Source organism: Ambystoma mexicanum, chromosome 7p (assembly GCF_040938575.1).
Source record: "Ambystoma mexicanum isolate Mex_15411 chromosome 7p, UKY_AmexF1_1, whole genome shotgun sequence".
In the NCBI taxonomy this organism is placed as follows: Eukaryota; Metazoa; Chordata; class Amphibia; order Caudata; family Ambystomatidae; genus Ambystoma; species Ambystoma mexicanum.
This window is the reverse complement of record NC_090939.1, coordinates 164,755,903-164,900,081: the sequence shown is the minus strand read 5'-3', so window position 1 is coordinate 164,900,081 and position 144,179 is coordinate 164,755,903. Positions and strand designations below refer to the sequence as shown.

The window sequence follows — 144,179 nt, the reverse complement described above, 5'->3', positions numbered from 1 at the left end:
GGGCTCCTTTCTATCACCGTATTTACCAGGTCCCCCCAAGACAGGGGTCTTATCCCTACCTCTCTTTTTTCCTTCCATAGTCTTTCTGTGGATAGTGGCACAAAGTCCACTTTATGGTGATTCATCTCCTGATGACCTAGTATCTCCTGACTCATCCATTGTACAGGCTTAAGACTGGTAAGAGAATGCCTCTAATCCCTTCCTCTCATCAATGAGTTGAATACAATAGAGATCTATATTTGTTTCTCTCACACTAGTGTATGGCCATTATTTACAAACTGGACACACTCTGGAACTGTCTCCCACTCCTCTCTGAAGACGTGGACTCTCAGATTGCATGCCATTGTGCATATGACGGCTGCTGCGTTTCGAAACAGAAAAAAAAGAAGTTGGAAAAAAGATGGGAAAGGGAAAACGTGGTCCATTTTCCCTTTCCATGGCGGCCATCGGGAGCGGACGGGCTGGGAACAGAAGTGTTTCCAGCGCGTTCGTTCCAAGAAAAGAAGAAAAAAGAAGGTAAGTGGGGTGGTGAGGGGATAGTTTGCGGGGGAGGTGGGTGGAGGAAAACAAACTTAACTGAGTCCCCGCTGGGGGACGAAGGCAGCCTCCAGCCATGGGGAGGCTCGGAGCGGGGATTGGCCTGTTTCGAGCGTCCTCATTGGCTAAGGGGCTGCCACGCCCCTCGCTGGGAACAGAGTATCCGGCACGCACGGTGTACACGGGAATACCGTGTGCCCACACGTTGTATTCCCGGTGCGCAGTGCGTTCCGGGTACTAATGGCTGTTTATATGTTCAATGTGGATTAAAAGTAGCAGTCATATTATCCATTTTTGTGTCTACTGACTGTCAGGAGTTAGTGCTCTTCCTTTTTGGGTTTACATGACCTTGATCAATTGTGTTTGATACCAATCCGTAACGTATCTATACCATAGGTACACAATTGGGTACTGTTTTCACATAGATCCGTTAATACTATTCCAGCTCATGTTAGACAATGCACAACTAATTGGGTTAATACCATATTAAGTTTAGCAGCAGACATACAAATGCAACTTAACATTATACAAAACTTTCAATTGACAAAACAAAACTTTTTTGAAGGACCTTAACAAAAAGACTAGTACAACATAATGTACACACCAATGTACACATATCAAACAAGTATACTATCAGCATCAAAGGTTTTAAGCATTTTTTCTGCACAGCATTTTAATTTGATGAGGCAATGCAAATGAACTGGTCAATTTAGGTTTCAGCTAATGAGGGACCTCACAGCAATTGGATCAACCCTTCAGGACCAATGCATATTTGATCGGTTCACACCCTTGAATATAGGAATATGTTTATATGGGAGCTTAACCAATTGGATAATTATCCATGTTCATGCTTCACCTTTTTTAATAAAACGTTTTTTGAAGGGTGACTGGCCCACCGTATTAAAAAAAAAAAATCCACTGCAAATTTGTATATATATTACAGGATTGGCAATTGTGACACTGAAGTTATGGTTAAATTGAACTCTGTACAGGAAGCACACTTTTTGGGGATTATAACTTTGGCAACATCTGATGAATCTGCACCAAACTTGGCAAACAAAAATATACACCCAACTCTAAACTGTCTTTGCAATTATCGGTGCGGTTAATCTGATTGACTTAAATGGTTAAACAATGTCTGTCATACCTACACCATGAACCGCTGGATGGATTTTCTCCAAACTTGAGCGAGGAGCAGCAACCTGGTCCCAAAAATGTGCTTTTGCAAATTTGGTATTAATGTGTCCAGCAGAATATTTTAAGGTGGACAAACCTAGTGAACTCAGTATAGTCTGCAGACTTACTTCAGTGTCCTCTGAAGTTGTTGAACCAATCAGGCGGTACATACCATTTGCAGACGCTGCACAAAGGCAGTGGTTGGTCAATAGAGAAACGTGATGAATGTCAACAAAATGGATGCCATGTCGGATATACGCCATGTACACACAATCCACAAACATCGTGTTTAAGAAAGTATTCAAAAACACAACATTACATTTGTCTCACACATGAACAAACCTCTTTGGCATTGAGGAGTGAGGAGAATTGGGTGGAATATGTGTTTCAAGGAGCGTGGTTTGGTTTCCGCTGGTCTTTGACACTTAAATGTTACGGCACACATAGCAGTGTTCAATGCCACCCAAATACTAGGTTCCTCAAAGAACAGAACACTTAATTTGTCTCTCATATAAAACAGCCATGGCATGAGCTGGTCCGGAGCTAGCCAGGGCAGAGCCTCGTTAGTCAAACATTTTCTTGAGATGCAGTTGTGCGTTGTCTCACTTAGTCCACCGTGAGAAGCACCTGCCCCGAATTTAGTGAAGAGCACTCATGAGTGTGGTATGTATAACATGCAAACATATGAAAATGCACCTTCGCTTGCAAATTCCTGAAAACTGTACAAGCACTTTAAACACTATTCTCCAGTGACTGTGGTTTTCTTTGTACAGCACCCACTGTAATCTGCACTTATTTCAACATCATATCCTAGACCAACTCAACACTCCAAAAGTTAAATTGCACTTTACCAGAAATGTCATGATCAGTTTTGTTGAGTGATGGGTTAGTAAAACAAAGATATGTCTGATGAGGTGTGTTAGTATTACTGACCTTTTGATGACAATGGCGGTCACTTTTGAAACCGCTGGAGTTTAAAAGTAAAGCCTAAAACCAAGTTGTAATCCGTGTATTCTTTGCTTTTATGCTCTGGGGGATTTTAATTCCATTTGGAGGCAGAATGGGGGCACGGAAAGTGAAACACGTTTCTGTGGTGCGCTTCCCCTTGGCCTTGAAATAGCACATGGTGTTCCGCCAGCATGTATTTTCATGCTGGCAGAAAGCCAATGCATTCCAATGGAATCTGTGTGACAAATCAACTTCCAGGGCACCAGTGGTCCAGAGATGAATATTGGTTTCTAAACCACACCTCTAGTACACCAGAAGGGATCTGAAAAGATTGGAATAGAAGTGAATTATAAGACCTCCTTGTCCAATTTTGGTAACTTGGACGGAACAGCATTTCCCAATGATAAAAGGGACTGTCCAGGCAAGGTTGTATACAAATCTCTACTTTATTATTACTACGACTGACAGTTCTAACACACTACAATTACAACCCACACTGTAAAGGAACAAATAGGACAGACAGTTTCACGATGGAAAGGGAAGCACTCTCGATACTGTCAGGAGAGTCGCTGTTAAAGTAATCAGTTTTATCATTCAAGATTATTTGGTTCCAGTACAAAAGGGGCAATTGGTCTTAACTATTTCCAGGGGCTGTCAGTGAAGGACCATTCGGCAGAACCACAATGTACCTGGTGCTGAAGACGTTCTTGGTGCTCAACAGCGTTGAGGCGGTTCCAGGCAACTTCACAGTCCGTGATACAGAGTGAGTGGCAGGAGACAGCTGCGGATACCAGGCGCCCAGCAGTTCGGCAAGCGAGGCTGGACAGTCGTATGCAGGCTGTCCGGCACGGCAGTTCGGGGTCAAGAATCATTGTCTCCGTGCTGGTTGGCGGATCTGGAATGCTGGTCGAGGCATCTCAACAGTCAGCGGTGCAGCCGGATGGGGTTTGAGGAATCGACTCTCCCGGAATTGTCCTTACAAAGATTGATACTGGATGATGCTTGTGTGGCACTCCTCCTAGCTTCTTCGCAGGGCTCGTGTCCTTTCAAGGCGGTTGGCCCAAAGCTCAGGAGAGTGTTAGCAAGCAACAGCCTTATCCTTTATCCAGAGACTCTCCAGCACTTCCCAACTAGGTAGCTTGCTGTCATAACCTAGCAGGGCACGCTGTCTGCTGGCTGTGTACCAGTTCTGGAGCTGCTGGATGGGTCTTCTGAGGTGGGATACTCCCTCTGTTCCCTGTGAGATTTTAGGGGAGAGATTTTGCTTCCCTCTTGGAACTCCTGGCCTTCCTCCACTGGTGTACGATAAAAGGTAGACTGTACCTTCAGCTCGGGTCCAAATGAGTCCTTCTTCTTACTCCTTGCCTAGTCTTCAGATAATCTGATCAGTGATCATTGAGGCGCTCAGCGCTCTTTTAAAGCCAAACGGGGCCCAGGGATTGGTGTAGGCCAAGGCTAACTTAATTGAGCTAATCCTGGGTCCCCATCAACAATCTTCAGTGATGCCTCACGTCAGAATCAGAGCGCTTGGCAAGAGACAACAGACAGGGAAAGGATGACAACATATACTTCTAAGTCCCACCCATCTTCCTGCCTGCTCTACATCAAAGTGTCTCCCTAATTATCTGAGCCCTATGCAGCGCTTGATCACGACATATGCCTCCTTTGAAGTAGGGGGTAGCAGGCAGACTTTTGTCTCCTACAATTCACATACTTCCCTGCTCTGAAAGGAGTGTTTCCAGACAGGACATTCACCTCCCTTTCATAGCAAGGAGGGGTGTTATTACCAAGTTGACACATTGCATTACAAAGAGGTGTTGGTGCATGGTCTCCATTGTCACATCCTGCACCCAGGGGTTCCCTGTGGCCTGCTAATTAACATTCTTCAGTGTTTGCCACCACCAGCAAGGTTTGACAATGGAGATGCAAATCCATGGGGCCTTGAAATTCTAACCAGGCTGCCCACGCCCAAAAGCTTTTGATGTGACCGTGGCTGTCAGGTGTCAGCTACACATGACAGGGAAGGGAGGCGCTAGTAAGCTGTGTCCTCCCAGAGTACATGACTATTTTTCTGCTGTGTAGTGAGCGTGGAAAATATGTGCGGTAATGGCCCACATATTTTCGGAGGTTGATCTCCCATCATTTATTCTTTTAAGCAAACAAAGAAAGCCCAGGCAAGCGCACTCTTTCTGTGCAGATGGTAGAATCCCTCACAATCTGCCTGACATTGTGAGGTGTCCTTAACAAGGGAAGATACGGCTGCATTGAGAGGAGCTATGTCGTGGAAGCAAGACAACGTGGAGCAACACAGATTCGATCCCTGGGTGCATGCTTAGAAACCTCTGGGTATTAAGCGCATTATAAATAACTGCTTATAATTATAACTCTCTTTAGGAAGAAGCTATGTTCTTGGAGGCTGAATCCAAAATGTAAGTCTCAATAAAAGAAACTAGTCCACCTGGTGTTAGGGTAAATTCTGGGGTCGGCTAAGAAGTACCTAGGGTCCGCGGACATCCAGCCCTCAGAAGGGTCTAACTCCTTCCGATGTCCCAAAGAAGTCGAGGTCCACACAAGGAGCAAAGGGTTACTGCTGTTTTATTATAGCAAACAAGCAGGGAATCACAAGCATGGAGCAAAATCCAGTCCAGGCACATCTCCCCGATTTTGGGCTTGAAGGCCACTTTTGTACACTTGTGATGTCACAATCAGCGTCACTTACCAAAATCCTTCTCTGAACCTAACGCCACTCTGGGTTGGTTCCCTGAGTGGTAGGTCCAGTATAGAAACATATAGTCGACCTCATCACGAGTTGGGCGGTAACGCCAGTGCTATTAGCACTGGCGTTAATAGCCCTACCGCCAAACCCCCCGCGCTAATAGCGCGGGATCACGGGTTTGGTGGAACGGGTATTGCCCATTCCCCACTGAGCCCATTCGGGAATTCCCCATTCCCCATTGGGCTCAATAGGGAATTTTCACGCTCTTACCGCCGGCAGATTTACCGCCGGTGGTAATAGCGCAAATTTTCGGCAGATTTCCCCTGCTCAGAGCTGGGGAAAAATCCGCCAAAGCCCTGATTTGGCGGACCCTTAAATCCGGCTGTAATAGCGCTACCGCCAGATTTAAGGGTTAACGCCAAACTCGTGATGAAGCCCAGTGTGCGGTGTTACTGGTGGACACTGTATCAGGTGGTAGACTTGGATCATCCCTAAAAATTGCTATCTGAAAAGTGTTACATTAGAGAGCCCGATGATTGGCTGGGGATTCCCACTGCCAGCCCCTATCCTCCCATGTTCTCATTGGTCGCCGCGGGCCCCCAAGCCTGGGACTACCGTTGTTCCCAGCCCATAAGACTCCTGCTCTTGTACAGTGTGTATCAACAAGGTGTGACTATGTGACTGTTTGTAACAATGGGGTGCTTCTATTAATACCATGAGAGCGGTCCATTCCCAGTGCGTGCTGTAAGTGGATTGTTGCAATTAGTTGCGAGCTCGGTCCCAAACGTGAGATGGCCGCGTCTTGCCAGGTTCGAGGTCTTGGTACCATGTCAGTTCGGCCGAGTCACGTGTGAGAAGACCGTTGGTGAGGCCGAATTATTTCAATTTAATTTGTATTTTGGCTTGGAATATTCTCTCCTATAGACGTCTCACCGTGGCGCGGTGGGTGAGGAATGTCACTTGAAACATCATGGCCTTCGGCGGCAGCGGTCCCTGCCAGGGCTATTCTGCTTGCACAGCATCTTGCGGCTTGGGATGTCTGTGAGACGATTCTGGCTTGCTGGATTTTCCCAAGGCCTACTTCGGCCCCGATTATGTATTCAGCGTAATTGTCCATAGGGTTAGTGCATAACATGGTCGATCAGGTCCCTTGCGTGCTCCTATCCATCCATAGGGTTAATAGCGTGAAGCACCTGCACGCATATGTACAAGCTCTTCTGTCATCTTGTGTTTCTTCAGTGCTGTAGTGAGCCTAAGTGGCAAAATGATAAACATGCAGACAGTATACATATGTCACTGTCCTCTAGCTCATAGAACTGTACGTGCGTGTTCTTCATGTGTATTGGTGTGTGAGTGTCCCGAATGTGCAGGTTGTTCATGTGCTTCCTGCCTTACGCAGCTATGTCGTCATGATGTCTCTAACGACCTGCAACATGGTTTGCAGGAGATTCAGTCGTATCAGTCCATAAAATCAGCTCCAACTCGGTCTTGACTGTCGTCGCTTGGTTTGCGTAGAGTCCACACCATCGGGGGGTTATATGGTCGGGTAGCTGGGTAGTGCGTTACAACCAATGATCAATTTTTACAAACAAAACAGGTAAATGTAACCTGTGCAAAAAGACATCTCAATGTACATTTTTGTTACACCAGTGACCATTCTTTGTGTGTAGTTATGTAGAATAGCTCCACAGCTTAATCACAAGATCTACATACGTTTCAGTCGTAGTATAGTGGCCGTAGTTCAATTGGCTCACAATTCATCCACCTTCTTCAGGATCTAGCCAGACCTCAAATCTGTTCTGGTCTACTAACATTAGGTGAACAATGTCTTCCGGTAAACATCTACAAAATCAAACAAACAATAACATCACATTACTCTCTATCCCCTTACTCTTAATGACACAGAACACTTGTGTGTATATATAAAAAAGGACTATACTAGTTGGCACTCACCTTCAACATCCAATTGATGGGGGTAGTGTCAAAAGGGGATCTTATCCTTCAGGCCTTCCAGCAAGCACATCAAGAACAGCGTGAAACAGAACAGGAGAACACAATGAACACGGTTCTCCTCATCTTATCAATCTAAGTTAATGCATCCATCACTTCTGCATAATGACAATGGGTGAACATCCACTTACACATTCATGAGAGTTGACCACTAAGCGTTGGTTCCTCTCTTCATCTGACTCATGAGTTCCTTAAGGGTCAGTCAGTTAAGATAATTTTCAAATGATCATGAAGAAGGGTAATGTCTCTTTTATACTCGAACTGGGGAGGGAACCACGAAGCATGTGTGTTAAGTCACACCCCAATTTCATCGCCCTCATATGCCTTTAATTATTTACAGACTCCATCAACCTCTAAGCACCAGACTTACCCAAGAAGGTATCCAGTCAGTTGCCCGGTGATTACAGCTCGCCGACTGAGTGACCAAGTAGGATGTACTAAATCTTCCTTTCCGGCAAATTCTGAAGATTATTAAATCTTCATTTACAGCAAATTCGACAGAGGAGGAACAAGAGGATCGTCTACAATATTGCAGCAGGTACGGTTGACAAATTGTTTCATACACACCTCAATTGAGTAAAGATACACAACAGTCTACAGATTGCTACGTCTGTAGACACAGTCACACTAGTGTTAGTAATGATCACCATCATCGGACGTGTTTTGGATCCAGAAAAACCTGGCATACGGTTTAACTCCTACCCCCATGGGCATACGTGCAAATCACTGGAATGAGGCTATTTAAGGAACATGCATGTCTTGTGAGGCTGTTTACTGCTTATGTAACCAGCGTGTGCTCGCACCCTAATGCCTCGTGTGCGTCCGCTGTTGTGCTGAGATCTTATAAAACCCTGTGCTTATACGGACAGCGTTGCATGATTGAATTACACTTGCGGTGTTCCTCGGACCCTCTTACCGTGTGCCGTCCACTGATGTGCTCTGATCACATAACACCCAGTGCTCATAAGGCAGCATTGTTTGCAGACTGAATATACATGAAGGAATGCGCTAATGATTATACGGAGACAGTGCGTACGTATTGAATATACCAAGGGAATCACTGAGAAAATAATTGCAGCCGGGGCCATCAAAACAGTGCTTACCTGGATGGTCTGTCTAGTTGATACTGGCATCCTGGCCTGTCGCCTGCTCCAAAGGCAATACTGGCTCTCCGTTCTCACCAAGAAGAGAGCCCTTATCCAAGCCCGCATCGCTGCGGCATCTAACAATTCGGCTGAACTCTTTTAAATCTGCAAGGAGTTGGCCAACCCTGCTGCAGTCTCTACCTCTCCTGTCCCCTCCCAGGCCCTCTGTACGGCACTGGCCTCTCAATTCATTTAAAAAACTCAGGACATCTTGTCCTCACTCTCCTCCCATCACCTCCCCCCCTCTATTCCCTGCCCATCCTCTGGCCCTTCTGCAGCCACCCCTCCTCTCTCCTTCTCTGCCTTTCCCCTTTTTTCTGCTGATGAGGTTTTGAGACAAGTCCGATCTATGAAAGTCTCGTCAACACAGGTCCACCCCTTGTCCTCCAAAACTATTAAGGACCACATCGACTCCTTGGCTCCTGCCCTTGCTGACTTCTGCAATCACTCCTTCGCCTCTGGAGTCTTCCCATCCCCTCTCAAGCACTCCCTTGTGCACCCCCTTCTTAAGAAACCCTCTTCCGAATCGTCCTGCCCAGCTAACTATCGCCCTATCTCTATCACTCCTTTCCTGGGCAAGCTCCTGGAGAAACTTGCCATCTCCCAGCTTAATCTCCATGCTGAATCTGTCGGTAGCCTTCATGACCATCAGTCTGGCTTCAGAGCTGCCAGAAGCACGGAAACTGCTCTCCTGAACATCCGTGAGGACCTGCTCTCGAACCTTGACTCTAACATTCCATGTGTTCTCATTTTGCTTGATCTCTCTTCTGCCTTTGATACTGTCAACCATACCATCCTGCTTAACCGTCTCCGTGATAACCTGGGTATCACTGGTCAGGCTCTGGCTTGGCTGACCTCTTTCCTCTCTAATCGACCCTCTCAGGTCCAACTGGGATCTTTCCTGTCTGACATCTTTTTCTCTACTTGTGGTGTCCCCCAGGGTTCTAACCTCTCTCCCTGGCTGTTCAACCAGTATCTGGCACTTCCCGCCCACCGCATCGCTGCTCTCTGCCCCAACTTTCAGTGCTATGCGGATGATACCCAGCTCATTTTCAGGCTACCCTCGGCCTCCTCTTCTCCTTCCATCATCTCTGACTGTCTTTCTGCTATCCAGGAATGGTGTGTCGCCAACGACCTCTGCCTTAATGCCAGTAAGACCAAGATTCTACTCATCGGCACACCCACTCCCTCCTTCCCTGCAGCTCTCTGGCCGGCCTCTCTTGGCCCTCTTCCTGCTCCTACCTGCAAGGCAAAAAACTTCAGGGTCATCTTCGACTCCACACTCTCCTTCTCTCCTCACATTTCTGACGTTTCTAAGAAGTCACACTACCAGCTGCACCTCCTCAGAGGTATCCTTCCTTTCCTCTCCTTCCCCCAGAAGCTCACTGTATCCAGAGCCCTGGTTCTCTCGAAGATGGACTACTGTAACAGCTTCTATCTAAATCTGCCTGCCTCTACTCTCCGCCCTCTGCAACTCATCCAGAACAGGACTGCGAGACTTGTCCTTGGCTTCAAGCCCAGGGACCGTATCTCTCCAGGATTGAAATCGCTTCACTGGCTCCCTGTGGCTGCGAGGATTAAGTTCAAAACCCTCTGCATTGTCCACAAGGCCTTCTGGGGCCTGGGGCCAAATTACCTTCAACTCTCCCTTCCTAAATATCTTCCTTCTCGAGCACTTCACTCTTCCGCCTCCAACTCCCTCAGGGTCAGCCGCTTCTCCAAGCAACGAGTTGGGGGGAGAACTCTCTCCGAAGCAGGGGCCTCCCTCTGGAACAGCCTTCCTGCCCCCCTGAAACTTGAGGAGAACCATCTCTGGTTCCGGAAGCACCTCAAAACCTTCCTCTTTGCTTCTGCTTTCTCCCTCCCTCTCCCCTGCTAAATCACTGAAACTGTACTGAATCAGCAACTGGGCTACTCACCAATCTCGGTCCTTGGCCCAGCCACTCTCCCCTGCACTGCCTTCCTGGCAACCCCTGCACTGCGGGACTGTCTCTGTATCCCTACAGCCCTCCTTTCCAACACTTGTCTGCACTTATCTTGCACTTGCCACCAGCTGGACCTTATTATTGATCTTGTTCATTACTAACCCTGTACTGCACTTTCCCCTCTCCCTTCCCCCTTGCACTTTTCCCGTCCCCCTTACCCATGCACTTGCGCGATCTGAATGACACCTGCCTAGTAGGATTGTTGTCTGTCTCCCCTTGTTCCCCCCTCCCTGCCTCGACGCGCCTTGAAACACTTGTGTATAGGCGCGTTACAAAGGCCTTATCATATCATATCATATCCTCCTCCTCTCTGAGTGGGCCGGGCACAATCTATGGAGCCCTTTAGAATAGCGAGGACCCAATGGGCGTCGCTACCTAGTCTATGATGGAACTAGAAAGAGGACTGACAGATCCCCACATCGAAGCATAATGGATCTATGAAATAAATCAATGGGGGCGCTCAATGCAGCTACCCCTTGTTAAGTATGATCTGTGTGTAAAGTACAACAGCAATATTTTAGTTGGAAAGTATTGCATCGGGTAAGGATTGCCCTTGAAGTGGAATGGCAGCTGAACAATGGTTGAAATCAATAAATGCAATGGGCTCCAACATTAGACTGTGGAGTCAGCCACTCGGCCCTAGTGCTCACTGACTGCTGGTGAAAGCAGACAAAATGACATTTTTGGAAAAAATGATTTTGGACAAAATTAATTTGGAAATAATTTGATTGGAAACAATGAAAAAAAATTATAGACAGAATGGAAAACCTCAAAGTAGGTTAGTCCAAACTGGACTATTGTGGAACCATCCACGTAGTGTAGGGTGCAGCAGCACCCAGAGATCATTTTATTTATTTATTTATTTATTTAAATTTTTGTAACGCGCCAACATGCCCGTGGGCCTAATGGCGCACACAAAGACAAGACAAAGACAGACAGGCACTTGAGGCAGAAGAGGAGAAAAGAGTCGATGAGTTATTCCAAGTTAAAGAGTGAGTTTTTATGTCACATTTGAACACAGTATAGCTCTGGATCTGCCGTATCCAGGCTGGAAGTGTGTTCCAAAGAAGGGGACCCTGAGGCATCCAGAGTGGTACCTCCAAATTTGGCTGTCCTAAATTTGGGGTGTTTAAGAACGATCGCAGTGGATGAACGAAGATTCCTCACATTAGGCTTAGTGCTAATACGAGCTGACATGTATGTAGGACTACTTAGACTTGGGCATTTGTGGGTCGTAGTGAGCATCTTGTGTGTTATACGATGTTTGACTGGAAGCCAATGAAGTTTTTTCCTAAAAGTGGATATATGTGTTCGACGAGATTGATTAAAGATATTACGCACAGCATTATTCTGAGCCACTTGTAGTGATTGGATGCTAGAGGCTGTGGTGCCGCTAGGAGACTATTACAGTAGTCTAATTTCGAATTAATCAGTGCAGTGGACAGGAGAGCACAGTTCTCTTCTGAGATGAATGGGCGAATGTATCCTATTTTCTTGTTTATAAGACCGCAGCTGGACTTAATGCTGGAAACATGGGATTTCATGGAGAGTTCTTCATCAAGAACAACTCCTAAGGTCTTGACTTTCTTTTGGACGGTAATAATATTGCCGGCAATATGGAAACTAGCATAGTTGGAGTCAAGTTTAGTCTGAGCATTTTTAGATGCTACAATGAGGAGTTTGGTCTTTTTGTCGTTCAGAGCAAGAGAGTTGCAGGCCATCCAATCTTGTATGGTATACATATCATGATTGGTGGGCCCCCTCAACTGAAGATGCTAAGACGTGGCTTGATAGGTTGATGACCGGTGGCAAGTGCACGATCAGTACAACAATCAGCATCTGAGTAGATCAACGTGGCGCTGACTGGGGTTTATGATACTATCAATTTGCTCCACTCAATCGAGATGATCAGACCCTGTTTCACAGTGTCCAGGGAATAAATCCATTTTTGTTCGGCCCAATGCAACCTTGTCGACATATCCCCTCTCCTCGTGGGCACTTATGTCATGGTTCGTGTGTCCGAGTCGGTTGAAACGATCAACCAGGGGTTTATCCTCAATTTTGTTACAGATACATGACCAGTGTTCTGAGATATGCTGGCGCACTTGTGTTGTTTTCCCCACATACAACATGTTGCACTGGCACATAATTATGTACACAGCATTTTTAGTGAGGCAGTTTGTATGCCCTTTCATTTTCCATTTGACATTGCCATGTTCAAAGTTTTTTCTTGACTCTGTAAGGGACGGGCCGCACAACTGCCACACTTGTAGTGCTCAATGATGGGTGGTAAACCCCATTGGTTTCTCACTGCCTGATTCACTTCCATGTCAGTGTAAGTGTGAACAAGTCTTTGTCTTAGATTAGTATGGCATTTAAAGGCAAACAGGTTTTTTTTTTTTGCCAAAGAGCCCGTCTGTTTTACCAAGTGCCAGTTTTTAATTAATGCTTTTCTTAAGCATGTTGCTTATAGGCGAGTACGTAGACACACAGATCAAGCGATCATTAATTGGTCTCACTCTAGGGGCATGGCATATGTCACGATGTGTATTCGCTGCCCTCTTGTAGTGCTCTTTGACAAGTATTTTGGGGTAACCCCTGTTCTCCTTTAGAATGGTTGAATTTTCTTGAAAATCATTCACATTACTAGAGTTCCTACGAATCCGTAGGAACTGACCATACGGTAAGTTCAGTTTGAGTCCGTTGGGATGGAAACTCGAATAGTGTAAAAGACTGTTCTTATCTGTTTTCTTCCTAAAGAGTGTGGTCTCCAATGCTGTATCAATTGTCCAGATCATAAGGTCTAGAAAACTCACTTGTTTGTGATCCCACTCAATGGTCAATTTTATATTGGGTTCGCATGTATTGACACACTCAAAAAACAACAGCAGGGACTTGCTCGACCCTCTCCACACTAGAAACACATCATCAATAAAACATTTCCAGATGACTATCTTATCTCCAAAGTCTTGTTTTTGTAGACTGTTTTCCACGGCCAAGATACGTACATCTTTAAAATTAGCCATGTACAGATTTGGCACGTCAGGTGCGAAAGTGGAACCCATGCTCATGCCCCTTAGTTGTTTGTACAGTTGTTTTTTGAACAAAAAGAAGTTCTCACTCATCGCTAATCTAGCACATTCAAGGATAAACCCTGTCAGTGGTGCATGGGGGGGTGGCTCATTTATCCAAAAATGTCGCTAATACATCAAGGCATTGCATCTGGGGAATGGAGGTACAAAGTGACTCTATATCCATTGTCACAAGGATGTCATCTTTGTCAATCCTCATGTCACTTATGATGTTAATCATATTGGTAGTATCCTTGAAGTACACAGGAATTTTCTGTACAAATGGTTAAAAAATTAAATCAGTGTATATCGACAGAGGTTCTAATAATGAATCTATAGCCGAGACTATAGGTCTACCTGGTGGATGTACTGGATTTTTATGTATTTTGGGTAAAATATAGAATGCACCCTTCTTAGGGTGATTCTTACATAATTATATGTGTTCTTCCTGATTTATCAATTTTTCGTCACTGGCATGTTTCATGAGACTCGTAATTTCAGCCTTGAGTCTATCTGTTGGGTCACGATCTAGCTTTGTATAGAATGACCATATCTTCCAGCAGTCTTAGGCACTCTTCTTCATATTTGCAGCTGTCCATAATAACGATACCTCCACCTTTATCAGCGGGTTTGATGGTCAACAAATCTTTACACTCTCCATTTAGACATGCAGCAATATAGTCTGCTAAGCAGAATAATGCATTCGCCAGCAGCCAGAGGTCTATACTCAATGAGTAAATTATAAGGTTACCTGTAAAATCACAGCTTCTCCAGGTAAGTTATATGTAGAAAAACAGAAAATGGACCATGGTATTTGGGGCTAGAGCAATCTACTACATAATCAATAGGGGATTGGGATTCCAGCAGGCTGTTTACAGGAGTACACATGTTTCTCTGCAACTGTCATGTTGCCAAACTACATTGCAGCTGCTGCTGTGTTGGTAGATTGGGCCCAAGCAGAGCACATGTGCAATGTACTTTTTTTTTAGCATGGAGCATTATGGAAGAGAGGACTGCTGAGCAGGGCTCACTTCCTTAGAATTACTAACATCATTTTGCAGTGTAAAATTCAAAAAGCTTGGGTTTGCGCACCCACGCATATGTCTATGCATCACACCCCCCTATACACCTGAACCTCAGCAGCATCTAGGCTGATCGCAGGCTCGTTCTCTCGCTAGTCAGCTTCCTCCTAACTTATCCCACCCACTCTGCTAACCACTTCACTCACACTCTAGCCAAGCTCCCATCATTGCCATTGTGACCATACAACCCACTATTCCTTCCACAGTACCACTTCTGACATAGTACAGTCCCACTGGACCTAGTTAGATCGCTGTTTTTGTTTCTCCCCTGATCCCCTCCCTTTGCCTGGTCGCGGTCTGAAACACTTGTGTACAAGCGTGATACAAATAAAATATATGATATCATAGCTATATCTACATACAATATAAATGCATAACGAAATACACTGCAAAGCAATCTTTCTCTATGTTGTCCTGTTTTAAAAAAAAAGTATTACCTTTTCTGTTTTCCATATTCTTTATCAAGGATCCACGTCCTTTCATCATTGGTCTGTTTTTTGTGAGATGATAGGTTATTTATAACGTGCTTAATACCCAGAGGTTTCTAAGCGTGGACCCGGGGACGGTGCAGTCTTGTTTCTAAGGAGAGCACATTGCCCCTGAGCTATCCTCCCGAGGATGCATATCATTTTTGTTTATTTAAGTGTTTGTGCTTTTCTTTTTGTCTGTTTATAAATGTAGGGAGATTCCAGACGTTTCATTCCTCATTTCTATTTTCCTGCACCTTCTCTTACCTGCTGGTTTGTTTTCTCTTTTTCTTCCCGCTTTCACTGACACCCACTGAAATGTGACAGGTCTAAAGAACTGGAAATGATAGAAATAAATGCCACCTTTATCAGAACACACCTTTGCATCTTCTCACTTTTACTTCTTATTGTGGCTGTAGTTAAGCAATGCACATCTGCATCCTGAAAACCAAAGGTGCTGTCTGGGGACATCAATTCCCTTCTGAGACCTACAAATACCAGGCATGGATTGTGACTTCTGGGACTGCGCAGTGACTCTCAGCATCATAAAGGGAGTCAGTGACTCTCTGCTTCACCAACTTAATTATTTAATCGGCTCAGCTATCATGAAATGGAAGTTGAAACAGTGATCAGCTCCTACGCAATATATTTAATGGGATTCAATGTAGAGTGTACAAGTTCAAAAATGTAAAATAGGGAATCAGATTTGGCATTCTTCCAAATTTAATGTGGACACATTGTAGATGGTTTTCAGTAAGAGAAGAGTTTTCCAGTTTAATTCTGTGAGGTAGTTAGTTGAACATGCAATTTATGGGGGAGTAGTGGCGGAGGCAGAGGAAGAGGCGATATGTTGGTCCTGAAAGAATGGAGTGAATGACCATGAGGATTGCTCAGGGGCAACGTGTTTCTCTTGGATACAAGACAACTCAGAGCAGCAAAGGTTCAAATTCTGAGAGACAGGTCTCCAGTATTAAGAGTATTACAAAAGGTTAATGGAATTTCAAGACAATGCATACATGTACTGGCTAACATCTCATTCGCAATTTACTTTTGATCGATAGGTGGTGCCCAATGCGTGGTCAACCCAAGATTAAGGAAGAACTGCGGCCCTCCTGGCGTCTCCTCGTCTGAGTGCAGAAGCCGAGGATGCTGCTTCGATGCTAGCGTTCCCAATGTGATCTGGTGCTTCCAGCCAGATTCTCCTCCCGCTCCTCCACCGCAACCCCCTCACCAGCCCGAAGAAGGTAAGGCGTTCTCTATAAACGACTGGTCTACTTTAGGCGTGCTTTGCGTTCTCCACGTGGTGTAGCCCCAGGGGAGGGGCCTGAGATGTGCCACTCCTCCACCCAATGTTTGCCCAGCTGTCCTGTCCTGTCTGTATATGTGGTGTCATGACAGGGCTTCCTGCCTAGGAATCAATGGCCGGTCATTCTGTGGTTTTCCTTGGAGCTGATATGCCCAGCTCTATTCGCAGCTGAGGGCTGCCCAGTAATCAATGGAAATGGGTCAAAGTCCAGGTTCCTTTTCAGTGACCCTTTCATGTGTAAAAGTCCAAATCTTTATGAAAAGGGGTAATGTTGGGGTTATTAAACACAAGGGGGGTCATTATGACCCGGGCGCAAAGGGATACCGGGCACCGGTAATGGCACCGGTGCCGGTAATCCCTTTGCGCCCTATTCTGAGGTCCCTTTGCGGGTCCTTCCTTAAAGCCTGGTTTTAGCAGGCGTTTACGGACGGGACCCGCAAAGGGACTCCAGAGCTAATAACGGTACCGTAATTTACGGTACCGTTATTAGCACCCTCCCCATTCCTATTGAGCCCTATGGGGGCTCAAATGGGAATGGGGATTGACATTTTCAATGGGGACTTACCAGTCCCGCAAAGGTCGGACTAGACCGGTAAATCCCCATTGAACCAGGGCGGATACGGTACCGGTAATGGCGCTAGTCATGGCGCTAACAGCGCCATGACTAGCACCAACCTCGGAATGAGGCCCAATGGGTCTTAAGCATTGTAACCCCCAAGAGAAAATCTACCTCACAGCAGAAGGCCAGATAATGTGTACAAGAAAAGGGCAACTCAATACATTTAAACATGTGCAAAGATGTGTGCTTGCTTGACATGCAAACAACTATTACCATATTTGTGAAACTCAACATTAGGCCCTCATTACGAGTTGGCCGGTCCGGAAATAAGGTATTAGTGACAACGTATAGCTGCACTTTTCAACACCAAGTCTGCCGGTAAGGGGTCTGTTCTACTGTCAGGCAGATCAGGCCCTAAAACCAGATAAATGCCTGAATCACCGGCACCAGTACTAATCGTGCCAGTGATTCAAGCAATCCCATCCCATGGTGTCCTACGGGACACTTTCTGCCCAAACTCTGGATTGGGCGTAGAAGTAATGCAGCTGTAATATTGTTACCACCACATTTTTGCCACTTCGGCCAACCCCTGATGAGGCCCAATATCAGCTCTGGATACGTCTGTTTCTATGGATGGATGTATAGCATTACATGCTGGTTTCCTGTTGCTTCTAAACACTGCCATAATAGGTGTGGTTATTTCGCCCTTCACTCAATGTATTATCTTCAGAAGGACACTGGACAGAGCTGGCCCTGCTGGAATTCAAAGCTGTGAATGGAGGTAGCAACAACCAGTTATTGTGGCAAACACATAAGCCATCGTGCTATCGTACCAGCATGGATCTTTCTGTTATAGTATTTGGCAGAAAGCAAAGGGCTGAACTAGCCATTAACCAATAGATGCATCGGTGGATGCAAGGGCTGTAGTCATGTCTTAATGGGGGCAGGGAGACAAAGCTCGCTCGCCCTTGCTAATCACCCCTTCTTTGTGTTAGGAAGCTCAACCCACTGCAGGAGTCAGGTCCTAAAAAAAGTGGGGGACTCATTAAAATACATAATGGGATGTGACATCACCAGAAATTAGCATATCAAGGTGAAATATGGAGATGTCATTCAGTTGGCTTTGCATAACCATACAAATAGCAAAGGGTGAATGGCCTTTGCCTTTCATAAAATCAAGACACACAAAAAAGCAAGAGAGGATATTTTCTTCTAATACTATTTTGAAATCAATTTAAAAGTGCGCATGTTTTACACTCCAAAAACGAATAGCAATGTTTTTCCCTGGAACATGCAGTCCTGAAATGAGACTGCTATTTGAAATCAGGTTATATGGTGCAGTGGTGAGGTGTCCAGCTTGCGAACCTGCGGCCCGTGGTCGGCATCAATTCAGAAAAGATCAGCAATGTTATTCATGTTATATACGACCTGTAAAATGAAGGGGCGGCGCCCAGTGGGCGGACACCGTCCACCCGCGTGTCCCCTCGCCTTGATCCCTGATCCACTAAAGTGCCCCATTCAACGTTTTAATTTATCTCCTCAATAGTGCTTGACTTTTTCCTGGGAGTGCTCTTTAAATTTCCACATTAATAAAGTAGTGTATTAGTCCGATTACCTTTTCTTAGACCTAAGCTGAAGTCATAGGAACATTGTGTCATTTATGCCTAGCACAGGATGTCGTGCCCATTCAGGTACCCGAAAATCATGCCTGCCATTACCAGCTTTGCGCCTAGAAACACTTGCGTGCAGGCGCGTTATAAATGCCGTTTCATATCAGATCATATCATATCATAGCTCTATCACCCGGAAACATTGCTCTTCAACAAAGCCATCTGAGCTTTTGTCAGGAGGTAGTTCACCCAGGCTGGGCAACTTTCATGCTATTGATGCCCAGGCAGCAGCAGCTGGTGAATATTTGAACTGGAGAGGAGTAAATGTTTGCCTTGAGACTTAAGCAGGGGGCATAGCAAGGTGGTCTGCGCCAACAACCGGGTGATCTGAGTGGTCCTCTCCCCAACTTGTTTTTAAAACAGTGGGATAAAATGGTGCACTTTACAGCACACTTGTTTTGTGAAAAATTAGGTCGAAAGACATACAATTTGCAATAGGTTGTATAGGGTAACACAGGGAAAAATCCAATAGATGCCAGGTTGCCAATAGGGCATAGGAGAAATGTACACATATTGTTGTGTATTACATGCCATCATTACCACTGTAAAACACACTCTGTGATGCCTCTATACAATGTATACCAGCAGAGCCCATGTAAATGATGCCTGTGCCCACTTTATACATGCCACCATTGCCAACGTAAAATACTTTTATGATACTGCGCACTCATCATATGTCACTAGTCTGCTTTTGTAGACATACATTTTCATAATGGCTCTGAAAATGTATGCCAGTGCTGCCAATGGAAGTAGACACTAATTATTGCTTGCTGTGCCCAATAATGCAATTATTGCCACTGTAATGATACATTCTCACACTGGCTTTGCCAATATAGGGAAGTACAGCCAATGTAAGTAACTCTAATTTTCACAGTACACAACATTTACAATATTGCTACCATAACAAGGTATCTTATCCCGGCATATGCCAGCATAGCACTTTAACACACTGGCCCTCATTACGACCCTTGCGGAAATCGCGGTGCTAAATGCACCGCGGAGCACGGCGGAAAGCTGCCGATAGCGCCATGGAGGTTGGCGGATTTTCCGCCCCATGCCGACCTTGGCGGGGCGGTAAATCCCCATTCCCCATTTTACCCTTCCCCATTCCCATTTTTGCCCCATAGGGTATAATGGGAGTGGGGAAGGCGTTAATTGCGCCACCGCAAAATACGGTGGCGTAATTAACATCAAGGTCCCGTAGCGCCATGGATTTCTCCGCCCGGAAAAACCAGGCGGAAAACGTTCCATGGCGCTACGGGAACTCGTAGTAGGGCGGACGGGTCCGCCGCGAATAACGCTGGCGTAAACCCACTCCGCCAGGGTCGTAATGAGGGCCACTGTTTTGCATTCAGTGCCAAGCTATGTCATCACCAACCAGCAACAGCTTGTCTTGAAGTCAGCACCAGTACACCATCCTGATGCTGCCATTGCCTGACCGTCGCTTGACATGTGTGCATGCATGTATTCATACACATGCACACCCTCACACATTCCTAGAGGCACACAGGTATCCGGCCATTCACAAACACACACACACTCATACATACACACCTGGTCCCTCACTCTTGTTGTGTGCATGGCCTTGTGCTCAATCTCTTCTCCACACACAGCAAAAGTTATCAGGGAATGAACTTGATTGATATGATATGATATGGCATTTATAATGCGTCTGCACACAAGTGTTTCTAGACGTGAAAAGACAAGGAGGGGCAAACAAAGGGAGAACTAAAAAACGATCTTACTAGGCCTTGTGTCATTCAGATCACGCACGTGCGGGGAAGATGGAAGGGGAGTGGTGCCAGAGGGAGGCAGAGGGGGAAGTGCAGTGAACTCACAAGTGCAGCCAGCGGGTGGCTCATAAGTGCAGAGAGAAGGGACTGCCCCTTCCCTCCGTGAGTCCTTATGAAGACATCAGGAGAGCATGTAAACAGATGCCCTTTTGTGCTGTGCTTCCTTGCTCCCCCTATCGCTTGCAGTGACAGAGGCCAAAAGACCTATATATGGTTCAGTATCCTGAATGAGGGCCCGCCGGGCTTCCGAACTGCAGTGCTGGGCATGACATGGACATGATGGCCAGTGCACAAAGGGAGAGGCAGCTCGGCAGCACCCATTAGGCACTGGCCACCAGAGGGCCCGGGCGAGGAATCTAGCATATGGGAACAGCCACGGATGTCATGGCCAGTGTCGATTATGCAGTCACTTCCTGTTTGTTTCACCTTCATTTTTTCAGAATGATTCTACCTTCACTGACCTTTCCCCAAGTACATAACAATGTAAACACACTTATTTTTTTTTAAATGATTATTTTTTTAATGAATTGGCTAAAGAACGTTAGCCTTAACTGAACACACAGTGCCTTAGAATTAAAACAGAAAAAACATCACATCGCAAAATAATCCTCCCAAAAACTAAACACTAGATAAATCGCCATTGCATATTGGAAAGAGGTCATCAAAAGATTCCTAAAATCTTTAAAAAAAAATCATAATCAATACCATCGATGTACACAATACATGCATTCCTCCTAAAAACGAATGAATTCATCATTGCATAAAAGAAAGAAACTATCAGATAAGGGAGGTAGAACTCATCAATTATCCCTGAGATCACCTGTCTTTGAGCGAATTCAGGCCTGCCATCCCTAAATGTTTGAATAAGGCAATTGACAATGTTGCTTCATTGCTGCTCACTATCCTCAGGCAAACATCACCTGTGGATAACCAAGAAACATTGTGGGGGTATTTGCTGAAAGGCGCAACTCTTGCGTTATCCAAGGTTGGGCATGTCTGTTCAATGTGTTCTCTAGTCTGAATTATATGTGTCTCTTTACACAGTGAGCAGAACCTCAGTTTAGGATCTCTGTTGGAGTGGATATATGCAATTCCTCTGGTCAGAATAACATTGAGTCTGAACCAGAGGAATTGCGTCCTCCAATATGGATTGGAGAACCTAAACAAATACTTTGGCAAGGTCCCATAGTAAGACTAGTGTACAGCCAATGAGATCGCATTTTTGCTATAGTGTTCATCCAATCACATGCACAAAGTAATTGCTTAACTTTTACCGAATTAGAAAAGAAAAGATCAGTACACGAATTACACCCTTCCAATATGGATTCTGCAAACAGACAAAAGCAACCAATAGGATTTGCACGGTCTCTGGAAACAACGTCAACATGCAAGTCAATAAGAGGAGAGCCCCTGGGAGGATCAAGAGCGTTCCAAGTGACCTGGAAGATATTGCATATTTCCTTTTGCTACAATCTCAGCCAATCTCTTTCTAAAAGAGAGATTCCATCCAACACAGTGTTCCAAACCGTACATTGTGCGCGTCCTCTACAAGCCTGCCCTCGAATTTGCACGTTTTGAAGATGTCAGAGGCAGGGCTTTCACTGTTTATTGCACCTAACTCTCTAACCTATTATCTACACATATTTATAACATGACTGTGCATCCTAGGTTCTGAAGGGGTATTGACTCCGGGCTCTTTTCCTTAATAACAGTTTCCTGAAATCATGTATCTGCTACCTCGTCACCAGGCCATCCGTTGTGCTTCTTAGGCCAACTAATCGATGCTTAATAAGAACAATAAATTAAACTAATCTAACGAAACGCGATGTAAACAAACTGTGTACACCCCCCCCCGTGATTCTTGCCCTACTCTCTTTAATTGATAGGATTTGTATCGGTGGATTTCTCTACATCGTTTGATTTGTCAATATTGGATGCTTCTAATAACACCTACATCTCCTTTCGGGAGAACTCTGATTGCTCAGGTGAGCCCTAGCAAAGTTGGTGCAAGGAAGGATCGACCTTTGATTCGTTTTGCTCCAAGCCTCGGTGCCGTCAGACAGGTCATCTTCGGCTGAGTCCCACCAACATGTTCGGGTGAAGTTCCAGGAGGGTAAGCGATGAAGTGACCTAGAACATATTCACCTTCCTCTTAATATATTTCTGGGGCCTGGACCATGAAGGAGACTATCTGGGCAGCGCCGCCGCACATTTTGGGGTCTGGTGGTCCAAGGGGTAGAGTTGGTCATGTCTTTTACCATGCTAAATTCATGGCATGCCCTTTGGCGGAAGTTGGCTTTTTACAATGTACGGTCCCACTTGCTCCCTATAACCAGTGCAAACATCAATGTTTAACAGCTTAGGTCTATGGGGTTTCTTCCAGGTAAGGTCTTTTAGGAGGGCAGTCGCTTTTACCTTGTGTTTCAAGCTCGTGTATGGCCATGGCGAGGAGGAGTAACGCCAGGGCAGATCACCCTTGAGAAGCAACTTCGGCACATCAATAGGCTGGATACAATCCCTCTGCCAGGAATCCACCATCCAAACCAGGGCTAAAGTCAAGGGTACACACAGGTGGACAGAGTCCACCCACTTTCTTCAGAGGGTGGATTCCGTCCCCCCCAGCTAAAATGAAATGCATTGAAAGACTAAATTGAATTTATGAGTTAAAGCCGACCTCAGGGATTGACCGTAGTCATCAGGTTTGTAGGCCAGACACTTCACCCCTGCACTATATAACATGATGAACATTAACAAACAACTAAAGGTGAAATGTCCCATTTCGGTACTACATGTTCCAGTGAAAACACATGTTTTGGTTCGTGGAGCTTAAAACATGCACACCTTCTAACGTTTTCAAATACACTATTAGAAGAAAATATCCTCTCTTGGTTTTGCGTGTGTGTTGATTTTATGAAAGGCAAATGCCATTCGTCCTGTGCAATTTGGCTGGTTATACAAAGTCAATTTCATGAAATTTGCATATTTTACCTTGATATGCTAATTTATGGGGACGTCACATCCCATTCCATTTGTTGATGAGTCCCCCCACTTTTAGTTTTAGGACTTGACCCCTGATCCAAACACATGCACATTGCAGAGGAAAACATATGTAAAACGATACAAAAGCGGACCTGCAAGTCCTCCCGAAATTGTGCCCTTTATTCAAACACCGTTGTGTATTTGATTGGAAAATGAAAGGGTCTGGCTAAGACTTCTTATGTTGAATGGTGTTTTGTAGGGTGCTCAGACATCTGTTATCCCAATAATCAATACGTTGGCTCTATCGTGAAGGGTTTCTTTATTTGGCTGCCACGTGTGACTCCTTTAATTCATTTTATACAAATTCTTTGCTTCTAAATGTACTCAATAATGGAACTTTCTTTGATAGCTAGACCAGTTCTTCTAAATTACATGCATCAATAATGTGCAATTTAATCAGTGATGAAGTCATTGCTGAAATTCCAATGCATACATTACATTGTGGCCTAATGGCCTTAGTACGAGTGTGGCTGTAATTTGGTGGTAAATCACTGTAATTACCGCAAAAGTCGGTCAGTGTTACTGCAACTCGGTTCCCTGGACAGGATTATGAGTGGTGGGAATGCAGGGCAAATCGCTATTTTTGGACTCCAGGGCACTCAATGGCAATTTTGGCAGAATTATTGCAAGCAGTAATTCCACCGTGGTAATTCTTCCGATTTTGGAGGTAAAGTGGGGGATTCATCTCCAGCATTTTGCTGAAGGTGAAAGCCCCACTTCTCCTCTAAACTTGAAATTTGTTGCTGCAGTTAGAACTGCAGTAATTCCATTATTTCCCAAAAAATGGCAGCATTGGAATTACCGCAATGCTATAGTGGGGCTCCATGCGTATTTTTTGGAGATGTCTTGTATTTTGATTTCAATCCTATGCTTTTTCTGGAGTTGAATCCTCCACTCTGCCTCTCAATTCTGAATTTGGCAGTGCGGTAGAAACGTTAGTAATTCTGTTAATGCCAGAAAAGTGGTGGTAGTGGAATTACCGCCACTTTTTTTAAGCTTCCTTGTATTTTGATTGCAAATGGAGGGGAGGGTAAGGAGCATCGGAGGGTAGCTCAGCGGTAACGTTGCTCGTCTTGGAAGCAAGACAAGACAATGCGGAGAAATACAGGTTCCATCCCCCGGTCCATGCTTAGGAATATCTGTGGGGTATTCAGCGAGTTATGATATGATATGATATGGCATTTGTAACGCGCCTATACACAAGTGTTTCATGACACAAAATAACGAGTTATGATTATTATAAATAATTGGGAAGAGTAATTATGGATTCAAACTGTGCTTTGTGCCTGACTATGGGAGAGCAGGACGAGTACACACTCAGGACCAAGTGACACAATGCATAATTGCATGCATCATTCAAGCTCTGATCCGTGAAAAATCTAAACATGCAACATCTCACCTGTTTCCTTAATAATCACCCAATGTTTTTTGTTTCAGAATGTTTCTAATGGCATGGCTCAACTGTAGAAGGTCAGGCGGAAACACCTCAACACAACGACTTCCAGCCAACTCGACACGACTTCAATAAAAATAATTTGATGAAATATTTCGATACTGTACACGCCCTCTCTGGTCTTCCACAACATTAAAGGAGTAAAATAAACAATTAGGTCTCTCTGCTGGGTCTTGGATTCTATACATAGGGGCTCTAAAGCAATATTGGTGTATATTTGTAAGCATCATTTTTGCATTAGTATGACACTATTCAATAAAAACTTACAATAACATTGGTCCATGAATTTGAAAAGAAGAGACGTATTTAGTTAACGATGTGAATAATGTCATACATAATGAACGGAAGGGTCATGTGACCAACAGTATATAAAACAATAAAATTGCACTATGAGTGAAACAGTAAACATGACACATCTATAAGGTCTATAGGCTCTGCTTATTGTGACATAAAGCCACTCAGAAGGCAGGAAGTATCCAGTTCCAGGGGCAAATATCTAAACTGGATGAATTGGTAAATGAGGAAGGACACCTATGACTGCTGGATGGGGACCAGTATCCCCAGAACAACTGGAGACTCTTGTCTCAGCTCGTTCATATGGTCACTGCCCAATGCCTTCCCCATCCTGGAGAGCCACCTGGCGAATCCAGTTGGGCCATTCTACCCAAGGATAGGCAAGATAATCCTTGATATCTCTGAGGAAAGCCAGGACAGCATCCAGAGGTGGCTACCCTCAAGTCAAGTCAAGTCATTCTCTGAGCTTGTTAACTTCAAGATAAAAGTGTACCCTCAGAGTGGGAGGGAACACAAGAGACACCTGAATGTGAACACAGTGTCTTTGCCTCTTAGTTAAGAGGAAGCCAGTGGTCCAGCAGTCAGACCCAAAGGGAGACCTCTCAGATCGATATGGTAAGTCTCATAGTGGTGTGCCTAGGTTTTAGGGCTATGGACCCATCCCCTGAGATTACAAAGATGTGTGTATTTCATTGCATGGTTACCATGGGTAACATCATAGGAAGTGTAGATGACCAATTAAGCAAACAGGTTCAGGAATTGCCTGCCCCTTGGAATATACAACAATATCATCGATATAGACTGCTACAAATACATCTAGAAATTTTGCCAAAACTTTGTTTGTGATAAATTGAAAGGTTGCTGCCAAAAGGCATCACTTGGTATTCAAAGAGACCAAACTTCACACAAAACGCTGTGTTCAATTCATCCCCTTCTCTTACTCGTACTAGATAATAAGATCCTCGTAAATCTTCCTTCGTAAAAATGGTTGCCCCTTGGATCTGATCCAGCATTACCAAAATCAACAGTAAAGGATACTTATTTTGATAGTAACCTTATTCAGAGCCCTGTAGTCTATGCAAGTTCACAGAGTGCCCTCTTTCTTATCAATGAAAAATAGTGGCGATGCAGCTGGTGGTTATGAATGTCTAATAAAACCTTTCTCTAGATTCTCTGGAATATATTCTGTTAAGTGTTCATTTTCCTTTTAATTTAGGGCATAGATCCAACTGAATGGAATATGGGCTCCTAGGGTCCAACTCCAGGTACTGTTTCATGGGTAATTGGCCTTGAGGTTAATTGGGACCCATCTACCACTCTAACCTGTTCTACCCTTTCCTTACGAATGCATGGATCCTCATAGCTGTTACAACATTTCAATCCATGACATTTCCAGTAGCTCCCGAGTCTATCACTACCAGCTCACTTCCCTTCAAGTCCCCTTGAACAGACAAGGAAATGTTGAGGTTGATTTGAGGGACAGCCACTTGAATTGTGGTAGCCACGTGTTGAGTCTACGTGGGACTGGGAGACTGAAAGGTTTGTGGGCACCAAGAACAATTCCCAACAAAATGTGCAGACTTCCCACAATACAAACATAGGTTATTTTGTATTCGCCTATCCTTTTCTTTCTTGGACAAGGGACCCTCTCTTTCTCAGATCTTACAAAGACTCTTGTTTTCATGTCTGTATTATCGGGTTCAGCCTTGGCTCTTTCTCCTCTTACTACCACAGGCTCAGAAAAACCTCTCCTCTTCTCTACCTTTCGTTCATCTAAGCGATAGTCAACTTGCATTACTACATTCATCAGGACTTCTCAAGCGTGGGTCTGTCCACCATGGTTGCTAAGGCATGCTTTAACCCAGCCTGCAGTTCCCGATAAAATAAGGAAGACTACTTCTCCTGTGGCCACCGACTTTCCAAAACTAGCAACTTAAACTAAGTAATGTATTTCACCAGATCCTTCCCACCTTGTCTTAATTCCAAACGTTTGCCGTCAACCTCCTGAGAAAGCTGACGTCTGCCAAACAATTTCTTAAATTCAGCCTTAAATTGACCCAAATTCCTCATAATAGGATTTCCTTGAACCACTAAAAACACTGAACATGTTGTTGTCTCTCACGTGATATATGATAAAATGAAGGCTACCTTAGCCGCTTTAGTCTGGAAGGCTTGTGGCCTACACAAAAAGTCAAGCTCACATAGAGTCAGGGTGGTCTGACACCTTTTAACATCCCCCAGAAACATTCTGGTGGGGCTAAAGGCACGGGTGTCAAAACTAATCTGACTCTCTCAGCATTCCCTCCTCCTTGTTCAGCATTTTCTACCATGTCTACTCATACCAATTCTTGTGTGTCTAGTTCTACATTACCCACCTTAGGTGAGGGGATTTCTTTAGCCTGCAAATTGGTTACTCTAAGACTCAATTCCTTCAACCTTAAACATATTTCCTGACTATCTCTTCTAGGAACTCTAACCTCACATCTTATCTTTCAGAATGATCACTTCCATTTCATATTGTAGTCATAATTAGAATGTAACACAATTATCTTACTGAGTAAATCACATTATCAAAAATTAGCATAACCATGTTCGCTATTTTCTGATAGACGTTTAACATGGCAAGAAAGCCCACCTTGGGCACTCCTCTCTTACCCTTTTGACATACTCCTGTGGAAATGTTGTAGGGGACAAATAACTCCAGCGGGAGTGTGTGATTTGTATACATTTAACTGACTTTTTGGAAACATAAGAATGACAGCAGATGTTCATGTTTCACCCATTTGTGTGTGATTAAAGGGTTATAGGGTTGAATTACTAAATGCATAATACACACTGCGTTTGGTGCTCATTTCATTTTTTCCAATATTCACCATAATATTACAGTGTTTGTACACATGAATCATATACATTGGTTCTGGCAGCTGCTTGGAAGTAAGGATAGCATGGATGAGTCATCTGTTTCCATCATTGGGGTCTGAGGATGCCCTCCTTTCTGTTTGGAGAGATAATTGGCCTCATTCTAAGCTTGGTGGTAGATCAAGAGTACATTTGCTAATTTACCCAAGAATTGACTACTGTTACCTCCACTTGGTCCTGGAGGCCTTAGAACTACATGGGGATTTTTTTGCAGATTTACCATGAATGAGCGGTAATTCCACGTGGTAAATCTGGTTATTTTTGTCAGTTAGGTGGATGATTTTCCTCCAGCTTTGTGCTGGAGATGCATCCTCAAACGTACCATCAAAACCTAGAGAGCGGTGGAGCAGTAATGCAGCCAAGAAGTGGCAGTCACAGAATTGCTACCACTTTACTGCCACATTTTGCCACACTGCCATACTAGTAATGACACACACTGTTTCTTCTACAGAATCTTAGGTGTACATGCGCAGACATCATAACAGAATTATACATGAAGCATGTCCAGTTAACTCTAGACACTAAATCTGCAACTTTTGATTTCAACTTTTGAAGAGAAGAGAGCAGTCTAGTAAACCAATAGCAGAGGTCAAGACATTTTAGTTTTTATTTATCCTGCTAACGGCCATTTTGGTGGTATCTATTTGAGTTCATGAAACAATGGCCCGGAGAGGTCTCTTCAACACCAAATTCTGTCAACAATGTGCATTAAAAAGGCATGGTTGGAGTCACTAACTCAGACAATGCTCAATTCCGCCCTCCTTGGCTCAGCAAGCATAGTGCCAGAATAAGGCTGAGACACATTTGCTTTGGCTGTCCACCCTTGCTATCCCAAATCTTCAGTGCAATACTTGTAGGAACAGAGATCACATTCCAGGACTGGAACAGAGATCACATTCCAGGACTGGAACAGAGATCACATTCCAGGACTGGAACAGGGATCACATTCTAGGACTGGCTTCTACTAACTTAATGGGCAGAGAGCTAGAATGTTCACACAATCTTGGCGTTAGGATGGCCCGGGTTTCAAAATGGCCACTTACTCTAGGTATGTACTGATGTCCGTAAAGAGGAAGTTGCTAATGGTGATGATGACATGGAGGCTCTAGTGTCTAATCAGTGGTGTGCCTTTGATGACCTCACTGGTGAAATCAGATTTGACATGTTGTGCAATGTCATCCACATGCTTTGTGGAGAAGTTACATGTGAATAACTCCTTAACCAGTGCTGGGCACACATTCTGGGAGTTTGTGATTGCATGCCACTTAAGCTTTACACTTTGCAAAATGCATGAAGCGTGTAACTGAGCGTTAGTTCCCAAAAAAGAAAAAAAAAAACATATTAAACCAATTGACATTATATCATTTTGGTGGGTTTATGCTTGGATAAACAAAACAGTACCATACATTTAAATCTATTTCAACAAAGTGGGATTGGCATATTTGAGACAAATAATTATTAAATAAATTCACAAGATATTTGACTGCAACTTTTATTATTTTTTACAGAACTAGCCATACAATATTTATTGACAATTGGTAAATCACTCATAAAAATATCTTTTTTTAAATGATCAAGAGACACTGAAGCCGGGCAGGTTGATCGGATGTTCCATGTAAATGATGGTTCATGCTGATGTGGCAGCCTGGTGATGAAGCTATGCACCTAAAAGTAGGGAACAACAATGAATATGTGTGCACGTGACTAACCATCAGAATGAAATATAACTGTACAATCAAAGTTTGTTATCAGGGCATAAACGTACACCGTTCATGTGTTTTAACATGTGACAGAATATGTAACAGAGAACAAAAGCACATTTTAGACACACAGGACATGCTCTTTAGGAACACAAAACATCGGTTTATGTGCTTCTCCAAAGGAGTTCTTTCAACAATTCATAAATTGCAACTTTACTTCAGGCATCCACACATTGGAAGAAAGAGTAGGTATTCATGCATCCAGTTAGTAAGCAGGACAATTGCACACCCATTGCTTTACTATTTACTCTGTTCACCTAGGACTGCTGGTTGGACTCCTCACCCAAGAAAGACCTTTGAAGTTTGATCAAATTAATGATACACATTGTTATTTCTCTCAAATGATTGGCTGTACACCCCAACTGTTCACTTGGGCATCGCTTAGTTTGCTACCTTATGTCGCGTGTGGTGCATTTAAAATTGCCTGTTTACTGAACCTAAGTATCCATAAAGTACACAATGATAGGATATTCCATGTAAACCTCAGCACATGGAATTTCTTCTTGTTTGAGATTACACTTTTCCTGTTTTTCCCGAGGTTTGAGGTTCACTGCTTTCAAGCTCTCATCTATATATAACACAAAGAGTAAACACTTTTGACACTCTGTGCCTCATTATGAGTCCGGCGGCAGCAGTGCCGGTAATACCGGCAGTCTCCTGCTGGACTCATAGGGATTTACCGGCTCCGGACTTGCCAGAATCACCGGGGCATTACAGCCCCGGTGGTCCAGTAATTCTAGAGCCAGCATTCCGTTACTCCCCAATCCTGTGAAGTCACAACTCCACGGGAATGGGGGCAGTGTAAACACTGGCACCAATGCTGTAATGGTGGTGGTGTTTCCATGTCCGTGTGCGGCCGGTGGCGTTACACCACACGGCCACATAATTCGGAGTTAGCCGGTCCGGAAAATGGTGCCGGTACAGTTTTACCAGCACCGTTAAATCCGGACTGGCTAACTCGTAATGAGGCCCTCTGGGTTTGGCATTTGAAGAGCCAGGAGCAATACTACATAGCACTGGTCAGAGGAAAGAATTTGCGTAGATACGCAGAGTTAAGTTAAAATCAGTTATATTGTAGGTTAGAGTAGTGTTTAATCAATAATGTAGCTTACTGAGGGTTAGGGAATTACAGTGGAAGTGTGTAGGGGGTTTGTGGGCACATGATTTCTGGGTGCAGGTGGAGAACACCAATTCAGAGACCAAAGCAGCGAGAGCACTACATGTATTTTGTTGGTGTAGGAGTACACCAAAGCAGTCTTTGGCACATGTAACATTTTTCGGTTTGGGGAAGATGCCAAGCAGCTCTTAGGCACAGGTGAATTGTGTAGGTGGAGGAGCATACCAAAGCACTTTTAGGCACATGTGAATTTTGTAGGCAGGGGAGTACACTAAAGCACACTTAGGTGCACACAAATCTTGTAGGTGGGGAGAATACCAAAGCAATCTCAGTCAAATGTGAATTTTGTAGGTGTGGGAGTACAACAAAGCAGTCTTACGCAAATCTGAACATTGGAGGACAGGGAGCACACCTTAGCAGTCTTAGGCAGGCACAAATTCTGTAGGTGGTGGAGTATGTTAGAGCAATTTTGAAGGCATTGGTACACCAAAGTAGTGCTAGACACACTTGAATTGTGTTGGCGGAGCAATACTCCAAAGCATTCTTATGCAGATGTGAACTGCTGCAGGTAGCTCTGGGCAAATGTATTCTAGCAAAATCCGCTTAATCCATTTTTTTTCTGTTTGCAGTGCTAAAAAGAATGTCTATTATTCATGATTCATACTAGGTGCGAAAAAAGTAAACCCATTATATTTTACTGCACAAAAAAAAAACATGATTGCAAGCCCCATTGCCAGGAAAGGTTCCGTGGCATCACTAAGGTCCCATCATTCTTGCTTTCTTCAAGATTTTTCAATCTGCCAAATCATCATTTCAGCTCAACCCATTTCGCTGAATGAGGCGGTGACCATAGCCCCGTCTCACATACACAGCTCAGAAATGAACCCCCGAAGGCAACGTCAAGAGGAAAGAACGCCATTTAGAAAGCTTAGCCAAAGTAGCTAGCTAAAGTCACAACCACATTTTACAGGGCAAGATATTTCCTGAAGAAATGGAGCCCCCATTTGGAAAGTTGCTCAGACAATTCATGAGACCCCCAAAAACATGATGGGCATGATTATGACTTCGGCAGGATTACCTTCAGTTATACCACACGATTCATCTACCGCATGTGGTAATTATCTGGCTTCCTGGAAAGCTTTGCATGACTCCAAGCCATACAGACCTTTCTGTTATCCCGCATTCAGGAATCCTAGAGAACTCCATGGGATCCGGTAATAACCGCAAGTAGTAATTACCGGATGCGGTAATGCATGCTCTTGTGTGTGGAGGTAATTGTGTGGTTACATTGTGTGGAGGTAATTACCTCCAGAAATAAGACTTTCAAAAACAAAACTCAGAATTTGGCAGAGTGGTAAGAACCGATTATGGTAATTAGCAGATGTTTTATCACGACTATCAAACACCTAAGCAGTGTCTGTGTGCCCGGGGAACCTTTTGTGAAGACCGTAAACGCTCTTCCCTTATTAATCAGTGTGTGTGAGGTGTTTTACTTTTCTCAGGCATGTTTACACTGATTCACAGATTGCTCATTTTTGTTTTTTAACCTATGTTTTGTGATTCGGTCTCCTGTGATTGCCCGACCTATACCACATTGCTTTCCCCGGCAGTAATCATAGGTGTAATGGGGACTCAATGAAGGAGTGCAGGTATTTTGCATCAAATAAACATGTCACTGCATGCATGCACTGACTCCCAGTGACATGCCCGCTGTCTGCAATGCCCTAAGCATGCACTTGATCTGGATGCATTTGCATGGATTCTGTTTGATCAAATGGAGCGGAGGCGCTGGCGGCAGTTGGCTGCCCTCCGTGCAGCCAAGCACAGAATCCCCAGTAGCTTCCAATTTCTGGGCAAAGGTCTTTTCCAAGGAATTGTTTACTATTCCAGACTCAAATAAGCTTCTGAGTCCTCTTCCCTTAAAGATATGCTGAACTTAGTCATCAGAAAAGCGTATTTTCTCAGAGTGCTTAATTTGTGGGGATGTTTGCCAGGTCTGAGCCCGACACTTATTTCCGCACCAGCACACTCCACGTTTTATGATAGGGTGGTGCATTTACCTCCAGCACTGAGCGGGAGGTATAACCGCCACCCTGCTAGTAAAAAACTGCCACTATTACTGGCCCGGTAATACCAGTGCTGTTAATACCGGCAAATTCCCCCATGGAGTCCTACGGTACTCCATGGATTGGGGATTTACCCGCGTTTCCACCACTTGGAATCTGCCGGTAATTCCGGCACACCAATTGGCAGAAACGGTAATACAGATTACTGGTATCGTGCCATTAATGCCGACGGGATACCGGCGACCATGTAATGAGGCCCAATGAGTTTTAGACACAACACAAGCAACAGCAATGAGCCACATGGCATGACTGTGCTAATTTTCCATTGACATGAATAAGGCAGAAGATTCTGAAGCGCAGGTGCTTGTGATGGTCATGCTAGTAGCCTAGTCTAGTCACCGGCTGTGACCTTGTGGCAGGGTCATAACTGGCAGCCAGGTGGGTGGCTCTGCGTGTGCTACAGGGAGCAGCCAGCCAAACATGATTTCTGGATGGTTGATGCTTTTTGTGGCACTCTTCCTAGCGTCTTTGCAGGGCTTGTGTCGTCCTTTAAGGTGGACGTCCCAAAGCTGAGGAGAGTGTTTGCAGGCAACTGCTTTGTCCTTTGTTCAGAGACTCTCTTGCACTTCCCACCTAGGAAGCTTGCTGGCAGAACGTAGCAGGGCATTAAGATGTGCCATTGCCGTTTGATGCTTGCATTGCTCTGCCTCTGCAGGTGGGGGCACTCGGCAGGCACGTTCATTGTCTTGTTAAATTAGGCACTTCCAGTTTTTTTCTTCTGTATGCAGCTAGCCTGGGCTCCATGAATACAAGGCATGTTCCAGGCCGTCAACCCAGTGAATGTTCAGCACACACTGGCACATGACTAGTATTGGTGCTGCAGAGTCACCAATGCCTTTATTGGAGCAGGAGGGACCAGCACAGAGAGGCCAACAACAGGGCAGTCACCAGCGCGACCAGAGGGACAAGGCCAACCTTTAGAAGACGTTGAGCCTCACTACGAGTTTGGAGGTAGCTTTGCCAGTAAAACCGGCAAGTCTACCTCCAAACTCGCATCTGGGTCCAGCACCCGCAAATGGGCAATTACCGGGCTATTTCAGGGCTATGCCCTCTGAAAAAAAATGTACGCTGTCCACCCACATGTGTCCTTTACTTGTGCCCTGAAAAGCAGCCAAAATTAGGGGAACATAACTGCACCAGTGTCCATGATTGCAAACTTTCTTGCCACATTGTGGGCAAATACTCATGACTTACTTGCCCTCTCATCATTTCCCCTCCCAACCCCCATGTCTGGCTTTCAACAAAACTCTAACTAACTCGAAGATTACACATAAAATAGTGTCACTCCAATATATGAATCCTTATAGAGTTTTGTTAGGCAAAAAGTGTACAATTGTAGTATTATTCCCACCTTCTTGACTAGGGGACTACAAATACCAGAATGCAATTCAGAAAAAGGAAACAAAAATGGTCTCTAAGTGCAAAGCTTTCAAGGACTGACAGTAGCATGGTTTAAAATAATGAGGATTCTGTGTGTTAAAACTAGGAAAACACAAGGCATTCGGGACTGTGGACTGTCTCCCATCCCTGCAGTAACTGGGACCAACCCAGTTTAGCTTCAAAGCGAGGAAGGATCTGACCACCTCAGGCCATGCTGCTCTAAGTGGTCTTGTAAGGTGGGTTTATTTATTAGCAAACATGGCCTGAGGGGCCTGGCCCATTCCTTGCTTTGAAGCTAAGCAGGGTCAGTCCTGGTGACTGTGTGTCGGGGGTCGCCTCGGAACTCACCAGCAAACAATTACAAATGGAGTCAAAAAGGAGTGTATGCCAGGCCAGAAGTATCACAGTTTTATTTCAGGATCTCAGACGCAGCTGGGAAAACTATATTCAAACACAACGCGGAACAGAACTGCACGAAAAGGTACTGTCAAGGAAACACCCCAAAATCAAAAGCTTTTATACCCGTCTAAAATAATGAACACTAGGCATTTGGCAACATGAATAGTCTCCCCACATGTAGCTGATTGGTTACTGCATATTAGACCCCTATAGATGGACATACATTACCTTCAGTAATTGGGTCCCACAGACCTTGCCACACCATCCCTGGATCCGGCTGTGACATCACAGGCCAACCCCCAGTTCTCACATAGTTATTCCCGATTCATTGAAATATTAGGGATGACCAGCAGAACTCTATTCATCTGTCCCAGTCATTTCATCTCCCTTTGACATGGCAATGCTAGAGCATTAAACCAAAAACAACACTGTATAAATGTATCACATTAACAACTCTTTGACCTTCTTCCTAGGCAGAAATGGGTTCATGGCAATTTGAAACCGCCATGGGCTTTTTGAAACAGCCAATAGATCAGGCTTAGTAAATAAAACATGCCAAAATGATAAAATGATAAAATAGTTGTGTATTAATTGCCTTTCAGCAGGACTTGTGAGCTTTGCTTTGTGACCTCGAAAGTAACAAACATTCTTTGCTTCCTACTATGCTACCCTGGGATTCACAATGAGCTACCATTTACTGCAGCTTCTAAAAAAATTAATGAAACAAGCACATGTTACCTGCAAAAGCATGCTTTGGTGCCCATTTAGTGTGCCTCCGCCTAATACTAATTTTTGTTGTACTTACCTGTCATCCAACTTTATTATCATTATTTATTATTATTATCATTATTTCTTTAATTGTGATACACTATTATTTTGGGCATTCTCCAGCCTACTTTGAATTTGCAGTGCAGCTATCAAAGCAGCCCCCTCTCCATCAGAGCACTAATAACACAGCTGGAAAGTTCACGCCTCTTTGCTGCACTGGAATTGCATTTTTATCACAACTGCATGGATGAGAAACCCACTATAGATGAAACATATCTGTGTTTTTTATCAGGTATGCAAGATTGCAGGCTTTGAGAACTCACCATGTTTTTAGTCAATGTGCATTGAGATTAAATTATTTGCTGAGGATCACCCACTTTGGTTAAGCAGCTTGCTATAAGCCCCTTTTTATGGCTGAGCTCTTGGTGACTGTTGCGATACATCGCACAACCCTAACTAACCGTATTTATGCAGCATGGAAAAAGGGTAAAAAATGATTAGCTTCAAGAATAACATATGCTCAGGTACTTTTGTCCCCATGTCGAAAATCAAAAGCTGATACCAAAGAATATATGTAAAACGTGCACAACTGTAGCATTATTCCCCCATATTGACTGTGAGACTACACATTTTATTTATTTTTATTTTTTACATTTGTATAGCACACAAACAGCCCATGTTCATCGGAATGGAATTCAGCATCAGACAAAAGAATTGTCTCTGAGTGAAAAACTTTCAAGGAATTACTGTAGCATGGTTAAAAAATGAACAAATAATGTGGATGCCGTCTGTTATGAGATATTTAAAACTAAGAAAACACATGGCATTCAGGACTGTGGACTGGCTCCCATCCATGCAGTAGCCGGGACCGGCCCTGCTTAGTTTCAAAGTTTCAAAGGTATCCCGGCAGTAATACCACCGCGATACCGCCCAACTCGTGATGAGGCCCTTAGTGTGTGCATATAAACAAATGCCATTTTGTAGCTATGGCAGAAGTATAGGTCCTGCATGGCAGCCCGTTAGAGACAGGCCACAAATCTGATGAAGAAATCTGAATAGGCCCAAGTGCTGATGAGAGAGAGAGAGACCCAGGCTGCTAGTTGCCACAAAAACTCTCCTTTGTTCTAAACAGTTGCCAATATGTTTATCCCGAGAAAGAGAGTATCCTGCAAGGCCATGAGACAATGCTAAGTGCCTTGCTGCACACGTTATCACAAACTGGCCAGAGCAGGCCTTCGAACCCCACCCAGCAAACTAGGAATTATAGCCCCTACAACTGTCAGAGTCCCAAGACCCCTGAATTCCGAGATCCCAGTGCACCCCAGGCCACCGGCTATAACCCAATGAACCATAAAAGATCTAAGAGAATGGTCACCCTATCTTTATTTTATAATGAAATGATTTTTAATAAGAGGTATAGGGAGGGATGAATTATAGTTCAAAAGTGAGGGTGGAAGCCTTGGAAGCCAGAAGACGTGACTGGGATGAGTGAAATGTGTGCGGGCCAGAGCGACCTCGAGACTCACCCTGTACCAGCCTATGATCAAGCAAGGTGCCCTGTATAATGATAGAGCAGCACTGTTAGTGTAATGTAGTTCATTGTCTTTTCAACCTTGGTTCCCTTGAGACGATGAGCCCAGCTGACCCCACGTGATGTAAGATGGATGAACAGGGCTGGGACCAATGGCCTGGCATTCCCTATGAAGTAGACTGAACATGTATAGGGTCACAGCAACCAGCCACGTGGGTTTTTACTGTGTATGAGTGACGCTGTGTTTGCTTTTAAGCTTTTGCTTGCACTCTTTTTGCTCTGAACGTTCCTGGGTAGCAGCATTCTTTGCTGGCACACCAATGTTTTGTATAATTAAAACTTGTTTTCTTGCAAGAATCTCTTGGCCTTTTCTCCCTAGCCGGTTGTATTTATTCTCGTGTGAGCATTTAGGGGTGTGCCCTGACATGATCACAGCACCCCCCCGTAACTGCAGAGGTGTCCAGGCAGCTTCTCCGAAGGGGCCACTCCCACCTACAGCAACCAGTCCCAAAAACACGTTTTCACCAGTGGCCTTGCAGGAGCCATCTTTGCAAAATTCCTGTCTTCTCTTTTGAGCGGGGTGCGGCTCAGAGGAAAGGGCAGGTCAGTGTTATTGGGGACTCTGTGACAGAGGAGTTTGGGTGAACATGCACATCTGAGTATAGCCTTCCAAGTGATAACAAGTAGGGGACAGGTGTATGGGAGGGTGTAAAGAGCGTGAATGCGCAGAGAGTGAAATTGTTGATGTGTTGTGGATATGGTTTGTTTATTTTTTGGTATTATTAACTTTTTTAGGGAGAATATTAAGGAAAGGAAAATGGAATGGAAGGGAGCCTTCCCGAGAGAGCGGAGAAGGTGGTGCCACAAACATTGCATAACAGAGGAAAAAAAGGAAATAAATAGGAGCCCCACATAATTAGTGGGCTCTGGAATAGTAGTTGTTTTTATTTTAGTTTGTTATTTTAGCTTGTTTTGTCGTGTTTTTATTGTGTAGGGTAGAGGCCAGAGGAGGGGCGTTTTGTTTGTAATTATTGGTGTGAGTTCAGTGTGTGGAATGTGTGGAGTGTGAGAGCAGCATGGCTGTGGGGAGAAGGAGGGAGTAGGGGGAAATTGTTATTTTTTTGGCCTTTTGTTGGGAGGGAGGAGGTGATGGACTGGCTTTTTTGAAGAACAGCAGCAGCACGTGCAGCATGTTAACAGAGGCGTAGAGACAGTGAGGCACACAGAATATTACAATGGGTGGAGAGACATCCATGGAGTATATGTTTAAGGTCCTGACACTGTATCAGGACCTAAGCAGCGGGTGACGGAGACAATAGGAGAGGGGATGCCCCATTCATGGCCAGAGCAGGGATTCCATAATAAGGGAATCTTAGAACACATATCTACATTTCTAATAGTTAAGTATAAGGGGAAACAGTTACAAAAGAGGAAAGAGATATTAGATCTATGAAAGATGTTTGAAGATCCAGAAGATTTTGGGGGAGGAAAAACACAATGTGAAAGCACTGATGACTGTACAAGAAAGGAGGGCGGGGCACCAGTAGAGCATGAGGGAATATACCCATTGGCAGCTTGCCTCACAGTAGGTTACACCAATCCGACGTATGTGTCCACTGCAGCAACAGCCCCACCACCCCTGTATGCATCCCCTCCAGAGGTACCAGCACATGCCGAAGTTAATAAGAGAGATCTTGATGTGGCACTGGCAGAGGCACAAACAGAATTAAATAGATTACGAGCAACACAGGTTGAAGTAAACCCGATAGGCCAGCAGAGCAAGGGTCTGATGGGTGGAAAGCAGGAGACTTCCTGTGCAGGGTGGATAACACAGCTCTAACTAGCGTTCATATAGAGAAGAAAGGGGAAGGGGACAAGAGGGCGGATAGCCTGGGGTATGAGAATTTTGGATTCCATTGAGGAGAGGAGGACGGGTGGAGTACATTTGCTGAGTACGAAGATGATGAGGATGACAAGCACCTAAGCAAACACCTCGGGTGGAGAGTTAGGGGGAGGGCAGGTTAGAGAACAGGTTTGGCCGGATGGCAGTGTCAAGGAAGAGAGGAGGTGGAAAAAGGACTGATGGGGTAGGGCAAGGATGCAGATGCCCCTTATACATAAAGGTGCCAGCAGACTGCACTATGTGCATGGGCACAGATAGACACAAATATTCTGAAAGGCACTCTCGCCCCTGACTACGGGTGCGGGCAAGTGGATTAATGCATTTGAAAAGCCAACCGCCGGAGTACCCCTGGCAGTCAGCGACATAAACAGCGTATTGGTAATGACTATTGGATACCAAGCTGGGGATGTGTGGGTGAAAGCAGGATACCCAGGAGTGACAAGATCCGAGCAAAATTATGGTATGCACTACAGCAGAATTCCCTGACACACCCAACCAACAGTCTATCATGCAATGCACTATGGGTGATGATGAAGACCCCTCTCAGTTCATTTCCAAGGTTCAGGAGATGTGGAGAGCAGAGACAGGTAACTCGTGGTACCAATCAATACCCTTTTATTGTTTTATCATTAAAAAGGGCCTACCCAAAGAGGTGCAAAAGGCAATAGACAAAATTCTGGGCACTGAAGTAAAGGGGTGGGCTGAAATCCAAAGCATAATAATACACCATTGTAGAAGAATAAATAATGTGACAAGGAAACTGCTCAGAGGTGGCAGGCAGGGGAATCGAAACTAGTACAAAACAAATTAGCTATGTTTGCTGTGGAGGCATCAGTATCAATGGCATTACAGTCACAAGTGTCAGGAAGCACCCAAAACTTTGCAAATGCTAAAATACTTACGGTGTGGTTGGAAGGAGGACAAAGACAGTGGGGTGGGAATACACAGTACCCCAGCCCACAGGGGGAACAAGGAGGACAGCAGTGAGGAAGAGGTGGGTTCTGAGGATCAAATGGGGGGATTTGGAGGAATGGGAATGCGGCCATCACAATGTTGGAATTGTGGAAAGTGGCTGCATTTTTCAAGGGAGTGTAGGAGCAGGCAGGGGATAGGGTGCAGTTGTGGGAAACAAAATTATGGTCCACCACCCAAGGGGACCCCGCAAGACCCAATCCCCAGAATGACCTCAATACCCCATAAAATACATCAGGCTTATATGCAGTTGCCCCCAGAGATCCCAGAACCACCCACACAGCAGCAACAACAGCAGCAGCAAGTGGTGCAACAATGTGCACCCCAGAATACATTTCAACAGGCAGGTGGCACAAACCCAGCACCAAATGGCATGGTTGCCACCCTTTCAATGTGCCGCCATGTTCGGGGGGAACCCCTTTTAATTTCCTGGAAGAAATACATATCCTGACTAGGACAGCCCACAGAGAACTCTTGCATATCCGGTCTTGTCAATTACCCTCAAACCCGAAGAGGAACCCTTGGTGGGGGCAGAGATAGGAAATAAGCAACTCATTTTTATGGTTGATTTGGGTACTGAGAAATCATGCATCAGTGAGGGAAACTTCCCATTATTGGGCAAAACACCTCACAGGCAGGGCTTCTCTGGGGCTATTTCTACGGTTCCTTAAGCTAAACATTTGGATTTCAAGGGACCTGCTCAGTAAGTTGAACATGACAATCTCATTCAATGATCAGGGCATTGTGCCAATGAGGGAATGGTAATAATGCACGCAATGGCAGGAGAGGTGGTGGTCGTGCAGACCCAGACATGTTTCTCTATGGAAATAACAGTACTTGTGGATCCCACCGTACCCCTTAAGGAGGTAACAGATTCAGAACTTTTTGAAAACAACGACAGTGATGGAGAAATAATCTTAGAGATTTGTATCCCCTGTGAGATCATGGTGCAACACAGAAGGGTGCAGTACCCCCTGATGGCCGTTGTGGCATTGCTTCCCTTCACCGAGGCAGACTTAGAGTATGCACCCAGGCAGTTGTGGACCACCAACACACATGATGTTGGCCTTTTAAAGGAAGTGACCCCATTACAAATTATACTAAAGGCAGGAGCAGTGCTACCCCAGGTTAAACAGTACCCACTATCAAGAGAAGCAGAGGAGGAAATCAGAGACATGATACAGGCCCTGCTCAACCACGGGATAATAGTGCCATTCATCTCACCATGCAACTGGGTGATCTGCCCTTTCAAAAAGGCAACAGGGGCAATATGGACCTAATGGCCTGGCAAATGCCATATTTAAACAAAACCCAGAAGAATAGGCAGAGAAGTCCTGCCTACAGGCAATAATATACAGCCCAGTATACAAAAAAGGGACACGTGGTCTACCAGAAAATGATAGATTACTCTCGATGCTTGACGTGTCAGGCAAATTATTTTCCACCTTTATCTGTCAAAGATTACAAGATTGGGTTGATGAAAAAAACATACTGCATTTTACACAGACAGGATTTAGACCAGGCGCAGGCACGACCCATAATTTAAGAGTATTAGACTTAATCATTGACGAAACACAACAAGCAGCAGTAACTTCCCTATACGCTATCTTTGTTGCTTTTGCCGCAGCATTTGATAGCGTAGAACCGTGGAGTAAATTAAGAAAATGGGGATGCCCCAACTGGCTGGTAACAATACTGGAATGTTTACACCAAGGTACTCAAGCACGGGTACGATTAGACATAGATGATAATACTACAGCTCCTATCAACATATATTGTGGAGTGAGGCAAGGTTGCCCTCTGGCAGTGCTACTCTACAATTTTTATATGGCAGATTTACCAGAGTGGCTGATACCGGAGCATGGTTGTTGTCCCAAACGAGGAGGTTTATCTATAACGTGCTTAACATATGCAGATCACCGAGTGGTAATGAACTACACATATCTTGGAATTAAGAGCATGTTTGAATCATTAATTAAATGTGCCAAAGAGAACAAACTGAAAATAAATATGGGGAAAACGAAAATAATGGTTTTCTCCACAAAAAAAGTATCTCATTCTGATCTGGTTATGGAATTAGGTAATATAGAATATGTAAATGCCTATCCGTACCTAAGTTTAAATGTGAGTAACAATAAGGTATTTAAAAACATAATTGAAAACAAGAAAATAAAAGCAAGAATATGAATTGAGCAAATCGTAAAATTTGCAAGAGATAGGGCAGGGTTCTCAATTGAAGGCATGAAAATATTATATAAACAATGCTTTAGTCCAGCGATCTTGTATGGGCTGGAAGTACTTGCTATGGAAAACTTATCATCGTTAGAGGTACTGGAAGGTTGTTTTTGGAAAAGGATCTTTAAATTGAATCCGTCCACACCAATCCGGTTCTACGTTATTTCGCCGTGGTATTTTTCATCGCAGGTTTTTTCATCGCCGTTTTTTTTTTTTTTTGAAAAACTCATTTTTTTTTTTTATTCCCTTACACCCACAACCATATATTTAATTTTTTAACCCCCCCAAAAAAAAACTATGCATTTTTTTAAAAAAAAAATGGTGATGAAAAAACCTGCGATGAAAAATACCGCAGTGAAATGCGTGTATACCACCAATCCAATACATACGCCTAGAACTAGGACTAACATCATTGAAAAGTATAGTGTGGAAAAAAAAGTGGAACATTGCATTTGAAAATCCATTCATCCCCAAAGTGTAATCTGCTGTGCTTACTAGAAAATAGAGCTAGTAAGAACGACAGCTTTGAAAAAGTAATTGAAAAAGTATTCAACACAATAGAGTGGCATCCGCTGTACTATAAAAAAAACATCAAATGATAAATTGAAGCAAATATCCGAAAAAAGAATTGACGCCTGGGACTGGATTTGTAGCTATGAGCATATTGACCAAGTAAATAGCTACAAATATGTGTCCGATATAACATACAGATATCTGCAATCGGAAATATACTTAACAAGTTGCCCAAGCCCGGCAGTTAGATACATTCGATTACGATTGAGAACTAATCAGCTACCGTTATTAACATTGATGGGGTGCAACTAAAAATATCACGAGACGAAAGAATATGTAGAATTTGTAAAAAACAAAATAATTTGGAAAAACCCCAACATGTTCTTTCGCAATGTCCAAGTCTGAGAAATGAATACATGATAAACTTAGGCCGCTTTGTACATGATAACACCAAAAGCGATGCATTTTGGATATACTGGCTGAATACGGAATCACAGGCAGTACATATAAGCCTATACCAAGTGTGGAAATGTATCAAAACCAAGCTTGAGAACACAAAAGTTGCTATAATAAAGACTTGAGAATAAGAGAGATAATAGATGGGTTAGAAAACATAAAACAAGAGGATGTTGAATACACAGTAAGTGTGAGTAAGTGAGAAACCCAGTTTTAATTTTTATAAACTCAAGGTTTTAAAATACTTTTTGAATGATTCAAAAATGTTCTTTTTAGTGCAACCCATTAAATACGTGATGAGGCACTCGATGTAGCTCGATGATGTATGCAGTAGAAATTGTAGGATCAATCTATTCGCTAAAGATATAAGTAACATGTTTGTAAGAGATTTTAGTATGTGTTTTAACGTGTTCTAATGTGTTTTAATAAGGGTTATTTGTTGATACATTTTTTTTGTTTTTTTAAAAACTAAACAAATAAACAAAATAAATAAATAAATAAAATTGGAAAACTATCCAGGATTTATGTCCTGTAAATGATGTGGTGCAGAAAGAGTTTTCAGTGGTTCCAGGCCCGGCCACCATTTTGTGTAGTATTCCGAAAGATGCAAACCACTTTACAGTGGTAGATCTAAAGAACGCCTTCTTCTCGATACCTATGCATCCTGACTCACAGTACCTCACTGCCTTTACCCATGCTGGAAAGCACTACAAACACACAAATTTGCCCCACGGTTACTGCGAGAGACCAAACATATTTAACAGAATATTATATGCTGACCTAGGAAACATTCGATGACCAGCACGGTCATCCAGTACGTGGATGACCTGCTTGTCCATAGCGACAGTGAGCAGAACTGCTGAAGAGACTCTATCACACTCCTACAACTCCTGGCTTGCAAGGGGTACAAGGTTGTCAATGCCAAACTCCAGGATTGCCAACGGCAAAAGAATCATAAAAGACAAAGCGGCATCTGAACGCGCCACCCCTAAACCCATAACAGTGAAAGACACGTAACAATTTGTAGGGTTCTGCAACTATTGCAGATCATAAATTTTGGACTATAAAGCATGCACCAAAACACTCCTATTGGCCCTCAAAGACTTGCAAATACATGACTGTGCCACATATGATGGGGAGGAGGATGACATTGCCAAAGCAAAGGATAGCCCATTGGAGGAGGGGGAGGTGCTCTTTGTTGATGGGTCAGTGACAACTGATCAAGAGACAGGACAAAGACATATGGGCACCTTGAGGGAAATGAATATGAGACACTAGTGAAGAAAAGACTACCCATGCATTATTTATCCCAAGCAACAGAGCTTATAATGCTCATTGAAACGCTACAAGCATCACAATCTGGTTTGAGTCCGCTGTGTGTTTTGCCTGCCCGCCCAGGCTCCAGTGTGTCTGGGAAGGCAGGAATTGAGAGAGGAGCCATAAACTTCAGTGGCCTTTGTTTGTCGGCATGCGTGGCTGAAGCCAATTCCAACTGGGTGGGTGGCTGTCCTAGAGTCTGACCCCACTGTTTGATTGACAGCTCAGTGCTGTGAATTAATGGGATTTCGCGTGTCGCTGCAACCTTCCTGGGCTGCAATTTTCGTGCAGCTAATGTCGCCAAACTGGTACTGAAGGCCAGCAGCCACTTAATAGTATAATTCCTCAACTATGAATCCAATGCATACAGATGTCAGACTATGATCTACCAGAAACCCAGCTGGTTGAACTACAGAAAGATCCTGGAGGACTTTGAGGATAAAAGCACAGCCGTTTAATGCTTCATAAATACCACATAACATTACAGGTGTCCTTGTAACGTTCCTGCTTACTCCCTGGCTTGTGTCTCACTGATGTAGACACACACCAGATGTGTATCTTCACCCAACTCGGTGGTACTCATTTAATTAACCTCAGAGAAATGAAAGGCTGAGTTGGCCAAGCCGAGAGTGAATCCTGTGACCCTGCATTAGTCCACTAAACCACAGGCCCAGCATATATAAGCTAACTACCTATAGCTGCGATCTTTCTATGGGCACATTGTATTCAATCACACACACAGGAGGTGATGGATTCGCATGGAGGCTCAAAATTGAGGGGTGCCTTTTAGTCCCTTGAGAGCACCATTAGTTGTGCAATGTCAACGTATTGAACATTGAGTTCTCAATGCACCTCACACAAGAGAATGAGCCACAGACCACACTCTGGAATGATGGAATCGAAGCAGCAGCCTCTGGCGAGGCACTCCTTGACACTGATCCCCTTGATGCCGCACTCTCGTCTTTGAGCCGGTGCCAGCACACACTTCTTCTCTGTTTCAAAGAGAACGTTAGAAGAACTGATGACCTTCTGCCCATTGAAATGTTATCATTTGGTTTGCATTGCATTGACTTGTTAAACTTGAGTGTCATTATCTTGGAGTTACTGTCAGGACTGGCCGAGCTGCAGTCCTGTGTACGCACAGTGGTGTATTGCCATTTGGCCAGAAATGTGCAGCGTGCTGCGTCTGATGTAATGGTTGGGTACATAACAAAGGACTGTGCATAATGAGGCAAAGGCAGGCTACATCATTTATGAAATTGTAGCAGCTTTTGCATGTGCAGCTCATTGCACTGTGCAGCAAATGCTGGCACGGATAGATACAAGGGACAGCAGGGCTTGGCGCCTGCACTAGCCTTACCATTACATCTTGCATTATGACTGCTGCAGGGACGTCATTTCACCAAAATGCCAGGGGTAGTGGAAGTGACATTACACGACTCTTGACCTATGTTGACTTCACAGGTAGTGATGTCATTTGACCCCGACCCCGAAGTGACATCACAGGAAGTGATGGAACACAACCTTTCACCCCTTGACAAAACAGGAAGTGGCATCACATAGCATTGTTCGTAAGTACACTACAAAAACATGGTTACGATATCACGGTAAGCTGATATGCATCTCATACAAGAATGGATCACCATATGTATCGGTAATATCAGTGTGTATAGGCCCATATTACCAAATTACTGTTAATGCAAGCAGATGCCAAAGGCCAAATGATAATGATGTGTTATTATATAGCACTTACCCTTACACACTTCACATGCATACAGTATCACCCAACCTGTGTTGGTACTCATTTATCAACCTCAGAAGCCAACTGGCCTTGCTGGGATTCGAACCTGCAACCTGCCAATCATGCACATTGCTGAAGTGAGCGATCAACCCAGTGAGCTATCTTACCCGCTATAGCTATCTTACCAGCTATAGTTGAATGAGCAATTATATGTCTGAATGTTCTAAAAGTCAGAAAGCAAATTACACTCTGTAGTGGATACTATTAACCTGGTAACAGATTTAACAGCAGGCCAGTTCCTCTGCAGGTCTGGTGCAAAGTTGGCCACATGTCAAGCCTGCGTGGATCTACTTTTCAGGCTTCAGAGGCTGGCCTCAGATGAGCATGGTGGGCCTTTAAGACCTTGTATGCTAAATTATGCTACCACATGATTGGCTTGGGGACCACTGGCCTCAGCAGGCTCCCTCAGGCCACATCGACAAGAATAAACCAGTGTCCAGCACGTAAGCCCAACGCTTACGTATTCATGAAGCCCACATGTACAGCAGTGCAATGCTCACTTGCCGCTACTACAATGCGCATGTCCCTTTTGGGAATGATGGGAGATGCTCGTAGTATTTTGGCAGTGCAATGAAAGCACACCTCTGGGAGCCAATGAGACGATCCCGCGAGCATCACAGACATGCACCTGCTGCTATATACCAAAGCCTAACACTGGCGCTCTCTCAGGTGCCTCCGAGGAAGTCTGTGTGAATCGCATGTGCATGTGAGCATCTCAGAGCTGCTCCAACTGTCTCTCCACGTGCTCCCTTTCTGGGCTTTATGGCTTAGATAGAAGGCACAGGTGTGGATCAGCACCTCACTTGCTCCAGTGCGAATCCTTGGGAAAGGGGCCCTTTGTGTGTGGAATCAGAGAAACGCACGGCTAGAGCACCTTTGTGAAAATTGAGAGAGTTCAGGGTATTCCTGAGGAAGTCAAATGCTGCGCAGGATCTGCCTTTCCTGAATAAGATCCTGCTGAAGCCCACCCTTCAGCTCCCAAGCAGCGAGCGCAAGTGACAACTGCTGCAGATCAGATGCTAGAAAGAGTAGGCCATCTGCTGCGGGGTGTGCTTGGGGCACTGGTCCCTGCGCACTCATCCACTGCCCCGCCTCCCTCGCCACTAACTACACCCATGAGCAGCCCATGCAATTGCTCCTGTGCAAGAATGCTACGGGAGACTGGCACTTCGCTACAGGAGGTTTGCAATAGGTGGGAAGGCAGAGTTATTGATAACGTCTCTTTGAAGCATTAAGGGACATGTTAATGTTAAAGGACATTTGTACCGTGCACTATCACCACCGGAGTGGTCCCCTGGCACTCTGGCGGCTCTGAAAGAGGAAGGGGAAGGGTGGTTAGTAGTGGGGAGCAGCTGGAAAAGTGCAAGAGAGCAGTGATGGTGATGTGCTGTTGGCGGCCTCAGCCCGGTGGGTCTGTTGGCTGGGCCTGGGGTGTTTTGCGGCGGTAGTCGTTGTGTACTGCTGTGCGAGTCTATGTGTGTTTTTTGTTTTGTTGTTGTCATGTAGTGAAGTTTTTGCGGTTTGTTGTGCTGTAGGTCTGTGGTTGTGTTTGGTTTGGAGTTTGAGAGGTGTATGCAGAGGGGCAAATAGTTAGTACAATTCGTTAGTTGGCATCTTTATCCTGAATTGAGACGCTGGGCTTCTGTAATTTCCCTATGTGGGGTTCGGGAGCGCCCCTGTGCCTCTGTCTAGATCTGGTCCGACTGGCTTTCGGGGTCCCTTTCACATCTGGCCCCTCCTCCCCAGTCTTCCCTTCACACCCATACGTCTAGCGCACCCGCCCATGTCCACAGCTCATATATTGTGGGGATTGCTAATATCCCGATAATTCCACTATAGTGTGGTACTCAGTGGCAATTTATGGACGAGTGCAGTTGTTGGGTGGGGAGTTTATTTCGCCTCCGTTCGGGTGTCGCCCGTGTTCCCCTCTAACCGGCGTCCTTCGTCCATGTGCCGTGGGCGCTTCTTCACATAGGGAGATGTCCACAGTCTGTACTGGGTGTTGTCCAAGTCCAGTTCATTCATCCCTTTTCTTTCCGATTCGGTTTTCAGTTTGTGTCTGTGGTGTTGAAGAGCCACCAGGTTTTTAGTAATTTCCTAAATTGTAGGTGATTTTTTGTGTTTCTTATGTCTTTTGGGATGTTGTTGCAGGTTTTTTTCGGCTAAGTGGTAGAAGGAGGTGCCTCCCAGTTTCTTCTTGAGGTACGGTTCAGTTTCCAGGCGGATTTCGTTGCTTGACCTGAGGGGTCTTGTTGGCTTGTAGATTATTTTGTTTTGTAGAAATTCTGCCCCCTGTCCACTGATTGTCCTGTGCGTTATGCACATTGTTTTGAAGGTGATGCAATGTTTTACTGGGAGCCACTGTAGTGTTTTTAGGGCAAGGGTGATGTGTTCTCTTCTTGATAGTTTGAGGAGTAGTCTGGCTGCTGCATTTTGGATCTGTTGTACTTTCTTCAGGAAGAAATTCTGGAATTCCGAGGCAGAGGCTGTTTTCATAGTCGATACTTTACATGGTGAGGGCGACGATAGTGAGTGTTTTGTGCGTGAAGGAGAGGAAAGGTAGGATTCTTCTTGCCGTGTGGAGGAAGAAAAAGCATTTCTTGACTGTTGCATTTACTTGTGGGTCTAAGGCTAGGGTGTTGTCCATCAGGACGCCCAGATTTTTTACTACCTTAGATGGTGATGGTGCGGTTCCCATTTCTGTTGGCCACGGGATGGCGATTTCATTCTCTTGGTCTTTGGATATGAACATGATTTCTGTCTTCCCTGGATTGATTTTCAGGTTGCTGGCGTTCATCCAGTTGAAGACTTCTTTTAGACACTTAATGAAGGTTGAATGATCAGCTTGGGTGTCATTGATTTTGTAGATGATTTGGGTATCATCTGCGTAGTTGTAGCATGTAATGTTGTACTTTTTGAAGATTCGGATAACCAGAGTTTGGTAGATGTTGAAGTACAGTGGTGATAGTGAGGATCCTTGTGGCACTCCACATTCATTAAGCTGAATAAATGTGTATGAGTGTTGTGACAAATGAAATGAGCACAGAGCCCATTGCACATTACTGTGCTGGCAGAGGCATATGGACCATTCTGATATTGAGTCCCTATCTGCTGTCTCACCACACCACACACCACACCACCACTTCACACCACCCCTAAACACAATACCACCGCTCCACAACACACTACACTCAATGCCACACCCCATTTGACACCATTCCACACCACCATACACTCACAAAACATCTCCACCACACTCCACACCACTACACTACCACTCCACCCAACTACACACCCACACTGCACAACCACTCCTTTCCATGACCTCACAACACTCAACATATCCAAACCACCACATCACCACTACATATCATCACTACTCCACCCTGCTGTCCCAAATGATTGCCCCACCACTCCACACCATCAGTTCGCACCACCACTCCACACAACCACAACTCTGTCAGCACGCCACACCACACTCCACTCCACACCAACAAAATACCGCTCCACACACCACACCATCCCATCATTCCACACTACAATCCCACTCCACCATCCCACCACACTTCACCATTCTCCACCCCACTCTACACCCCCATTCCACTCCACACTAACACACCATACAGAGCACCACAGCATTTGACACCAAACCCCACAACTCATCTTGCCACACCACCACTGGTCACCTCCACAACTCTACAATGCCACTCCACACCCCACATCACTACTCCACACCACCCCACATCCACACTTGCATCAACTCTTCACACCTCTACACCCCCTCCACACCTCATTCCAAAGCCCAACACCACTCCACACGTTCACACCATCGCTCAGATCATGCCACTCCCACTCCACACCTCCACACCCCTCTCCACAACACCATCCCCCATTCCAGATGATCAAACTCCCACTTCAAACCACCACTCCACACCAGAAATCAGACCATCACTCCTCACCTTCACACCTCCACATCACTCCACACCTCACTATGATACTGCCAGCCCGCCACTCTACTACTTCACCCTACCCAACCACACAAACTCGCTCCACAATACCACTCCACTCCACCATCCACCCAACCTCACCACTTAACCCTCACACCAGTTTAACTAACACACACACTCTAACCCACCCCACCACCCTACTCTAAACCCATGCCCCCTCTACCCACATCCCCTTTCTACCCTGTAACCCCGTTCTACCATATAGCCCACCACAGTCCTTCCCTTCACCACCCCTCACAGGTCCTGACTCTACCCTTGCCCCATTCCTTCCCTGCCCCAACACACGCTACACATACCCACCCTTTCACAAGCCCTCTTTACACCCACTCTCACTTCCTCACACCTCTACCCTATCATTCTTCACCACTCTAATCCCACCCATCTACCCTTCCGCACCCCTCTCCACTCCCACCCACACTTCCTCACCCCTCTCACCCACCACCCTTCCCCCTCAAATCCCACTCACCCTTCCTCTTCCACCACCTACCTACCATTCCTCAGCCCTTTATAAACCTGCCAAACCAATGCCCCTCCCCTCTACCATCACCCACCTGAACTTCCTCAGTCCACTCCACCCCATCCACATTCTCTTCCCGTCTCTCTATCCCCACTCAAGCACCCTCCCCTACCCTCTTCTACCCCACCCACCTTTCCTCACCCCTCTCCACCCCATTGAGCAACCCTTCCCCACTGCTCTCTGAAATTCCACACCACTATCTACCTTCACCCATCCAACCTCACACAGGCTAACCACCCCAGCTGCCCTTCCACACCTCTCGCTATACCCACACAGCCTTCCTCATCCCTCCCTACACCACATCCCTTCCTCATCCCTCGGTACCAAAACCAACCCTTGCTCACCCCTCTCTACTCCCACACAGTGGTGTAACACAAAATGTGGTGGCCCCCCTGCGAGCCATGCTGAGGGGGCCCCCCTAACTCAGCAACAAATCAAGGGTTGCCCCACACTCTGAGCCAGCCTAGATTATCACACTTGCGCACTATGCACAAATGTGCTGCTGAAGGGATATGCCGCACACTGCACTAAGAGAAAGATATAAATATGTGTTTTAATATAATGTACAGCACACTTTCTGAGAAAAATTGGCTAAAAGCCAGAGTGTTTGCAATTGTTTTGTAGGGTAACACCAATCCAATAGATGCAAGTCACCAAAAGTGAACACAAACATGAATGCTTTGCTATTAAAAATGCCATGCCACAATGTAAACATGTCCAACTGTCTGCACAATGTAGACCAGTGTAGACACGTAATAACAATATAGGAAATCTTGCCAGGCGACATTTAGACATATCTAGACTGGCTGCACCAAAATGCCAGTCGAAGCAATAACATTCATCAAGAAGAGAACACACATTCAAGCCTGTGTCTCTGTGGCCTCTAACAACACGGCCAAACTCTTTAAAATCTGAAAAGAACTGGTAAATCCAGTTGCGGTCTTTACCTCTCCTGTTCACTCCCAGGCCCTCTGTATGGCTCTGTCATCTCGCTTCTCCGCTAAAACTCAGGACATCCTGTCCTCCATCTCCTCTTCCTCCCCCTCTTCCTCTCTCGGCCCCCCTTTGGCCATCTCTACCTCTGGTCTTCCTTTCTCCTCTTAATCTCTGACAACACCTGACGAGTTTTCTAGACAAGTCCGATCTATGAAAGTGTCATCCAAACAGGTGCTCTCCTGCTCCACCAGAAACATCAAGAAACATATTGACACCCTGGCTCCAGCCTTGACCGATTTCTGTAATCATTCTTTCGCCACTGGAACGTTCCCCTCTCCCGTTAAGCCCCCCCCTTATGCACCCACTCCTCAAGAAGCCATCTGCCAATCCTGCATGCCCGGCAAACTATTGTCCAATCTCCATCACCCCTTTCCTGGGCAAACTGTTGGAAAAGCTGGCCATCTCCCAGCTTACTCTCCACATGGAATCTGTTGGCTGTCTAAATGACCATCAGTCTGGCTTCAGAGCTGGCAGAGGCACGGAAATTGCTGTCCTGAACACCTGTGAAGATTTGCTCTCTAACCTTGATTCCAGCATTCCTTCTGTCCTCATCATCCTTGATCTTTCCTCTGCTTTCGACACGGTCAACCATGCCATCCTGATCAATCCTGATCAATCGACTCCATGTGAACCTGGGCATCACAGATCAGGCCATTGAGTGTCTGAACTCCTTCCTCTTGGACTGCCCCTCCTAGGTCCAACTTGGTCCCTTTCTCTACGCTCCATCCTCTCCCTCTGGTTTTTCAACCTCTACATGGCCCCTTTTGCCCATCGGATTTCTACATTCTCCTCTAACTTTCAGTGTTATGCGGATGCCATTCTGCTTTCCTTCTAGCTCCCCTCAGACTCCACTCCTCTCTCGCTCATTCCCGTCTATCCATGATTCAGGATTGGTGTGCATCCAACGATCTCTGCCTTGATGTCAGTAAGATGGAGTTCCTTCTCATTTTACTCCTTGCCCTGCTTTCCCTCTCTCACTCTGGCCGCCCACCTCGGGTCCCCTTCCTTCACTTCCTGTGAGGCAAACAACCCTGGTGTCATCTGACTCCACTTTCTCTTTCTCTCCTCACATCTCGGACGTCGCCAAGAAGTCCCACTACCAGCTGTTCCTCCTCAAAGGGACTCTTCCCTTTCTCACTTTCCCACAGAAGCTCACTGTCTCCAGAGCCCTGGTTCTCTCTAGGCTTGACTACTGCAACAGCCTCTTTCACAATCTGCCTTCCTCTACTCTCCAGCCTCTGCACCTAATCCAGAACAGGACTGCAAGACTTATCTTTGGCCTCAAGCCCAGGGATCTTATCTCTCCAGCCCTGAAATATCTCCACTGGTTCCCAGTTGCTGCAAGTATCAAGTTCAAGACCCATTGCATTGTCCACAATGCTTTCTGGACCCAGGGCCCGCACTACATCCAACACTCCCTTCCAAAATATCTTCCTTCTCGAGCCCTTCGCTCAGCTACCTACAACTCACTAAGGGTTAGATGCTTCTCCAGGCAGAGAGTGGGGGGTAGATCTCTTTCCTCTGCAGGTGCCTCCCTCTGGAATAGCCTCCCTGCCCCTCTCAAACTTGAGCCGGACAACCTGAAGCTCTGGAAGCAGCTCACAAATTCCACTTCCCCCCAGCTTTCTCTCTCGCCATCCCCTTCTGGCCTACCTGTCCTACCAGTCTGCTGTACCGACTGGTTGCTTGGACCCCCTCAGAGTCTCTCTGAGTCCAGACTCTTTCTTGAGCAGTCACCCTTGCACTGCCTCTGGGCCTAACATGCACTTAGGGGCTGTAACTGTAACCCTACAGTCCCTTGTTCTCCTTGCACTACCTAGAGCCACGCTGCCCTGGCTGCACTTACTCAGAGAATTGCTGCCCTGTTTTTCCCTCCCCTCTCCCTTGCAGTTGCCCCCTCCCTTTCCCCTTGCACTTCTCGTTCTTAAACTTGTACGATCTGAATGACACAAGGCCTAGTAAGATCGTTTGTCTTGTCCTCTCGCTATCTTCCCTCCCTTGTCTGGTCGCGCCGAGAAACACTTGTGTGCAGGCACGTTATAAATGACTTATATCATATCATTTGATCACAGATGCCCAGAAAAATATATGATGCCGCAGTAATAAACAGCTAGACTGGCAGCACCAAAATGGCAGTCTAGCCAGGTAATTCACTTAGCAGGACTGATTTATCAGAAATGCCCAGTAAAAAAAAGTCATACCAAACTGAGGAATGACTAGACTGCCTGCACCAAAATGCCTCTCTAGCCACTAATACCACATATCATGCCTGCTTAGCCTGGAAATGGACAGCCATTATGATTTGTCGTACAATCCTGCCCTCCCCACATATCACCCCTCCCTCCCACCCCAACCTCCAAAATCAGCTCCTTGGCCCAGAATTACCTCCACGTCCCTCTTCCTTGCCCCAGAGCTTACGGTTGAGGCTCCTTGTCTCTTGGTAAGTGTTGGGATGAGGAAGAGTGGGACTAGGTGTAATGAAGATTACAGGTAGCTAAGTCAGGCATTACCTCCATGTACCTCTACCTCGTCCCAGTACTTGTGTATGAGGCAGAGTGCCTTATACACAAGTACTGTCTCATACACAGTGGGACGAGGAAGAAAAGGACTAGGAATAATGAACATTACCTATAAGTAATCCAGGCATTAAACACAAGTATTGGTGCAACACCATTGAGTTGACTCAGATTCAGCAGTCCCCCACCCCCTGAAATGTTGGGATATGTTGACTCGACCTGGCTGACCTTCAGAGCAGTTGCCAGACAGAACAGGACACAGATGTTAAACGGCACCTGGGTTTCGGTGTTAACAAGAACCCAGCAATTACTAACATAAAGCATTTCACTGTTAGCACCTGCATTCAAATGCCACATTTTTTTAGGCAATTGAAATCGTGATGTGGGTTTAATACTTGCATGCCAGGGGAGTGATTGGAAGGGTAGAGAGGGAACAGGAGACCACTCATTCTCACAGCAGTCCATAAGTGGGTGCTTTCAAACTTAAAGGAGAGAGTTAACTGCTTGTAACATTGAAGCTGTACTAGAATAGTCTCGTTAAAAATCGTAAATAAATTAGCTGCCCCAAACAAATAAGTTTTCCCCACCCCCATCGCCCATGAAGTTAGCGCCTCTCTCAACATTTGAAGGGTTAGCCCCGAAATGTAGGTTTTGTTGCACCCCTGAACGCAAGCACACACACCATTCACCATATATACACATGCACACCCAGCCATCCATACATTTAAGTGTGCACCCTTTCACCATACAGGCACACCCAGGCAGCCACCCGTACATTCACATGTGCACCCTTTCAACATACACTCACACATGTCATGGGGTTGAGGGGAGCCCTAACACTTCAAAAAGAAATTGGGCCTCATTACACCTATGCCAGACTGGAAACAACGGTGCCGGTAAGCTTACCGGCACCGTTGTTTCCGGGCCGACAAATGATAGCTCTGCCGGTGGTTGCCGTCCTGCCCGGCAGGTGAGACCTGCCGGGCAGAATGGCACCCACCTACATAGTTTTCACAGAAGCACCGGCACTGTTATTAACAGTGCCGGTGCTTCTGTGGTCCCCATTCCCATAGAGTCCGATAGGACTTAGATGGGGACTTATCATTTGCCGACGCCTGACTTCCCAGACCGCCGGGGTTGTAATCCCCCGGTGTTATCAGGAAGTCGGGCACCGGTAAATCATTACAGTCACTCTGACTTCATAAAGAAATTATTTCTGTTAAGGACCGAACCATAACGAAAATAATTTCTTTGTGAAGGCAGACTGTCTTCAAAAATAAACTATTTATTTTTGAAGTCATAGGGCTCCCCTCACCCCATGACATGGAGGCCTCCCGCCTAGGGTATTCCATGCCATGGGAAGGGCGCAGCCCTAGGACTTCAAAAATGAAGTTTCTTTTTGTAGTCACTCTGCTTTCATAAAGAAATTACTTCTGTTACAGAAATAATTTCTTTACGAATGCAGAGTGAATTCAAAAAGAATGTTTTTTTTTTTTTGGGGAAAAACATATTTTTCTTTTTTTTTTCTACAAGTGGGGGCCCTCCCAGGACATGTGCCTGAGGGGCCCCCCGCACAGCGGGGGTTGCGGGGGCCCCTGTTACGCCAGTGCTCCCATACTACTTTACCCCTACCCCACTCCTCTATTCCATACCCATGCGCACCCCCTCTACCCACTCTACCCCAACCCACTCCCTGCATCTCACTGAGCCCCAGACTACCCCACTCATTACCCACCCACTCTACCCACACCTTCCATATATCACCCCTGCAAACCCACACACCCTACCTAATCCCTGCCCACACCCAACAAGGCACCCACCCCAGCTCACCTCTTTCTACCCACACTTTTCCTAGCTCATCCATGTCTATCATGCTCACCTTTGCTTACTGCCTCCCACCTTAGCACACCCCTCGACTTCTTTCTTCCACCTTAGCTCACCCCTACACCGCCACACTAGCTCACCCTTAAAATCCCCATGCTTACTTTAAAAAGTTCCAAACATAGTGTTTGCTGACATGGAACATTAGCAATACACATCGTAAAGCTCCGTTATTTGTCTGCAAGCACTGATTTGAAGACATGTTTGGAATTACTTGCAAAGTAGAGGTCAAGTAATTACTGCATTGTTACCTATAAATGTAAAATTCAATAATCAAATGCATACTCCAAAACTATTGGCTTAGCCAATGTGTGTTTGCATTGCAACCGCTGTTCTTTTGGGGACAGCCATAGAGGGACGTCATTTAGGGGTCACCAGGGGTCGCACCTGTGACCCCTGAAGTCTCCCTTGCTACCCCTGTGGTCTCCCTTGCTACCCCTAAAAAAAAGATTATTATTATTATTATTTTTTTTGGAAGGTCCTGGGCTGGGGCCAGCAACATGTGGCTCTTTGTATCTGAAGTGTCTGGTTTTCTTGTTCAGACCTCTTAAAAAAAACAGATGGTTCCACAAGTGCAACATTTTGAGCCGTGACCCTAAATAAGAAAGAATAGGAATACCAAATAATTTGTCTTTCTGGAATTCTATACAATAATTGCTAGACTTATTAAAGGTTCATTTCAGGCACACTTCAGGGGTGAGTCACTGATTGAGTCTGTTCTTAAACACCTCATATTTACAATGCAGACACAAATGTCCAAAAATAATTTAGAGTAGAATAAGCATCCATTTCGGAACAATGTATTTTGCTTTTTGCAAGTTGCAGTTATGGCATGTTTTTTTCTGCTGTTGTCTCTGTTATGATCACCACAAGACATTCCATCTCACTGTCCTCGGTGACCTGACAAAATCCTTGTGCCTAAAAGCGTGTGTACAGTGGGGAAATGTTTGACCATAGCACATAAAGTGGCCCTTGTTTTCATTGTGCCACAATGAATGCCTTGTTGTAATGTGTCAATCTTTCCTATCTCCATGGCATGCTGTTCAGTATGTATGTTTGCATGTATGAGGTAACGAGTGCCCAGAGTACGAGATACCCTAAGCGGTCCACGATGCCATTGCTCATTGCTGGTCTCAAGGTGAGCTGCTGTCTGGCATTTCCTACGTCTCTGTTGGTAAAACAGAATGTGAGAAAACCACTCAGAAATGGGCCAGTGGGAAAATTGTGGCAAATCGTGACACTACCGAAAAGTGGCATCGCAGGATCTTCACCCTTGATAAAACTGCAGGAAGTAATATAACACCTGATCTTTGCATGTCATTGCATGTGCATGTTTAGGTGAACAGCCTTCATTACAAAGAACCAGATACTGAGATTAGATAAAGGGGAAACATGCTTAATAATCACATTCTAAGTGTTGTAATAATATGTAATATTAGCACCCTGGGCAGGTGTGTCAGCCAATCAGGCTGCTCAAAGCACTGGCTGAACCTCATGATCCGAGCCAGCGCAAAATTGAGGATGCTAACAGCAATGATCACCAGTTCCTCAAACTGGCTAATAGCAATGATCACCAGCTCCTCAGACTGTCTAATAGCAATGATCACCAGTTCCCCAGACTGTCTAATAGCAACAATCACCAGTTCCTCAGACTGTCTAATAGCAATGATCACCAGTTCCTCATACTGGCTAATAGCAATGATCACCAGTTCCTCATACTGGCTAATAGCAACAATCACCAGTTCCTCAGACTGTCTAATAGCAATGGTCACCAGTTCCTCATACTGGCTAATAGCAATGATCACCAGTTCCTCATACTGGCTAATAGCAACGATCACCAGTTCCTCATACTGTCCAATTGCAATGATCACCAGTTCCTCATACTGGCTAATAGCAATGATCACCAGTTCCTCATACTGGCTAATAGCAATGATCACCAGTTCCTCAGACTGTCTAATAGCAATGATCACCAGTTCCTCATACTAATAGCAATGATCACCAGTTCCTCATACCAATAGCAATGATCACCAGTTCCTCAGACTGCAGAGGGTGGGAAGGGCCCAGGCCCCATTAGATTCGGCACAGGGCCTCAGGCCACTGCACCCAGTACAGTCTGGGGATCCAGTGACTATTGATACATGACTACCCAATTTAAGATGCTCAATTTATCAATTGACGAAGGATGACTGGATAAATCGGAAATGGCACAGATTTTAACCCGTTTTCCTGCAGTTGGAACCTCCATGTCCTAGTTAGGGATAAAATATCGAAGCCCCTCTAATTCTGTATCCAGGACTCACATATCTTTCAAATTATCCAATCGGTGTTGCAAGGTACAGTATAGCGGGTCATGGTTGTAACTACACGCCGCCCCAAAAGACACTCTTGAATTTGCTGAGTCAGTCATGAGATGGGTGACTCACAAGCCTGCAGTTCAGCACCTCCTTAGTGAGCAATTACAAATGGAAACACGTGACAGTGTGCACTGGAAACATGAGATGAGTCAACCTTGCAGATACCCACCCTGGAGCCGCGACTTACCTGCGGAGAGGGGGAAGTAGCACAATTTCACCCCGGGAGTGCTGGAGTCGAAGCAGCAGCCTCTTCTGTGGCAATGCTCTGCAGAGATGCCTGGGTAGCCGCATTCTATCTTGTCGTTGTGGTGCACAGAGCACTCCTTGCTATCTGCTCAAGATGAGAAAAACCATTGTCAACCAGTTCTTTGCACCAATGAAAACACTCTGGAACTGGTTCAATAAGTAGGCGCAAAGGAAAAACAGCCAAAACTCATAAATATACATTTCTTTTTTCAATCCTCCTATGCATACGAAACCATCTCATAGTACTCGTAATAGTCCACATACTGGACTTTTGACTGACCGCATATAACTTGGAGTGGGTGACATTCTGGCTTGAGTTCTGTTACTGTACATCTTGGAGTGGATGATATCCTAGCTTGAGTCCTGTTACACTATGGGGTTCATTACGACTAAGCCGGACTGGGAAAAATCCAAGTAAAACAGCCGGTACTACCGGCTCTGGAATTTTGCAGGACCGGTTTACTCCGAGTCTACCGGTAGGGGCAGTGAATTAGCGGCAGGCCCAACCTGGACCCTACCAGGAAATAAATCAGTGAAGCACCAGCACTGCTAACAACAGTGCCGGTGCTTCAGTAGTTCACATCCCCTGGAGTCCTTGGGGACTCCAGGGGATGTGAACTTACCGCCATTGCCTGCACCCATAATATCCTGGTAACACCGGGATATAGGGCGCTGGGAATGATATGGCGAGTCTGCCGGTAACCCACCGGTTGCACCAGGGGGTTACCGGCAGACCTCTAAGGAGGCCCTATGTCTTGGAGTGGGGGATATTCTCACTCTTATTATATGGCTTGAATTGGGGAATATACTGGCTTGAATCCTGTTACTATATGTCTTTGAGTGGGGGGGGTATCCTGGTTTTAGCCCTGTTACTATATGTCTTGGAGTGGGTGATATCCTGCCTTGCATCCTGTTCTTATTTGTCTTGGAGTGGGTGATATCCTGGCTTGCATCCTATTACTATATGTCTTGGAGTGGGTGATATCCTGGTTTGCATCCTGTTACTATTTGTCTTGGATTGGGTGGTATCGTGGCTTGCGTCCTGTTACTATCTGTCTTTGCTTGGGGGATATACTGGCTGGACTCCTCTTACTTTATATCATGGAATGGAGGATATCCTAGCTTGAGCCGTGTTACTACATGTCCTGGAGTGGAAGGTATGCTGGCATGAGCCGTGTTGCTATATGCCCTGGAATGGAAGAGATATTGGCTTGAGTCCTGTTACTATATCTTTTGTAGTGAAAGATCCTAACTTCTGTTATTATATGTCTTGGAGAGGGTGACCTTCTGGCTTGAGTCCTGTTACTATGTTTCTTGGAGTTCGGTTGAAATATCACGCGTAGTGGTAGATATCCTGGTTTGTGTGTTTTCGATATATATCTTGGAGTTCAGGATATCCTTCCTTGAGACCTGTTGATATATCTCTTGGAGTGGGTAATATCCTAGCTTCAGTACTGTTACTATATTTCTTGGAGTGGGGGGATATCTTGGATTTAGCCTTTTTGCTGTAGCTCATGGGGCGGGGCATATCCTGCTTTGATCACGGTTGATATAGCTCATGGAGCGGGGAATATCCTGCATTGATCCCGGGTTGATATATCTTTTAGAGTGGGGGATATCCTGGCTTCAGCCCTGTTGATATTTGTCTTGCAGTTGGGAACATCCTGGCTTCAGTCCAGTAGACAACTAAGATAAATTGATTAACGTGGCTCTTCCTAGCATTGTTAACTCTTCCTTGCATTGTTAAAAACTTTCTCCACTGAAGGGGTGCAGAGGATATCAGCTGCACCCCTTCAGTGGACAAAGCTTCTGCATATGTCATTACTCCTTCCACGAATGTATCTGGGGCCTACGTAAAGTGTGGTTGCATGGCTGTGGGCTGCCACTAATAGTGTCAAAGAAATCATTAAGAGCAATGGAAGCTAAACACACACATTTACTTGAGCCCCTTTTCAATGTGACAGGGTTGATAATTTGCCTCAAAAGGCTGGCCACTCATGCGCTTCCACAGGTACTTCAGCAGCCCCTTCCTCTGCCGCCTTCAAATGATTGATGCCATATTCCCTATTCCTCACCTACATTGACTTTGCTGTCAATATGCCCTTCAGGCTTGCAAGCGAGATGTGGTATTGTCATAAGTTGCAGCATGCAATGTTCCACTTAGTCTCTGACATGCAGATCAGAGAGGAACCCTCTGCTTAGGTTTTGCTAATGTTGGTTGTTATGTCTGAATATATAGCACTATTCATCTTTCTCGACAGGCGCACTATTGCAAGTCAACATGTGTGTGCATTTTATGTGCACTGGGCAGACAACACTAGTACAAGAGTCGGACGTTCAGTAATACTAAAAAGTCAAGCACACTTGTGGGTGTAGAGCAGTGGTATTCAACCTGTGGGTCGCGACCCCCTAGGGGTCCGCGGGTGCATCCCAGGGGGGCCCTGAGAGCTCAGCATGAAAAAAGATTTTTTTTTTTTTTTTTTTTTAGATTGGAAGAAATGGGCAGGGGTGGCCCACATGGGCGGGCTGAAGCATGACACTGTCTCAGGCAACAATGAAAAAGTGGCCCACAGTTGTAAATGGATATTCATTCCTTTAGTCACAGACTGGGCCTCATTACTACTATGGCGGACCAGTAACAACGGTGCTGGTAAGCTACCGGCACCGTTGCTACCGTTCCGCCATAGTAAGAGTTGTGCTCGTGGGTGCTTGACAGCCCCCGCCAGGTCTGACCTCAGCTCGTCGGATGCACCGGCACCGTTATTAACGGTGCCGGTGCATCCGAGCTCCCCATTCCCATTTGAGCCATATGGGGCTCAAATGGGAATGGGGATCTACCAGCACCTTCGAAAGGGCAATTATCATGTCCGCCTAACTCGGCATGACCTAGTAATTGCCCATTCGCGGGTGCCAGACCCGGATGCAACTCCAGTGGCAGCCGTGCCGGTTTTACCGGCACAGCTACCGCCAGAGTAGTTATGAAGCCCACTGTTTCAATAGTACCCAAAGGGGTGCTTTGTGTTAAAATGTAAGTAAATTGTGATATATTCAGCAACAATGGTCAACATTACTAACTGCATAGTTAAGTAACTCATCAAAATGGTCCACATTGGCCAAAATGGTGGCCCATTTTGATTGGCCCAAACTAGCATTTTACATTTTTGGTACAGGCATTGCCCTATAGGCCTGTCCGAGCCTGGCGGCTCATCCATAATGGCAAGAGGCGCCCACCCAGTGGCCCCTCACCCATTATGGTGGAGCTAAGGAGCCAGCCCAGTGAAACAGTGAGCACTCCCTCAGCTGCTTTATCCAGCTAATGGAGTGCTCCTGGGCAGGCTGAACTGTCAAAGGGAAACACTGTTTCCCTTTGACAGTTCAGTTTAGTTCCCCAGCCGCACATGCTCACTGAGCCATGCAAGTGCTGGGGCGTTTTGCTTCGCCAGCATTGCATAGCTCATTGGAAATGCTGGCTGGGGCACTGCATGTCTGTATGTCCGAGGGGGAGCTCCTGCGCCTCCTCACACATACGGACAGAGCAGCTGGAGCAGGCCGTTTCAGCACCCACACACAGGCCAATGCAGAAGGTACGTTTATGTTCATTGTTTTTATTTAAACAGGTGTATGGATGCGTTATGAGTGAGTGTATGGTGATGGATGCTCATGTGAATGATAGAGTGATTGCTGTATGAATGTGCAGCGCCTTGCATATACACATAATCATGTTCATTGTGTTAGGACCAGTGGGGCCCAGGGGACAGGGATGGTATCTTTTTACCGGACATCTATCATTCAAAACCCTCTGCCTTGTCCACAAGGCTTTCTGGGGCCTGGGTCCAAAATACCTTCAGCTATTCCTCCGCAAATACCTCCCCTCTCGAGCTCTTCACTCCTCTACCTCCAACTCCCTCAGGGTCAGTCGTTTATCAAAGAAACGAGCTGGGGGTAGATCTCCGTCTTCGGCTGGGGCCTCCCTCTGGAACAGCGCCCTGCCACTCTAAAACTTGAGGAGAACCATCTTTCTTCCTGCACTTATCAGACCTACCCTGTCTGCTGCCTTAAACGTAGCACTTGCAAATTGCTGGCTGCACTACCACTGTTTGTTGCCTTTATTATTTATTTATTGTTATTTATCTGTTTCTCCTCTGCTTCGCACTTTCCACTTCTCCCCCCTTCCATGCACTTTTCCCCTCACACTTGCGCGTTCTCAATGTCACTGGGCCTAGTAAGATCGCTGTTTTATTCTCCTCTGTTCCCCTCCCTTGCCTTGTCACGCTCTGAAACACTTGTGTACGAGCGCGATAGAAATAAAATATCAATGCCTGCCCCCTGGACTCCCAGCAACAATTGCAAACTGTTTGGCTATTTACCCATTTTTTGTTAAAAGTATGCTCTACAATGCAACATTTTAACCTATTATTTAAAAAAAAATTCACAGGGGGAAACCCCCCCGAACCTCCCCTTAATGCCCCTCCACTTAAAAAATATTCACCAGCCGCCACTGGCCCTCAGACTGTGTTGGGAACGGGATGGGGGAACCGAGGGACTATGGTGGGAGCACAATGGGCGGGAACCATGGGATAGTGATGGGAGCAGAGTGGGGAGAGCCCTGGGTGTGTGATGGGGTGGGGAGAGACCAGCGACTGGGTAGGAGTGGGATGAGGGAGCCCAGCGACTTTGATGGGAGCAGGTGACGGCGCGCAATATATACTGTCCATTTGGCATTTCTGGGGGTCCCGACCTGCCCAAATTTTGCTCAGGGGGGCCCTGGCCAAAAAAGTTTGAAGACCACTGGTGTAGAGGGATGTTCCCCGATTGTTATTGGCGAGAGCACTGTCCAGTGCATGGCTCCAAAAAGTGCATCCAAGATTACTAATCCCTTATCAAAGCTCGGTATTACTTATTTATTTTTGTAATTATTTTTTATTCCAGCGTTTTTTGACTTCCGATATGCAAATCTTTCACAAAAAACATTTTATAACATATTTCACATTAAAATGGGCAGTTAAAAACAGTAAATATAAAACATTAAAACTAGATCGTAAAAAACACATTTCATCACATGATCCCTCATAAAATCACGTGAAATCAGTTTTCCACGAAATGTATAATAAGTTCAATTGTTTCAAAAACCTAACCACTGCAAAGGTTAAGGCAAGCCTGACTACAAACCTCTTATCTCTGCCAAACCTATACACACACCTATACACACACCTATACACACACCTATACACACACCTATACATCTGAGGAAGTGGCGTTTTAATGTTTCCCCTTCCACCTGATCCTGGCAGAATCTACAACCAAGTTCATTCTCACTCCACTTTTCCGGCACGCCTAAGCTCTGCCGGGTAGGGAGTAAATTCAATCACAATCTCAAGAATATACTTCTAAATTCTGGCCTAGGATAATTTTTCTAAAAGTTTGGCACATGGTTCAGAGCCTTAGTTTCCCCTGTCAAGTTCCCAAACACCTTGCATCCGTCACAATGGGATAGTGTGCGGATCCAACCACCCGTCCAGCAGTTTCTTTTCGCTTCATTGGGGTTTCATCGAGACAAATGTCCATACCTGCTATTAAATCTAAACAATTTTCCACCCATCTAATTAAGAATTCAACATTTTTAAAAGGCAATGCATTTTTTTAGACCAGGAACAAGCAATTTTCAGGAACAAGATGACATTTTCTATAAAATGTTTCATTTTCCTTTGTACCATCATTGGCAGGGATACTAAGGTCAACTCAAAACCTAAAATTTGAATTGGGAAGCTCTTTGGTATTCCTAAGATGTTTTCCAGATGATCCCTTTTAATAAGTTCCATACTGTGGGTGGCATACAATTCATAGCTTCCCCCCCATACACCAGACACGGAAACACCTTCATCTTATAGAACTTCAACACCGGTATTACAGAAACACAACCACATTTAAGATGCAGAATCACATCCCACGATGCTAACGCCTGTGCTCTAGTTTTTCAAGCCTTCACATTTAAAGAGTCCTTACCACATCCATTCAATGTCAAGTCCAAGTAACGATAAGTGTCAACTCTGACCAAGGAGGTATTCTGTAGCCATCACGATAGGGGTCAACTCTCACCAAGGAGGTATTCTGTAGCCATCACGATAGGAGTCAACTCTGACCAAAGAGGTATTCTGTAGCCATCACGATAGGGGTCAACTCTCACCAAGGAGGTATTCTGTAGCCATCACGATAGGGGTCAACTCTGACCAAGGAGGTATTCTGTAGCCATCACGATAGGGGTCAACTCTGACCAAGGAGGTATTCTGTAGCCATCACGATAGGGGTCAACTCTTACCAAGGAGGTATTCTGTAGCCATCACGATAGGGGTCAACTCTGACCAAGGAGGTATTCTGTAGCCATCACGATAGGGGTCAACTCTCACCAAGGAGGTATTCTGTAGCCATCACGATAGGAGTCAACTCTGACCAAGGAGGTATTCTGTAGCCATCACGATAGGGGTCAACTCTCACCAAGGAGGTATTCTGTAGCCATCACGATAGGGGTCAACTCTGACCAAGGAGGTATTCTGTAGCCATCACGATAGGGGTCAACTCTGACCAAGGAGGTATTCTGTAGCCATCACGATAGGGGTCAACTCTTACCAAGGAGGTATTCTGTAGCCATCACGATAGGGGTCAACTCTGACCAAGGAGGTATTCTGTAGCCATCACGATAGGGGTCAACTCTGACCAAGGAGGTATTCTGTAGCCACCACGATAGGGGTCAACTCTGACCAAGGAGGTATTCTGTAGCCATCACGATAGGGGTCAACTCTGACCAAGGAGGTAATCTGTAGCCATCACGATAGGGGTCAACTCTCACCAAGGAGGTATTCTGTAGCCATCACGATAGGGGTCAACTCTCACCAAGGAGGTATTCTGTAGCCACCACGATAGGGGTCAACTCTGACCAAGGAGGTATTCTGTAGCCATCACGATAGGGGTCAACTCTGACGAAGGAGGTATTCTGTAGCCACCACGATAGGGGTCAACTCTCACCAAGGAGGTATTCTGTAGCCATCACGATAGGGGTCAACTCTCCCCAAGGAGGTATTCTGTAGCCATCACGATAGGGGTCAACTCTCCCGAAGGAGGTATTCTGTAGCCACCACGATAGGGGTCAACTCTGACCAAGGAGGTATTCTGTAGCCACCACTTAAAATTCACTCTCTTGTGAAGCCTAGCTGGTTTCAAACCCATACTGTTTGATTTAGAAACATTTATTATTAGCTTATTCCGTTCAGTATATCTCTGTAATGCATTCAACCCGCTCAGCAGCCCTATCAGTGTTCTATATATTAACACAAGGTCGTCCGCGTAGAGGAGCCATTGTAACGGATCTACCTGATTTGTCCGCATGGGAAATGTTTGCATGGGAAATGTTAGAACGGGAAATCCACAAATACAAAATGTTTGTACATTTCCCATGCGAACATGCAGGGGTTTCCCCCGCAACTCCGCTCACTATACTGTGTATTATAGTGAGCGGGATTTTGCGGGGGACACCCCAGCAGCCCCCGTTTCTTTTTTTAATTCATTTTTTATTTTATTTTTGGCTGTGTTGGGAGAGCTGGGGGGGGTGTCCCCCGCAACCCCGGCTCACTGTAGTGAGCGTGGTGTTGCGGGGGACAACCCCCCAGGCCACCACAGCCTTTTTTTAAATGTATTTTTCAGACCGACCCCACCAAAACACATAAACACATACCATTAAAAGTTGGAACCTTTGGTAGTTAGAACTTTTCGTGGTGTGTGTTTTAGGTCTTTTGTTGAGGTCGGTCATTTCGAGTTAGGTAATTTCATCCTAACCCATTATAACACCCGTCCATTTATATGGGTTGGGTAAGCATTCACTTTTCCCAAGTCTTCACCCACATTAAATAGCGCCAGTGCCAAAAGGCAGCGCTGCTTAAGAACACATTCAGTTTATGTTCATTTAGAAAGCTTGCCCTGTTGATTAAGCCAAATCCTTAATGACTTTTGGCTGAATCCATTTAGGCCTGTAGCAATCCGTTGAACAAATCCAGTATGTTGGATGTCAAAAGTATTCTTTGCCCAGGCCTTCAGCCTGTTTAATACCACAGTCCCAAGAATCTTCCCCGGTGCATCCAGAAGCACAATTGGACGGTAATTGTTTAGAAAGGTACAGTCGCCCTTTTTGAAAATTGGAACTCTAATGGACGACTTCCAAGAAGTGGGAATTTGCTTAATCTTTATTGCATAGTTGAAAATCGTACATAGGACCTCCACCCAATGTTGAGAATGAGTTTTTAAAATTGTATTTGAAAGTCTGTCTGGGCCTGGTGGTCAGGAACGACTACTCTTAACTACAAGATACAGAATATCCTCTATGTGAAAATCTAAAAGCCAATCCTCATCAGTTGGATGGTAAGGGGCCACTGCCTTGAAGGAATTGCATGCAAAGGTTCTCGTGAAATGGGAAAGCCATGCTTCTTTTGAAATGGGATTCAGCTGGAGTGCAAGTTGGGGTGTCTCACACTCTTTGACTAAGTTCCATATGTCACCCACATGTTCGGTTCTAATTGCATCTAGCATCAATTCTGAATTCCGCTGCAACGGACTGGCTTTTAATTGCATCTATCATCGTTTCTGAATTCCACTGCTTCAGACTGGCTCTATATCCCTGCAGCCAATTTTACATTTTAGCTTCACATTTTGTATTTGAGGAGGGTTGTAGTCGCACCTCCTAGCTTTAACTTCCTTAATGGCATTCCTCAGATCTCGCTTGCTTTGTTGGACTAAAAGATCAAAAGATTTAATATATGGCTGAAATGGGTGGGGAGACTTGGTCATTTAAAATCTTAGTATGATTACATAGGTACCTACAGCTGCTGTTCCCTCCTCAGCTTGGAGGTCATACCAGTTACCAAGACGATCATTTACTTTTCCTGCTAATTCACTATTCCACTTTACCCTGCTTCTTCTTGAGTTAACCTCCAGATTTAACAGATGTTTACTTTCTGGCTTCTTATTAGAGGTGAATACTCATTTAGCCCACAAAATGTTATAATCACTTTGGACCGTAGGCAATACCTTAAATTCAGAGGTAATTGGGAACATATTTCAAGAGGCAAATATGTAGTCAATAAAGGCCAGTTTATCCCTGACCCAAGTCGATCCAGCAGGTATGTCCCCTACCACATGTCTCTATTCCCCATTAGATACCACCACTTTTCACGGACCTTCCTTAAAGAAGCTGGATTCCTAACTTGATCCTGAGAGCTCCAACCAGTACACATGATGTTTAAAGCACTGGCAAGCCTAATAGCAGATATAGAAGCATCTCCCATGCGTACATCAACAACCTCAGAAACACTATACATAAACTCTTAATCCAAAATCCCACTGGTGTTCCTTCCAACATAGGTTAATTAGAGCACACCTGCCCAGTTCAGGGAACCTTATCGCATTCCTGTGCATCTTTGAGGCCTGCATAAAAGGATGAGGAGAAGACCAGGTCTTCAATTCGATGCCTTTGCCATTTTGAATAGCTGTCAAGAGACCCAATGTCAGTCTACCTTTTGGGCCTTTAGCAGCTGGATTTAGAAGGGCAGAAAAGCCACCCAGAACTAGAGGCTCCCTAAGCCAAGTTTCTTGTAGAAGTAAGATGTCGTAAGAAAACAATTCTTATCTGTAGATTGCAAATGACTAAAGCCTCTAGTATTCCATGAGCCTAAGACTATTTGTTTTTCTGTCCCCTGATTCTCTAGTTACAAACCCTTTACATTAGACACAAGAGCTCCAGGCAGCCAAGATCAGTTGTCTTCCCTGTTATTAACACACAAGGCTTGGGGTATTTCAACAATTTGCCTGGATTCTGCACTTGTAAAGGCACATTTGGCTTGTAATGTCAAAGGTGCGATCAATTTAACATCACTGACCATCCTTGAGAGCTTTGTAACATCCTGCTACATAAAATCAGACCTGTCAACCTCCCTCATATCATAACCCAGCGGATGGAGGGAAGAGGCTGATTCTGCAATTACAGTTGTTTTTAGTCTAGATTGTATATGCAAGAGCACCTTATCCAACTGGGAGTCATTGTAAAATTCAACCAAGTCAAGATCTCTTGATTGTATAGCTCATAAGGTCAGAATTGTGTCAAAGAGCCAGAACACAGTCATTCTATTCAAAAGTGGAGCTTCTCTTGAGACCGGCAACCTCTCCTAAACATACACAGTATTTTGCTTCAAACTTTGAATCCTGGGTTGGGGTTCATGTCGGGGCTGCATTATTCAGCCTTACTGGATCTTGACACAGGTGGGCTCTTTTCTCTTTCAGTGTATAAAAGCATTACAGCAAGTTACTTGTGGGAGGCCTCTCCTGTTGGACACGCTTATCCATGTCCTCCCGTTCTGATCACTCCAGAGTGAATGGCTCTCGAGGGATTTTAACTGTCACAGATTGTGATCGTTGTTCAAGTGTTCCGTTTTCTAGTAGTGGAGGGATCTCATCCGAATAGGGAGAAAAATTCAAATTTTCATCTCCATGATCCTCATGCTCATCATAAATTATCAAAAGAGGTTCATGCAACTGTTCTGGGTGGTGAGTAAATTCAGCCATACCTCGTGCTCTCGGGGTTCCATTCTTTGTAGATGCAAATTTCTTCTCTTTAATCGGCATGTTTAGAGATCTTAGGAACTTCCTAGAGCCAACGTTATTTGTTTTAGCCGGTCATTTCTGATTCTTAGTTTCTTTTTCATTGATCTCTTTTCTTGCCCCTTTGTCTCGTCTTTCTTTTTACTTACCGGAAGATTGGATAGTTATCCTGCACAGAGGTATTCTGGTCATTACCACTAAGTGTAGATGCCAAAGATTGAGCAACATTACTAATTACCGGATTATCTTCGAGGATCAGAACCAAGGTGTCTTGGCCCAGTACCAACACCTGCTCGTCCTGCCTCACACCGATTGTTGACTCCAGTTCGCCCACTCGTTCTTTTACTTGATTTCTCAAGGGGCTCTGGGCTGCCACAAGATTCGCCTTTGGAGTTTTACTAGAATTGTACTGACTGAGTTGGCTAGACAGATTTAAATGTGGCTGTTGAGCCATGATGTAACCCTCGATTAACAATACTTTCGAATTTAGAAGAGTAAGTAGGTTTACGTGCTCACAGATTCTAGCATTCAATGATTCACTTAACTTCACTAGTGTTAATTGTGAGAAGTTTAATGTCAGAATCGTGGTCAAGTCTTGTCCTGGCAAGCTCAATTCGCGGGACGATCTTTGAGCTGAAATAACCGTAAGGAGAATATTGAAAAATTTGATGAGGAACTTGTCAAGAAATTTACTGAAGTATCTGGGTATAAAACCGGAGAGGCAGAAAGTGGCAGCTTCTTATTTCTAATTTGTTCTTGCCTTTGTAGCAAGGCACCCACCAGAAGAATGTCCTCATCATCCCAAGGTTGTTAATTTTTTGCGATGCCATTTCTATAGCGACCATGGGTTCTTTTGTTTCCACACAAATAGAGCCTTGTGTCCGAGGGGTCTCTACTTCAGGCAGTGTAGTCATGCAATACACCAGGGTACTGGCCTCAAAACTTCCTTAGCACCACCTCCTTCAGACCTGAGCCTGGGGTTCTAAATGGCACCTCTTCGACTGCCTTAGCTGGCAAAGGCAGCTCCAAGTTAGGAGCCAAATCTACTAGCGCTGTGTCTGAGACTGTGTCATATAAATCCTGCCGAGATGAAATTTGGATTGCAGTAGCAGCAATAGGACGAGTCCTTTTCGGAAGTACACCGTTATTTTTTTAATGCTGAAGCCACAGCAGATTTCTTCTTATTATGGGTCGATGTTTGTCATTAGAGACTGTTATGGTTTTATATTAGTGTGCGTGTTGTGGAACTAGTTTTTGGGAGATTGTGTTTTGTCTGGTTCCCCCCACCATCCACTTCCTGCACTTCCCCTGATCCTTGCTCCCCTGCTCCCCTGCTCCCCTGCTCCCCTGCTCCACTGCTCCCCTGCTCCCCTGCTCCCCTGCTCCCCCTTGCTCCCCTGCTCCCCTGCTCCCCTGCTCCCTTGCTCCCCTGCTCCCCTGCTCCCCTGCTCCCCCTTGCTCCCCTGCTCCCCTGCTCCCTTGCTCCCCTGCTCCCCTGCTCCACTGCTCCCCTGCTCCACTGCTCCCCTGCTACCCTGCTCCCCTGCTCCCCCTTGCTCCCCTGCTCCCCTGCTCCCTTGCTCCCCTGCTCCCCTGCTCCACTGCTCCCCTGCTCCCCTGCTCCCCTGCTCCCCTGCTTTAGCACTTGCACGTTCCGAATGTTTCAAGAATATTTAAGAACGCTTTTGTTATTGTTTTACACCTATTCCTCCTCCCTTACCCGCCCGCCTTGCGCGCCTTGAAACACAATTTTGCTGTATAGTGCGCAATACAAATGTCCAACAAATACAATAAATAAGATGAACTTAAACATGATTTTAGGCCTTAAACAGTTTTCATCAGGATTTGAAGGCTACCCCAAGTCAAGATGGTGGAGGAGCATCTCGCTGTTGAATGGTTGGAGAAGTACAAAGAAAGAGCAGTCGACATTCTAAACTGCCTTTCATCTTAGATCTCAAGCAGTCAAGTCCTGCTTTAGTTTTCTTGCTCATGTTAGGCCTCAAACTCCCTTATGTCAAGTGTTCGTGAAGACTAGGGCACACAAGTTTGGTGATACTTCATGGGACCAGTGAAGAGGGACTGTTACCCCAGTCAGAAGGAGGAAACAGCGACCCTTGAACTTGCAAATTCTGTATATTAGATTACTCTCCAGGCAGTTAGGAGTTCATCATATAGTTAGAATGGCTCCCAAGGTGCAGTGATAGACCAGGCACAGTGTCTTTTTACTGCATTAACTGAAGCCTCACAAAGAAACTGAGAATCTCCCGTGGCAGATAAGAATTAGTGTCTGACAGCCTAATGGGTGGCAGATAGATATGTCACGTCGCTACAGCATTAGCAGAGACGTAGAGAGGGTAAGGCCTGAGCGGTCAAGGCCCACCCACTCAGCAACGCTGTGTGGGCATTTACAGATATTAAAGCCACTGTGATGGGCCCAACTACTTTAGCTTCAGGCCCCACTTTTTAGACAATCCTGGCTACTCATCTAGTGACAAGCACAGTAGGAGGTGGCTAGGTGTGCTGTATCGCTTCAGAGATTCGGAGATTAGTGTCTTCTCAAAACAAAGGAGAACAAGAAAAGTAAATAAAACGTTTCCCGATAGGATCAATGGACTGCTAAATTTGAACAAGACGTTTGGGAATCAAATGTTAAAAGTTCGATTTTTACCCTTTATCAGAGTTAATGTTCAATGGAAACTCATTTCAACTAAAAGGATATCCGTTTAAGGTTTGGAAGAACAATTATTTGGCAAGTGTTCAGGAAGCACGTACATAAAGTCAAGGAAGGCTAGAAAACAGTTACAGTGCAAAAGAAGAGTTTTATTTTTCCGTCTCAGCTCTTAGCAGAGGATTACAGGTGTTTCTGCATTGATTTACGTGCATTTATTTCTTCTCATTTTCTGCAGATCCTTAAGAAGGCAGGAGATCGGTTTTTTGTTATGTTACCCACTTTCCCTGCCACCCTGTGGTGTTTCAGGTTCAGTTGGAACACATATTCAGTTGCAGACGAGAAGCCCAAGTGGGTCTGTGTGGGGTTCAGCAGCACCTGGGGTTCACGGCGAGACAGAACCTGAAAGTGATCTAGCAGGGACGCCGTCCAGCCTCCACACTTCCTACCCCCTTGAAGGGACCGCAGGCAACGGGGAAGCAGAGTCCTACAAGGCAGCTCTCTGGTAACTCTTCTGTGTATATGATGTAGGGCTCTGTCCTCCAGCACTAGAGGGGACACAGGTAAGCCACGAGCATAGCATCCGAGAGCAACCTCTGGAAATGCACGCTGGGTGGAAGAGTTCTGCTGTGCAATCTTTAAGCAGTGACTAAGGCTGCTGCTCCCAGACTGTGTGGGGGTTTCCGATGTGAGCCGATAGAGCAAAAGGGACTATGTTGCTTGGCACATACCCCCAGCCCAACAAGCAACAGGACACTCTGCAGATAAATGGACTGAGCCTATGAAAGATATACTGTGCCTGTCACACGCGTAATGCGCCCCGCCCACTGCTCGTTATCAATGGTTTACTGAATGAATTACAGGATATGTGATAATGACTGCCCTTGAGTGCTTGTGGCAAGATCGCTGGCAGCACCTCCAACACTTCTAAACCCTACCCTTCCCCCCACATCATCTATTCCCATTCACATTACTTCCCTGTACGGCGGTCAGGGGGGAAAGTGATTGCAGCAGTTGGTGTCTTTGCTGCCAGCATTCCACCACCAGCAAGTTAGTGTCAGGTTCAGCAGGTGGCCTGTTGTAGTACATAGATTCGGGAGGTGTTTAACTCAGGAAAGGTGTAAGTTGGACATAATAAAAAAAACAACATTTTACTTGACTGAGTCTTACTTCCAGGAATCCAAAGCCATGATGGAGAGGCAGTAACTGGAAGCTGATTTGTGGGAGAACAATGATTGACTGTTTAGAACATTGTCAGAATTCTTTAACTGTCTTTCATCCAAACAACTCAAGGGAAGGTCACGTGTTCTCCTAGCTCCCCTATAATAGACCCAATGGAGTAATTTAGCTGAATATTTTGTAGAATGGGGGCATGACCTCTCAATGTAAGTGGCCCCTGCTAAATAACTGGGGCACAATGGTGTGCCACAAAAGTTGCGTGGACAAACACCCTTGTCCCACCATAACATTACAACCAAGGGACCAAAGCGATCCTGAGTAATTTCCACAGAAAAAAGAAGAGCAGCTTTGAAAATGAAACTGAGGGAGATGAGTGTGAAGGTTTAGGGTGGGAGTGTAACATTTAGAGAGAGTGAACCTCATTACGAGTACAGCGGTAACCCTGCCGGTGCTACCGGCGGATTGCCTGCCAGACCCGTAATATATTATTGTCTCATTACGAGTCTGGCGGCCCGGGAAGTCAGGCGCTGGCAAATTGTAAGTCCCCATTCCCATATGCAAACAGTGCTTCTGTGAACAGTCTGCCTACTGTGGTTGCAGCGGCCGGCATGATCAGACCTGTCGGCCGCAGCGGCCATGGCAGGCAGACTCGGAATTTGCCGATCCGGAAACAAGGGTGCCAGTGAGCTTATCGGCACCCTTGTTTCTGGACCCGCAGACTCGTAATTAAGCTCACTGTCCATCGAGTATGCACGGATACCAGCCCTCATTCAGGAACAACAGCGTTGTACTGGGATAGTGTACCAAGAAAGAAATCCTTTAAAGAGAACTGATATCAATTATTTCAGAAGGCAGGCAAAAGAAGAGGATACATAAAATATGTAAATATGTTCTTTCAATAGTTACTCTGATTAGTTAGCATAGAGATAGTTAAATATTAAGAAAAGATTTTGAACAAAAAAAATATTCTACTCATCGAAAGACTTTGAATATGATTAGAGAAGAGAACAAAAAGTCAAATTATTTTAGCATGAGAAATTAGTAGGAAATAAGAATACTCACAGAACTAATAATCACATCCCAGCTCTTGGACGAGGTTAACAGGTAAAAGAGAACATCTAAATACCGGGAGGATAGTGGGAAAGATAGAGGTTTTCATAGGGAGGGTGTTAAGTATGTAATTGCATGTCTTTTTCCCACTGCAGATCCTGAAAGAACCGGTGAACAGAGGTTCTGTTGTTTGTTATTTTATCCACAGCCCTTTTCCCTTCTCGCGGGTGACAGAATGAGCTGTAGAATTCAGGGTTGTGTGGGGAACACCTGGAGAGGGTCTGTGGGATTCAGCAGCTCCTGCGGATCTGGCAAGATGGACCTGACACTTACGACACATTTTGGCTTTATTGGAACTACTTAGATATTGAGCCTTTACATGTTTTCAAACCCTATTCTGACAAAAACATGTAACAATGGAAACCTTTACTTTCCCTCTCGCCTTATGTGACTTAAATGTACCAGACGTTTTCAATATTTGATATCTGCTGTGCTCTTTTATTAAACCAAAAAATGGTGGTGGATTTATTTTGACATTGTTCAATGGGTCACTATTATAGCATTTAGCCTAGTGTTGAGGGTGGAACTGGACAGTCGCAGCCTGACAGCATACCCTGGGCCTAAGGACATTATCAGCCATTTCCTGCCCCAGGCTGAATGCTATTAGAACCTGGGGCCATCCTCTGAGGCGTAAATAGATTTATTCTTCTATAGGAAGTCTTTTTTGGGTGACTCGTGGGTGCCACTCTCTTATAAAAATTAACTACAAGACAAAATGGCCACCGCAGGAAATAGTTGTACACTTTCACTGTGTGCGAGGTGGGTGGTGGGCATGAGGTACAAGCTGCTGGTGTGGAGGTGTACAGTATGTGGGGTCGTGTGGTCAATGTGATGTAGGTTTGAGGGTGCAGGATTTCAGGGTGTGGAGAAGAAGATGATATTCGGGGCCAGGACACTGGGCAAGCAAAAAGAAAAAAAACGGCACACCGTGGTGGTGGTGCCAGAGGCTCACAAGAAAGGCCACATTGGACCTACATTGCATACATGGCTGTCGCCTGAGGATGCCAATATATTTAAACTATGAACGGTGGTTCTATCTCTTAATGCTGGCATTTGAAAGCTACTGGTAAAAATACCACCATATATTTTACTTTTACAGGGGGGGCGCTCCCTCTATCCTGCTTACGGCTCACTCTTCCTTCAGCCACACCCATGGCCCATAGCGCCTTTGAACTCCCCTCAAAGGAAATGCTACTGGTGGTGTTTTACCACTGTTTTACCACTGCTACTCACACATGAGCTTTATAGTCTGATTAGATGATACAGTAGTGCTGTATAATATTTACTGAAAACGAGACTAACTATTGACCTTGAATCAACAGATCTGCGCATTAGTATAAGGCTTTATAAGGGATATCCAGGCATTTTACCGAGAAAAAAAATCAGAGTGGTACGTTTTACCAAAGTAACCAATGCTGAAAAGATACCAAACATTTTAAATAAATATATATATGCCAGCGGGGTAAGGGGTTAAAATGGGTGGGGATGTGGTTAAAAGGGTAGGAAAACAGGGTTTTGAAGGGGGGACGCAAGAGACTAGGTAAGATATCCAGTCATACAGCCGCTCTCTGGAGTCCCAATCTGGGTTTAAATTAAGTGCAAATTTTATGAACCTTCAATAAGAACCTTGAAGATTATTAAGTAACAACACTCAAAAAAATTCAAAAAAATTCAAAAAAATCCAGTTGTTTTTCAACGATGATTTTATCCGTCAAATCAAAGTTCATTTTTGAAAAAATAAAAAGTAAATACTAGTAAAATTAAGTGAGGAAGTGTTTGCCACAAATCACTTCATCAACAGACTTTGGTTATGCCAATGCATTTCGGAATGGAAATTCCTTCATCAGGGCAAGTCTATATAATGTGGACACAACATGTACATTCAAATAATTGAAATAAATAATGTAAATAATGTCATGAGTAATATCCATATACCATCAAACACATCAATGCAAGAAATGTATGTAGAAACATAACAAAAGAGCGTCATGTGAGTTACCGTATAAAAATAGAACATATACCCAGTAGTCATGTATGTAGTAGCAGTAGGCAGGCCGGGGAAAAAAATAAATAAAAGAAATAAAAGAAAACCAATCAATAAGAAAGTTGAGTACTGGTTCATAATGGCCATAAGTATGAAGAGTGGAAAGTTACCTGAATTAGGCAAATGTGTTGCAGTCAAACCAATTTAGCGCTAAAAGCGACAAGATCGACCCGCAACACCGTGATCTGTGAGCAGTATCTGTAAACGTGGAAGCATGTCATTTAGAAATCTACGTGAGCGTTGTTGAACGCATCGTGTATGGTAGAGCTATATATTCGCGCTTACCGTTGTAATGCACGGAACGGAGCTGTTCTCTCTTTGTCTGCCACAAGGAGACTGTCCTCGCCGCATCGGAGCGTTGCCGGGCAACCCTCACTTATACGACACGTGATCGCGGCTCCTCTCCAGAGGGCGCGGAGTTACGTCTCGAGGCCGCAATCAATTCACTAGGCTTGAATCAGGTCGAAAAAATTATTTTAGGGTTATCCTGGGCTCTAATTTGGAATATTAATCCAATAAAAATTAAGGATTTAAAAAATCAGAAAATCATGAAAAGTGAAGAAATACTGGAAATGAAAATCCAGTGTCCTGTGTATGGTAAGTGATATAGGGGCAGAGCAGGGTTCTAAAAAAGAGAGAGTGGATGTATTGTTAATACTCTAGACAATAGTTAACATTATATGTTCAAAATCTGTATATATTGGTGCTGCCAGTGGTGTCGTCATGCCAGACGGCACCTTGGGTCTGGATGGAGATCCAGGATATGCAACATGCAAGCCAAACACATAGAAATTACTGTAAAATCCCATATATAAATGAAACTTTAGAATACTAAAATAGTTACAAGTTAACATCCATAATATCATGTAAGTCATGGTGCCACTTACACCTAAATGTGAATCCAAACAGGTTCATTCAAACAGAAAGAGTAACATCCAATAAAAGAAAACATACAATTAGAGAAAACAGTGAAAATTAATCTCCTCATTTAGTCCATTAGGTACCAAACTGCCTAGTTTGTCTATCCAATAAGTCTCTCTGCGATTCAGGCATTGACCTAAATCTTCATGGGGACTATTTTTAGTAAGAACCTCCAAAATTACAAATCTAATCTGTGTCACATTATGTCCATTAGCTAACCAATGACGTGCCACAGCTGAATTCGTGTTCGCATTACGGATACAAGACCGATGTTCACCCCACCTCAGTTTAGCTGTTCTTGTCGACTGTCCGACATAGAATTTACCAGAAGGGCATTTGATGCCATAAATGATGTTACTGCTGTTGCAAGTACCAAAAGTCTTGAGTACAATCTTGCGTCCTGTTCTTGGATGATTAATGGTGTTACCTTTGATGACAAAGTTACAGTTGACACAGTGGAGGCAAGGGAATGTTCCAGTATGTTGAGTTATGGGTCCCTTCGCTATAGGTTTAGTTTGCACCAGTTCGTCTCTTAGGTTCCTACTGCGTTGATAGGCAAAGACTGGTTTTTCGCTGAACAAATTCTGTACTCGAATGTCATTCTTAAAGATCTCCCAGTGTTTCATGATAATTCTCTTGATTTTATTACTTTGAAAAGAAAACTTGGACACATATACCGGTGATTTCAATTCTCTCTTGTTCTTGGGGTTCTGTACTGATAATAGAGTCTCTCGTGACAGGGCATTGACTTGGTCCGATGCTAAATCAAGTTAATTTTGCTTGTATCCACGGGCCAGAAATATTTCTTTCATCTCCATCTGTTGTATTCTAGAGTCTTCAGGATCACTCACTATCTTTTTGACCCGTATTAACTGACTGTATGGCAAATTCTTAAGTAGACTCAGCTGATGGAAGCTGAGGCGATGCAGGAGATTATTGCGATCTGTCGTTTTCCGGAACAGTGTAGTACTGTAGCTAGTTACCTGCTTTCTGACTTGGACGTCTAGGAACGTTATGGTGTCTTATGAAATTTCTTTAGTGAATTGTATCCTTTGTTCAATGCTGTTTAAATACTCAAAAAATGTCTCAAAAGATTCTTTGGTCCCCTTCCAGACTCCAAAGATATCATCTATATATCTTGTGTATATCCGGATGTCCTTGTTCCATTCCTGTCTGTTCAATACATACTCAGTCTCAAATTTGTGCATGAAACTGTTGGCGTATGATGGTGCCATGGTGGCCCCCATTGACGTCCCTGCAGTTTGTAGATAAAAATGATTGCCATACTGAAAATAAGAGTTCTCTGCAATGAATTATAAAAGAGCCAATATGAACTCCTTCTGGCCACGTATTTCAGGTGCTTCAAGTAACAGCCACTCCACAGCTTCTATTCCTAAATCATGAGGTATTGAGGTGTACAAACTTTTCACGTCAATTGTGAACATTAGATCTTCTTGTAAAGGTGTCAAGGAGTTGAGCTTTTGAAGAAAGTGGGTGGTATCCCGAGTGTAGGTACAGGTTTTCTGAATTAGAGGCCGCAAGAAAAAGTCAATATAGATCCCCAGAGGTTGATTGATACTTTCTATTCCTGCAACAATTGGTCTACCTGGTGGTTTAGTACCATCTTTGCTTCCTGCTTTTGCAGGGGGGACCCCAAATATTAAAAAAAAAAAACATGTCAGTATATTTTCGGTATGTTGTACCTCAGTGAAACTTAGCACTCTGAATTTTACTTCGGTAAAATCACATATAAACATTTTAAGGCTTTATGACCTGGACAACGTTCCTGGCTCAGAGACTCCGGAGGACAGGCCTCAAACATGCCTGAATATGTGCTGAGGATCCTTGGATCCAGGTCTGGCATGGTACTGTGGCTTGGTGTGACCTTATCATGGGTGTTTTTTCTACGCTTCAGGTACCATCTTCATAACACCACTTTGGGGCTCTCTGTTACTGTTATTCTCAGGCCAGTTCACCCCAGAAAGCTGTCCGGCCATCCTTGTCCCCAACTCTATGGTCCCCTTTTCCATTTTGCATCCCTGGCATTGCTCAGCAAAGCCACTGTGTATCCTCTGGGGACAACCGAAAGTCTCTGTTTTAGGGGGAATCGAGTGACCACCTTTCTGTCTTTCCCTTGAAGTGTCACCCCTTTCTGTTACAAAGGGTTCACCTACATTTTGGTAATTGTTGTTAGTGCAGTTTCGCTTTTTTTGAAGCTCCTCATTATGCCCTCTCCAACCCCCGCAAACAGTACCAACTCCGGTCCGCTAAACTGCTAGTAGCTGCAACTGGCTGCGAAACAGGGAGCCGTAATAAGGTGACCGCAGTAAGATGATGGGTGCCCTGTAATGATGATGCAGTCTCCTGTTTAAAGTTAGACTTATAGGACCACATTCATAACCTTGCTGCCTCAAATCGAGCCTTAGAACAACTCGCTAGGCTGCACTTAGATTCAGCCACCCAAAGGAACTATGTTAATGGCCTTAATTAGAGCAATGACAGTTTCACATGGATGTAGCCAACAATCCCAGTGCTACGCTGCTTCCAGGAGGGCAACACTGTAATGCACGGATGTATATAAACTGATGGAATATGTCACAATATTCACCTTAAAATTGCAGGTCTGGGGCGGGGGCGGAAGGCGAAGGGTAGGGGGAGAGGGAGAGTACTTACAGTTTGTATTGTTGAAAATGGCAATAAAAATACATTAAAAATATAATGTAAGGGAAGTGGGAGTCAATATAGAGTAGGACAGACTCAGAGCACCTCTACAAGATGAACTACTTTCCTACTCGGATCTGCAAATTGCAGCACCAACTGTTGTATGGGAAGCATTGCCTTAATCATTCATTCACCCCGGATCATTTAAAAAGAACTATAGCTTCAGGCAAACAAAACAATGCCACTACTTCCACAAAGACACCGTAGATGTGCACGGTGCAGCACGCTTCATAAAATCCAAAATGGGTCAGCATCTGCACCACTGGCTTTCGGTTCCATTATTATCTGGATATTTGTTTTACCATCATATGTCACGCCCTGATGGAGGCCTAGATAATAAAAAGTCAAAACAGCTGTCAACATCCTCTGAGGGTGGAGGCTACAGAGGTGCTTCTGTGCTAACTCAATGTGGCACCAGTGCAAGTGCAATGAGCACTGGGAGAACAATTGCACTAGTTCCATTCATAGAGGGTCATTACGACCCAGGCGTTAAGGGGTTAATGGCGCCATAAAAGGTTGCGGCGCCGTTAACCCCTTAACGCCTTACTACGAGGTCCCTTTGCGGCTCCCGACCTTAACGGCTGGTCTGGACCAGCCGTTAAGGTAGGGACCCGCAAAGGGACTTTGAAGGTAATTATGGTACCGCAGCAGCAGTTACTAACGCCAGACAGTGATTACGAGACTCCTTAAGAGTAGCAGTTACTAACACCATCTTAAGAGTGGCAGTTACTAAAACCAGACGGAGACAGTGATTACGAGACTCCTTAAGAGTAGCAGTTACTAACACATGACAGTGATTACGAGACTCCTTAAGAGCAGCAGTTACTAACACCAGATAGTGATTACGAGACTCCTTAAGAGTAGCAGTTACTAACACCATCTTAAGAGTGGCAGTTACTAAAACCAGATGGAGACAGTGATTACGAGACTCTTTAAGAGTAGCAGTTACTAACACATGACAGTGATTACAAGACTCCTTAAGAGCAGCAGTTACTAACACCAGACAGTGATTACGAGACTCCTTAAGAGCAGCAGTTATTAACACCAGACAGTAATTACGAGACTCCTTAAGAGTAGCAGAAACTAATGCACGACAGTAATTACGAGACTCCTTAAGAGCAGCAGTTACTAACACCAGACAGTAATTATGAGACTCCTTAAGAGCAGCAGATACTAATGCCAGACAGTAATTACGAGACTCCTTGAGAGCAGCAGTTACTAGCACCAGACAGTAATTATGAGACTCCTTAAGAGTAGCAGTTACTAACACCAGACAGTAATTACGAGACTCCTTAAGAGCAGCAGTTACTAACACCAGACAGTAATTACGAGACTCCTTAAGAGTAGCAGTTACTAACGCCAGACAGTAGTTACGAGACTCCTTAAGAGTAGAAATTACTAACACAGAGAATAATTACGAGACTCATTAAGAGTAGCAGTTACTAACGCCAGACAGTAATTACGAGACTCCTTAAGAGTAGAAATTACTAACACAGAATAATTACAAGACTCCTTAAGAGTAGCAGTTACTAACGCCAGACAGTAGTTATGAGACTCCTTAAGAGTAGCAGTTACTAACACAGACAGTAATTACGAGACTCCTTAAGAGCAGCAGTTATTAACACCAGACAGTAATTACGAGACTCCTTAAGCATAGCAGTTACTAACACAGACAGTAATTAAGAGACTCCTTAAGAGCAGCAGTTACTAGCACCAGACAGTAATTACAAGACCCCTTAAGAGTAGCAGTTACTAACACAGACAGTAATTACGAGACTCCTTAAGAGCAGCAGTTACTAGCACCAGACAGTAATTACGAGACTCCTGAAGAGTAGTAGTTACTAATGCCAGACAGTAATTACGAGACTCCTTAAGAGTAACAATTACTAACGCCAGACAGTATATACGAGACTCCTTAAGAGTAGCAGTTACTAACACCAGACAGTAATTACAAGACTCCTTAAGAGCAGCAGCTACTAACACCAGACAGTAATTACGAGACTCCTTAAGCTTATAGTTACTAACACAGACAGTAATTACGAGATTCCTTAAGAGCAGCAGTTACTAGCACCAGAAAGTAATTACGAGACTCCTTAAGAGTAGCAGATACTAACACCAGACAGTAATTACGAGACTCCTTAAGAGCAGCAGTTACTAACACCAAACAGTAATTACGAAACTCCTTAAGAGTAGCAGTTACTAACGCCAGACAGTAGTTACGAGACTCCTTAAGAGTAGAAATTACTAACACAGACAGTAATTACAAGACTCCTTAAGAGTAGCAGTTACTAACACCAGACAGTAATCACGAGACTCCTTAAGAGTAGCAGATACTAATGCCAGACAGTAATTACGAGACTCCTTAAGAGCAGCAGTTACTAACACCAGACAGTGATTACAAGACTCCTTAAGAGCAGCAGTTATTAACACCAGACAGTAATTACGAGACTCCTTAAGCGTAGCAGTTATTAACACAGACAGTAATTACGAGACTCCTTAAGAGCAGCAGTTACTAGCACCAGACAGTAATTACGAGACTCCTTAAGCGTAGCAGTTACTAACACAGACAGTAATTACGAGACTCCTTAAGAGCAGCAGTTACTAACACCAGACAGTAATTACGAGACTCCTTAAGTGCAGCAGCTACTTACACCAGGCAGTAATTAAGAGACTCCTTAAGAGTAGCAGTTACTAACGCCAGACAGTAGTTACGAGACTCCTTAAGAGTAGAAATTACTAACACAGACAGTAATTACAAGACGCCTTAAGAGTAGCAGTTACTAACGTTAGATAGTAGTTACGAGACTCCTTAAGAGTAGCAGTTACTAACACAGACAGTAATTACGAGACTCCTTAAGAGTAGCAGTTACTAACGCCAGACAGTAGTTAAGAGACTCCTTAAGAGTAGAAATTACTAACACAGACAGTAATTACAAGACGCCTTAAGAGTAACAGTTACTAACGCCAGATAGTAGTTACGAGACTCCTTAAGAGTAGCAGTTACTAACACAGACAGTAATTACGAGACTCCTTCAGAGCAGCAGTTACTAACACCAGACAGTAATTACGAGACTCCTTAAGCGTAGCAGTTACTAACACAGACAGTAATTACAAGACTCCTTAAGAGCAGCAGTTACTAGCACCAGACAGTAATTACGAGACTCCTTAAGAGCAGCAGTTACTAGCACCAGACAGTAATTACGAGACTTCTTAAGAGTAGCAGTTACTAGCGCCAGACAGTAATTATGAGACTCCCTAAGAGTAACAGTTACTAACGCCAGACAGTAATTACGAGACTCCTTAAGAGAAGCAGTTACTAACACCAGACAGTAATTACAAGACTCCTTAAGAGCAGCAGCTACTAACACCAGACAGTAATTACAAGACTCCTTAAGCGTAGCAGTTACTAACACAGACAGTAATTACGAGACTCCTTAAGAGCAGCAGTTACTAGCACCAGACAGTAATTACGAGACTCCTTAAGAGTAGCAGTTACTAACACCAGACAGTAATTATGAGACTCGTTAAGAGTAGCAGTTACTAACACTAGAAAATTCACACAGAACTCTGCTAACAAGGACTCCTGGATTTCTGAACTCAGACCTCAGTTCGTAATTACACGCATACTCATGCAGTGATCTGCTCTAGATCACTGTCAGGTGCATTCCAAGCTTTTCTCCTGACGATACCCAAGCACACTCTGACGTGAGCCAGAGAAAATTGAACAAAGATCAAGAATGTACGAAAAGAAGTAGTGGAACTATGTTCCCTGTTGGCCTGCCCCAGCTCCCCAGAAGCCCCATTGCATCATCAATCCGACGTTCAATCCAAACCCCTTAGCAAACGCACCTGCTGTTTAAGGGAACGTCCAGTGCAGTGCACTGAAGTGCAAGTTTCAACTTCTTCCTACACTCTTATTTTGAAATGAAGTCATTCCGGGACAGTTTCTTTTTAAAATAATAGTATAGAAACGCTAACGCTTAATTTAAAAAAGTGTAGGAGCACCGCTCCGAAGCGCTTCTGCCCTTTTCGACCATGGGTTGAAGATTGCTTTGTCCATCTGAAAGAGGTAACGCTATAGTGCAAATGGCAAGAGCTGATATTTGCTTGAGATGAAGCACGCGCCATCAACCATGTCAGCAGAAAATGTGAAAGACGTACAATCTGCATTCTTCCGTTATTGGTGGTACGGAGTGTCCATGGGAGGAAGAGTTGTGAAGGCTTCATACCTTTTTCGGAGTACCAGAAGGGAGCTCTAACTCAATGTTAAGTGTCCCTGCGGAGAATCAAAAAGTAGGCATTGGTACTGCTGAATGTAAAGCATCTTATGATCGGAGAATAGCACAGGGGCAACGTTCTGGTCTTGGAAGCAAGACCACGCAGAGCAACAGAGGTTCGAATCCCTGATCCACACTTAGAAACCGAATTCAGGTATTGAGCGCATTATAAAAAAAACTATTCAATACAAATAAATAAAATCCTTGCTGAGAAAGAAGTCCTGGGACTTTGAAATGTATAGTATAGCTGCCACGGTGGTAGTGCTGAAGTAACAAAGTACTGCCCTATCAAAACACATTCCTTGCTAAAAAGCAGAATACTGTCTTGTTACATCTGTAGAAATCACTCTGAGAAGTGTAAGTACTCTCTCAATGATAGTAGAGCAAATATTCTGACAAATGGGGTATATTCCACTTATTAGACATACTGTAGGATAACATTAAAGAGTGCTCAACTGATACCATTAAAACGTGCTCAACTTACTATTGGCTCTGATGCAATCTCTGTATATACTGTATGAACAGTTATAAACTGGCCTGTACCCCTACAAAGGCAGTGTAAATCACCTGTCAGGCATGGGAGATGGACATTAATTAAAGGTGACAGATTAATGACTTGACATTTCTGACTCTGATGCTCCCATCCCATCCTGCTCACCAGCGTGCATCACAGACCCGCGGGTGGGCAAGAAGATGGCTTAGGCATCTCGCCCATTTACTCTTATGGTCATTGTTGAAAATGGGAACTGGTGTTAATTTGCTTTATAAAAGTAGTGCTATTTTGAGAAATAGAGGTATTGCCCCACTAAAATGATGAAATAACTGCTGAGAAGTAATGGTACTGTATTAACTGTGTGGACCAGACATGTTGGCCATTTTTAGGTTTATTTTCATCTTAGCCATCATATTTAGTGTGTTAGAGAGTAGCATAGCATAAAAGCCCCATTTCCACCTGAACAACTTTCAGCTGCTTCTTCTCATCCCACCAAATTTCAGACCTGGACACAGGCCACGGAGAGTTTAGCTGTATGTGTGGCACAACTCAATTATAGCTGCCACTTCCGGATAATGACCAGCTATTGCTCCATCTCCTCTCGGCAGCTTTGGATAGACAGTATGCTTCTTTCCTACATTCACTCTGGGAGGATTACAGTCTTCTTGGTCAAGGATAGCCTTTTAGCTTTCTCGAGGATCAACATACACTGCCCCTCATGAAGTGTAGCCAGTGATTTTTTTTTATTGGAGGGGTGTACATGTTTCCCACGAATATGCGTAGGCGACTGAGCGCAGCGAGGATGTCCACACCAATACATTTTTTTAAACGAAATGAAGTTTACTGTGCACTTTCTGTGGAAAATTGATTGACAATTTGTATTCAGTTTTGTAGGGTAACCCATGAAAAAATAAAGTAGATGCCAGTCGCCAAAAGTGCATAGAAGCATTTTTGAAATCATTTTCATGATGCCTTTCCCCACAACATTTGCAGGTATTATATTAAAAAAGTATAACCAGAAAAGAACATACTTCTGTTGGCTTTTCCAATAAAACAATGGGATACCACAGTTTGCTTTACCTTTTATGTTCAGTACAGATTCTATGTTAAACTAAGAAAATATATCAGACTGGCTGCACCAATGTAGGCCAGTCTAGCCATGCATTACCGTATCATGTTTGCTGTAATCCTGATGCCCAATATACAATTCCATGCCACAGTACCCATACATCTACATACATAAATCTGAACGATACAGAGAATTTGCAAAACATTGGCAGAAGATATTAATCCCTAGACTCTTCTTTGCACCACTTTGGTGTTCACTGACCTTCAACAAACAAACATTGCAAGAACAAAAGGCTTTTTTGTCTGCTCACCTTCTTACAATTTTCCATAAATCCAGGGTGTGCTGTAGTACCTCCAGCACCCCTAGTTCCAGTGCCATTGGTTGTGTGGTGACTTAGCAGTGGTTTATATCGCATGTACAGACTTGGGACAGAGATCATTATAGTGAGACCTGCCACCATGCCAACAATGTGGAGTACTAGTTAGGCACCCCCTAATTTCATCCCACACTTCAGGGGACACAGAAAGTTGGCCATCCCCACTCACAATTTGGTCACTTGTTAGACACCCACCACATTCCACATCATGGCAGTAGGAGGGCACAGCACTATCCTATCATTAGTAGCAGCCACCATTAGCGGCCCTCTGCCTGAGACATTGAATTGCCACCAGTTGCCATTGGGTCAAATTTGTTAAACTATGGTGATGGCACTAGGACATGGTGGTATCAGCTTGGTGGAGAGGTTCAGCAGACACCTTGTATTCCAAATTGTTGGGGAGGAGTGGACGAGATAACACATAGATATTACAAATAAGGGACCATTAGCCAAATGCATGAACACCAACTAGCACATGGGACAGGGAGTTATGGCGTAAATTCATGAAGAACAAGTGTTACATGCTGTTGGGTGGGAAGGCATTAATGCACGAAGATCAAGTTTTACAGGATGCAGGTTGGGAAGGCATACATGAATGAAGGTCAATTTTTACATGCTGTAGAGCGGGGTGTCATAAATGCATTAAGACCAAGTTTTATATGCTGTAGAGTGGGATAGCGTAAATGCATGAAAGTCAGGTTTTATATGCTTTAGAGTGGGATAGTGTAACTTCACGAAGATCAGATTTTACGTGCTGTACAGTGGGATAGCGTAAATGCATGAAAGTCAGGTTTTATATGCTTTAGAGTGGGATAGCGTAAATGCATGAAAGTCAGGTTTTATATGCTTTAGAGTGGGATAGTGTAACTTCACGAAGATCAGATTTTACGTGCTGTACAGTGGGATAGCGTAAATGCATGAAAGTCAGGTTTTATATGCTTCAGAGTGGGATAGTGTAACTTCACGAAGATCAGATTTTACGTGCTGTAGAGTGGGATAGCGTAAATGCATGAAAGTCAGGTTTTATATGCTTTAGAGTGGGATAGTGTAACTTCACGAAGATCAGGTTTTACAGGATGCAGGTTGGGAAGGCATTCATGAATGAAGGTCAATTTTTACATGCTGTAGAGTAAGATGGCAACATTCTTGAAGACCAACTTTAAAATGCTGAAGAGTGGGATGGTGTAAATGCAGGAAGACCACGTTTTACATGCTGTAGGGTAGGGATGAGTAAATGCATGAAGATCAAGTGTTACATGCTGAAGAGTGGGGTGGCATGAATGCATTAAGACCAGGTTTCCCATGCTGTAGAGTGGGATGTCATGCTTTTGTGATTAGGCTACAGTTATTGTTGTTGGGGGCAATTCATATTATAGCCTTATAGACTGAGGGAGGGGTCATTAACGTGAGATAATAACCTGCCACCAACTACTTAATCACATCCCTTCTGCACGAGACCACAAATAACCCCAGACATGTTCGGCCTCATTGGGCATCATCAGTGAGGTGTAGCTTTGGTCTCTAGGCCCAGCAGGTCTCTTTTATTTTGCTGTGGTCACCGCTAGTGGGGCAGGTGTGCCCAGACATGGGTCCCGTACCTGCTTGACCTAGCCACCATGTGCATTGTCAGACCTGTACAAACAGAGAAGTGTACAGAAAGTTAGAACAAGGTAAAAAGATAAAACAGCGTGTGAGTGTGTGTCCCCGCGTGAGCATTGCGGTGTAGAGATGTAATGTGAATGATGTGAGTGCAGTGTAGTGGAAGCGCTGACTGAGTGCTGCAGGTAAAAATAATCAGTGCCATGTGAGTGAAGTACCAGCAGAGCAGAGTGAGTGTCAGGTGTACAATTAGCATAAGTGCTACGTAAGTCAGATATTTTTAATACTTCAGTGTGCATGCCCTGTTTGGTGTGAACAATTAGTGCAGAGTGAGCAATCAGTGTTCGTGCAGTGTGAACCATGCAGTGAGCACCATGCGTGCAATGAATTGTGTGGCCAGTCCCGCAGTGTAAGCAGTACAGTGTGAGTATTGCAATAGGTATGAAGTGGGTGTAGTCTGCCCAGTGGGTGTAAGTGCAGTGCAAACTTCTGGTGCAGAATTTCAGTGTTAACCGCACTGTGCAGACAGTGTAACTTGAGTGTGAGTAGAACAGTGGGCCTACATTGTGAGCATTCAATGTGTGAGTCCTAAAGTGTAAGGGCTGTCTGACCTGAACGCTGCAGTCTGACCAGCAGCGGGTGCACAGTACAGTGTGAGTCCAGTGCCAGTGTGAAAATGGAAGCGTGGGTGCTGCATGTCAGGTCAGTGTGAGTTTGAGCTCTGCTGTGGGTAGTAATGTAAGCAGTAAATGTCATTGCAATGCGATCAGGAATTGTGGTTATAGTGTGAGCAGTGCAGCATGAGCGCAGTGTGAAAAGTGTGGAGTTGGTGGCGCGGTTTGGGCAGGACAATGTGAGAGGAGTATGAATAGGGCAGTGTGTGAGTGCAGTAAGCTGTGTGACATGCGAGTGAAGGGAAACACTCATGCGAACACGGCAATGCAAGAGCAGTGTAAGGCTGATGTCTGGGATGGGTCATTTATTTCTGGGTATTTTGTACAATCGTTTGTCCATGTATTATGAGTGAATTGGAACTATTAGTGGTCAGTGTGTGTGCAATGGGCTCTTTACAGCGTCACTGCAGTGTTAGTGCTGCACGTACAGGGCAGTGTGTGTCCAATGTGATCTACACAGTGTGAGTGTCATATGAACAGAGCAGCATGGGTCCAATGAGATCAGTGTCATGTGAATCATACTGTGTGAGCCGTTTTCTTATCCTGCAAGCCAGCACTGCGAGCTGTGAAGGAGCTCTTGCTGGCACTCGTGTGCCCGTGTGCCCGTGTGCTTCCTGGAGGAGGCGGGGCTTGTGTTAACCACGTGACGCATCACGTGAGTTCCAACTTCTTAAAGAGGCACAGCAATCCGCCCGAGGGGCGAACGTAGCTGCATCAAATCAGCTGTTCTGTGTTGCGGAACGAACACTTTCTTATCCTGCAAGCCAGCACTGCGAGCTGTGAAGGAGCTCTTGCTGGTACTCTTGTGCCCGTGTGCCCGTGTGCTTCCTGGAGGAGGCGGGGCTTGTGTTAACCACGTGATGCATCACGTGAGTTCCAACTTCTTGAAGAGGCACAGCAATCCGCCCGAGGGGCGAACGTAGCTGCATCAAATCAGCTGTTCTGTGTTGCGAAACAAATGTTTTCTTATCCTGCAAGCCAGCACTGCGAGCTGTGAAGGAGCTCTTGCTGGTACTCGTGTGCCTGTGTGCTTCCTGGAGGAGGCGGGGCTTGTGTTAACCACGTGACCTATCACGTGAGTTACAACTTCTTGAAGAGGCACAGCAATCCACCCTCGCGGCGTTAAGCCCGTAGGAGACAAGCCCACTGGCTGTTGTGTGGCTGTTAGGGGATTGGTAGTGATTTATCTATCCCGTTTCAGGTACTGTTAATTCACGCTACCATTGTTAAGTCAGTCATTCAGCCAAGAGGCTTTGCTTGCTTGAAACTAATTCTCCTTTTTATGCTTTCAAATGACTGAGTGTGCTGTTTTGTATTATTCACAAAGTGGAAAGCTCCACTTATTTTTAATAATCTTTTGCAAACCATTTTATGTTCTCCTTGAAAACAGGTATGCCATCGGAGATCACTAGAGATCCCATGGTTATTCCTCCATGTTCAATGCAAAATCTATCAGATCATGATCGTCTCCCACAAACTCCTGTGAATCAGAATATCTCTAAATTAGAGGACAAGTCTAAAAGTCGTACTCGTACTTCTAAGAATAATATTATTTTAACACCACCTGTTAGAACCCCGACTCAACATGATATTCGTACATTTTATGAGAAAACACCAAGTGGTAGAGCGATGGCTGATTCGATCAATTTTGCATCTTTTGTGAGTACAACAACTGACTTGACTTTGCCCAAGGTTCCTCAAAGTGTTCTAAGTCCACCAAAACTCCCTACTTCTAACAACGACCCTCTCATTCCCCTTTTGAGCATCACCATCTCAGATCAAACTTTATTGACTGTACCTCATTCTCCCATCAAAAATATTAAACCTCTTCAAACATTTGCTACAGTTTCAGAAGAATCCACTCATGACACTGAAGAGTTATTAAAAGATAACAGTAAATCAGCACGAGATAGGTCTATTACGAACATCTCGGTGGCCTCAGTATCTATTGAAGATGTGGGTCAAGTTAGCTTAAACAAGTCCACATCATCCCCCCGTCCCATTACCACTGAGTGTAGAGACCTAGAAAGTTCAAAAGTCTCAATTATAACTGACTATGAACAACCATGTTCTATGGACTCAACAAGACAGGATGATGAGGTGTCATTCTTACAACCCACTCCCCGTCACTGTCCCACCATTGATAAGAAAAAACAAGCTCTCACATCCTCAGCCAGTCCTGCCCTATTAGAAATCACCTTGGGGGCCATTAATACCACCATCTCTAGTCTATTTAAGGTCTTCGAATCTCTAGATCAGAAAATAACCAGTCAAACCACAAAGCTAGATCTTATAAGTGATTTGATGAGAGACAACTCGCCTAAAAGCGTTAAAAGCCTCCCCTTAGAAAATCTGGAGCAAAGAGTAACCATTCTTGAATCTTATTGGTCACCTCTTCAGAGCCGGAACGAACAGTCTGGTGTATCTATCATGCAATGTCTCTCAAATCTAGAAGCGCTAAGCAATGTCCCTCTGTCCACCTATCCAGTGTTACCAGCATTTTCAAAGATCATTCGGCCGATTGAATGTGCAGAAGATGCCCTGCCCTCAAAAAATAATGAGTCCTGGATCAGTGTTGACTCTCCTGTGAAAAATGCTGTTCAATTAGCTGCTGACTGCAATTCGCATGGTTGCCCTAAACAAAATCCACAAAAAACTGGTCGTACATTTGTAAATATTGGAAAAACAAAATCAATGTCAACTAAGGCCACACAAAGACATAATAAAACTTTGGGTGGTACAAAAAAACAACATCAACCGAATCCCCCTTTGGATGCTGCAAAGACTTCTGTCAGCACCCCTGCTGCTTCTATAGATATATGTGATGAAATTAAAAATAACGATACGGCCGTTATGACCAATGAGCCATCACTTAAAAAAGTTTTGCCGTGCAATTCTCCACCTCCCGAAATTGCTCCCAAGATGGCACCTAATTCCTCATCTAATTATGATCCTTTGAATGAGCTGGTACACTTGTTAACAGCTAAATCTGATAATGCGCGAATAAGACAACCCTCTCCTGTTGTACAAACGACATTGACACTGTGACGTAATCTCTTCAGGCGCCGTCAAGTTACCTTCTTCTGTCATTTCTACACCAGGCGCTAATGATCGATTAAGCTCATTAAAAGCAGCTGTAGACTCTTATCTACTTAATAGAATTTCTGAGGTATTGCCCGAAGCATCAAACGCAATTGATCAGCCTTCTCATACACTTAACACTCAACATAACACTGAAAATGAAATTCAACTTCTTAAAACCCGAACAGATTCCTGCACAAAACCATTTCTTTGTAATAGCCGTCGCAATGAAGATCTTCCAAAACAAAACATCAGGAAGAATTCGGAGTCTTGTAGTGGTGGCACGAAACCTCGTACAAATGATGCCAGTTCTGCACTGTCAAAGAAATTCAATTTGTTCCACAGTCTGATTCTGAAGTGTCGAGATGGGCCGTTCCCAAAGTACGACTTATGCCGTGCTAGTGTCCTTAATATTTTTGGGGACATGGAAGGACTGGATGCCATATCTTCCCCTGACTTGGATCAAATTGATTTTCTTTGTGATAAGAATCTCTCCATTGTTAGACTATGGATAAAGTCTGGAATTGTTCGCAACACCTTATGGAATGCTAGAATGGATTTATTCAATCTTTGCTTTCTATTAGCACAAGATCCAGCACGTCAGCAAACCAAGAAGGATGATATCAATGAATCTATTGTAGGTACCGCCACTGAACTCTTGTGCGTCTGCAATTTTTGCACTCAATAATCATTTCCTGACTCCTTGTTTCCTACTAACTCCCACTCATAACCACGAATATGCACCTCCCCGACTGAAATTTCACTTGCTAGTTGGAATACGCAAGGTTCATCTCACCTGCAATGGACATTAAATAATCAATTGAATACATGTGATATAGTAGCCTTACAAGAAACGTGGCTAGTACACCCCCCCACATGGGATGATCATGAGCTTATTCTTCTTCCAGCAGAACAAGGTGGTAAAGGGAGACCTACTGCTGGCCTGATAGTTGCTGTGAAAGCAAGCAAGGGCTTTAAAATCTCTCCCTGGCAAGCACAAAACAAATTCATGCAATTGGTAAAGATTTCATTTAACTCGCAGACATACGCTCTCATCAATCTCTATTGCAATCCGGTGGGTATCATCGATGATAGCTTTTATGCTGCTCTCTCGATTCTCTTTGAACTTATTTCTGCTCAAGGCAATATTTCTGGAATTTTAATAATGGGTGATTTGAATTTTTCTTCCTTTGAGTCGAATATAAGCATTAAGAATCGTGAGGGAACGAGGTGGATGTCCTTCATGGAAGATCTTGACCTAAAAATGGCAAATGGTGCGATCACAGGCGACATACCTCCCATGAATACCTGGGAGAGAGGTACTTCAAAATTGACAATTGATTATATCTTCATGTCCAATAGCATCTTCATGAATACTAGCAAATGTGTTGTTGTAAAACAGACAGCTAGCGATCACCATCTCCTAGCGTTATTTTGGTTGGTCAATATTGAAAACCACTCCAAACCTGCACTTTGGTACAAACAGACTCTATCAGTCAACAATAGCAGAAATCATTTTAAATGGTCCATTGATAAACTTTTAGCACTGAATGATGCCATTCTGAACAGTCAGAGGTTACACAAGGCTGATTCTTACATAGATGTTCTGACCTCTTTTGCAAATCTATTTCCTGTTCATAATAAGCCATTTAAGAGACATGTTCATGGGCTTGATCTAGCTCTCTGTGAGAGAAAAAAAGCTTATAGAAGAGAGATTAGAAATCTTCCGAAACTACCTATGAATGTCCAGATTAAAGCTTTCAATATTGCTAGTTCTAGATACCGAAATTGGGTTCGGTCAAGGAAAGCAGCATTATATCAAATAGATAGTGAACATTTTCTTGCAGCTTGTTGTAACAAAAACTCCGCCTTGGTCTGGGAACTGCTGAATAAATGTAATACAGCACCCCAAATTCACTTGCAACTTAATGGAGTATCTGGATCTGTGTGGGTTACTCATTTTACAACACTGTATGACGACTCTAAAATGAGCCATTACAATTATAACAGCAGTTCTGTGAAATGTTGGGACTTGCATTGTACACAATACATTATTTAAAATTTTATTAAGACATCATCCTCGTCAAGAGTGGCAGGCCTCGACGGGCTCACAAATTGGATGTTTAAACAGCATATAAAAGAATGGGCGTTAATCTTGAACAATGCTTTTCACCACATCTTGCAAACCAAAATTATTCCAGAATCATGGCGTTCATCTGTGATTATTCCAATTTACAATAAAGGTGACCATATGGATGCTAAGAGTTATCGTCCAATAGCAATATTGGACGCTCAAGGAAAAATATTCTCTAGGTTGGTGCTTAGAGACTTTAATGCCTGGTCAACAACGGCAAGTCAATGGGATCCAGCACAAACTGGTTTTGTGGCTGGTTTGGGCACTGGTGTCAATTTAATTACCTTAAATGCCATAAGACAACAAGCACAGAACAAGAGACAACCCAGATATTTTGCATTTGTGGATCTTCATTCCGCCTTTGATTCAGTATCAATACCAAAACTTATAGATAAATTAATCAAGGCAGGATGTCCTTCCACTCTTGTTGATATTATTTATGCTCTCCACTCAAAAACTAAGGTCTACATAAGATTAAATGCTGAGGGCCTCTTATCTTCCCCAATTTTCACGTATAGAGGGCTAAAACAGGGGTGCATTCTAGCATCAGCCTTGTTTAATTTCTTTATTAATGATGTGCGCTGGATCTTTGACAAAATTATAACTGATGCGCCCAAATTAAATGGTGTGAAAATTAGTGCTTTGTGGTACGCGGATGATCTTGTCTTAGTATCAAAAACACCTAGTGGCTTACGTAATCTTCTGTCAGCACTTTGTTATTACTTTAAAGAAAATTAATTGGTAGTAAATACTGGTAAAACACAGATTGTCACGTTTATTCCCAAAGGTTCACGCAAGCACTTGCTAGAATGGCAAATCGAGGGCATCCCCATAAAGATGGTTCCAAATTATGTTCATTTGGGTCTTATTTCTGATGGTTGTCCTGCATTAGAATCGCAATTGAAAAATATTAAACAGAAGTTAACTATGGCGATTTGTCAAACACGGTTGATTGTCTCAAAATATGGTAAATTTTCAATCAAGACTGCCATTACATATTGGAACCAGAATGTTGTAGCAACTATCCTTTACGGTCTTGAAACGCAAATCATTCCCACAGGTTTCCTCAATTTATTAGAAGCCAAGTTCTGGCGTGCAATTTCACATCTACCACAATGTATTCCTGGTGTGTTGTTGCGCTATGAATTAGGCTTAATTTCATTAATGGCCTTACATAATTGGCGACTATGTGCCTTATTTCGTAAATGCTTGCTGTCCATACGTGATAATTCTACATTATCATCCATTTCTGTTATTTACTCAACTAATCAGAAACATTTCCAAAAAACTGGTCCACAAGTATTTTAAGAACTATGGTGAATGCTGATATATCTCTTGATCTTACCGTGTTCCATCCAGAACAAGCAAAGAAGAAAGTGTATATGATGGACTGGATTGACACTAGAGCTTAATGCTTAACGTACAAAGATTTTGATTCTGCAATATTTGGCCCTAAACGATACAGAGTCACTGCATCCTATTTACGTTTGGCTCCATCTGTTGGTATTAGAACTGCTACCTTACGGTTGCGACTCAACATCTGGCCCACTCGTGAGGTTAAAGCAAGAAGGAAGCAAATTCCCTCGGATCTCAATTGGTGCAGGTTTTGTAAAAATGCCGCGATTGTCGAAACTTTGCAACACATAATATTGGACTGCCCGGCCCTCACGAGTTTGAGAAGTTCTCATTTTGTGAATCATTTTGCGTATTTTGCACAAATTGACCCGAGAAATAGATGGGCCGCCTTGGCAGCAACTGAATGCATGAGCATAAAAATTGCAACCATTAACTTTTTAAAGGCCTTGAATATGGAATGAAATCGGTGTTACACTGTCTATCTTTATAATGATGAATTTGTCTGTAAATATTTTATTTCATCATGAAAATATTTTGTCAATTTTGTCAATTCATGAATTTAACTGAATGATTTTTTTTTCTATTGTGAATTTGAATTACCTTTTACTGTTTATGTTTAGTTGATGTAAATTCAACTACATTCAATAATAATAATTAAAAAAAAATACAACGTAAAAAAAATGCAACTCCTGCTTGCTTGAACACTCCAGACTTAACTTGACGCACGTTATGAGACAGTTTGACTGCTTCGTGAGAATTGCAGAATGCAGTGTGCTTGCTGTAAAGTGAGCGTGGCGCAGTTTCTTTTTGTAAACGTTCAGAAAGTAGATTGACCTTATGCCACTGCATCACTCTTCACCACCTTCCGCAATGAGGCTGTGTTGAGTGTGGTGAGCCATGTGGCAGCCAATGCAGACTGAAGGATCGATTCTGAAGATGGCTGAAACAGCACTTTTCTAAACAGCATCATATTCTGCAGTGGAGACTGGGGCCTGATTCTGGAGTGCATCCAAAAATAGGAAAGTGTTTGTGCATGACTGTAGGGCGCTTTCCTTAAAAGCAATATATTCTAACAAAGAAAGAATGTGGTGTGCCTGATTTAAGGCCTGCCAAGAGCCCTGTTAACCACCAGGAATGCAAGGCAGTGACTGCAGGGAATTCTCGTGGCAGGGCCCTGCTTTTGCATGTCAAAAAACAGGAGTTTGCTGAAAGCTTAAGCACACTTTTTCAAATTAGAAAAGTGGCAGTCTTTAAAGAATTGCTCGCTGTGCCACTGGAGGACATATTTCTCCCAAAGAGATATTTTAGGAGCTTTTGCTGCAGGAAAACATGACATCGCCACTCCACTACGTCCACCCACCTCAGAATGGTAGTGTTGGAAGCTGGAGGGGAGAATTTAAGCTCTCCACATGACTTTTAGCCAGAGACGTTTTAATGGGAGGGCAACAGGGGGACTTGCCAGGGCCCCTACCTTGGAGGGGCCCCATAGGGCTGCATGATCTGAAGAAGTAAGATTCCATTGTTCACCAGTCTTAAACAGCACATGTCAGGATATTTTATGGGGTGCTGCTGAGGCTTTAAACCCATTGCCTTTCTGTTTTGATGTTCATTTTGCCTTGAACAAGTAATCATGTATTGCTTTCTGTGTTCACTGTGGTATACATAGTTTGTGTGTTCTTTATGGCACAACTCTGTAGCATTCTTTCCTTACTGTGGGAATTATATTGATGATGTGCAATAGGCAACAGTGAAATGCAAATTGGTAAATTGAGTGCCACAATGGTTCAGAAGTTAGCTCAGTGTGTGAAGCACCCATTGCAGAGATATGTGTTCATATGACAAATTAGAATATCACATTCCAGAAAGGCTGGCTGAAGTTTATAAAACTGCCTGCACATGTACTTGGTTTTGCAGAACAACATCTGCTATTATCAGCAATGTACCTGCACCAGATAGGGGTTGTCTATTCTCAACTCTCTACCTTCATCTCCACCCATTCCCTCCTCCCCCCACCCAATCTGGATTCCGCCCTCTTCACTCCACAGAAACTACTCTCACCTCCGTTCTCAACTCTCTCCTATCTGCTTGCTACTCTAAGCACTCTTCTATTCTTATCCTACTTGATCTCTTAGCTGCCTTTGATACGGTTGACCACCCTCTTCTCCTTAACTCTCTCTCCTCATTTGGCCTCAAAGATTCCATCCTCGACTGGTTCTCCTCCTATCTCTCTAATCACACATTTTCAGTCTCCTGGGGTGGCCACTCCTCACCTATCTTCCTCTCAACCACAGTGTTCCCCAAGGTTCTGTCCTTGGCCCCTTTCTCTTCTCACTCTATACTTCCTTCCCAGCTCTCATTATATCCTCCTTTGGTGTAGCACACCATTTCTATGCCTCCTTTGGTGTATCACACCTATCAATGCCAATGAATATGCCAGCTCTTCCTTTACTTCTCCTCCTTCACACCTGACATCCACCTTAAGCTCTCTTCTTGCCTCTCTGCCATTAAATCCTGGATGTCCTCTCACTTCCTTTCTCTCAACTTAGATAAAACTGAACTCCTCTTCTTCCCTGCCAGTACTCCTCCTCCCTTCATATCCTTCTCTCCCTCCCAACTCCCCTTCTCCCCTCATGCCCGCAACCTTGGTCTCCACATCGACCCCCACCTCTCTCTTTCTCACCACATTTCTCTCACTGCCAGATCTTGCCGCTTCCACCTCTACAATATCCCTAAAAAAATCATCCTCTCAAACTCCTAATCTTCTCCCTCATCTTCTCCAGACTCTTCTACTGCTCCACTCTCTTCTTTGGGCTCCCCTCCTCCCACCTCTCGCCCCTCAAATCCATCTACCACTCCGCTATCCGCTCCCTCTGCCTTCTCTCACCTCACGACTCTATTTCCTCTTCCCTTGACTCACTAGGATGTCCCCCTTTTCACTCCAAGCTTAAATTTAACTTCCTCTGTCTAGTCTTCAAAGCCCTCTATTGTCTTGCCCCTCCCTATCTATCCCCCTCCTCACTTTCTACACCCCTCCTCGTTCTCTCCGTTCTGCAGATCTCTTCCTTCTTTCTCCTCCTCCTCCACCCTGTGCCCTTTCCCACTTCTGCTCCTTCCGACTTCTTGCTCATTTCCATTGGAACCGTCTTCCCCTCCCAATCCGCTCTACTACCACCTACCCCTCATTTCGCGCCTCTCCAAAATCCTACCTCTTCCATTCACCCCCCTAGCTCCTTTCCGCTTCCTCCTTCTCCATTGAATCCTCCTCCTCCTTGACCTTCTAACCCTCCTCTCTCACTTCAGTCCCCCTCCATATGCACTTAACCTCACCAGCAATGTAAATTGTTCCCTGTACTGTTTTCTGGTTTGATTCAATGTTATGCATTGCTTGTTGTAATTGCTTGTTCCTCATGTAAAGTGCTTTGGCTTAAAGTGCTCTATAAATCTAAATAAATACAAATACAAATATAAAAACTAACATATCATCCGTATGGTGAAGGTCTAGAAATTGGTTTGTTCAGATGGGGTGTTGTAAAACCTAGGCAATCGCCTCCAACGATGACATAAATTGTTATCCAAATTCAAGACTATGGAACCAAAGCATTCATGCATCATGTATCCTGGATTTGCCAGCAGACGATACAGTGAGTGATCCTGGTCAAATCATCTAATATATCTTTCATTACTGTGCTGTCTTCTGTGAGGTTTGCCTTCCTGCATGCTGCTGGTATCGTTTAGACTATTTCTTGATCTTTCTTCTTATGTAGGCCATTTGAGTAAAAGGGCTGGTAGACAGAAGAGAGTGGACCAGATGTTGCAGGCCTCAGGCAAGCATATTGTAAGGTCTGCTTGTTTGACACAAGAAACGGTTTGGTTTTTGGTAAAATGCAAAGGTTTTTATGCACGTTTATATATGAAAAAGTCACAAGCCTTTGTTTTGGAAGTATTTAAAGCTTTAAAATACAAAAGACAAACTCAGATTAAATTAGTTAAATCACATCGATTGGTATGCTGGTACTTATATGCTTACCTTGATGATGGAGAGAATGAATCTAGAATCATTCCCATTTTGCATAACAACCTTCTATAATATTTTTTTTTTAAATGGTCATGTTTGGTAATGTGTTGGTCTTCAAATGCTACTTGTTTATCATTCTGATTAGAGCAAGAATTGAGAGGGTAAGGCAACTTAAAGGGAGTAATGGTGCTTATTATGCTGCGAGACAGCTTATCAACCTATAGGTTGTGAGCGCGACGGGTGCGGGGCAGTGGGCGTGACCAGTATTCTTGATCCCTTAATTCCTTTGGTTTAGTGGAGGGGGAGCCCAAAGATGTCCGTGCCCAGGGCCCCAAAAGTGCTTAAGATGGCCCTGCTTTTAGCAGGAGCTCAGAATCGAGCCCTGAGATGGAATTTGCCACTTTCATTCTCCACGTCCTCACCTTAGAGTGTAACAACGCTCCTAGTGACCCCCAAACAATGCAGTGCTGTTAGCGCGAGCAGATTCTGAAGTCACAGCACTAGGTCTGCATTAAAAAAGTGGCTAACCTGCGGCACCCCTTGAAGTGTCATCAGTACAGATTGGCGGCTTCTTGTTTGATCACAAAGCGCTTTCTATTAAATAGACTACAGGCCCTGCTGCTGTAATTCATATATATGCCACCAGATGGCAGAGTGAGCACACCATGAAGCAGAGAAAATAAGTGTTCATTTACTTTGCTCTTTGTGGCAGGGCCATCTGTGGTTGAAGAAACAGGCCAAAATTCGCACAATTTACAGCAAGTAAAATACAGGGAACACTCACTAGAAAACTGCAATGTCACGGGTATGATGTTGTTACATTGCCAGAATGTTTTCACGCTACATTTTTTGCCAGAAATCTACGGCCGAAAAAAACAATCTAAAAATATGGAGGGGGAAGTAAGTGGATATAAGGGATAAGGTGTGGGTAATAAGGAATAGATTATAGGAAATGGGGGCTTAGGGGAGAACCCCCCAAACATATATATTTTAAAAAAAAGTTTTTCAGCCGAAAATATTTGCCAAAAACTCGGGGAGCAGCAGTCTCAGCGACACTTTCACTAATGTAAAATCTTCTTTCATCTCCATAGGTTGACTTTCAGATGACCTGCACACAATACACAAGCAGTAATTCCCCCTTCCTCCATGGCCCTTCCCCATTCCCATTTTTGCCCCATAGGGCTCAATGGGAATAGGGAAGGCGCTAAGTACGGTACCGCAAATTGCGGTACCATACTTAGCACCAAGGTCCCTTTGCGGGTCCCTACTTTAACGGCTGGTGTAGACCAGCCATTAAGGTCGGATCATTCCAAGGTGGGTGACACCCGCCTAAAGCATGTGAGTTGTGAGGTATGCCTTAATCACCATTTAATGCAGAGTTTCACTACACTGAGCCATTGAATGACCATGCAAGCGACTGAAATACAAAGATTTTAGGCGACTCCTGAAACGTAGGACTGTTATTTTTGAATTTGAGGTCTCATTACTAATAGTGCACCTGGTGCCATGAAGAGAGTCCTTTGGTATTAGGGAAGTAGCCTGGCACCTGGCACAAACACGGAAAGCACACCCGCTACATTTGTGGCAGCGCAGGTAGTGCCACTGCCAGCAGCACCACCAGGCTGTGGCCACAAGGGCAAGCCACGCCTCCAGTCCCCTTGGGACCAGGAAGCCAGTCACATTACATACAGGGCCTGGGATGAGTGTGGGGTGGGAAGCTGCTGCTGTCCTTGAGTTGATTGGAATGCAGATCACTCAGCTGATAAGTGAACACACTTAAAACCGTAGTAGATTCCCCCAACTGGTTCCCTGATACAAAGAAATCCTTGTACATGTCTTAAATAAAAAATACACATGATATTGTGTAATGCACTGCTGGGTCCCTGTGTGTGCTAGCTGTCTGTTGTTAATAACCAAGGTCTGAACGAATTCATGTTGCCAAGGACGAGTATGCTCGTCCTTTTTGCATAGACTTGCATAATAGCCGGGCAGTTAAGGGGTTAAGTGTGTAATGCATTCTGTGTTCAATACAGGTTGTTTGTTAAACAGGGTACATATTGATCATGTGCAATAACCACATTTGAAATGCATGTTGTGGAGATGAGTGCCACAATGGTTCTGAAGGTAACTCAGTATGTTATGCACTTGTGGGAGAGATGTGTTCGTATGCCAGATCACAGTTCCAAATGCCATCTAGGCAAACCTACCCTGTTCTCTCTTGCATGGTGATACATTTGAGTATATAAACTTTGATGATAGTAGCACCTACATTGCCACTTGAGCAATGCACCTTTACCAGAAAAGGCTAGTTATAATAATGAACGCAGAATCAATAGGGTGCAGGTTTAGGGTTTGGTACCATCAAACAAGGTTTGTAAACAATGGTTAGCCGCCCTCGATGAAGAAGAATGCTTTATTAAGAAGAGGTGATTAGAGAACGCCACATCCATCATTGCCATCGGACATTTCTGTGATTACTTTATCTCATTCTATAGGACTGCATATCTTTGGTGAAAGGGACTGCCTTCTCACATTCTGATGACATTGTTTAGCCTATTGCCTTCTTTCTCATTTCATATAGGACATTTGACTGGAAATATAGGAGCAAGTGGAGAAAATGTCACAGGCCTCTAGCAAGCTTATTTTAAGGCCTGCTGAATTGACATAAAACAGTTCAAATGTTTCTACAATTTCAAAGGTATTGTTTCACATCATGAATAACAATGTGCAAGTCTGTCTCTAACAATGACTACAAGTGTGTACACTTGTCTCACATGTTCTTTTGCTTGGTTCAATGAAATCTGTTAAATACAGTAGGCAGCCAAGATGAGCTCATTTAGTTTCACATAACATAGTATTCTGATAATTCTACTGATTCAATATATGAGGACAAAAATAAATCCCAAAATTATTCTAATTTGCATAACATGTTTCTACACAGAAAGTATTGCCATTTTTGTTTATAATGTGATTTGTGTACTTTCAAAGTCTGATCTACAAAATAAAACATTTGTTTGCATGTGAAGCTCTCATACCAATCATCACCGCATTTGTCAACTCCTGCTTCAACACTAGCTCTCTCCCATCAAACCCAAGGAAGCCTGGGTTTCCCCCTCACCAAAAGAGCCTCCCTTCATCCTACCATACCTACCAATTACCATCCCATCACCACCGTCCCATTCCTGCTAAAAATCTTGGACCGCGCCACCTATACCCAAATACAAACTTGCTGCTAAAAGCAACAATTGCCTCAGCCGTATCAATCAGGTTTCCACCCTGGTCATAGCACTCAATCCGCACTTCACAACCTAAAAATCCAAATTCACGACATCCACAACTCCGGCAACCTAGCCCTCCTATTACTGCTTGACCTGTCGGATGCATTGGACATGGTAAACCACCAAACACTCTGTCCCCACCTCGCCACTGCTGCCAACTTCTCCCCTGAAGCAACAAGCTGGGATGCCTCGTACCTAGCAGACAGAACGCTTGTGCTTTTGCTGGGAATGTATCTGCTCATTCTGCTCTGGTACCCTGTTGTGTCCCTCAGCGCTCCTGCATCTCCCCTACCCTATACAATATTTACACCAAATCTCTCTTTGACCACCTCGACATCTTTGGCATCTCCTACACTAACTATGCCGATGACACCCACAGCCTCCTCCCCCTTTGAGGCAACCATGAACAAGACACAGGCACAATCAACAAAATTGATGACACCATACAAGTATGGATGGCTGCCCACCAAATTTGCCTCAATGACGATAAGATCAAAATCCTCATAGTGGACCCCCCTTCATGCCTAGCCAAATTAGACCCTGCCTTTCGCTCCTTCATCATTGATGCCTTCAACACTCGTGTGTTCTCCTCCGTCTATCTGGTCTCCAGCCTTAGCATAACCCATCATGTCAATGCTATCGCCTCATCAGCGGCCCACACTTCTAAACTCTTGCCTGCAACCAAACTTTTCCTGTCCACACAAGACCGCCTAACTATAGCGAGAGCAGTAATCGGCTCCTGCCTCGACTGCTGCAACTCTCTCCTTGTCGGCAGATCCGAGGGCAACCTCAACAAACTCCAGAGTATTCAAAACAATGCCATTTATGCCTCTATGAACATGACCAGACGAGACCACGTATCAGCCCACAGAAAAGGTTACTAGTGAGAGAACTAAATGATTTCAAAATTCTCTCCATCACTCACCGATGTCTCTCAAACTCTGGTCCTCCCTTCCTCTCTAAGAGAATTACCAAAAACACTTCTTCCAGACATGCAAGAGAAATCTACAGCCACCATCTGACCACTCCATGATTTATGCGCACTAGAGCCGGGGCTCCAACTTCCCAGCCATTTCCACGCATCTCTGGAACGCTGAGCCATTACAACTGAGTGCTGAAACCTCCTACTGGCTGTTCAGGAAACAACTCAAAACCAGACTCTTCACCTGATTCTTCCTCCCCTCCTCTCTCTCTTACCTGCGTAGACCCCCTTGTCTCTCCTCCCCTCTCTGCACCAACCTGTTCTGTAACTAACGTCTTGATGCCTGTGGGTTTTCCATGGTTTAGAATGTAAAAATGAAATAAAAAGAAAAGAAAGTATAAATGAATGAATGTATTAGAGGAGGCGCTAGCACCCAGAGATATGCAAGCGCTCGTCCAGTCATGAAAAGGAAAGAAATAACCCGTAGGTAGACAGAATGTAGTCCCTGAAAGTCACCATTCTCAAATAATTGCACCTTGCTTTTGACAACAATTGGGAAACAGTACGGTCAGGTGCCAAACATAAAGACCAGGACTAAAGTGTGTGATCCTGGGCTACCGATTCAATCTTACAGTGGATGACCTGTAGAAATTGCCAGTCCCTAATATTTCAAAATTGTCAGCCCCTAGAGATAGTTTAGTCCTCAGGGTACTCTTTTAAAAAGATCCACTCTCACGCTTGTACCCCACCGTTTTACCCTCACTGTGCAACCTGAGCAAAGACTGACTCCATCTTTTACTCAGGATTCCTATGGAATCTGCCCGCTTTATTCTTGTGTAAAAAGCAGGCGGTTTCCATAGGAATCCACAGCATTTGAGCCAGCATGAAAATACATGTGCTGGAGTATATGCATGCTGGAGAAGAAGGATGAGGAGGAATTGTAATTTACAATCTGCACCCCCTCTCTCCCATACAAATGAAACAAATTGAGATATAACCTATAAAAGTCTTTCAAATGCCTTTAACACTTTAAATGTACTTCAAGTCACTTCGAACATGAGCTCCAATTTGTTTCTTGGCACTCATGGCAACACCATGTGTCTCAGTCTAATCTCTCTGTTTGCACATTCCTAAACACGTCGAATCAGAATCCTGTATCTGTGCTGCGGGAGGTGTAGTTTACTCGTTGCTTCCAATATTACTCCTCCATCTGGGCTGCAGCAGTTATATACTCGGTTAGGATGCTAATCTGAGTTTTCTACCTATGCTGGAGTATGAGGACCTTTGTCATGTGATTACTGATGTGTGCACTGCAACTATACTACAGTCTGAATATCTTCCTTGTGCCTGCCAATGTTCACATGTGTCCTGTACCTGTGCTGGAACACAAGTACCCTCATCGTGGACAGCTTATCCTGTCCTTGTATTGTGGGTTTGTTTCCTATTTTCACTCTTCTCATTCCAGTATGGATGATGGGTCTAAGGGGACTTCAGGGGGGCTCCTGGAGTAACCTATCAAGCCATGGGTCGTGATTATGACAAAATGGTGGGCAAAGGGGGGGGGCGCGACCAGAGAGTCTTGGAATCCCTTTCTTTTTTTGGTCCAGGAGTCTCTAAATGTGCCTCTGCCCGGTGCCTAAATTCTTTTTTTTTTCCAATAAGTTTTATTAGCAAATTTTCATAGAAACAAGAAAACAAGAAAACAACACCCTAACCCCAAAACGCCCCCCCACTCCCCACCACCGACCCCTCCCTCTCAACCCCACCTGACCCCTCCCAGATCACAAAGGCTCAGAGATAGCTCAATGACGACAACAAAAATAACGACGTACAAGGCAGTTAAGGTAAATTCACAGGTCTGATTCGTCCTGGGGGGAGGGGGGGATTATGCCCATTAGTTCCATTGCCTTGGGACACCACGCCCGGCGTGCACCCTCCCTTAGGAAAGCCAGAAGTCCGGCCCAGTCGGAGTAAAAGCGCATGTGAGATCCCTGGATCGAGTAAAGGGTCAGACACAACCTCACAAGAAACAGAGGATAGACCAGTAAAGAAATAAACCAGCAGAGCATCATCTGCACTAGGGCACTGTCTGCAGTTTGGTTTACTTCATTAAATAACATTTACAAAATCCCCAGTTTCTGTACCTGCCATGTATGCAAATAGGGCAGGGCATAGCAGTCAACATCTTATTGGGTAATAAGAGGCTAGATTTTCATGCTGTTATAGACAAGTATGCACAGCAGCCTCACATCCATTTTAAGAGCGCCTTACCATCTGGAGTCGAGAACATTAAAGGAAAGCGCTTGGAACCTCTGCAGAAAGACCCTGAGTCGGACTATAAGTTTGCCGGTCCAGAAATAAGGATGCGATCAATGACACCTTTGTTTCCGGACCGCAAACTACGTGTCTGCCTGCCGTGGCCACTGAGCCCGACAGGTCTGACCCTGCTGGGCACCGCAGCCACGGTAGGCAGACTGGTCACGGAAGCACAGGCACCGTTAACAACGGTGTCAGAGCTTCCAAGTCCGTAGTCCCATAGACTCTATGGGAATGGGGATTTACATTTTACCGGCGCTTGACTTCCCGGGATGCCAGATTTGGATTCTCCCAGAAGCACCAGTAGCACCGGGAAGTCAGGTGCTGATAAAACTTTACGAGACGGCACCGGCAGGGTTACCGACAGACTCGTAAGGAGGCCCCATGTTGCAAAAACAAACACAAATAAAGGCCAGTACTGTCCCTTTGCTCAAGCAGAAGGCTTTGGGCCTCATTACACGGTAGGCGGTAAGGGTTTACCGCTCCCGGTAAATCCTTACCGCCTTACTACGAGGTCCCTTTGTGGGTTGGGGATTTTAACGCCTGCTTTTTGCAGGCGTTAAAAACCAACCCGCAAAGGGACCCAGGGAGCTAATTACGGTACTGCAATTTGCGGTGCCTTAATTAGAGCCTTTCCCATTCCCATTATGCCCTATGGGGCAAAAATGGGAATGGGGAATGGCAATGGTGGAAGGGGGAATTACCGCCCCTCCAACCTTGGAATGGGGCGGTAATTCCCCTTTCCACCAAGGCGGTGCCGGTATTTTACCGGCATGAACCATGGCGCTAATTGCGCCATGGTTCACCGCCTACCGTGTAATGAGGCCCTTTGACTCGCTGTCTATTTGAATGGATTTAACACTGTTAATTGCAGACTTACAAATGTCATGCGTGTTATGCAATGTACCAAAATGCTTGCATGTGTCAACCAATGACTACATGCAGGTGACTATCACACATTCTCTTCTGGGTGTAGTTCTAAAGGACGTGCAGCCATTAATGGGTTACTGTGAAGCAATCTCAAGTTATGCTTCGTCAGGTGGGAAATAGTAAATCAGTTCTGGCTTTTGGACTCGCTTTATTTTGTGTTCTGTGACACACACTCATATATTTATAATATGCACAGGAATACGAAATGTCATGACTTATAGAACATGATGTGAAGGCTCTGTTTTGGCATTTGTTTTAAAAAAGAAGAATGCATGAAGGATGTCATTAGGTGAGAAAAGGGAGTGTTGTTTTTTCTGCATTTGTAGCTTGAGCAGCCTTATGAATGTCCATATTTAGCAATCACTGTGCATGCATTCTGCTGTTCTGCACTGCATATACTGCAATTCTGCCAGTACCAAATCAGTATTTTGTATTTACACAGTAAATTAAATGAATCCTGTTTAGTTGGGTAATACTAACCAGTACTATTTATAGACAGAGCCTAGACAGAGACCTGCCCATTTGATAATGTAATCTGTTTCTGTTTGTTTTGTTTTTTTATGTAGCGCCTGGATGCCTGAGGGCTTTGGCGCTCTATAAATACATAGAAATAGAAATAAAAATATAATGCTATGAAGCTACTGGTACGCTCTATTCTGTGACTTTGACTCCTCCGCCTCTGATATTCTTTCTAGCGAGTGTGAATGTTTGAGTTAGAGACACTTTAGTACTTGCAACTGCTTTCAAAGCTCCCACACACCCCATTGAGCAATCAAATATTCTAAAAAGCAAATTGAATAATAGCGTAACCATTTTTTTGTTGTTTTATTGTTAGCACATCAAATCTTTTACAACAAGAACAAGCTGAAAGGCCTTGTCTGTGACTACAAGCAGTTACCCCTATCATACATTTTCTTTTGATTTGTGTCTTGAAAGTATTTGTTGCCTGCCTTGAAAGTACAGTCATAATACTTTGAGGAAAATATTTGTAGGCTCAGATTGCTGGGACAAAGAAAAGGGCATTTGCTTGAATTGTGTATTCAATTCCCTACAATAGTACACACGTTCCATGGCTTGTGGAAGCATACAGGAGAAAACAGCCCAATGAAAGAACTACATGTCTCCCTTATTTGTGAGGCCCTCTACCCAGGGCCAACATGTATGATGTGTAGGCCCACCCTGACAAGAAATCCTGACTACACAACTGATCACCGCCTCATTTGCATGGAGACGTGCCCCAGGCAAATGAGGGAACTGGATTGGCCGGGTGCATGCTGTATATCAACCAACCATATAGAAGGACAATCGGCCCTTTAAGCGTGTGCCACCTGTGAGGTGGACAAACACACTGCTCACCCCCCACCAGCCCCTCAAAATGCTGACATGAAGATGTTAATAGCATACTTGTCTCCCTCCAAGGGGAACACACATGGGGGGTGAAGTCACAGACTGCAGAGCTGTGCAGGCGGGCTTAGCAACTGGAAACATGGATAGCATGTCAAACATACTGTGCCACGCCTGATCACTGCATTTGTGCTTGGCAGCAGATTTATTTCCTGGTATTGGAGGGACAGAGCTCTGTGCTGTGTCTGAGGCAGTATATTTTAGGTCGAGCTTGGGTAGTTGAGGGGGTCCCAGTACCCTAAGAAGGTTCCCAATCCCCAAGACACCTCCCGCCTTGCAAGAAGTGTATTGGACTACTGAGATGTCCAATGGGAGGTCGACAGATTTTAGGAGGCGAGTGTGTATAGAGCACTGGGGTGGGGCGTCATTTTCAGAACGGCCGAACGTTAATGAAAGACGTAAAAGGCTTTGCAAAAGCGGACTGCAACTTGTATTTCCGCCGCTCCCTTCCTCTCCGCCATACAAATACTCCAGTATTTCTGCCAGAATGTATTTTCTTGCGGGCGCAAATGCTGCGGATCTGCTGTGGGCAACACGTTGGTCTTAGAAGCAAGACCACGCAGAGCAACAGAGGTTCAAAGCCCGGTCCGCGCCTAGAAACCGAACTCAGGTTTTGTATTATAATAAATAAATAAATAAACAGATTCAGGCAACCTGCATGTATGTCTACACATCACGGATGCCCACCACCAAATATGCCAATGGATCTTATCTGCCAGATATGCAGGACATTACCCAAAAGACATTAATCAATGAGCCTTCATTGGATGCCAGTGAAATGGACCCGCACTGCCAAGATGCCACCATATTTGGTGAGGCCCAGAGTGCAGCCGATGGCATTTTTAAGGTTTTTACTCAGAAGGCACCTACAATGGATTCCGGAAGACTAACCCGGAAATGATCATGTTGATTTATGAAAACTTTGCAGAGCACAGCGTTCCACCGCCAAGGTGGTCTCTTGGCCCTCGCTCTACCATACCAAGGCTGTCGAATTAGATGAGTTCATCAGCCTCAGGCGAGGTTTGGGGAGATGTGCTCGGCAGCCAGACTAGTGCAGGGAGCTTAAGAGTCTATTTTATGTCTGGAAATCTAGCCCTGCATGCGGCTACTAAGACACTTCCCCTGTCCAGAGCAGCGGAAAGAGGGAACGCAAATAAACAGAAGAGGCGTGAGGATTGGGGTAGCAGGGTTCCCTCGGGGACACAGTGAGCGTAGACCCAGAGGAGGCGGGGACATCCAAGCACAATTCCTAGGATCCATTGGCGAGGAAGCACTTGAACTGCCCTGGACTCCTCTCTAGGAGATGGCATGATGCCCACACTCCAAGGGCATAGATGCAGAGGAAGCAGGTGCCCTGACTAATGAACATTTGCTGGGCAACAATGGATATGCCCCATTTGCATCATGTCTCTAACCACATGTCCAAAGGCGCAATGCAGGACACCCTCTGCATTTACTTTGCGGTTTACACCACGTAAAGGGTCATTGTTATATATGGAGCAACACTATATCAGAGGAGTGAGGTTTGTTTTTTTAATAGAGTAAACTGTGAAGTGAATCACTTATAGGGACTCCCAGTGTTGGCAGAAACTACACAGTAACGTTAAATAATTTGCCCATGATAACTGTCTTTATCTAACTGGTGAAATGGCGATTTGAGCACAGGCTGCCATTTAGACACTGAACATATCTTCCCAGATTGTATTCATACAAATGTTTGCATTTAACGAGCTAACACATTACATTGTTACATAATAACCCAACGTGACACTAAATATAGCATGATACAAATACATCGAGGAAGGAGTAAAAGTATAGCTTTATGCTACCAATTCTGAATGGAAGTTTACAGTAGCAGCATGGAAAGTAATGTGGGTCTAGAACACTGTCCTTTGGGTTTAAAACTGTATCATCAAAACTCAAAGTAAATGCATGATAATATCACCAGCTTGTAGTCATGGATTCACATAGGATGCAGCATTCTGCACCACACCCACTTCTGATTGCCCACCACTCACACCTCTAGTCTTAAGTGACAATACTCACCACCCAATGGCCACTCGCAGCTGTCTCTGAGGCCATCTACCACTAATCACACGTGTCACTGCTCTGATGAAGCACATGATGTGTTAAAAGGCTATTGACAACGCAGGGTCAGCTGTTGGGCTGCCCGTGCTTGCAATACAACGTCAGCATAGACTAACAAAGCTCTTTAGTCTGTGCTCAAAGGGCTGGGAAGGCAGTAGATACTGCTATACACAAGCCAGATATGGGCCTTTCACTGTACCAGACTAGCTGCGTGGGACGCGGGTCAAAATATCAGGACAGTGCCCAAAAAACACAATGGTTGGCCATCCTATGCATGCTCCTACAAAATATCCTCACGGGGTCTCGTGTTGAACCATGCTGCACTGGCATGAGAAGGCACTTACTATGATCAGGATGACGATGACGAGAGCCCGTTACCACATTTGCCAGCCCAATAACCAGGAGAGCTGCCAGCAAAAGCAATGCCTTGTCAGCCATGTTGGATCTGGATCGCCGGTCCTTTATGCAGACATTCAAGGCCTGGAATAAATGATTCGACTGGAAGTGCTCTGTTTTATACCACAGGCCCTGTTTGTTTTTTAGGATTGGGGGATATTTACTGAGGGAGTGTAGCTCTGTTGGGCTTGCTGCACCCATAATTGGCAATGTTTCCAGGGCTGTACAGGGTCTTGTTTATATAAAGCATTGCGTGAGTGCGACGGGTGCCATTATTTGCCTGAATGTGTTGTAAACAATGGTTTCCTCATGGCAGGCCGTACTCCAAGGGCTTCATCTGTTCGGTGCCAAGGATTGTGCACCTGAGAAGAGGAGTCATCGCTTCAATGTGTACCTGTGGGTAAAATGCCATTTCTCTGGATCTCCTGTCTTTGTTTGCCAAAGTACTGTGTACCACCAGACACACGTATATATGGATGTCAGTGTCAACAGAGTTCCTCCCTGTGACACAGAGTTTATTATGGGCAGATTAATCATCACTCGACTTTACAACAGGCCGCTCAATCGCTTATGTTTAACGACTGATTACACTCATTGGCAACCCCGAATGTCCCGGCTCATCCTTTGTGCGTGTGGGCAGAGAGGATACTGACCTGTGCTGATAGTGCCAGCAGAGAGGCAAAAGATGGAATGGAGATTGAGGGGCGATTGACACGGAGGAGTAACATTACATCCTCTGTGTGAGGAATTGCCACCTGGAAAGGGTGTAGAAGCCTTGGCTTTTTTGATTTTTATGAATTGATAAAATGATCAGAGTCCCCTCTCATACTCTCCATGCCAAAAGCATAGTGTGTACCTGTGCTCTGCTGCATCAGTATCCTGCTCTGCCGGGCCTACACTACCAGTGGCACACAGGGACGTCATTGGCCACAACCCCTGGGGTCTAGCTTGTGACTTCTGTATTTAAAAAAAAAAACATTTATTGTATTTTTTATTTTCTTGACGGAAGCGCCAACTCCTCCCGAGAGCCAGCGCCGAGGATGGGGAGCTTCACTGCCGGTGGGCAGTGCCTGTTGCCGAGTACTGCCTTTACCACTGCTGTGGCACTGGCTAACCCAGACCCCTCCTGCCAAATTTCATTAGCAGGGTGCAGGCAACACGTGTGGACCCAGCGCCACTGAATGAGTAAACATCCCTGCCCGGACAGTGACCCTGCAACAGTTAAAACTCCTGAGAGGTGAGATGCGCGGCTCATTAAGCTCCTGGAGTATGAAGCAAGTTAGATATTCACAAAAAAGGGTCGTTAGCATGGACAGACTTGCAATGAATGTATCTCCTTTGCATAAAGAGAGTGTGTGTGCACATAACGTCCAGGCAGAGCGAGGACGCACGGTGTGCTGCAGCAGGCATCGTTAACTTGCAGTGCTTCAGGAAGTACCCTGGTTGTTGTATCTTTTAACACTATTAAATCAGTATGTGAACTGATGCAAGGTTGTGGCATCCAATGCAATGGGAGGGTCTTCCGTTTTATCATCCCACTAAGGGCTCGGTGGTCCCCAGGATAACATACTAAGTGCTACCCAGATCATGTAGACGCGAGAGGAAGCCGCAGCCTACACAAGCCGGCAAAGAGAGGGACGCTGCTAATTATGTTGATGATCAACTCTGCACACACGTTCTGCTGATGCAGACGAACAAATGCCCATGCACGCAGACAAGAGATGCAACCATCCATTCCCCTGCAACATGAAACCCTACCTCAGCAGAGGGAAGTGGCATGACAGAAAGGAAAGTATGATGAATGCAGCGTGGAGGTATGCTTGTCTGTAGAGTTGGCAAGCGGGCAACAGCCTTGACTTTGTGTAAATCTGTCAAACACGGATAAAGGCGCGGAGAAAAGACAAAGCCAATGGGCTCTTCTGCAGCGAGCACCAAAGCAAGGCTGGACAGCCACAGCCACACGCGGACTGACGTACAAAGTTTGAAGAAATGACAGACAACTGCTTCGAAAAAGTGTGGAAATATAAATACACTGGCGCTAAGATTCTGAACGTACTATTCACTAGAGCGGAGGAGTCCAGGGAATTCATTGGCCAAGCCGAAACAGGGGGTCTGGTGTGTCTCCAAGTGCCAAACACGGGCCAGGCCATGAGAGCGACAGCATACAACATGGGATGCAATGCTTTGCAAAGCCTTGGTTCTGAGGCTGATCAATAAATACATGAGAGTCCTTCATGCTTTCTGATCCTTGCAACCCGAATGGTTGCAAGGCCAAGGACAGTGCCAGTGGCAACAAAGTGAAAGTTAGGGGTAGCAGGAGCTACCCCTAAATAGCGTCGGTGGCTAGCAATTCCCAGTGGGAAGAAAGGGTTTGCAGAGTGGAATCGGGCCCAAAGTGTTCCTGAGAAGTGCAGCTGCTTGCGCTTTGTATGCAAAAGTGGAGGACTGGTAGTGGTGATTCCAGGAGCAAGTATAAGGGAGGAACAGTGCTCAGTGTATCTGCACGTGTGCATGCCAGTGGTCGAAGTGCACGAAAAGAAGTAGTGGAACTATGTTCCCTGCACACAATCCCCACAATCCTGACAGCCACAACCCCTCCCACACACAATACACCCCCCAAACACTTGCACCTGCTGGTTAAGGGATCGTGCAGTGCAGTGCACTGAAAGTGAAGGTTTCAACTTCTTCCTACACTTTTATTTTAAAACAAAACCATTCCGGAACGGTTTCTTTTTAAAATAAAAGTATAGGAGCTGTACAAGGTAATTTAAAAAAGTATAGGAGCACCGCTTCCAACAGCTCCCGCTCACTTCGACCACTGGGACCAGCACATTGTTTTCATCTAGGTATATATCTGCTCTGTATTATGCTCCGGTCCCCTCCCCTCAGTGTACAATACACCGTGAGTATGAAGGACAAGGAAAAAACTAGTAAGGACTGAGGGTATTTTAAAGCGGTCAAGGCCGTGCCCTAGTAAAACCTATACCATTCTATTAACAGGCCTTGACACCTCTTGCCTGTCCCCTATCAAGGTCTAAGTCCACAAGGGACACCACCCGTTGGAGTATTGCTCAAAAGAGTACATAAAAGCTGAAAAAAAAGACAATATATCGTAATTCAACTCAAAACAATCCTGGAGTAATTATTATAAATTATATCCTCACACCACATTATACAAACAAATTTGTTCTTTATTACATATATTTAATTAAAAAATAAATCATAAAATAATGTAAATTGCTTTACATATTTCATTCTCAAATAAAGTTACATGTGTTAAATAATCAGAAGCATCTAAAACTCCGATATATTTGTTATAGATTCCAATGGAAAGAACAATGCACAGTGGCAAAAGACACATTCACCTGCTAACACTTTTCAAAATCATACATTCATGTGTTTAGCATAACGACATTTACTGCATTTATTGACAAATTCCTTCTTCAGGGAACTCTAGTAGACAATCAATGTCCTATTCTAATTGCTTAATTAATATAACAGTATACATGATCCCGACATGTTTCGTTCCCATTTGCGTCAGAAAATAGTACAGAGAAATTCATCAGGGGTAAACTTTTGTGTCGTATTACATCAATTTCCAATGCTCGCCATTGCAACACCAGGTATCCAACCTTGAGCACTCCTTGGGTGGTTTAATTGGTTTATAATTCAACAATGACCTAGGGGAACAGGACATACAGCCTTAATTGGTGCTGTTACAACGTCAAATACACAGCTATAAAACCATAACGAATTAATGACGGTTTATCTTACCACTTGACTTTATCGATTGTTTCATACAGCGGTAGATAGGAATTACTTCTCATTAGTAAACTGATCTAAAAATGGAAGAAAAACATAGGCCACTCAGTATATATCACGGGAACAATTACCATATATAGCATTAGTGCAAAAAAAGTTAGTAAATAACCTTTTAAACACGACTCCAAGACGAGTCATACTTCATCTAAAAAAAAACAACAACTATACGTTGCCTCGATAAAACCGTTTATCTCATTTACGAAAAGACACTGCAATTTCTGGTTAACAAACTGGCAACATTACTGGATCACACAAGAACTAATTATAAACTCTTACGCTTATTTTGTCACCTGCTCTAAATTGCGACCTTAGCATGACGCTCTAGTCTTCACAAAAGTTCTAGATGTTGTGCTCACTCGATACTAAGAGGCCGATTCATGGAATAATTAGCGCGGCGCAAGTGGGCAAAAACGTGCGAATCGCAGTGGAATAGCGAAAATCGCAGTGCAAGTGCGAAAATCGCACCAAAAGCAGCGCACATCGATTCATGGAAGGCCGTGCGCGAGAAAACCAGCGGATGTGCGATAAAACAGTGCGCGGCGCACGTTGGCGCACAGGCCATCTAACAACGTGCGCCAGGTCACAGCGAAAATCGCACAGGCCACAGCGAAATTCGCACATAGCGCGGCGCACGCAACAAAAGTAGGCGGAACACGGGCGTAACACTCGGAATGGGGAACAACTTGCCAAAACGTGGGCGTCACGGGGGAAGTACAGGGCACAAGTGCGCGGAACGCCCACACGCTCGCCTACAACACGTATTCATGGAATTGAATAGGGGAAAAAAGCGCACGGTCAAACCAGCGCACAGGCACAAACACGACCGCCACAAGAAAGCAGGCGGTAGCGTCTCTGCGGCTGTAAGAAATGTGCGCCAAAAGGTGCGCCAACAAATAGCCCCTATGTACTGCCATGATGAATGTCCTATACTGTGGCCCTCCAGGACAAATGACGTGCAAAGGGGTACCCACAAACACGGACACCCGCTGACAAAAAATACATGTGCGTGTATACCGGGGTGTGCGGGAAGTCTCACACGCGATTTCAGCAGGGTACGTGTATTTCAGGGGTGCGCGGGAAGTCACACACACGATTGGCCCAGTGCGAGCAGGGTACGTGTATATCAGGGGTGCGCGGGAAGTTACACACGCGATTCCAGCAGGGTACGTGTATTTCAGGTGTGCGCGCGCAGTTCCACACACGATTGGCCCAGTGCGAGCAGGGTACGTGTATTTCAGGGGTGCGCGGGAAGTTACACACGCGATTCCAGCAAGGTATGTGTATTTAAGGGGTGCGCGGGAAGTCACACACGCGATTTCAGCAGGGTACGTGTATTTCAGGTGTGCGCGCTCAGTTCCACACACGACTGGCCCAGTGCGAGCAGGGTACGTGTATTTCAGGGATGCGCGGGAAGTTACACACGCGATTCCAGCAAGGTATGTGTATTTCAGAGGTGCGCGGGAAGTTGCACATGCGATTTCAGCAGGGTATGTGTATTTCAGGGGTTCTGGGGAGTACCACACGTGAATTGGCCGTGTGGGCCCTCCCAGGTGTACGCTCCACAACCTCCACGGACCCTGCAGCCAGCCCACACCACGGGGGACTACCCTGCACCCCTGTCCATGTCCCGCAGGCAGCCCATTCACCATGGGCATGCCCCCCAGCCAACCCACATGTCACCTTGCACTACTGATCAACAATGCATGTCTACCACCACCCCCACCCCCCAGCAGTGCAGGGTCAGCCTCCACCAGGCCCCCACTCATGTCTCCCACCACCCCCACTCCCCTGCCACCAGGGGCAGCCTCCACCAGGCCCCCACTCATGTCTCCCACCACCCCCACACCCAAGCAGTGCAGGGGCACCCTCCACCAGGCCCCCACTCATGTCTCCCACCACCCCCACCCCCCTGCCACCATGGGCAGCCTCCACCAGGCCCCCACTCATGTCCCCCTGCACCCCCACCCCCCAGCAGTGCAGGGGCATCCTCCACCAGGCCCCCACTCATGTCTCCCACCACCCCCACCCCCCTGCCACCATGGGCAGCCTCCACCAGGCCCCCACTCATGTCCCCCTGCACCCCCACCCCCCAGCAGTGCAGGGGCATCCTCCACCAGGCCCCCACTCATATCTTCCACCACCCCCACCCCCCAGCCACCAGGGGCAGCCTCCACCAGGCCCCCACTCATGTCCCCCTGCACCCCCACCCCCCAGCAGTGCAGGGGCACCCTCCACCAGGCCCCCACTCATGTCTCCCACCACCCCCACCCCCCAGCATCCAGGGTCACCCTCCACCAGGCCCCCACTCATGTCTCCCACCACCCCCACCCCCCAGCCACCAGGGGCAGCCTCCACCAGGCCCCCACTCATGTCTCCCACCACCCCCACCCCCCAGCCACAAGGGGCAGCCTCCACCAGGCCCCCACTCATGTCTCCCACCACCCCCACCCCCCAGCCACCAGGGGCAGCCTCCACCAGGCCCCCACTCATGTCTCCCACCACCCCCACCCCCCTGCCACCATGGGCAGCCTCCACCAGGCCCCCACTCATGTCCCCCTGCACCCCCACCCCCCAGCAGTGCAGGGGCACCCTCCACCAGGCCCCCACTCATGTCCCCCTGCACCCCCACCCCCCAGCAGTGCAGGGGCACCCTCCACCAGGCCCCCACTCATGTCTCCCACCACCCCCACCCCCCAGCCACCAGGGGCAGCCTCCACCAGGCCCCCACTCATGTCTCCCACCACCCCCACCCCCCTGCCACCATGGGCAGCCTCCGCCAGGCCCCCACTCATGTCCCCCTGCACCCCCACCCCCCAGCAGTGCAGGGGCACCCTCCACCAGGCCCCCACTCATGTCCCCCTGCACCCCCACCCCCCAGCAGTGCAGGGGCACCCTCCACCAGGCCCCCACTCATGTCTCCCACCACCCCCACCCCCCAGCATCCAGGTTCACCCTCCACCAGGCCCCCACTCATGTCTCCCACCACCCCCACCCCCCAGCCACCAGGGGCATCCTCCACCAGGCCCCCAATCATGTCTCCCACCACCCCCAACCCCCAGCATCCAGGGTCACCCTCCACCAGGCCCCCACTCATGTCCCCCTGCACCCCCACCCCCCAGCATCCAGGGTCACCCTCCACCAGGCCCCCACTCATGTCTCCCACCACCCCCACCCCCCAGCATCCAGGGTCACCCTCCACCAGGCCCCCACTCATGTCTCCCACCACCCCCACCCCCCTGCCACCAGGGGCAGCCTCCACCAGGCCCCCACTCATGTCTCCCACCACCCCACACCCAAGCAGTGCAGGGGCACCCTCCACCAGGCCCCCACTCATGTCTCCCACCACCCCCACCCCCCTGCCACCATGGGCAGCCTCCACCAGGCCCCCACTCATGTCCCCCTGCACCCCCACCCCCCAGCAGTGCAGGGGCATCCTCCACCAGGCCCCCAATCATGTCTCCCACCACCCCCAACCCCCAGCATCCAGGGTCACCCTCCACCAGGCCCCCACTCATGTCTCCCACCACCCCCACCCCCCAGCCACCAGGGGCAGCCTCCACCAGGCCCCCACTCATGTCTCCCACCACCCCCACCCCCCTGCCACCATGGGCAGCCTCCACCAGGCCCCCACTCATGTCCCCCTGCACCCCCACCCCCAAGCAGTGCAGGGGCACCCTCCACCAGGCCCCCACTCATGTCCCCCTGCACCCCCACCCCCCAGCAGTGCAGGGGCACCCTCCACCAGGCCCCCACTCATGTCTCCCACCACCCCCACCCCCCAGCCACCAGGGGCAGCCTCCACCAGGCCCCCACTCATGTCTCCCACCACCCCCACCCCCCTGCCACCATGGGCAGCCTCCGCCAGGCCCCCACTCATGTCCCCCTGCACCCCCACCCCCCAGCAGTGCAGGGGCACCCTCCACCAGGCCCCCACTCATGTCCCCCTGCACCCCCACCCCCCAGCAGTGCAGGGGCACCCTCCACCAGGCCCCCACTCATGTCTCCCACCACCCCCACCCCCCAGCATCCAGGGTCACCCTCCACCAGGCCCCCACTCATGTCTCCCACCACCCCCACCCCCCAGCGACCAGGGGCATTCTCCACCAGGCCCCCAATCATGTCTCCCACCACCCCCAACCCCCAGCATCCAGGGTCACCCTCCACCAGGCCCCCACTCATGTCCCCCTGCACCCCCACCCCCCAGCATCCAGGGTCACCCTCCACCAGGCCCCCACTCATGTCTCCCACCACCCCCACCCCCCAGCATCCAGGGTCACCCTCCACCAGGCCCCCACTCATGTCTCCCACCACCCCCACCTCCCTGCCACCAGGGGCAGCCTCCACCAGGCCCCCACTCATGTCTCCCACCACCCCACACCCAAGCAGTGCAGGGGCACCCTCCACCAGGCCCCCACTCATGTCTCCCACCACCCCCACCCCCCTGCCACCATGGGCAGCCTCCACCAGGCCCCCACTCATGTCCCCCTGCACCCCCACCCCCCAGCAGTGCAGGGGCATCCTCCACCAGGCCCCCAATCATGTCTCCCACCACCCCCAACCCCCAGCATCCAGGGTCACCCTCCACCAGGCCCCCACTCATGTCCCCCTGCACCCCCACCCCCCAGCATCCAGGGTCACCCTCCACCAGGCCCCCACTCATGTCTCCCACCACCCCCACCCCCCAGCCACCAGGGGCAGCCTCCACCAGGCCCCCACTCATGTCTCCCACCACCCCCACCCCCCAGCCACCAGGGGCAGCCTCCACCAGGCCCCCACTCAGGTCTCCCACCACCCCCACCCCCTGCCACCATGGGCAGCCTCCACCAGGCCCCCACTCATGTCCCCCTGCACCCCCACCCCCCAGCAGTGCAGGGGCACCCTCCACCAGGCCCCCACTCATGTCCCCCTGCACCCCCACCCCCCAGCAGTGCAGGGGCATCCTCCACCAGGCTCCCAATCATGTCTCCCACCACCCCCACCCCCCTGTCACCATGGGCAGCCTCCACCAGGCCCCCACTCATGTCCCCCTACACCCCCACCCCCCAGCAGTGCAGGGGCACCCTCCACCAGGCCCCCACTCATGTCCCCCTGCACCCCCACCCCCCAGCAGTGCAGGGGCACCCTCCACCAGGCCCCCACTCATGTCTCCCACCACCCCCACCCCCCAGCATCCAGGGTCACCCTCCACCAGGCCCCCACTCATGTCTCCCACCACCCCCACCCCCCAGCATCCAGGGTCACCCTTCACCAGGCCCCCACTCATGTCTCCCACCACCCCCACCCCCCTGCCACCAGGGGCAGCCTCCACCAGGCCCCCACTCATGTCTCCCACCACCCCATACCCAAGCAGTGCAGGGGCACCCTCCACCAGGCCCCCACTCATGTCTCCCACCACCCCCACCCCCCTGCCACCATGGGCAGCCTCCACCAGGCCCCCACTCATGTCCCCCTGCACCCCCACCCCCCAGCAGTGCAGGGGCACCCTCCACCAGGCCCCCACTCATGTCTCCCACCACCCCCACCCCCCAGCATCCAGGGTCACCCTCCACCAGGCCCCCACTCATGTCTCCCACCACCCCCACCCCCCAGCATCCAGGGTCACCCTCCACCAGGCCCCCACTCATGTCTCCCGCCACCCCCACCCCCCTGCCACCAGGGGCAGCCTCCACCAGGCCCCCACTCATGTCTCCCACCACCCCCACCCCCCTGCCACCATGGGCAGCCTCCACCAGGCCCCCACTCATGTCCCCCTGCACCCCCACCCCCCAGCAGTGCAGGGGCACCCTCCACCAGGCCCCCACTCATGTCCCCCTGCACCCCCACCCCCCAGCAGTGCAGGGGCACCCTCCACCAGGCCCCCACTCATGTCCCCCTGCACCCCCACCCCCCAGCAGTGCAGGGGCACCCTCCACCAGGCCCCCACTCATGTCTCCCACTACCCCCACCCCCCAGCCACCAGGGGCAGCCTCCACCAGGCCCCCACTCATGTCTCCCACCACCCCCACCCCCCTGCCACCATGGGCAGCCCCCACCAGGTCCTCACAATCCCCAATCATGTGCGTAATGGTCAGCCTCCACAGCCAAAAAGCCCTACCAAGTAACCCATTCACCCACATGGAAATGGAAATCACATGTTACACCCCCAATGTTCATGAAGCTAATGAAGCCATGTCCGTCACACACAATGGTTGCAATTGAATGGGAAAACACACAACATGACATGCATGAAACCAATGAGATGATACCACACAGTGAAGTATGCAAACAAAAATGTATTGAAAAAAAATAAGAATGCTAAAGAAAGAAAACAAACTACAATGTGAATGACAAAAATAAGCTGCATGTCCGTAGGAAAAAATAAAACTTGAAATCCAAATAAAAAAAAATGTTGTCCAAAGTCAAATGTAAAAAAATTTCCATGCAATAAAGAACTATGTACAAAAATTACAAGGGTCCATGAGCCCAACTGAACAAAGGAAACCTACTAAAAAACCTACCTAAAAATCAACTATATACAAAAAGTGGAGCAGTGTCCGTCGACTCCAAATCATAATACGAAAGAAAGGAAACCTAAAACTAAAGAACTATATACAAAGGCGGCGGGCAAGTCCAGCGGCTCACTCTGTGGTGTCCCGGGCCAGGGCATCATCGAACTCCTGTTCGATGTCCCGGAGGCGGTCCAGTTCCATGGCCCCGAGGGTCCGCAGGGACGACGCTGTGTCCTCCTCCAACCCCCTGCGGATTGCCTCGAGGCACTCGGCCTGCCTCAGGGCCCTCCGCATGGAGTTCTCCGCCCTGACCATTGTGAGCCGCGCCTCTTCCGCCCGCCGCCGCTCCGCACCTATGGCGTGGCCCAACCGCTGCCACACAGAAGACACTCTCTGTCCTGGGTCCCCCTGCCCTCCGGCCGATGCCTGCCCCTCCGATGTCGAAAGCCCCGAGCCTTCATGGCTCCCACCATGTTGCTGCTGCTGCTGCTGCTCTGCCTCTGCCCGTGCACTGCCTCCTGCTGCCTGCACATCCTCCGCCGGCTGGGGTGCACTTGTTGATGTGGCCACCCCTGCTGGACCACCGACTCCCGACTGTGGCAGGGATGCCTCCTCCACCAGCCTGGCCGCACCGTCAGAGGCAGCTCCACAGGGCACCCAGGTGACTGATGGGTGGGAAGATGGCACAGAGGACGACTGGCGCGTAGGGGGTCCAGTTGAGGAGGGGGTCGGAGCAAGCCCCATCAGACGGAGGAATCCGGCCTGGGTGACCTGTCCCCGCAGGCTGACGTGGTCAACGAGCCATTCGAGATGACGTGCAGTCTCTCCATGAAAAGACTGCAGGTCACCTCGCATGGCCCGTTGACGCAACGCCACACCAGCCAGGACAGGCTCAACCCGGACCTGGATGGCCACGTCCGCAGGCAGAGGAAGGCCAGTTGACGTCAGCTCATCCCCTGCCTGAAAACGGGTCTGGACGTAGGCATCCCTGCTGGTGCAAGATGATGCAGGGACAGGATCGGGGACAGGATTGCACACAGGCACCTCCGCGGCCGCCTGTGCTGCCTCCTGTCCCTGGTCCTGCACTGCACCACTAGCACCAGTGGGATCCCCACCTCCAGACCCCGTCTCTGGTGCTTGCGCGGCCCCCTCCTCCACCAAACCCCCCACCAACCTGGATGACTTCGTGCCATCTTCCCCCGTTGGGCCCTGTGGGGTCCCAGCTGCCCCTTCTGCTGCCGAGGAGTCCAACTGCAACCTGCGCCTCTTGGACCTCCCCCAGGCAGCTGCGGCCTGGGACGTGGCACCGGACTCCTCACTCCCCGACGAGATGACAACACGGGAGGGGAGCCGGGCCTTGCGTCTCCGGCTGGCGGTCAGATCCCCGCCGCTGTGCTCCACAGCACCTTCTCCGCCCTCTTCATCAGTTGACGCTGCAGACAGGGAGAAACAAAACACAGGCATCAGGGCACTGTACAATGGACACATACACGCATGACAGTTGCACAGGAGTGGCATTGGCAAACCTCAGACATGTCATCACAATCCCCAACACACATGTCATTGAAACTGGCACACATGAGCCATACCACAGCCATATCGCAACTGCCACCACCATCCCTACACATACAACAGCATCAGCAGCCAAAGGGGACCCAGACATCACATGCAACACAGGAAGTGCACCACACATGTACACACACCACCACACTTGCATGCTTGTCCACACCTCTGCCAAGTGTCGCACTGTTCAGACGGCCATCCATGTCACATCTGCCAATCAGGCTTCCACATACCGCTGTCACATGCATCCATGTTGCATCACTTTTGCACCCTTGTCAAATACACACACATGCACATGTACACAGTGCTCATACATGCAGCCGAAAACAACATACATGCCTGACATCACGGACATGTCTACTTACATACACATTCATCCAAACATGTGTGCACGCACAACTGCATTTGCCATGCAAGCCCACACACACAAGCACCATCCATGTCTCACACATTACAGCCCTCGCATGTGTCAGCCCCACGGCCCAGTACACCCCCACCCATACTCGACCCCATACAAACAGATGTGCAACCGGCACAATGGCGAATGATCACCACACGCACTGCTCACAATCAGGATGCATGTACACTCACCGCTCGACTCCAGACGGGTCTGCTTCTCTAGGACCTGGACGTGGAGCGCTGGGGATATGCGTTCCAGGACCCCCATCTGTTCTTCCGACAAGTGGCCCCGGCGCCCCTTGGCATCCGCTGCCTTCAAGAGGCGCCGGGCCTTGTTCTGGGTCCTGGACCTGAAGTCCTCCCAGCGCTTCCTGACATGTTGTAAGTCCCGGACTGCCACCCCCTCCGCGTTGATGGCAGTCACGATGTCAGTCCAGATCCGAGTCCGTCCTTCCTTGTCGGCGCGGGAACCTCCGAAGAGGGCATCATACTGCTCCAGGACTTGCTCCACCAGGACACCAACTTCGGTGGCACTGAAGCTGGTGCCCCTCTGCCTCTCTGGCCGGGGGTTGTCAGTGGTCACAGATGGTGTTTGCCCCGACATGACAACCCCAGAGGCAGGAGTGGGTGTGCAACTGGGTCCTGGGGCTGGGCTGTGGAGCGATGGAATTCCAGTCGGGAGTCTTCGGTTCCAGCAGGGGTGGTCACAGCAACAGCACCCCTGGCTGATGTGCAGGCAGCAAATGGCAGTGCACGTGGGCAGCAGGCAGTCAGGCAGCAGCAGATGGCAGGTGGGAGCGTGCTCGGGGCTCTGGGGGGCAGTAGTTCGGCCTTCTGGGCAGGAGCGTGGTCTTCCGTGTGCTTACGCGTGGCCAGCTTGGTACGGAGTGATTTGGCACGTGAAAATCCTGCACGTCAGCGTGAAAACCGAGGAAAGGCCCTTAGCGCGTAAGCGCGTCAGCACGCATACGCGATTCTATTGGACCAAAGGCCCTCAGCGTGTAAGCGCGTCTGTGACGTGAGCCGCACGGGTGTTTCCCACACAGCACGTGATGACAGAGCACACGTGGAAAGACTGCACGTCAGAGTCTCCTCGTGTGTAATTGGACAAAAGTGCGCGTACACGCGATTGGCCTATGTACGTGTATATCAGGTGTGCGCGGACACTTACACACGCAAGTACGTCAGCGCACCTGTATCCCGGTGTGCGGGCAATTTCCACACGCTATTGGACTGTGCACTGGATTTCTGGGGTGCGCGGGTCACACGCTCGCCTACAACACGCGCAACGCATTAATTTGCGCGCTAACAAAATAACTAGCTCAGACCCAGGATGAACATACCGTTCCTAGCAGCAGTGGCCGTGGCCTACCAAAGGAGGAGGAGGAGGATAGTCAGGGCCAGAATATTCACACCCAGAACCAGCCTTTTCGGGATGCCTGATGACCAGGTGCATGGGAGGTACAGGTTTCCACCACACATCATACTGGACCTGGTGAGTGAGTGGGAGGACGACCTCACATCACCCACCCTGTGCTCCCAAGCACTCAGCCCCCTGGAGAAGGTCCTCAATGTACTGCACTTCTTAGCCACTGGATCATTTCAGCGGACAAGTGCCATTGTGGGTGGTGTATCACAGGCCACCCAGTCACGCTGCCTACACCAGGTCTTGAACATCATCACTGCACGCCCATCAGTCCGCAGGCACATATACCTGCCCAGAACCCCTGCAGAAAGGCATGCTGCCGCCCTGGATTTTTACGCTGTGGCATGATTCCCCAAAGTGCTAGGTGCCATCGACTGCACCCATGTGGCTCTACGTCCCCCCAGGGCATCTGAGCACATCTATAGGAACCGCAAGCACTGGCATTCCATCAACGTGCAGGTAGTATGTAATGCCAAGGGAATCATCACCTCAGTATATGCCAACTATCCCGGGTCAACCCACGACAGCTTCATTTACCGAATGTCCACCGTAAGCCGGGACCTAGAAGCTGGCCGGCATGGCGATACATGGCTGCTTGGTGAGTATGAATGCCACTGCACATGCATGCATGTCAGATACTGAGCTAGGTCACAACCCCACCAATGATACCAATCACCACCTCCACAGGGGACAGTGCCTACCCTCTCAGCCCCCACATGATGACGCCAATTCGGAACCCCACCACGCCACCCCAGGTAAGATATAACGCTGCCCACATTACAACCCGGGGCATAGTGGAGCGCACATTCGGAGTGCTGAAGTCACGCTTTCGCTCCCTTGACCGTTCTGGTGGGCAGCTGTTGTACGCTCCCCCAGTAGTGTGCAGGATCATAGTGGCAGCATGTGTCCTGCACAACGTTGCAACACGCCGGGGCCTGGCCGTGGACATGGTGGTGCCCCCCCATCCCCAACCACATGCACAGCCGCTGCGCATGGGAGGTGAAAGGGCACGGGGGGAGGCAGCCCGTACACAGCTAGTGGCTAATTACTTCACATAGAAATCACACCCCTGTGGAGTGCACACTGCCCTGGCACATTCCATCTGACAATCAATGATGACTCAACCTGACACTGATCCTGAATGTCTGGAGAAAGAACCGTGAAAACCATATCAGCCTGAGATTGTTCACCTGGAAGTTTCACAATGTGTGCATCCCTACCCACACTGACACCACCAATGCAGTTTTGTGAAGTTACACATTCAAGCAGCTCAAATTAATACCCACTTGCAAAATGCAACAAGAGGACAGTGCCATGTCAGCCAACCCAACCCCAGCACCGCCACACGACACACCGTGCCATGTCATGCTATTTGCAGGTAAACAAAGTAATCCCCACAACATGACACTACTGTCACAATGTACAGTGTCCCTATTAGAAACTTGCAACACGTGAAATGCTCACAGTAATGGCGGACCAACAACAAACTTGAGCACGTACTACCATTGACTTGACATCACTAATGTTTAATATTAGTAGTCTCACCACCTGGAAATGCCTGCACTCCCACCACTACCAACTGTGCAGTGTTGGCGCCTGTAGAGTTGTAGGTGCACTGCTGCCAACATGGACCACATCTCCAGACTAGAGGTCCTTGTGTAGACATGAGGAAGGTACCTGCAAATTGGGAGGTAGACACAGAAGATGAGTTACACATCAATGCAACATGCAGTGGAGGGAAGCAGGAGGGGTGTGTGTGACTCAAACCCAAGCATCTGAACCAATGCATTACAAGCCTGCATGTGCCCAGCCACAATGCAGCGTATCCCCACAGGAACCACGGAAGCCAACAAATCGTCCCAAAAAAATTGGGAATAAAAGAAATAAAAATAAAAATAAAAACAAAAATAAAAAAAAATAAAAAATGGCCATTGAAGGGCCCGGGGGGGTTGGGGAGGCCACCCAGGAGGTCCGAGGACAGGATGCACACCAGAACCCACCTGCGTGGATCCTGGGAAAAAAAACACCTCCATGGGCTCATGGCCCACACGGCTACCCTATTGTGGGAGTATCACTGCTGTCGCTATTATCACCCTGTGCAGCTGCATCGGGAGGCAGCCCACGCAAGGCCTTAGTCTGCTCCTCCATGGCTGCAAGCATGCGGGTGTGGTAGGTCTGGTTCTGGAGGATGAGTGTGCGGAGGTCCCCATGCAACAACTCACGGGATGCCCGGACCTCCGCCCTCGTTGCTTGCATCTCAGCTGAGAGCGTACGGGTGAGACGCTCCAGCTGCTCTTTTGTCCTTTGGTGTGTAGAAGCCTCAAAGCTCAACAAGAGTCGTCCTGAGGTGAAGGAGCTCCTGCCTCAGGGCTTCCCTGTGGCCCTGGGACTCAATGGAGATGGCCTCCTGCAGAGTCGCCAGTGCCGCCCGCCTGTCCCTGTTGGACCCCAACATGTCCTCCCTGTGTGACTGGCAGATGGAGTCGGTTGCCTGCTCTAGTCGCTCCATCAGCCTTTCAGGGGGGACAATGGAAGTGGCCACCCTATCCATGGCCTGAGCCATCATCTCGGATGATGCTGCCTGTTGGGTTGCCATACCGTAAATGGATTGCTCCCATGCGGTATTGCCAGGTGGCGTACGGCCACCACGTCGACGGGCACCACACCTGTCTGGGGCAAGGCGAACTGCGCCTTGCTGTGCCGGCACTGCCTGAGGCTGCAGGACTGCATTCCCCCTCTGATCTGCTGGCCCAGGAACAGGATCAGATGTCGCGGAGTGTGACCCTGCATCCGTAACCACCAAAGGCGTAGATGCCAACACTGACATCCCCATTGAGGGTTCTGACCCTGGTGCAGGTGGGTGAGACAGAACAGAATCCCTCCCTGGAACACTCACCTGCGACGGCACGTAGGTCTCATCCGAATCAACACCTGAGTACAGCTCGGGGGAGGTGCAGCCAGAGACACCCCTTGAGGGCAGGACCTGCAGCACTTGTGGGTTCTCACCCACCACCACACCACGTCCCTCACTGGTGGTTGGTCGGCCCTCGGACCCCTCCTGGGTCTGCACCATCTCCACAACCCCAGCAGTATCAGGTGCGTCTTCCCCTGCAAAGACATAAAAACAAAGAAATGGAAACAGGCATTAGCACCATGGCACACAATGAGGGCTGAGAAGCAAGAGAACCAGTACTTGTTTGACACATGTCCCACATGACTAAAACCCTCCCATGCATGCACCCTCACTGCGTATGAAGGGCATGCTAATGGCACACACTGATGACACCAAGATTGAAGATGAACAAATGTTATGCATGCTGCCTGGCAGTGGCATCACACATTGGCCTGTGATTGGCAGGTGAAACACACATGCCATCAAACAGATGGCATGTACCATTGCTATTGAGTGAAGATGGAGAGGAGGGCAGCACCTATTCATTCTGTCCAGTTCCCGCATGTAATAGCTTTTCTAATTCAAACAGGGACATGTTTGAACAAATGATATACAGGTAACAAAGTCACTCCACTTTACCATAGCCATGTCAGACATGTGACTAGAGGACTGCGACATGCCTAGTAAAAGTGGTGGAATGTAAAAAATCTGACTAAATGAACAGTGGAAAATTTAGCAACTATGTTGTGGCAAGGTGACACTTCAAGTGCAACTGGCGTGCAGTTGGGCTAGATGTCTACTGTTGGCAGAAGGGATACAGCTATGGGCAAATGCAGATGCGCTGGATGTATTGCATGAAGCACATGGCTGACCCATACGACTCAGGCGCACACACTCTCACCTGGCACACAAACAGAAGCCCTCACACACACCATGCACATGGATGACACACACATGCATGTGCACTCACCGGACAATGCCTCGTAATCAGCCAAATCTCCCACGCCTTGGATCTGTTCCTCCATGACGTAGGTCCCAGCGACTGACTCATGTGGAGTGAGTTCCATGTCTGCTACTGGAGACCCACCTCCAGTCACTAGAGTTGCGGCATGACTTGAGGCCAGCTTACTCTTTGCCCTGCGCTTTAGGTCATTCCAGCGCTTATAGCAATCATTGGCTGTGTGCCTCACGATTCCAAGGGCACTTACGATGTCCGCAACGGTCTGCCAGTGTGCCTGGCGTTGTGCAGGTGTGGTCTTGGACCTGCAACAATGACCATCTCGTTGTCATGTGCGGACACATACTCGACAAGTGCATTCAGTTTGTCATCCATGAAGCTGGGCTTCCTGGACGGGCCGGACTGTGTAGCCGTGTCTGGGGCATCAGCCTGTGCCGGACGAGCACTCTTCCTCTTCCGCTTGGAAGGTGGTGGTGATCCTGAGTGTCCTGCGCCGCTCTGGACACTAGGGGCAGGAGCCCTGGTGGACTCTGTATCGGGAGTGTGGGATTGCACACTCAGCATGGGAGTTGGTGCAGGCATTGGCTCTAGTGTGATGGTGTCAGGGGGTATATCAGCAGCATGGACTAGGACTGACACTGTCCGGGCTGGGTGTGTGAGGGCTGGGGTGGATGGAGCCGCATCTGCCCCTGCAGCCTCTCCGCCCTGCCTACTTGGTGCAGGAGATGACCTTGCTGCCCCAGATGCACGTGGCATGGTGACATCAACGTGCACCAGCGCACGTGTCATAGGCCTGCTGACCTGGAAGTCAGCCATGGAGTCAGCCAGGTCTGGTGCCACAATGGGCTGGTCCAACAAGGGCTGAGCATGGATGGTGTCAGCCACATCAGCCTCAACGGGAGGGGGGGGGATTATGGGTGCCCTTGACTGGTCCTCCACACATGGGGGGACAGGCTCACCCTGCAAGTAATGACCACGTCCCCTACCGGATCCACCACGGCCACCACTTGTGGCTCTTCCACCTTTGCCACCCTTACGGAATCCTCGCCTCCCAGCCATGGCACTGATGTTAATGTGCGTATGGGAGTGGCAGTAAAATATAGTCCTGGGCAATTGGGGGTCAAAGGGGTTGGGTACCAGATGGTAATTGTACCCTAGTGCTCTTGCAAAGCTGATTGTAACCCCTGGGGAAAGATGACGGGACACGCTACGCACAGGAGCCCCAAAAAAGGGAGATGACGTGCACGCAACCCCTCCTAGACCACGTGTGCAGAAAGAAAAACCTGCACTACGCTGTGGCACCCAGTAACACAAGAATGAACGTATGCGTGTCACACGCAGCCTAGAATGTCCTCTGAAGGGGTAGGCTACACACAGGGCAAGCACAGATGTTAGATACGTGCGTGACTCACCGTCTGCCTGGTAAACGAGCGTGTAAAAGGAGCGCGTTTGGTTGGCAACACCCCCGCCAAAAGAAGATTTGTACGCTGTCTGAGGAGACAGGACAACAGTAGAAGGGAACACTGTTTGAGGGAACAGGCCCAGGTAAACCAGTAAAAGAGTAAAAGGAGAAAAATCTGTCAGAGGTAACAGGGAATACGAACTTGAAACGCCGTGAAGTAAATCGCGTGTGAACCGACAAGAAGTACAGAATTCACCCACTTGCTCTCCACGAAAAGCACGTACAAGGAAATGGTGTCCTACGCGTACCTTTTATACAGGCCCACACGTCCAGCGTCACTTACGCGGCGTCTACGCGCTAGGGCCATTTCCACCAATTACACGCTTTGTGACTTATGGGTGTACGGCCATTTCCACCAATTACACGCTTTGTCACTTCTACGTGTACGGCCATTTACACCAATCACACGCGATGAGACTCTGACGTGCAGTCTTTCCACGTGTGCTCTGTCATCACGTGCTGTGTGGGAAACACCCGTGCGGCTCACGTCACAGACGCGCTTACGCGCTGAGGGCCTTTGGTCCAATAGAATCGCGTATGCGTGCTGACGCGCTTACGCGCTAAGGGCCTTTCCTCGGTTTTCACGCTGACGTGCAGGATTTTCACGTGCCAAATCACTCCGTACCAAGCTGGCCACGCGTAAGCACACGGAAGACCACGCTCCTGCCCAGAAGGCCGAACTACTGCCCCCCAGAGCCCCGAGCACGCTCCCACCTGCCATCTGCTGCTGCCTGACTGCCTGCTGCCCACGTGCACTGCCATTTGCTGCCTGCACATCAGCCAGGGGTGCTGTTGCTGTGACCACCCCTGCTGGAACCGAAGACTCCCGACTGGAATTCCATCGCTCCACAGCCCAGCCCCAGGACCCAGTTGCACACCCACTCCTGCCTCTGGGGTTGTCATGTCGGGGCAAACATCATCTGTGACCACTGACAACCCAGGGCCAGAGAGGCAGAGGGGCACCAGCTTCAGTGCCACCGAAGTTGGTGTCCTGGTGGAGCAAGTCCTGGAGCAGTATGATGCCCTCTTCGGAGGTTCCCGCGCCGACAAGGAAGGACGGACTCGGATCTGGACTGACATTGTGACTGCCATCAACGCGGAGGGGGTGGCAGTCCGGGACTTACAACATGTCAGGAAGCGCTGGGAGGACTTCAGGTCCAGGACCCTGAACAAGGCCCGGCGCCTCTTGAAGGCAGCGGATGCCAAGGGGCGCCGGGGCCACTTGTCGGAAGAACAGATGGGGGTCCTGGAACACATATCCCCAGCCTCCACGTCCAGGTCCTAGAGAAGCAGACCCGTCTGGAGTCGAGCGGTGAGTGTACATGCATCCTGATTGTGAGCAGTGCGTGTGGTGATCATTCGCCATTGTGCCGGTTGCACATCTGTTTGTATGGGGTCGAGTATGGGTGGGGGTGTACTGGGCCGTGGGGCTGACACATGCGAGGGCTGTAATGTGTGAGACATGGATGGTGCTTGTGTGTGTGGGCTTGCATGGCAAATGCAGTTGTGCGTGCACACATGTTTGGATGAATGTGTATGTAAGTAGACATGTCCGTGATGTCAGGCATGTATGTTGTTTTCGGCTGCATGTATGAGCACTGTGTACATGTGCATGTGTGTGTATTTGACAAGGGTGCAAAAGTGATGCAACATGGATGCATGTGACAGCGGTATGTGGAAGCCTGATTGGCAGATGTGACATGGATGGCCGTCTGAACAGTGCGACACTTGGCAGAGGTGTGGACATGCATGCAAGTGTGGTGGTGTGTGTACATATGTTTTGCACTTCCTGTGTTGCATGTGATGTCTGGCTCCCCTTTGGCTGCTGATGCTGTTGTATGTGTAGGGATGGTGGTGGCAGTTGCGATATGGCTGTGGTATGGCTCATGTGTGCCAGTTGCAATGACATGTGTGTTGGGGATTGTGATGACATGTCTGAGGTTTGCCAATGCCACTCCTGTGCAACTGTCATGCGTGTATGTGTCCATTGTACAGTGCCCTGATGCCTGTGTTTTGTTTCTCCCTGTCTGCAGCGTCAACTGATGAAGAGGGCGGAGAAGGTGCTGTGGAGCACAGTGGCGGGGATCCGACCGCCAGCCGGAGACGCAAGGCCCGGCTCCCCTCCCGTGTTGTCATCTCGTCGGGGAGTGAGGAGTCCGGTGCCGCGTCCCAGGCCGCAGCTGCCGGGGGGAGGTCCAAGAGGCGGAGGTTGCAGTTGGACTCCTCGGCAGCAGAAGGGGCAGCTGGGACCCCACAGGGGCCAACGGGGGAAGATGGCATGGAGTCATCCAGGTTGGTGGGGGGTTTGGTGGAGGAGGGGGCCGCGCAAGCACCAGAGACGGGGTCTGGAGGTGGGGATCCCACTGGTGCTAGTGGTGCAGTGCAGGACCAGGGACAGGAGGCAGCACAGGCGGCCGCGGAGGTGCCTGTGTGCAATCCTGTCCCCGATCCTGTCCCTGCATCATCTTGCACCAGCAGGGATGCCTACGTCCAGACCCGTTTTCAGGCAGGGGATGAGCTGACGTCAACTGGCCTTCCTCTGCCTGCGGACGTGGCCATCCAGGTCCGGGTTGAGCCTGTCCTGGCTGGTGTGGCGTTGCGTCAACGGGCCATGCGAGGTGACCTGCAGTCTTTTCGTGGAGAGACTGCACGTCATCTCGAATGGCTCGTTGACCACGTCAGCCTGCTGGGACAGGTCACCCAGGCCGGATTCCGCTGTCTGATGGGGCTTGCTCCGACCCCCTCCTCAACTGGACCCCCTATGTGCCAGTCGTCCTCTGTGCCATCTTCCCACCCATCAGTCACCTGGGTGCCCTGTGGAGCTGCCTCTGACGGTGCGGCCAGGCTGGTGGAGGAGGCATCCCTGCCACAGTCGGGAGTCGGTGGTCCAGCAGGGGTGGCCACATCAACAAGTGCACCCCAGCCGGCGGAGGATGTGCAGACAGCAGGAGGCAGTGCACGGGCAGAGGCAGAGCAGCAGCAGCAGCAACATGGTGGGAGCCATGAAGGCTCGGGGCTTTCGACATCGGAGGGGCAGGCATCGGCCGGAGGGCAGGGGGACCCAGGACAGAGAGTGTCTTCCGTGTGGCAGCGGTTGGGCCACGCCATAGGTGCGGTGCGGCGGCGGGCAGAAGAGGCGCGGCTCACAATGGTCAGGGCGGAGAACTCCATGCGGAGGGCCCTGAGGCGGGCCGAGTGCCTCGAGGCAATCCGCAGGGGGTTGGAGGAGGACACAGCGTCGTCCCTGCGGACCCTCGGGGCCATGGAACTGGACCGCCTCCGGGACATCGAACAGGAGTTCGATGATGCCCTGGCCCGGGACACCACAGAGTGAGCCGCTGGACTTGCCCGCCGCCTTTGTATATAGTTCTTTAGTTTTAGGTTTCCTTTCTTTCGTATTATGATTTGGAGTCGACGGACACTGCTCCACTTTTTGTATATAGTTGATTTTTAGGTAGGTTTTTTAGTAGGTTTCCTTTGTTCAGTTGGGCTCATGGACCCTTGTTATTTTTGTACATACTTCTTTATTGCATGGAGATTTTTTTACATTTGACTTTGGACAAAAAAATTTAAGATTTGGATTTCATGTTTTATTTTTTCATACGGACATGCAGCTTATTTTTGGTCATTCACATTGTAGTTTGTTTTCTTTCTTTAGCATTTTTTTTTTTTCAATACAATTTTGTTTGCATACTTCACTGTGTGGTATCATCTCATTGGTTTCATGCATGTCATGTTGTGTGTTTTCCCATTCAATTGCAACCATTGTGTGTGACGGACATGGCTTCATTAGCTTCATGAACATTGGGGGTGTAACATGTGATTTCCATTTCCATGTGGGTGAATGGGTTACTTGGTAGGGCTTTTTGGCTGTGGAGGCTGACCATTACGCACATGATTGGGGATTGTGAGGACCTGGTGGGGGCTGCCCATGGTGGCAGGGGGGTGGGGGTGGTGGGAGACATGATTGGGGGCCTGGTGGAGGGTGCCCATGGTGGCAGGGGGGTGGGGGTGGTGGGAGACATGAGTGGGGGCCTGGTGGAGGATGCCCCTGGTGGCTGGGGGGTGGGGGTGGTGGGAGACATGAGTGGGGGCCTGGTGGAGGGTGCCCATGGTGTCAGGGGGGTGGGGGTGGTGGTCGACATGAGTGGGGGCCTGGTGGAGGATGCCCCTGGTGGCTGGGGGGTGGGGGTGGTGGGAGACATGAGTGGGGGCCTGGTGGAGGGTGCCCATGGTGGCAGGGGGGTGGGGGTGGTGGGAGACATGAGTGGGGGCCTGGTGGAGGATGCCCCTGGTGGCTGGGAGGTGGGGGTGGTGGGAGACATGAGTGGGGGCCTGGTGGAGGGTGCCCCTGCACTGCTTGGGGGTGGGGGTGGTGGGAGACATGAGTGGGGGCCTGGTGGAGGGTGCCCATGCACTGCTGGGGGGTGGGGGTGCAGGGGGACATGAGTGGGGGCCTGGTGGAGGGTGCCCCTGCACTGCTTGGGGGTGGGGGTGGTGGGAGACATGAGTGGGGGCCTGGTGGAGGGTGCCCATGCACTGCTGGGGGGTGGGCGTGCAGGGGGACATGAGTGGGGGCCTGGTGGGGGCTGCCCATGGTGGCTGGGGGGTGGGGGTGGTGGGAGACATGAGTGGGGGCCTGGTGGAGGGTGACCCTGGATGCTGGGGGTGGGGGTGCAGGGGGACATGAGTGGGGGCTTGGTGGAGGCTGCCCCTGGTGGCTGGGGGGTGGGGGTGGTGGGAGACATGAGTAGGGGCCTGGTGGAGGCTGCCCCTGCACTGCTTGGGGGTGGGGGTGGTCGGAGACATGAGTGGGGGCCTGGTGGAGGGTGCCCATGCACTGCTGGGGGGTGGGGGTGCAGGGGGACATGAGTGGGGGCCTGGTGGAGGGTGCCCCTGCACTGCTTGGGGGTGGGGGTGGTGGGAGACATGAGTGGGGGCCTGGTGGAGGGTGCCCATGGTGGCAGGGGGGTGGGGGTGGTGGGAGACATGAGTGGGGGCCTGGTGGAGGATGCCCCTGGTGGCTGGGGTGTGGGGGTGGTGGGAGACATGAGTGGGGGCCTGGTGGAGGGTGCCCCTGCACTGCTTGGGGGTGGGGTGGTGGGAGACATGAGTGGGGGCCTGGTGGAGGGTGCCCATGCACTGCTGGGGGGTGGGGGTGCAGGGGGACATGAGGGGGGGCCTGGTGGAGGGTGCCCCTGCACTGCTTGGGGGTGGGGGTGGTGGGAGACATGAGTGGGGGCCTGGTGGAGGATGCCCCTGGTGGCTGGGGGGTGGGGGTGGTGGGAGACATGAGTGGGGGCCTGGTGGAGGGTGCCCCTGCACTGCTTGGGGGTGGGGTGGTGGGAGACATGAGTGGGGGCCTGGTGGAGGGTGTCCATGCACTGCTGGGGGGTGGGGGTGCAGGGGGACATGAGTGGGGGCCTGGTGGAGGGTGCCCCTGCACTGCTTGGGGGTGGGGGTGGTGGGAGACATGAGTGGGGGCCTGGTGGAGGGTGCCCATGCACTGCTGGGGGGTGGGGGTGCAGGGGGACATGAGTGGGGGCCTGGTGGGGGCTGCCCATGGTGGCTGGGGGGTGGGGGTGGTGGGAGACATGAGTGGGGGCCTGGTGGAGGGTGACCCTGGATGCTGGGGGGTGGGGGTGCAGGGGAACATGAGTGGGGGCCTGGTGGGGGCTGCCCATGGTGGCTGGGGGGTGGGGGTGGTGGGAGACATGAGTAGGGGCCTGGTGGAGGCTGCCCCTGCACTGCTTGGGGGTGGGGGTGGTGGGAGACATGAGTGGGGGCCTGGTGGAGGGTGCCCATGCACTGCTGGGGGGTGGGGGTGCAGGGGGACATGAGTGGGGGCCTGGTGGAGGGTGCCCCTGCACTGCTTGGGGGTGGGGGTGGTGGGAGACATGAGTGGGGGCCTGGTGGAGGGTGCCCATGGTGGCAGGGGGGTGGGGGTGGTGGGAGACATGAGTGGGGGCCTGGTGGAGGATGCCCCTGGTGGCTGGGGTGTGGGGGTGGTGGGAGACATGAGTGGGGGCCTGGTGGAGGGTGCCCCTGCACTGCTTGGGGGTGGGGTGGTGGGAGACATGAGTGGGGGCCTGGTGGAGGGTGCCCATGCACTGCTGGGGGGTGGGGGTGCAGGGGGACATGAGGGGGGGCCTGGTGGAGGGTGCCCCTGCACTGCTTGGGGGTGGGGGTGGTGGGAGACATGAGTGGGGGCCTGGTGGAGGATGCCCCTGGTGGCTGGGGGGTGGGGGTGGTGGGAGACATGAGTGGGGGCCTGGTGGAGGGTGCCCCTGCACTGCTTGGGGGTGGGGTGGTGGGAGACATGAGTGGGGGCCTGGTGGAGGGTGCCCATGCACTGCTGGGGGGTGGGGGTGCAGGGGGACATGAGTGGGGGCCTGGTGGAGGGTGCCCCTGCACTGCTTGGGGGTGGGGGTGGTGGGAGACATGAGTGGGGGCCTGGTGGAGGGTGCCCATGCACTGCTGGGGAGTGGGGGTGCAGGGGGACATGAGTGGGGGCCTGGTGGGGGCTGCCCATGGTGGCTGGGGGGTGGGGGTGGTGGGAGACATGAGTGGGGGCCTGGTGGAGGGTGACCCTGGATGCTGGGGGGTGGGGGTGCAGGGGGACATGAGTGGGGGCCTGGTGGGGGCTGCCCATGGTGGCTGGGGGGTGGGGGTGGTGGGAGACATGAGTAGGGGCCTGGTGGAGGCTGCCCCTGCACTGCTTGGGGGTGGGGGTGGTGGGAGACATGAGTGGGGGCCTGGTGGAGGGTGCCCATGCACTGCTGGGGGGTGGGGGTGCAGGGGGACATGAGTGGGGGCCTTGTGGAGGCTGCCCGTGCACTGCTGGGGGGTGGGGGTGGTGGGAGACATGCATTGTTGATCAGTGGTGCAAGGTGATATGTGGGTTGGCTGGGGGGCATGCCCATGGTGGATGGGCTGCCTGCGGGACATGAGCAGGGGTGCAGGGTAGTCCCCCGTGGTGTGGGCTGCCTGCAGGGTCCGTGGAGGTTGTGGAGTGTACACCTGGGAGGACCCACACTGCCAATTCACGTGTAGTACTCCCCAGAACCCCTGAAATACACATACCCTGCTGAAATCGCGTGTGGAACTTCCCGCGGAATACACGTACCCTGCTCGCACTGGGCCATTCGCGTGTGGAACTTCCCGCGCACCCCTGGGATACACATACCCTGCTGAAATCGCGTGTGGAACTTCCCGCGCACCCCTGGAATACACGTACCCTGCTGAAATCGCGTGTGGAACTTCCCGCGCACCCCTGGAATACACGTAACCCTGCTTGCACGGGGCCAATCGCGTGTGGAACTTCCCGCGCACCCCTGAAATACACATACCCTGCTGGAATCGCGTGTGGAACTTCCCGCGCACCCCTGGGATACACATACCCTGCTGAAATCGCGTGTGGAACTTCCCGCGCACCCCTGGAATACACGTACCCTGCTGAAATCGCGTGTGGAACTTCCCGCGCACCCCTGGAATACACGTACCCTGCTTGCACGGGGCCAATCGCGTGTGGAACTTCCCGCGCACCCCTGGAATACACGTACCCTGCTTGCACGGGGCCAATCGCGTGAGAGACTTCACGCGAACCCCTGCAATACACGTAGCCCGCTCCCCCAGCCCCGATCGCGTGAGGAAGTTCACGCAAACCCCTGTAATACACGTAGCCCGCTCCCCCAGGCCCGATCGCGTGTGGAACTTCCCGCGCACCCCTGAAATACACATACCTTGCTCGCACTGGGCCAATCGCGTGTGGAACTTCCCGCGCACCCCTGAAATACACGTTCCCCGCTTGGCGTTTGCTGTTTGCCAGCCCGGTGAAATGGTCCAGGGTTAGCGCAGCCCTTTGCGATGATTTAGCGATTTTGATGGCTTTTCCTTGCACGAGGGCGTTCTTCGGGGCGTTACTGGCGCTGCTGCAGGGTCGCTGCGATTCTCTGCGCCACGGCTGGTTTGGGAGCCTAAAATCCATGAATACGCTGTGCGCGGAAATCGGTTTTAGCGCACGTGCCTGGCGCAGACAATCGCACGCGGACACTCTGCGCCAGCCGCTTGCGACACTTTTCTGCGAAATTCTATGAATTACCCTGTAAGTCTCTGCAGTTACCTTTTACCTCAATCTGCACCAACCCTAAATGGGTTCTGTTTTCCGAACATAGTAGTCTAACAAAAACAACCACCTCATCTTCTACTTCCAAACCCCTTCATCATGGCCAAACTCACTGCTATTCGAATTGGTCACTACCAAGATTAGCAGCTCGGCGGTGTCATTTTCACACATCTTGTGCCCGAAGTCAAAAGAGTGCCCCTGCGTACTGTAACACACAATACCACCTTTTTATTAGCATGCTCATCTGTGTTCTGCATAGCATATTAATATTAAGTGGGCAGTTGTTATATGTCCCCTTTCAGAAAAATATTTCTTATTTAAAAATATTCAAAGGTGCTCAAGCCAGGGTAACCTTTCCCTTATTCCCCCGATTTCATCCATTCGTTCGTTCCTTTTATTCGATTAACCTCAAAGGGGCCGCTATACGTTTACACGTATCAAATTGCTTTAATATTCACACTCATAAGTAGCGTCATAATCTAACCACACTCAGATTCTAAACGCAGCACTGAAACGGGACCCACTTCTTCACGTTTTTCCTCGGTGTACAAGTTCACTGCGTCTGCATTCCTTCAGCTCTGTGTTGGAGATTACTAACGCGAGCGCAAACTTCCTCTTATTTAACAGGAAGAAGGAAGTACAGGCCAGTGCTAGCTGACTCTACCTTACGCGTGCTTCCACGCTAGACTACTCGTTGCCTTAGGACTAGCAGTACTCCAGAAAGTCCATCTTACAAAGGCAGCTGGCTACCCCTAAGGACTAATTATCATGGAATCGCGGTACAGTTCCTACTTCTGATGCAGTGTCCTTTTGGACTATTACGTCTATTACCTTGCCTTAATCAGTGCAAAAACATTGGTAGGTTAGACCCTATCTTGCAGCTAAAGATATGACCAACTGTCATACATTCAGCCAATCAATGGTTTAGTTGATCCAGTTCTCAATGCTATTGCACAGAAAAAATAGGCATTGCTCTTTGTTATACAACCTTTTCTTGCTCTCTGTTGTATTAGGTGGCAGAACCTGCTGTAATATTGTCCACTTGAAGAAATTTGGCGAGTGGACCATTGCTAAGAAATGCCCAACAAGAGATGCAACACGTACTAAACTTTTACAGCTCCTATCCTCTATAATTCGGGTTTTCAATTTCCTTTATGTCATCCCAATATATATCTTATGGCATGGACACCAAATTGCGTAAATCACCATTTGTGAGTTACAATTGGTGAATTGCTGTTGCCTCCAGAGTTTAGCGTGACCCAAGTCAATTTCCTTTGTCCTTTTCTTAGATGCACAGGAGCAGCACAGACCACATGGTGTGTCCTACGGGTTTAGATAAACCCCATGTTTCAGTGAGAGTGACCTGTGAGCTTTGTGCCTTTGATACGTCATTCTTTGTAACCAAATCTCATACATTTGCCCCCCGCTTGAATGCACATAACGGTTGATCAAGTGGACATTCACCTCCATTAAGAATATGCCAATTCGTTTTGACTGTGGCATTGACTTTATTAGACATTGGATCGAATGTACTCACGAAAACGATTCTGTTGGTATTCCCTGTTTTTGTTTTGTAACCCAGTAGGGCTTCTCTATGGTTGTTCCACGCCCGCTTCTTGGCCTTCTTAATAATGGATTCTGGATAGCCTCTATTTTTCAATTTAGCACGCAAAACAGTTGCTTCACTCTCAAATGTTTCATTAACCGAGCTATTTCTTTTTAACCGTAGAAAATGCCCTACCGGAACGTTTTCCCTGGTGTGCCTTGGAAGGCAACTATCACATTTTAACAGTGCATTCTTATGCGTCGGTTTATGAAATGGTCAGTGTATCTGCACGTGGGCATGGGCCCAGCACATTGTTTTCGTCTAGGTATATGTTGTATTGTTTTATTTAGGATGTTGTCAGGTATATTTTGTGCATATTTTCCTAAATGGTTCTTGAAATTGACTGCCGCAGAGTGTACACACACTGTAATCTTCATGCAGCAGTGCTGTTGTGTTTAAATATGTGTACGGAGAGCTTCTCACATGCATATGTTGGCATGTCTTCGTGCTCCACTGCATATACAAATTCACAGCGGTAGGCCTCGCGAGAAAAAAACAGCACCGCAGCACATACTTCAAGTTGTGATCAGTTGTATTTGCTTTTCAGCCACGCATGCCTCCTCTGCGAATTCCAACCTACACCTTTCTGAGACCGGGTCGGACTGGGGCATACAATTTTCTCGTGCAATAATAAAAAAGTTGCCCACAGTTGAATATGGCAATTAATTCCTTTAGTGAGAGACTGTTTGAATAGTGGGGAGGATGGCTATATTAGCTCTGGTCTGATGTATCTTTTGTAGGAATCAGACTTCCATCTCCTTATGTTTTTTAGTTGTTGAGATGCTAGGCCTCCTTGCCATGCTGAGGTGGCGGCACCTATTCTGAAGGAGTGGGTGCCAAAACCCTTGGGGTCCCACCCTGCTTTGCTGATTGCTTTCATCAGCACCCCTTTGAATTGGTAGCGGCTTAGTGCCGAGGCGTCCTTGTGGATTAGAAACCTCCCCCCTACATTGGGCCTTTGTGGGTAATAAAGGTTGGTAATATATACTGGGCAGATTGTTACCTCATCAATACAGTAAATGTTAATGATTCTTTTGGCCCCAGTTTTTTGACTGTTGGATTTCTATGTTGATGCTGTCTTGTCTGACCTCCATAACGCCACAACTGTTTGTGGCCTTGGTGCTGGAGGCGATGAGCTCTCCCACCTGGAAAGCCCTGAAGTAGGCCAGAAAAAATGCTGTTTTGAATAATATGATCTCATATGGGTGCCAGCATATGGCTTCTAACTGGTCTGCTATTTTTACCAGTTGGCTGAAATCAAGGGGGTGACGGGTGTCTACCTGGGGCCCTTCCACTCTGGCCCATCCTTTCATAGCCTAGGAAATGAGGGCGTTCTGAGTGGGATCTGAGTCATCCCGTATTTTTAAAAAATGTGAGATTGCTACTAGGTGTCATTTTGCGCCGTCTCTCTTAAAGCCCCGCTCATGCGCCCATTTTAAGAATGTTTCTATGTCTTTAATCGTTATTAACTCAACATGGTTTAACCCTGTGGCTCTAAATACTGTTTGCAAACATTTACTGTACTGAGCTGCTGTAGTGCTTGCCAGGGCTTTCTCTGCCATCTCTATTAAGAAACCTGAGCCAGGGTTCATATTTTCTATGGGCAGCGAGTTGTTAGCACCCATTTTAAAGGTGCCTGTATCATGTTGGACATCCCGGCCTGGGCTCTCTGGCACTGGCGTTGATGTCGGTATTTTGTTGGCACCCGTTTTTGAGGTGCCTGGTTCTTGTTGGTCATCTCGGCCTGGGCTCTCATGCGCAGGCATTGATGCCGTTGTTTTATTAGCACCCGTTTTTGAGGAGCCTGGTTCTTGTTGGACATCCCGGCCTGAGCTCTCTGGCGCTGGCGTTGATGCCGGTATTTTTGTATTCCCATTATTGTCCAGCATTCTGCTGGTATTGGCGTCATGTGTTTGCGGGCGTGCAGCGCTAGCTCCCGGAATCTTGGCCACTGAAAGCGAGATAAAGCATCTGCAATATTATTGTCTGCTCCAGCGATGTGCTTTGCTTTGATCACAATGTTTTCGTGTAGTGTGACCGCTGTAATGGCTTGTAGGACTTTCAGTACTAAAGAGCATTTAGTGGATCTTCTGTTTATGGAGCCTACCACGGCCATGTTGTCGCACCAGACCAAGAGTTCCGTGTTCACTGGCTGCCTTCCCCAGATGTGTAAAGTAAGCCAGATGGGAAATATTTCTAGGAGGGTGATAGTCTTTGTCCACTCTGCAGCTTGCCATGTTATGGGCCAGTGTCCTGCCACCCATTCTGAGTCTAGTATGGCTCCAAACCTCCTGCTCCCGGCTGCATCGGTGAAAAGGACCCTTTTTGTTGAGGTGTTCAATGGCGTATGCCAAAGTGATGTCCCGTTAAAATCTTTAAGGAAATTCCCCCAAATTTCCAGGTTTTGTTTCACCTCTGTGCCTAGTCGGATGTGCAGGTGGGGTTTGGTGTAAGATTTGATTCTTAGTTCCAGACTTCTGGAGAATACTCTCCCCTGAGGGATAATTCTGGCTGCGAAGTTGAGACTTCCCGCTAATGACAGAATTTCTTGTACTGTGCCTTTGTCTTTTGTTGTTAGGCTTTGTATTTTCTCCAGGAGTTCTGCTATTTTTGTTTTCGGGATCTTGCATAAGCCCTGTGCCAAGTCAATTTCAATTCCCAGGAAAAGTATGTTGGTGGCCGGTTTGGTCGTTTTTTCCCTTGCTAGAGGTATGCCCCACTGTTCGGCCATTCCTTCTAGTTTTGCCAGAGCCCTGTTGCATTCTTCAGAATTTTCTGGTCCCATTACCATGAAGTCATCGAGGTAGTGTACTATTTTGGTACCTGGTCTCTGTTTTTGGAAAGCCCATTGAAAAAAGGAGCTGAATTGCTCAAATAGGGCACAGGATACTGCGCACCCTATGGGGAGGCATCTGTCTACATAGAATTTGTTGTTAAAAGTAAAACCTAGCCATTGTTGGGAATCTGGGTGGACTGGCAGTAGTCTGAAAGCGGATTCGATGTCTAGTTTGGCCATCAGGGTGTTCCTGCCACATTCCTGTATGAGTCTTACCGCCTCCTGGAAGTGTGTGTAGGATACCGTGGATTCCGTGTGTGGAATGCCATCGTTTAGTTTTGGGATGGGATAAGTGATGAATTAACCTCTTTTTTCCCTGGTTCGTTTTTGGGGACCAGTCCTAATGGTGATATTATGTAATCGTTGAGGGGCATGTGGTCCCAGGATCCTGCAATCCTGCCAAATAGTAATTCCTTCTTGATTTTGCTCTCCACCACTTGGGGGTTGTCCCTGGCTGACTTCAGGTTCATTGGGATGATCTGTGACCCTGTGCCTTTGAAAGGGATGATGAAACCCTTGGTGAAACCTTGCCTGATTGCTTCGCTAGTTTCCTTGTCCGGGGAATTCATGAGTTCTTCCCTAAAATTGTTTGGGTTGATGGGGGTTCTGCCTGGTGCTAAGCCTGGGGTTGGGGGAGGGTGGTTGGTGCTAGCCTTTTGAATTTTTGGCTGGCATTTTGGTGCAGTTGCTTGCTGCGTGGTCACCGTTGCAGTTTGTGCAAGTTTTTTTGTACCAGCATTCCTTACCCCAAGTGCAACGGTTTTTTCCAAAATTCCTGCATGGAATATTGGCTTTTGGGGAGTGGTTTTTGTTCTGCCTGTGGGTATTAGACTTAGCCGCCCCTGGCTGGTTCTTCCGAAAGGGCTGTTCCCCCTTTTTGTGTTTCTCATTATCATTACTTCTGGGGCCCTGTCTATTTTTGTTATTTTTCTAGATGGTTTTTGAGGCCTCTTCCTCTGATGGGGGTTCGGCATTTAGCATGTATAAGTCATTTTGGACCTTGTCTCATTCTATGGCTGGCCTCTCTGACATGCTTCTCCTAAATCTGATATCATATGCTAGCCGCGTCTTCCCTTTTTGAGTGATTTTTACTTCTCTTATTTTATCCATGTATGCCCATAGCTTTCTGCCATCATTGGGGAATTTTTCCTTGTATATTGTTGCCAAGATGGCAAAGGCCTGTAACCAGTTATCCTAGTTCTGTTCTACCTGGGCGTTTCTGGCTATGGCTTTTCTCCTCTATCTTTTTGGGATCCCTAAAAGCATCTTTCCCTTTGCGTTGGGCTTCTATAAGTGAAAATATTTCTATGAACTCTTTGGCCCATATGGCCTCTTTGATTGTGGTGTCAATATTCCATGCTATGCATCTTTTATATGTATTCAGTATTTCAGTCTGGAAGGATTTCAATTTTAACTCTAATTGGGCATTGCAGATCATTGTTATGTTTGTTGGGCTGCTGTTGCTTTGCCCTCTCTGTCCCAGTGGTTCTGTACTGGGGGTTGCCCATGCTTTTAAAGCACCTGTTGGGTCTGTTGTGGCTGCTGTAAGCACAACTGTGCTGACAGCTGTTGGCGTTGCTGACACCTGTGGCAGTGGTGTGGCTGGGGCTGCTGTTGTTGGGCTTGTTCCTGGTGGGGGGTCACCATTATGGTAGGTTCAAGGGCTATGCTGAGGTTTGTGGGTCCCTTCTCCCCTGTGTGGGGTAATTGTTTACCCCTCATTTCACGCAATAATTGTTGCATTTCTGACATGTTCTCACACAATTTCACCAGTTTTCTGTTACCTTTTTTAGTGCCATCTGTCACTTTCTGTCTCTTTGGTGGTGTTGTGACGTCATCTTAATTGGGTGGTATGGGTGTCCCTTCCCTTGGTAGATCGTACATATTCGCCCTGACCCATGCCCAACCGTATTGTTCCGCTGCCTCGATGGCTGCCATAAGGTTGGG

General features: G+C 47.1%; 1 protein-coding gene across 1 annotated transcript; it reads right to left on the bottom strand.

The window, feature by feature from the left end:
• Nucleotides 1-29,646: 29,646 nt before the first annotated feature.
• On the bottom strand, nucleotides 29,647-110,844 carry LOC138525788 (trefoil factor 3-like). The gene is made up of 3 exons (XM_069635992.1): nucleotides 110,603-110,844; nucleotides 58,907-59,050; nucleotides 29,647-29,835 (listed from the first exon to the last, which is right to left on the bottom strand). The coding sequence occupies exons 1-3, from the start codon at nucleotides 110,694-110,696 to the stop codon at nucleotides 29,828-29,830; spliced, it is 246 nt and encodes an 81-aa protein (XP_069492093.1). The 5' UTR covers nucleotides 110,697-110,844; the 3' UTR covers nucleotides 29,647-29,827.
• Between the last annotated feature and the right edge of the window lie 33,335 nt (nucleotides 110,845-144,179).

What these genes read in the sequence shown, in the direction of transcription:
- LOC138525788 (XM_069635992.1), bottom strand. Translation starts at nt 110,696, where the DNA reads ATGGCTGACAAGGCATTGCTTTTGCTGGCAGCTCTCCTGGTTATTGGG. An exon ending in TCATCGTCATCCTGATCATA is followed by an intron (nt 59,051 to 110,602) that starts GTAAGTGCCTTC and finishes CATCTTGAGCAG; the next exon opens with ATAGCAAGGAGTGCTCTGTG.